Source organism: Cryptomeria japonica, chromosome 8 (assembly GCF_030272615.1).
Source record: "Cryptomeria japonica chromosome 8, Sugi_1.0, whole genome shotgun sequence".
Taxonomy (NCBI): Eukaryota; Viridiplantae; Streptophyta; class Pinopsida; order Cupressales; family Cupressaceae; genus Cryptomeria; species Cryptomeria japonica.
In genome coordinates this window covers 506,929,444-507,073,622 of record NC_081412.1, presented here as the reverse complement: position 1 = coordinate 507,073,622, position 144,179 = coordinate 506,929,444, and the positions used below count along the sequence as shown (strand labels likewise).

The window sequence follows — 144,179 nt, the reverse complement described above, 5'->3', positions numbered from 1 at the left end:
AATTTTTCTCAAGTACTAACTTTAGATTTATTCATATCCAAATATTTGCTAATGGCATTTTTCTTTTTGTGAAGAAACATAGATGAATTAATAAATAAGTATTTCTATAAGCCTCACTCTAGATTTTTGTTTCTAAAAAAATGTCCTTTCTTTACATTATTTTCTAGTAAATATACATCCTTTATCAATTCTTATTATCAATTCTTACTATGGCTATAATCTTCTTAACTTCTACTTTTTGTTTTAAAGAAATTTGTTTTAATATTTCATTAGCTTCCTAATATTGTCAATTTTTTTAGATTGTTGAAACATAGCATATGGATCTTTGACCAATCAAAATTATAGTATCTTGAATTATGATGTTGGGAGGGCCTTTTGACTTTTAATTAGCTCAAATTAGAAGAAGAGGGCTATGACCAAAACTCACTCTTGCCAAAGCTAGAATAAAAATATTATTGAAGATATCATAAGTGTAGGAATTAAGAAATCTATCTAATTTTTTTTAGATAATATGATCATTGTTATGTCTATTTGATTGAAAGTAAAAGGTGAACAATTGAGATAAACATCAATAAGATTAGAAATAGTGATTAAAATAAAATATCAATAATTCTATCAAAATAATTCATAAGACCACTTCTATGCTCAAATAAATAAAGAGGAGTGTTAAAGTCGCTAGCCAACATCTAACAAAAATATTTATAGTCTTCTACGATAAGATCAAAGACTACCAAACCCAAAATGATTTCTATCCAATTTAGAGTTAGGAGCATGCACATTTGAAATTCTAACCATGACATATTTGATTATGACCTTTTCCTTCTAACCATCTAAATTCTATCAGCCATGATGCACATATTTAATACATCATCACTTAGTATTTTCAAAATCTTTATGAATCATTTAAAATAATTTTGATGGTAATACATAGTGATGTGCATATCTTGACCTAGTTTTGTAGAAGTATGAAAGATATTGGTAAATTACTAAATTTCCAATTATTATTCTCTACTTTATTTCCATTCATATTATAAATTTAATTATATTAACTGATTTTTGGTTTTTGGTTTTTGTCTAGGAATATATTTTCTTATTTGCAAAATTTTAGTGGACAATAATCTCGAACAAGAAATTAGATAGATTTAATTAGATGAATGCTGATAAAAGTTTGAAGTTACACAAATCTGAAAATTAATGATGTTTTTATATTTTATTTATAAATTAAAAATATTTTCTTAGCATGTAAGAAAATAAAAGCTCTATAATAATCAAATCTTTTGAATTATTTATTATCTTAAATTAATTCTCTCTTATACTAGATCACATCATTAAAATTGTCATTGAAAATATTATCAAATATTTAGCAAACATGAATATTTATAATCTTATTGATTAAATAAGTTATATAAAATAACTCTTAATTAATATAAATATATATTATTTTAATAATATAATATAAAACACTATATTAATTTTACCTATCAACCATTTGATAACAACTTTCAATGTTGTTACTTTTTTGAATCACTTCAATGAATGCTTGTTGTTAATAGTCACCATGAATATATTTTGCATATCGAATGTGACACTATAATGTATTGTTCTTGTACAAGCCACTCTTTCCCATTTTATTTTTCATTTATAAATATTTTGTGTGGCATATTCATATTGTTTTCATCCTATTTTCTAGGGTTTATAACTTGAGCTTTATATAAATAAGCATACAGACAATCAAAGTTTCGTAATATGAGATTAAAGGAAATTCTAAAAATAAAAATTATGATTAATTCGACATTTCTTGACAATTGCATGGGTGTATACTTTGATAATTGAAATCATGAGATGTATTAAATATTGATAACATGAGTTATGAACTGAAGTTTAAATCTTGACAATAAGAACATGGTCGTCAAAACTTAATCATCAAGATATTTATATGAATAGTAATATGAAAATTTTAACATAAAATAATATTTATATTTTTAAAATTTATTAAAATATTGATTAATATATAATTGAAATAATATATATTTAATTCTATTAAAATATTATTCAATTTTATAATTAGTTTTAATGGGCATCTTTCTCATCCCTCGTCATTTACCAATTTTGTTTTATGACTTTATGTTCTAGACTATTCTCCCATCCATATTTTAACTATTGCAATCCATCTATTTTAAAATATATATAAATAAATATCTTATTTTTATTATATATTATTTACTTGTCAAACCATAATACTTTAAAATATTCATTAATATCTATGTTTATTGCTTTTTTAATAATAAAAGCATTCAATTGGTAACGGTCATTTGTATTTAAAAAATATTAAAATAAAAAGAGGCCATTATCACCCCACAAGATGGTGACCTTAAGAGCATTTCTCATGGGTAGTTATTATTTTAATAATGGAGAACATTAATAGATTTGGACTTATATGTATGGAATTTCTTTAGAAGTCACGGTCTTTAATGTATATTATTAATGATATATTTATTATATTTTTATTTAAAATATATATTTGAAATATTTATATAAAATATTTTGTAGTTATGTTTATATAAATGAGTAATTGTATTTAAATATGCAATATGTGTTGTTAGGTCTAATAAAAAATTATATAGAATATAAGTAAAATAGTTGTATAAGATATTTTATATTATTATGATATCATTAAAATCATGAGGAAACATATAAATGTATGTGAAATGTCTAAATTGAAGACTTATCAAACATAATGGTATAATCCACAAATTATTAGAGGAGGAGAGTGTCAACAAGGAGGCAACTTAAATTTCATAATAGAATCATTTTTGATAAAAATTTAAATATTAATTACCCAAAACTTTAGCTCCACAACAATGAAAAGAGAGGAGGACAAGGGATCTCACTATAATAGATCTCTTCTACTATTAAAAAAATTATCTAGTCATGCCTTTGATTAAAATTTAAAAAATTGTGAGTAGAATCATAATCTTGAATCCTTACATATGTTGTAATCCAAACTACACACATTAAAAAGATATCCTCAAAACTCAATCATAAAATTTAGGAATATCTAACTTGAAAACCATTCCTTCCTTTTTAATATAATTTTTCTACCAAGCACAAAAGATTTCTAATTAGGAGAGATAACATATCAAAATTTTAGAGAACATCTTATGAATGATATTGTGGAGACTGATGAGATGAAAATTGACATGAAATCAATCTCATTCTTCTTAAGAGTGAGGACAATAATTTATTTTTTTTAAATATTTAAAATATTTTGAGATCTAAAAAATTCACTCAATAGCTATAATGTTATTTTGAATGATATACTATTATTCCTAAGAAAAATGTATGGAAAAAATAATTTAGCCTAAGTAACTTAAATATACCAAAAGAAAAGATGAAATCTTAACCTCATTATCTATCACATTCTTAGATATATCAAAATTATCTTCACTAGATTAAATTATAGTGATGGCTTCTAAATATTGATCAAAGTAATTATTAGAATAGATAGGCCATTTGGTTAGGAAAGAGTGGAAAAAATAACTTCCCAGAGTACCCAATTCCTCATAAGAGTAACCTTAGATTTATCAATATACAAAAGCTAACTAATGATATTTTTATTATTGTGAAGAAGCATAGTTAGATGAATGAATAAGTACTTCTACCCCTGTCAATTAACTCGAGGTTTTTGTTTTTCAAAAATGTCCTTTCTTTTCATTATTTTATACCAATCCTCCTTAAAAGATTTTTCTACTAAATATGAATCCTTATTTCTTGGTGTGGCTATAATATCTTAAACGTTTGAGTTTTTTTTAGAAATTTCTTTTTTCCTCAAATAAATGATTTGTTCTAATTTTTCACCATTTTCTTAATCTCATTAATATTTTTCAAGACTGATGAAACATAAAACAAGCTAGAATATGAATCTTCCACCAATAACAAATTTACTATCTTAAATTACAATGTTAGGCCTACATTATTTCATAGCAAGTTAGATAAGGGCCTTTTAAATTTTTATTAACCCAAATTACAAGAAGAGGGTTATGATCAAAACTTGCTCTTACTAAAGCTGGAAGAGAAATATTCCTAATGATTCATAAGTGAAGGAAATTAGAAATCTATCTAATTTCAATTAGATAATACAATCATCATTATGTCTAATTGACCAAGTAAAAGGTGAATTGTTGAGATACACATCAGTAAGACTAGAAAAAGAGTTAAAATTAAAAAATAAACAATACTATCAAAATAATCCATAAGGCCGCCTATATTCTCAAAAGAATAAAGAAGAACTGTGTTAAAGTCACTAGCCAAACATCCAACAAAAATATTTATATTTATAGTCTTAGATAAGATCAAATATTGTTCAACCACAAATGCTTCCTATGAAAGGAAGCTAAGGTGTGGAAAACACTTCCTAACACTAATCTAGTGGGGGAGATTCTATAAATTTTCTTTACAAATCTTCTACATAAACACATTCATATGTAGCAAATAAACATGCATAAAGATAAACACAATGAACACAGGATATATCATGGGGAAAACCCTTTCGGGTAAAAAACTCTACACTCCAAAAGCATAGTACTTTGTATTCCAATAATCAAATTCTTACAATACAATGCCAGCACTTAGCTTCTTCAACAGGAGTATGCAACTACAATCCACAACCTAGATTAATTCCAGCAGCATAACACTTCACCTGCAAACATTACATATCTAACACTCCTCGAGACTACCTTTTATAGAGAAATACAACTCAAGATGAAGCTTCTAGATGAAGCATCAAGATGGGGTCGTGCATAACAGTTGGCCCTATTTTCTAGCCACCCAAAAGCATGCAAATGACACATGTATGTCTCCAAATGACTCCCAATTCAAACCTCCTAAATTGGGCACTCAAAATTTACTATTTCTAGGTATGACAGATGCTCTTACGCATCTTACAACACTTACAGTTGTAAGAGAATCCATCATAAATGACCAATTTTAGCTTATTCGCTTACAACTCGTCATAACCCTCTCTATGCAAAAGGTATCTCTTTCCACTTGTCCATTATGTCATAGAATTTGTCATAGACCGACACTTGTCAAGATCCTCACATGGGATGCCTACCTCCACATGTGCAACATATGTGTCATACAATCATCGCCAAGTAGGATGCCACCAAGCCTGTGGATCCCACTAGATGACTAGACATTTGTAGGTAATAAATAAAATAATAAATAAATGTATTAGCCAATGTTAGGATTTGCAAAGGTTTAGACACCTTAATCCCAACATTCACCCACTTGTCGAAGACCTTTCAAATAACCCATAAATAAACTGCAGGGGGTCGAGAGGCCAATAGAACTGGAACACCATCTGAACTTCTCTGTGCTCACTAGTTTCATCAATGCATCTGCAACATTCGTCATAGTGTCAACCTTCTCCAATTTTACCTTCCCATCCTCTACCATATATCGAACAAAATGAAACTGAACATCAATTTGATTCGTTCTAACATGGAAAGTCAGATTCTTTACTAAGCAAATAGCACTCTGACTGTCACAACAAATAGTAATCAATCCTGCATCAAACCCAATATCTGAACACAATCATCTAAGCCAAATGGCTTCCTTACAAGAATGAGTAGTTGTCATATACTTTTCTTTTTTCGTGGACAAAGTGACTACAGCTTGTCGCTTACTCATCCAACTAATAGCACCACCATTCATAGTGAAAACATAACCACTAGTGGATTTTATGTTGTCAATATCTCTTGCCCAATCTGAATCCACATATCCATGAATACATACAAAATGTAGAGTCTAGTAGGATAACCATGATAACACAAGGAGTACTCAGAAGTACCCCTCAAATATCTGAACACTCTCTTAACTGCATCCCAATGCACCTATCCAAGATTATCCATATATTGAATTCGGACTCTCGTTGCTTGGGCAACGTCTGGTCTTATACAGACAATAACATACATGAGACTGCCAACTACACTCGCATATGGTACATTGGTCATGTCCTCCACCTCAGAAGGAGATTTTGGACAATCCTCCACGTATAACTTCATTCCTAATGCAATGGGAACTATCATGGATCTACAAGTTTTCATGTTGAATCTCTCCAACACCAAATTCACATACTTACTCTGGCTTAACCAAAGCTTTCTATTAGATCTGTCTCTTCTGATTGCAATTCCTAGAATGTACCTAGTTGCACCTAAATCTTTCATCCTAAACTATGCTGACAATTGTGACTTCAAGCCAAAAATCAAATGTCCATTCCCAAACAGTAATATATCATCCACATATAATGCAATGATGAGAATGCAACTACTGTCAGTTTTAAAGTAAACACAATGATCAAATTTTGACCTCTGAAATCCCAAACTCAACACATAGGTATCAAAATTTTGGTACCACATCCTAGGAGACTGTTTCAAACCATACAAAGACTTTTTCAACTTGCAAACCAAATTTTCTTTACCTTTCACTACGAAATGCTTCGGATGTGACATATAAATTTCTTCCTCCAAATCACCATGAAGGAATGTTGTCTTCACATCTATTTGCTCAATTTCTCAATCATGAACTGTAACAAGTGATAACAAGAACCGAATGGATGTCAGCTTTACAACAAGAGAGAAAATCTCACCATAATCTATTCCCTCAACTTGGGAATACCCCTTCGTGACCAATCGTGCTTTATGCTTCTCAACACTACCATCAGGACCCAATTTTTTCTTGAACACCCATTTGCATCCCACTGGCTTACATCCTTCAAGCAAAGGTACCGGATTCCAAGTATTATTCCTCTTAAAAGATATCATCTCATCATTCATGGCTTCCATCTAGGAATCTACATCATGCATACTCATAGCCTCTCTAACAGTCCTAGGCTCATCAGTGTTAGCAATAAAAGCAAAAATATAATTGGAGTCTAACAATGAATAACCAAACCTATTTGATGAATACCCATATCTATCAGGTTGTCGCATATCATGAGTAAACCTCCTCAAAGGTTGAGGTTGAGGTTGAGGTTCTTCATCTTCTTCAAAACTTTCAAAGCTGCTAGAGCTATCCTAGTCATTAGGTCCACCAGGAGCTCATAGTTCTTCTTTCTCAGGGGTAGAAGAAATTTGAACTACCTCCTTATTTTGTTTCTCCTCTTTCTCTGGTTGTATCTCAGTAGTGGAAGGTTTCATCTCCCTAAAAATAACACTTCTAATATAGATAACCTTCTTTGTCACTGGATCCCAAAGCTTGTACCCTCTTACACCGACACCATAGCCAATAAAGATACACTTCACTGCCTTGTTCTCCAACTTAGATCTCTTTTCATTCAGAACATGAGCATAAGCTTCACAACCAAATACTCTGAGATGTCTCATCGAGGGCTTATTTCTTGACCACACCTCCATAGGTGTCTTATCAACAAGTACTAATGTAGGAGATCTGTTTACCAGATAGTAGGTAGTGGCTACTGCTTCAACCCAAAACTTTTGTTTGAGGCTGTTACCACTAAGCATACTCCTAGCCCTCCCCTTCAATGTCTTATTCATCCTCTCTGCAACTCCATTTTGCTGAGGGGTGTATGGAGTTGTCTTATGCCTCTCAATCTCTTTGTCTTTATAGAACCTGTCAAAATCTATTGAGCAAAACTAACCACCATTGTTAGTCCTCAAACACTTAATCTTTCTACTAGTTTGATTCTCAACAAGAGCCTTAAACTCCTTAAACCGACTAAAGACTTCATATTTACTTCTGAGAAAATAAACAAATGTCCTTCTATTATAGTCATCAATGAATGAAGCAAAATACATAGATTTTAAAATCGAAGGAACATTACCAGGACCAAAAACATCAAAATGTATCAAGTCTAACAACCCAGAAGATTTGTGAGAACTAGAGCAAAACTGAACATGATTATGTTTACCATAGATGCAGTATTCGTAGAAATAAAACTCAAGATTACAATCATCAAGCCCATCTATGAGGCATTTATTTTTTAGGGTTTTGAGACCCTTCTCACCAATGTGACCTAGTCTTTGGTGCCATAACATTGTCTTCTGAGCTAGGAGTTTCATCTTCGAAGCATTGGCACCCTTAGGTACCCAGAAAGCACAACCATAAGATGTAGAAGCAATAGTCCTCTTCACAGCTCGGTCTGATGGTGAGGATAAAGAATCTAGAGACCTCTTCTTGGACTCCATAGAAGCATTATTGCACTCTACATTGCATGGATCCAGCTTATACAAGGTACCTATCCAAACACCCTTAGCAAGAACCATAGAACCTCTAGTCATCTTACATCCACCTTGCGAGAAAACAACCTACACACCCACAACACTCAACTTACTTACAGAGAGTAGATTATGCATGTCAAACCCGGGATGTGCATTACACCATCGATCCCCTTCACTCTTCCATCGAGGAATCTAATCTTGACTCTTCCAGGACCAACAACCTTCAGATGAGATTCATCACCGAGATACACCTAAGTTCCACCATCATATTTTTCATACCTTGAAAACCAACCCCGATGTGAGGCCATGTGAAAAGATGCACCTGAATCGATCAAGCACACATCTTCTGATGCATGTGTTGCCAAGGCTACGACAAATGCTTCACCATCATCTTGAGAGGATTTGTCTGAATCTAAATCAAAGGATCTATTCTTCTTCTTTTTCTCCTCCTTACATTCTTTATGGAAATGACCAGTTTTGTTGCAGTTCTAGCACTTTGCCTTGGACTTTCCAGGAGACTTAGATCTCCCATGGGATTTGGATCAGCCTTTTTCATCTTTCTTGTCCTTCTTTTTTGCCATTCTCTTTTGATCTACCACGAAATGCAAGAGTCTCCTTTGTTTACTCAAAAGTCTTCCTCTGCATCTCTTCAGAAAGTAATGATGCTACCACCTCATTCATCTTAAACTTGGTGGTTGTACTCCCAATAGCCATAATAAGGTGGTCCCATGAGTCAGGCAAAGAACACAAAAGAAGCATGCAACAATTATCCTCCTCAATCTTGTCACCAACAGAACCCAGTTGAGCAATAATCATATTGAATGCATTGAGATGATCAACAACAGATCCTCCATCTTTCATCTTTAGAGAATACATTTTCTTTCTTAGAAAATTCTTGTTTACCGGGGATTTAGCTTGATAAACATCTCCAAGCTTCTTCCAAAGATCTTTCACAATCTTCTCTTCATGGACATTCAACAATACAGAGTTTGCCAAACAAAGACTTATAAGGCCCTTAGCTTTTCAATACATTGTATTCGAAAAATTCTATTCTATATTCTAAGGTTTTATTCCTACTATTGTCACCCATAGATCTCGATCCATGAGCATATCCTCCATTTTCAACTTTCACAGTTCGAAGTTGTTGCCATTAAAATTCTCCATATCAAATTTTGTGGATGTGCTTGCCATCTTCTTTCTGGAACAAGATTTTGAAAATACTTTGCAAAAGCTCCTACTCAAACTAAGATCAGTACAAAAAACCTGCTACCCAACAACAGAACCAAAACTAGCCAGGCTCTGATACCAACTAAAAGGAAGATAAGGTGTGGAAAATGCTTCCTAACACTAATATAGTGGGGGAGATTCTACAAATTTTCTTTACAAATATTTTATTACAAAAATAGAAACATATTCATACTTAGCAAATAAACATGCATAAAGATAAACACAATGAACACAACATATATCGTGGGGAAAACCCTTTTGGGTAAAAAACCCCACACTCCAAAAGCACAATACTTTGTATTCCAGTAATCAAATTCTTATAATACAATGCCAGCACTTAGTTTCTTCAATAGGAGTTTACAAATACAATCCACAACCTAGATTAATTCTGGCAGCATAACACTTACACCTACAAAAATTACATATCTAACACTCCCCAAGACTACCTTTTATAGAGAAATACAACTCAAGAGGAAGCTTCTAGATGAAGCATCAAGGTGGGGTCGTGCGTAACATTTGGCCCTATTTTCCAGCCACCAAAAAACATGCAAATAACACATGTACATCTTCAAATGACTTCCCATTCAAACCTCCTAAGTTGGGCACTCAAAATTTACTATTTCAAGGTATGACAGATGCTCTTACGCATCTTACAGCTGTGATATCTTACAACACTTACAGTTGTAAGAGAATCCATCATAAATGACTAATTTTAGCTTATTCTCTTACAACTCGTCATAACCCTCTCCATGCAAAAGGTATCTCCTTCCACTTGTCCATTCTGTCATAGGCCAACACTTGTCAAGATCCTCATGTGGGATGCCTACCTCCACATGTGCAACATATGTGTCATAGAGTCATTGCCAAGTAGGATGCCACCAAGTCCATGGATCCCACTAGATGACTAGACATTTGTAGGTAATAAATAAAATAATAAATAAATGCATTAGCCAATTTTAGGATTTCCAAAGGTTGAGACACCTTAATCCCAACATCTTATTCAATTTGGAGTTAGAAGCATGCGCATTTGAAATTTCAATCATTTCATATTAGATTATGAAGAAGAAGAAAAAAAGACTTGGCCTTTATTTCTAACCTCTACATTCTGCCATTCATGATGCACATATTTAATACATCAAATTACTTATTATTTTAATTTTTTAATGAATTGATTAGAATGTTACACCTTTTAGAAGAAAATATGTTGGCATCTACATGTAAAATAATTTTGATGGTAATATATAATGGTGTGCCTATCTTGATTTTGTTTTGTAAAAATATGAAAGATTAAAGTTCCAATTATTATTCTCTACCTTATTTTCTTTTGACATTAAAAATGTGATTAAATTTAAAATTGGTTCTTGATTTTTGTCTAGGAATATCTTTTCTTAAAATGAAAAAAATTAGGGGACAATCATTATCAAGAAACTAGATTAGTTAGATTAACTTTAATTTAGAATGAATGTTGACTAAAATATCTTATAAATTATTTAGAGTTTCTTTTATTATCATATCATGAAAATTATCAAAATTCGTAATATCATCTAAAGATACTACCAAATAACTAATAAACATGAATGTTTATAATCTTATTAATGAAAATGTTGGAATTGATTATCTTGAGCCCTTCGTTAGCCACTTAACTTGTCAAAGATAAGACTTTAAGATTTCTCTTTGTCCCTCTTTTTTGGTACGTAATTTTGAATTTTTCTTAAACAAGTAGGAATTTTGTGTAAAGGACAACAACAGACAAAAAAAGAGAATGTTGCATGCAACAATTAGAATTTAGAGAAACAAGTTTGTTGGGTTCTAAGTAGAGCTGGAATTTAGAGTGACAAGTTTGTTGAGTTTTGAGGAATGTTGCAGCAATATCAAAGTTTGTGAATGTGAAGAATAAAGAGTGTGCAGTGCAGTAGTAGCAAATAGCTCCAAGCGAAAGAAAGGAAGTAAACAAAGGAAGCTTCATATGAGAAAAAGAAAGGAAGTAAACAATAGGCAGCTCCATATGAGAAAAAGAACAAGGGGTTTTATATCAAAGCATTAATCTTACGGTATTTGATATCAAAATTAGAAGGCCCTAAATTATTTAAACTCTATTATATTATCATATCATTTAAACTATAAAAAATAATAACATCATCTAAAAACACTATGAAACAAGAGTTGTGTTACAACTAGAGTCCCTGCCTTATGCAAAAATAGGAAATTTTGCAACAAAAAAAATAGGAGATTTGTTTTTTGTTAAAAAAATCTGAGTGATTTATGAAAATAGTAGAGATAAACTTATTTATTTTTTTTGTTTAATTATGTAGATATTGGTTGATCTTAAAATTTATTAATAATATTTAAATTAATTAAAAAATTATACACAACATAATAAAAAAATAAAATTTTGAAATACCTCATCTATTAATTATTTCATAGAAGTGACATCCTAATTGCAATATTTTTGTAGCTCAATTGATAAGAAATTAAAAAAATTCATTTACTTTAGAGGTGAGAATTTGAAAATATTAAATGCTTTATAATAAGAAAGTTAAAATCATTTTATCACATATACAAAATATATAAGCATAAAAAATTAGTTGCTTCTCCAATATTTCTAATTTGATGTAAAAATGGGTTAAATTAAGTGAAGACTCAATTTAAGCCTAGGTTAAATGTGGGGCCAAGCAAGTGTTATTATGGGCTTGCCCATTAAACATTAGAAGATATAAAATAATTATTTTATCTTTGCAAATTGATTGATCAATTTTTTTTCTTTATTTTCAAATGGAAAATTAAAAAAAGTACTAGCAAAAATACAAGCTACCAATCAAAAAAAAGGGAAAATGAAAAAAAAATTGAAAAAATAAAATGATTCCAAACTATAGCATATCTCATTTTTTAGGTTTAGTGCATGGATTCCAATGCAAATTAATTGCAAAAAAATGCATTGAAAACATCAATCTCTGCCTTAAAAGGCATGGACTTATAACTAATAAAAATGAATGTTTATAATCTTATTAATCAACTACTATATAAAATGACTCTTGATAGAAACTTTAATTGTTGTTAATAGTTTGAGTCACTTCAAGGAATGCCTACTATTAATAGTCAGCATGGCGCTCCAGCTAATTAGCATATAGAATGCACGCCATTATAAAATTTATTTGGTAGGGGATTAATTTGATTCTTAATAAATGCAATTTGAAGATCTCAGCTATAAAATGTATTGCCCCTGTACAAGTCACTCTTTCTCACATCTACAAAATGTGTCTCAATGTAAAAATATTATGTGGTGCATGTTCATATAAAAATTGCACCCCTTTGCAATTTTGACCGCATTTGGGGCCCTCAGCTTAGTTTTTGTATCCCCATGCCTAATTTAGGCTTGATTATGCCTTTACCATGCAAATTTGGCCTCATTTCCACTTTATCCCCTGCATAACCCCTTAGTATGGCCCCCAAAAAAGGGATAGGACCAGGGCGTGGTGCTTTGGTCCTCGTTGGGACTAGGGCACCGTGCTTTGGTCCCCCTCAATTGGGCCCTTCTTTGATCCCCTCTTGCGCCTTAAAAAATGAGCGAGTAATCTCTCCCCGTAGCGACCTATGTCAAAAAATGAATACATTTTTCGACGGGCAAGTATATAAGGACGTTTTCCCCTCTTGTTTTCATAACACAGACATACAAGAGATCATAAGAGAAGGGTGAGATTATCATCAAGCATTCAAGCATTGGAGCATTCATTAACCATCTCTAGAGGTCTTCAAGGCTGCATTCTTCATTCATCAATTATGGAGCATAATTACATCATTTGCAAGCATGGGTGTGTGATTAGGGTTTTGTCATGTTCATGCCATTTCATACAACATATGTGATTACATTCAAGAAGCAAAGCATCATTATCATTCATTGCAGATCTGAGGTATATCCTTCCATTATTTTATTTCATTATTTGGAATATTTAATTCAAGGTTGATTACAAATTGGGGTTTGACTTAGGCAAACCCCTATTCCCAATCTATTTCCCTTCCTTTTTGTGTGTAGGAAATAGGTACGGAGTTGTACTCTTCAGAATAGGCATTATTTGAAGAGATGAATCAACCCTCTTTGGCGTGCAAAAAGGTAGGAGGATGATGCAGGAGCATCCCCGATCAATGAGAAATCTTGCATCATCCAAAAATATTTCCTTTCGGTTTTGTTCTTATTTAGTTCTTTGTGCAGTTTTTTGTGTTATTACCGGTAGTTGCTTGTTCTTCGTGGCAAATTTGATTTTTTAGTTTCTAGGCTAGTTCGTGTGCTTAATCTCAGATTTTTCAGTTCATTTGTGTTCTTTTCTAGTCAGTTATCGCTTCTGGTTGACTATTTCTGGGTTCCTAGATAGTTCTTGTGCTTACAAGTTGGTTTTCCTCCCTTACTGACGTGATTCTTGGCATGTGGATCTATCTTGGGTCTTGTCTAATGTTCTTTGGCGTGTGGCTAACCTTCTTGCTGAACTGCATCGCTTAGTTGTTATTTTTCGGAAAGATTTATTTAATTCTTAGGGCCGACCTTTTTACACATTTTATTTCCTACATTGGTAAATGTAATCTTATGAGGCCGACCCAGATATGTTCTAGTGGGTATAAATATGTTATTATGTAATCATTTGTAGGGGCAGAGGAAGCAGAATTGAGAATAAGGATTGAGATTCGTATTTTGTGATCTAGTTGATTCTTAGAGTCCCAAATTGGATTGTATCTGGCTGATAAGATGCATGTAACCGGTCAATTATTGAATATTTTTTGATGATAATATGATGATTGCTGGAATTTCTAAGGAATTAATATGATTTGTTTGTGTAATCTTCTTATGTTTTCTTACTGCTTTCGTTGTGTTGCTCTTGCTGCATAAGCTAGTTTATTCTCTTTGAGGGTTTTACCAATTATGGCTACATCAAGTGGTATCAGAGCTGGTTATGGACTGGCTAGTGGAAGAATTGTTTGCAAACATTGAGGCATTCCTTTGGGTGGATAGATCATCGATTGGAGGTAGGTTGTACGTGTGTTCAATAGATCGTTGAGGGGAGGCAATTGAAACCGACATTTAGATCACCGAGTTGAGGCAATTCGCCAAAGTGGAAGAGGAGATGCAGCCTAGGAGGACAAACCCTCGGAGGGGAGAGCAGATGATGGAAGACTTCAAGAATGAAGTGAAGAATGAAATCTGAAACTCTTTGGCTGGTTTGTAGAGAAACCCTGATTCTAATGATGAATATGAGGAAGCCGGTGAAGAGCTTGAGGAAGCTGATGTTGGTATATGATGAAGCGGTGACAATGTATGTTGTCATTGATGTCAATAGGTGAACCGGTATGAACTGGTATGAAGATTGGAAGTGGTTATGGTCAATTGGGATGGAGTGGACTGGTGTCGGGGTTCACTAAGTGTGACTACCGGTTAGTAGTCTCTATTCAGCTCTAGGGTTTTTGGTTTGGCCTATGCGGTGCAACCGAAGACATTTTGTGATGAGTTAGTTAAGAGATAAGGATGAGATCATGGTGCCATGTCAATTATGTGCATGTGAAGGATTTCTTTGAGGATCTTGCACGTGAAGATCAAATGCATTGAATGACTACCTCGAGAATGCACGATATTCTGAGTGGTGTATGAAGTGTGCATGATGGGTTACTGATTTCGGGATGCGGTGAAGATCGAACAATACAGAATGACTTGAGATCTATTTTAGATCACTTCATTCTATCTAATGGATCTAATAGTTAGGATTGGACCGCTTGTAATTGTAAACCTAAATTGTTTAGGGTTTATGCTACCGACCTAATTGTTGTCTATAAGGTTGATGATGTTTGTTATTGTTGTGGTTGGCAAAAGTTGTGTGTGTTTGCATGTTGAGATACTTGCCAAACTAGAGTGTGGAATCTGCAGAGTGTGATTGTAGAGGAGAGGAGCCGAAAAGGATCTCCCTTAGCAAGTAGTGTTGTTATCAGATCAAAGCTTTACCTGTTGACTTCTAACCATTTCAACATAAGGAAAATCCCTTGACCAAGTAGCTTTAACAGGCTTGTTGCAAATCCTCTAGCTAGGTGACTCAAGTTCATTGAGTTCTTTAAATCCTCTAGCGAGGTAACCTTTAACAGGGTTTCAACCTTTAACAGGGTTTATAACCATCCCTTAACCAGGTAATCTCTAATAGGATCGGTTCCTAACATAACCTTATTGTAAAGTCTTTAACCGGACTAGGCTCCTAACAGAGTGGACTTCAAAAGAGTTCAAAACAAGCTTGTGGGTATTCATCCCCACCGTGGTTTTTCCCATTTGGGTTTCCACGTGAAAAAATTTGTGTGTTATGGGTTGTGATTGTTCATGTGATGATTGAGTAGTTGTTGATTAAGTTAGTTATGCATGCAGTGCTAAATGATTGTGGTATTGTTGATACAACTCGTGCTTGATTATATCAGGAAGTATTCATCAAGATTTAAGGTCTGTCAAATGTTGTCTAAAGTATCTGTGTTTAACCGGTATACCCATGGTTAAGTTCAGTGGTGAAGACAACTGGTCAACATTATTTCAATATGATAAAGTGTTGAGAAAGTTTTTGCTTATATTGATTCAACAACCCCCCCCCTCTCAGTACTAGTTACGGTATCATTTGTTCATCATTATTCATCAATTGGTATCAAAGCAACTCTAGGTCCTCGATGATATAAGCTTAATCGCTTGAGGCAAAGGATCCTGCTTTAATGATGAAGAGGGAAGGTCCTAAGTTCAATAGGGATAATTTCAAAATATTGAAGGACAAAATGAAGATTTATATCAAGAGTTTGGGTGCTCAACACTGGAGCTATGTTGAGAATGCCTATGTAATCCCCATTGGCACTCTAACCGATGATCAGAAAAGAGAGATTCAAGAAAATGGGCAAGTCATGGAAGCCCTTATTAGCAGCTTGTCCGATATTGAGTTCATTGATGTACAAGATAAGGACACTCCTAAGGATGTATGGGACACATTGGAAACCATTTATGGCGGTGATGAGCATGTCAAGAAGGCTAAGGAAGAAAGCCTTAGAGGAAAATTTGAAGACATGAGGATGGTTGAAGGTGAGACCTTTCAACAATATGGCATAAGGATCAAGACTGTGGTTGGAGATGTCAAGAGCACTGGTGGAATAATTTATGATGCCACCATTGTCAGTAAAGTTTTGAGATCATTGTTGTTAGTCTATGCAATCAGGGTTTCCGCTATTCAGGAGTTAAGATCTATCGACAAGACAAAGGTATCTCTAGACTCTATCATTGCAAAGTTGACTGCATATGAATTGAATAGCTATGATGGTAGTGTTCAAAAGACAAAATCAGCCTTTAGAGCGTTTGTTTCCTTCGCACCAACCAGAAAAGGAAAAGAAGTCAGCACCAGTTATGAATCTACGCCAAACAGAGACATGGATGATGAGGAGATTCTGATGGAATTTGAAGCTCTTCTTGCCAAGAGACTTCCAAAAGGAACCGGAAAATACAAAGGTAAGCTTCCTCTAAAATATTTTTCTTGCAATAAGATAGGACATATAGCTGTTAACTGTCCTAACAATGACAAAAAGGATAAATCGGAAAGGTTTAGAAAGTATAAAGGAGGAGGTAGGAGAAATTGTCTTGTTGCAGTGGATGAAGGTGTTATCGATGAAAAATCTGATGATGAAGAGAATGAGGACATAGTGTTTGTAGTTGTAAAGGAAGAGTTGTTTGATCAGAAAGCCCTTGTCTCTCGCATTGACAACTCTAATGAGTGGATCATTGATAACGGGTGTTCTCACCACATGACTGGTGATCGAAGAAAGTTTATGTCTCTGGATGAATATGATGGAGGTGTTGTTTGGTTCGACAACGATGTACCTTGCATAGTGAAAGGAAAAAGATCCATCTCATTGAATGGAAAAAGCAATGTGAATGATGTCTAGTAGGTGGAAGGCCTTAAGCACAACCTTTTGAGTGTTGCTCAGCTGAACAACAAAGGACTCATTCTGGAGTTCAAAGGTGGAGTCTGTAGAATAATTGGAAACAGTGGTGAACTTATTGCCACCGATAAGCAAACCAGAGGAAACTTGTTTCAGCTGAATGCCAAGATTAGTCAGTGCCTGATGGCGAAGTTTGATGACAGTTGGATATGGCATAGGAGACTTTGTCATATGAATTTTGATAATATTGTAAATGCTAGTAAGATCAAGGCAGTAAGAGGATTTCCTTTGCTGAACAAACTGGAGAATGCTTTATGTAGAGAATGTCAACTTGGGAAGATATCTTCCTGAACATTCAAAGGTAAGTCTTTTTCAACAGAGAACTTACTTGATCTTGTGCACACCGATCTATGTGGTCTGATGAAAACAAGAAGTATTTAGGGAGATCGGTATTTCATGATCCTTATTGATGACTGCTCAAGAATGATGTGGGTCACATTCTTGAAAGACAAGTATGGGGCGTTTGGAAAGTTCAAAGCCTTTAGAGCATTGGTGGAAAAGGAGAGCAATAAAAGAATAAAATGCCTAAGAACTAATCAGGGAGGTGAATTCACTTCTGATGAATTCAACAAGTAGTGTGAAGAGAATGACATCAAGAGGCAGTTGTCTGCCCCAAGGACACTACAACATAATGGCATAGCAGAAAGGAATAATAGGACTGTAGTTGAAGCGACCAGAACTATGTTGATCTAAGGAAAGGTTGCTCACACTTTTTGGAGAGAAGCAGTGAGCACTGCAGTCTATACCATGAACCAGGTACTCATCAAGAAAGGTAAAGACAAAACACCCTATGAGTACTAGAATGGGAGAACTTCTAATGTGAGTTATTTCAAGGTGTTTGGCAGTAAGTGCTATATCAGGAGAGGTGAGCATCTGAGTAAGTTTGATGCTAAATGTGATGAAGGAATATTTTTGGGATATTCCACTAAAAAAAAATCTCTCAAATGCTACAATAATAGGACTCAGAAAATTGTTGAGAGTATCAATGTCAGGGTTGATGAATCCTCTGAGGAGCCTGAGGAAACCTGCAGCAAGCAAGCAGAAGATGAACTGGGTGTAGCCTTCTGGGAACCGGTTAAGAAGGAAACAAGTTGCAAACACCAGAAAGACCTCAGTGTTCCTATACTGATAGAAGCTACAATAGGTGAAGAAGAAGATGAAGTGGGAAAAGAAGAGGAAAAGCAAGCAGAACCAGCTAGGGTCATTCCTAGGTATGTGAAACTACATCATGATCCGAAGCAGATCATGGGAGATAAAGATGCAGGGATACTCACAAGGAGAAAGGTGAAAGAAAACTCTTGCATGATTTCAAAATTTGAGCCTAAGACCACTAGACAGGTACTTATCGATGAAGACTAGATAAAGGCAATGGAAGAGGAGCTAGACCAGATAAAAAAGAATGCAACATGGTCCTTGGTACCCAGACTGAAACATAAGAATGTAATTGGTACCAAATGGGTCTTCAGAAATAAGCTCAATGAAGAAGGCATAGTGGTAAGGAACAAGGCAAGACTTGTATGCAAGGGATATGCTCAGGAAGAGGGAGAAGACTATGGAGAAACCTTTGCCCCAGTGGCTAGACTAGAAGGTGTTTGAATGCTACTTGCATTTGCAGCATTCAAGGGATTCAAAGTATACCAGATGGATGTAAAGTCTGCATTCCTGAATGGAATCCTAGAAGAAGAAGTGTATATTGAGCAACCGAATGGGTTTGCTTTGTCAGAAGATAGTAACATGGTGTGTAGATTACACAAGGCCCTGTATGGACTGAAACAAGCACCAAGGGCATGGTATGAGCAGTTACACTTTCATCTTATGAAGATAGGATTTCAAAGAACAAGTGAGGACAGTAACATCTACCTAAAATTTGAAGGTGATCAGATTCTGATCTATGAAGTATTTGTAGATGACATAATCTTCAGAGGAGATGATGAAATGAGCCATGCATTCGCAGAAGAAATGAAGAAAGAGTTTGAGATGTCTCTGATTGGAGAGATAAAGTTCTTCATTGGTCTACAGATTCAATAAATGAAGGAGGGTATCTTCTTTACCCAGTCCAAGTATATCTAAGAGGTATTGAAGACCTTTGGCATGGAGGAGAGAAAACCTGTTGGAACATCGATGGTGACTGGCTACAAACTGACAAAGGAGGACGACTCAGTGTTGGTGAATGAGAAGTAGTACCAGTCAATGATCAGTAAGTTGCACTATGTAGTGCACAACAGACTGGATATTGCTCATGCGGTGGGCATAGTAGCCTATTTTCAGAAGAGTCCAAGAGAATCCCACTTGGTAGCAGTAAAGAGGATTCTTAGATACCTGAAAGGGATGGTTGATTATGGATCGTGGTATCCATATAATGGTGACTTTGGTCTCAAAGTGTTTACCGATGCAGATTGGGCAGGTAATGTGGATAACCGAAAAAGCACGACCGGTGGAGCGTTCTTCCTTGGTGGAAGACTAGTCTCCTGGACGAGCAAGAAGCAGAGCTGTATTTCCCAATCTACAGCTGAAGCGGAGTATGTGGCAGCATTTATGAACTGCACTCAGGTAATCTGGATGAAGCATGTATTGAATGGCTTCAAAGTACCTATATCTGAATCGATGAGTATTTTCTGTGATAATACTAGTGCAATCAATATTTCCAAAAATCCGGTATTGCATGCTAGGACAAAGCATATTGAGCTCAAGTATCATTTCTTGAGAGAAAAGGTTCAGAATAAAGAGATTGTATTAGAACATGTTTCCAGTAAGGAGCAGTTAGTAGACACATTCACTAAGCCCTTACCAAAGACTACATTTACCTATTTGAGAGGTGAATTAGGGGTTCTACCCCTTCATGAAGTAAATTAAAAATGTGTGCTCCACATCAGTCAGGTACTACAATGACAAATATTACAGGATTGATGTGTCGAAGGATGCTACTCCATAGGGAGAGCAACATAGTGGAGCTTGGAAGCTTGTGCCTCCACTTTGGCATTGTTGTCAAAGGGGGAGAAGATATTTGGAGGAGAAGATATCTGATGTATGGGGGAGAAGATATATGATGATGAAGATATATGGAAGAATGCACACTGACCAATCTAGATGGTGGTGGTTGTGATCTTTGAACCGATATATGTCAACCGGTATATGTTATTAAGCATGGTGCAGATACTGAGCGATGATACACTAAGTATTGTAATCAATGCCAAAGGGGTAGATTGTTGGCATATGATGAAGTGGTGACAATGTATGTTGTCATTGATGTCAATAGGTGAACCAGTATGAACTGGTATGAAGAAGCGGTTATGGTCAACCGGGATGGAGTGGACCAGTGTCGGGGTTCACTAAGTGTGACTATCAATTGGTAGTCTCCATTCAGCTCTAGGGTTTCCGGTTTGGCCTATGCAGTGCAACCGATGACATTCTGTGATGAGTTAGTTAAGAGATAAGGATGAGATCATGGTGCCATGTCAGTTATGTGCATGTGAAGGATTTCTTTGAGGATCTTACACATGAAGATTGAATGCATTGAATGTATACCTCGAGAATGCGCGATGTTCTAAGTGGTGTATGAAGTGCGCGTGAAGGGTTACCGATTTCCAGATGTGGTGAAGATCGAATGATGCAAAATGACTTGAGATCTGTTTTAGATCGCTTCATTCTATGTAATGGATCTAACAGTCAGGATTGGACCGCTTGTAATTGTAAACCTAAATTATTTAGGGTTTAGGGTTTATGCTACCAACCTAATTGTTGTCTATAAGGTCGATGATGTTTGTTATTGTTGTGGTTGGCAAAAGTTGTGTGTGTATGCATGTTGAGATACTTGCCAAACCAGAGTGTGGAATCTGCAAAGTGTGATTGCAGAGGAGAGGAGCCAAAAAGGATTTGACTTAGCAAGTGTGTTGTTATCAGATCAAAGCTTTACCTATTGAATTCTAACCATTTCAATAGAAGGAAAATCCCTTGACCGGGTAGCTTTAACAGGCTTGTTTAAAATCCTCTAACTAGGTGACTCAAGTTCATTGAGTTCTTTAAATCCTCTAGCGAGGTAACCTTTAACAGGGTTTATAGCCATCCCTTAACCGAGTGATCTCTAACAAGATCGGTTCCTAACATAACCTTATTGTAAAGTCTTTAACCAGACTAGGCTCCTAACAGAGCAGACTTCAAAAGAGTTCAAAACAAGCTTGTGGGTATTCATCCCCACTGTGGTTCTTCCCATTTGGGTTTCCACGTGAAAAATCTGTGTGTAATGGGTTGTGAGTTTTCATGTGATGATTGAGTAGTTGTTGATTAAGTTAGTTGTGCATGCAGTGCTAAATGATTGTGGTATTGTTGATACAACTCATGCTTGATTATATCAGGAAGTAGTCATCAAGATTTAAGGTCTGTCAAATGTTGTCTGAAGTATCTGTGTTTAATCGATATACCCATGGTTAAGTTCAGTGGTGAAGACAACCGATCAGCATTGTTTTAATATGATAAAGTGTTGAGAAAGTTTTTGCTTGTACTGATTCACCCCCCCTCTCAGTACCAATTAGGGTATCATTTGTTTATCATTATTCATTAGTTGAAGGACTAGAAGATGAAAGAGAGGAAATATTCCCGAGAGCAGTGGCGCAAGCAAGTAAAGTTCATAAAGTTGAGGTTTCCAACTTTTTCGAAATGCTATACCTGGAGGATCTGATCGATTGTATCAGAGAGTTGGAGGATTACTTTGAGTTTGAGGATGTCAAGGACCCGCAAAGAGTCCAGTTGGCACATACTAAGTTGAAATGGCATGCTACCTTGTGGTGGAAAGAATTGCAAAAAGACAAAGTGGAGAATGGTGAATTGAAGATCACCCGGTGGAGACAGACAGTTGCAAGATTGAAGGCCAAGTTCATATCGGGAGACTATGAATTGGAGTTGTTCAAAAAGTTGCAGAACCTGAAACAAAGAAACATGACTGTGAAGGAATATACTGAAGAATTCTACAAGGTGGTGATTAGATTTGGACATAGAGAGATGGACGGAGAAAAGGTGGTGAGGTACATCAATGGGCTTGCTCTTAACATTCAAGATGAGATGAGTATGTTGAAGGTTTCTACAGTCGAAGAAGCTTACCAGTATGCTTTGAAGGCTGGGGAGAAGATGAGAATAAGACAACCGAATAGGGGGAAGGAGATTTTCATGATGAGTGACAGTATGAAGAAACTGATTGAAGAAGATGAGTCAAAACCTAGGTGGAGTAAAGAGTCAGAGCATAAGACACTGAGAAAAGGTAGCAACAATACCGATAGAGAATTTCTTGGCAAAGGTTTCAAGTGTGGAGAAACCAGACATAGATTTTATGAATGTAAGTAGGGAATGGCAAAAAGTTGTGTGGAAAATGAGGAACCAGAAAGTGATGGTACCAGATCTGACTATGCACCGGAGCAAGGAGAATCCCATATGTTCAGAAGAAAGGATACCAGATCTACTTAGAGGAAGAGTCTTTTCCAAACTATGTGTAAATAAGATGGTAAGTGTTGCAAGGTTATTGTAGATAGTGAAAGTACTGGCAATTTGGTATCTAAGGAGATGGTTGTGAAGTTTGGATTAAAGAGGCTCGAGCATCCTTGTCCTTATGAGGTAAGTTGGTTACAAGATGATCAAAAGATAGAGATAACAGAGCAGTGTTTGGTGAATTTCAATATTGGGCCTTTCAAAGATGAGGTTTTGTGTGATTTTGTATCTATGAGTGCTTGTCATGTCTTGTTGGGAAAACCTTGGTAGTATGATAGAGGAGCTATTTATGACTAAAGAAGAAACCTAGTCACTATTGAGAAGGATGGGCAGAAGTTCACATTGATTTCTTTGAAGGAGAAAGAGAAGGAGGTGAAGCATTTAAGTCCTGAGAAAAGTTGTAGTACTGAGAAACCAGTGGTAGAGGTTATATCGGAAGGTTTGATAAAACCGGTTGCAGAGGTTATACCAGAGGGTTTGAAGAAAGATCTGATAGAACCAGTTGTAGCAGTTATAACCGAAGGTGACTTGAGTTTGTAGAAGGATTTGATAGTTGAGTTTGATGGACAGATGGAACCGGATGACAAAGAGCTTATGGTGACAAACCAGATGAAGTCTTGTGGCAGAACCAAGTTATAATTGTAGTAGAAAGAGAACAATAAAAAAAGACAATGTGCAAATTTGAAGCAAAGGAAGAGAAACAAAGAGGGTCAGAGGTTAGAGAAGCCGATTGAGGCACCATAAGAGTTAAAGTAGAGGTTGGCAGATAAAGAGGATGTTTGGATCAGAAATGAGCATGGGGTCTTTATTACAAATCCTTTTAGATGTTCATGAGCTGCCTCTCATGGAACATCTTTTTCTACCTGGGTTGTCTGATGCAGGAGCATCCCTGGTCGATGAGCAATCTCGCATCATCCAAAAGTATTTCCTTTCAATTAAATGTTCTTGTTTAGTTCTTTGTGCAGTTTTCTGTGTTCTTACCTATTGGTACCAGTAGTTGCTTGTTCTTCATGGAAAATATTATTTTTGGTTTTCGGGCTGGTTTGTGTGCTTAATCTCAGATTTTTCAGTTCATTTGGGTTCTTTTTCAGTCAGTTATTGCTTCCGATTGACTGTTTCTGGGTTCCCGGATAGTTCTTGTGCTTACCGGTTGGTTTTCCTCCATTATCGACGCTTTTCTTGGCGTGTGGATCTATCTTGGGTCTTGTCCGATGTTCTTTGGTGTGTGACCAACCTTCTTGTCGAACTGTATTGCTTGGTTGTTATTTTCCAGAAAGATTTATTTAATTCTTAGGGCCGACCTAATTACACTTTTCATTTCCTACATTGGTAAATGTAATCTTATGAGGCCGACCCGGATATGTTCCGGTGGGTATAAATATGTTATTATGTAATCATTTGTAGGGGAAGAGGAAGGAAAATTGAGAATAAGGATTGAGATTCACATTTTGTGATCTAGTTGGTTCTTAGAGTCTCGGATTGGATTGTATCTGGTTGATAGCCTACATGTAATCGATCAATTGCCAGATGTTCTTTGATGATAATATGATGATTGCCAAAAGTTTTAAGGCATTAATATGATATGTTTATGTAATCTTATTATGTTTTCTTATTGCTTTCATTGTGTTTCTCTTGCTGCATAAGTCGATTGATTCTCTTTGAGGGTTTTACCGGTTATGGCTGCATCAGAGGACCAGGGCGACGAGCACACCAATCTCGATTATTTTGGAACTTTTTTAGGGATTAGATCCAAATCTACATATACTACTCAAATCTAGGTGCACGTGAAAATCCTGCATCTGTAGCTCATTGTTTCCGCATTTTTACCTTCACTTTTCAATACTTTATCTTCATTCAACATTTCAACTCACAAAAGAGGGTTAATTTATTCACACCATCCTTAAATCCATTCAGTATTTAGTCCTTATCATTCTTGATTTGGGATTGGATCTATTAGATTTCCCCTCTTTTGAATGTAATGGTAAATTAGTAGATTTCATCCCTCTAATGGTGGAAACCCTAATTTTTCACCATTATAGGAACTATATTATGTTAATAGTTTGAGTCACTTCAAGGAATTCTTGCTATTAGTAGTCAACATGACACTCCAACCAATTAGCATATAGAATGTGGCATTCTAAAATTTATAATTTTGTAGGGATTTATTTGATTCTCAATCAATGCAATTTGAAGACTTCCAGCTATAAAATGTGTTGCTCCTGTACAAGTTACTCTTTCCCACATCTACAAAATGCCTCTCAATGTAAAATATTATGTGGTGCATATTCATATAAAAATGATTGGAACTATATTATGTTAATAGTTTGAGTCACTTCAAGGAATGCCTACTATTAATAGTCAACATGACACTCCAACCAATTAGCATATAGAATACATGGAATTCTAGAATTTATTTGGTAGGGATTTATTTGATTCTTTTTTTTTTTTTTTGATTGGTAATTGGCCGAAGCTCGAATAGCTTTTGACTGGAGCTATGAACCAGTGGGGACATAGTAGGGGGCCTATCCCCATTACATATCTTTGAATTATTATTATTATTATGTTTGATTACATTGACCCCAAGACCTTCCCCATCCTATGGAAGGCCAAGAGTCACAACTTAGAATTCCACTTCAAATGTCCCTATTAGGAATTGAACTTGGGTCTCCATAGTGAGAACCCAGTGTTTTAACTAGTTAAGCTCAACCCCTTGGACAAGATTTATTTGATTCTTAATCAATGCAATTTGAATACTTCCAACTATAAAATGTGTTGCTCTTGTACAAGTCACTCTTTCCCACATCTACAAAACACCTCTCAATGTAAAAATATTATGTGGCACACATATTCATATAAAAATGATTTGAACTATAGTTTTCATCCTATTTTCTAGGGGTTATAACTTGATCTTTATGGGAAAAAGAATTCATGTAGTTAGAGTGTCGTAATATGAGATTGAAGGGAATTTTTGTTAAAAAAAAGGTATGTTTAGCTTATTGGCCACCACTATGGGATATAGAAGTATAATGTAATATGTGCGATAGTATCTTAAATTGAATAAAAAGAAACAGTAAGAGGCACAAAGCATATTTCTACAAGGATTGTAGTGAGAAATTTTTATGGCATCAAACCATTTATGTTGTTTCTGGCATTGGGTAATTATAGTTGATTTTTCTAGAAAAATCTCAACGAATAGAAAAGAAAAGAAAGGTAAATATTAAATCAACTTTTTTATTGTTCTAATTTTTTTTATATAGGTAGGTGAGGGAAGCTTTAGGATCTATTTCTAAAGAGTTGAATGAAGTCATAAAAATGATACATGATTAATTGGAATCTTTTTTTAATAAAAATAGCAACCCCTATCTTTTAGGGTTGCATATTTGAGCATGTGGAAAAGGTGGGGGGCTAGAAATTACCCCATTAGCTTAGGGTAAGGTCCCATGAGGGGGGCTTCAAGATCTATTTCCATGGAGTATAGAAGGTCCCATGAATAAAAAAAATTATGCTAGAGGATGATTTCAAATCTTTTCCTAAAAAATAGAAACCCTACATTTTAGGATTGCATTTTTCAATAGGTGCAATTAGGCTAGGGCTAGAAATTACCCCACCAACTTAGGGATTTCTTATGCCACTTGTCAATTAGCTACTATTCTAAATTTCCGCTAGAACAGAAATAGGAGGAAAATGGTGTTCATTTAGTAATTTTTTATTTGCAACATTCTTCATGAGATTACCAACTTCACAAAATTTCAGAGTTTAAACTTTTATGCTGATATGCACTACTAAATCATGGGACCACCAGCTTTAAAATATTCCTTAAAAATTTCAATAGCACCCACTGAAATGTTTTAGGAAGCGCCCCTCAATGGGACCTTACCCTTAGTCTTTTTTCAACCACTTGTCAACCATTTCAATTTTTTTAATTTTTATTAATTATTATTTTTTATATTTATTTACTAGCGTGAATTGAATATGCTAAATAACAAAATTCATGAGACCACCAACTTTCATAAATTTTAAAACTTAAACTTTTAAGCTTGAACTGCACTACAAAATTCATAGGACCACCCACTTTAAAATAATCCTAAAAAATCTTAGTAGTGCTCATTGAAATGCTTTAGAAGTCCCCCACCATGGGACCCCAATCTTATCGATATAATTAGTTGCTCCCCTCCATTTATGGAGAACATTTATTATAAGTATTCCTTTGTGGACGTGAATATATACATAATATAAATGTATGGATTGAACTTGAAGCCATATTGAATTTGTATCCCAATTTCTCAATATGGTATTCTATTACATGGATTTTTTCTTGTTGAATTTTCAACAAACTGGCATATGCATTGGAGAAACATAATATAAATTCACAAAGTAAACTTAAAACCATATCATTTGCATCCCAATATATCAATATAACATTCTACTACATATATGTGTAAATCTCTTTGACTTCTCCACTATCATAATCTTGACATAAATTTCAATGAATGAGAAGCTTTAAAACCCTTAGATTTATTTATTTATTTTTCAATCATTCTTAGATGTGTTTTTTTCAAGAGTTGTTTATACCACATTCTTCTTTTAGTTTTATTTTAGCAAGTATACATAACATTCTATGGGCATTGATGAGGGCACCTATTTCTACCAAGATAAGCCTTCCAACCCTATATTTGACATATATGTATTTATATTTATTGCTCTTATTGGTGTTCTTGATTGCTTATGACTTGTTTTGCTTTATTTTTGCTAATCTTTTTTGTAAATTATTTTTGCTTTGAAACCTTTATTTTCATGTTTTCCTTGCACATGTAGACATGTATGCAAAATGTGGGACCATAAACAAGACACCTCAAAGTTTGGTAGAATGTGTCAAACAATTTTTTATTTTTGTTTATAACATATATCTAGTTTCTGCTAGTCTATAATTCTAAATTCATCTCAATATTATTTGGTTCTTGATTAATCATTCTTTAATTAGGATGTTTCATAAATATTCTAATTGAATGATATCATTTAGGAAAACAAAACAATATCGGAAATCATACTTGAATATAAATATCATCTATGTTTCTAATAACATGGATGTGTTGTTTGCATGTAGTTTGACCTTCTCCATAAAAGTAATATGAAGGTACTGACAAAACACTATAATAAATTTGTATATAATGAATTTAATGTCATTGATGAATTCAATCACTCTCACTTCTTACAATAGGGATAATACATCTTCATTGTGGCCAATGAAAAAATTAGAAATCTTTGTATTATTGTGAATAAGTCAATCCATGAACAAAGTAATGGCTTGTTTGACATCTTTGTTGCTTAGGTTTGCTTGAATGTCAAATACACCACCCAAGGAACCTTGTGATTGATGCTTGTTGAAATTAGAAATGGCTAGTTCACAACTTCCTTTTGCATATGTGGATGAACTAGCACATGAGTAGCATGTTTAGCCCAACCTTTTGTCGAGATACTTGAACAATTTTTTTTAGAAATCATTCCAAAAAGGTGTGATTGGGAACATGAGCATTTATGGAGGGACCTTAGATCAATGATGGAGCATATGATATTTTTTAATTATTTCATTTGGATAAGAAATACCTAGCACAACTGAATGTTGATATCATGGGTATCACAAGGACGCATATAACTAGTAATGCAAAAGTTTGACATTTCGAAGAAGAAAGTGAGTGCAAATGAATTAAAAAATGACTTAAGACCTTTACCAAAAATGAGGCAATCTTCTGAAGAGATATGAACTATATAGTCACTAAAAAACTAAAAAATAAATCATTCAATATTATTTCCACCTTCAATTGGTCACATCCAAAGTTGACTAATTGATTAGGTACTCTTAATCTCTCGATAGCAATGTTAAACAATAACATTGCTCATGTTATCTAAGATACTTCATATAGATTCAACTATGTCCAATAGTTCCCAATTAAGACTTTTCAATTGCAAATCAAGTTGATATAGATTTAGGAGTCACCTTCCACATCAATGTTAGATAGGTTTTTTCTTTACACAAATACAAATTGACTAGAAGGACCTCTACCTCTCTCCATCTCTTTGTATATTTCTCTCTCTTTTCTTCTCCCCCTCTATCTTTATCTCTACTTTTATCTACTCTAAACTAACCAACCATATTATTGGTAAGAACTTGATGCATTGCATCTCTTGATAAAAATCACTGCAATATTTCTTACAAACTTCAAGGTTCATACTTGACTATGTATATATATGCAAAATTTCAAAATTAATTTTGATACATACATAATGAGCCATCACAATAAATGAAAGTGCCACTAAAAACGCAACATTGACATTCATCTGAACACCAATTTGATGCTCCGTACCATACACCACCGATTTGGTGAGCCATGTGCACACTTAACAAAACATTTTTTTTTTCGTTTCTCATTCTTTTGACGAGCCTAACATTAAACATTTCTTACATAATGTAACCATTTTGATAAAATAAAATAAAATAACTTGCTGTAACTTCTTTCTAATCTTATTTTGATTCAATAAAAATAAAAAATTAAATAATATAATTTATTTATTCTATTAAAAAATTAGTTTACACAAATAGCACTGTAATTTTGTTCTCCCAATGTTTGTATCTACTCATTCCGACCGTACAACTCCGCTCGTCGGGCCTAGTAACAAATTTATGCTGCTAGAAAACAGCTTCTTTCCCAGTCCTGTGGTAGAGAGTATAAATGGCTGTCTAACAGACACGGTAGAGAAATGAGTAGGAAATGGATGTCCATATGCTTAACGGCGTTGTCTGCGTTGGCAATGCATTTTACATTTGCAGCTACTGCTTATTTATGGATCTCAAATTCTATTATTCCCGCACTGCCTGCAATCGGTACATAAAATTTGTCTTCAATTTTTTCAAATTCCACCCGCTTTGCGTTCTGAACCAGCCATTTTGTAAAATAGAGCTTGCTTGCTTATGATTTCTAAGGGTTTGGTTTATTTACTTTTTTATTTTGTGCAGCTGTAGGTTTGTTTGTTTGGTTGATACAAGGTAGATGGTGCAAAAGACGTCTAGGGATATCAGCTTCTGCACCTACCTTTGTGTACGTCAATATTTGGTTCCTGTGGGCAATCTACATTTTTTTGCTTCGAATGGGTGCGTTTATTTTTGGTTTTAATTTTTTCCGGATTTTGAATTTTGTCATTTTTCCAATCAAATTCTTCAGCTGCCTCAAAATTTTGTTAAGGAATTTCTTTATTTATTTGTATTCGATTTTGCAATTGGAAATCTTATCCACCATAGTATTTTTTATCGCGATACCTGTTTCTTTGATCTTGCAAATTCCTATTATGTGACACCGGATGAATATATCTTTGGTCAACCTGATCCGTTTGTGATTGCCACATCTAACAAGTTTGAGTTGAGATTTACCCAGTTTCAACACTTTATCGACGTTTCCCGAAGATTTGAAGTCTCTGGAAGCTCTGATGATTTTCCCACTTAAACCCATGCATTGGACCTTTTAAGCCATCCTTAAGATGATGATAACATAGTTCTATTACCAGATGATGAATCCGCAGCAGACTTTCAATAATTGGCTTTTTGCTGGTTCTGATTTCTCTAAAATTTGCAAAGGATTTCTGATGCTTATATTCATTGGTAAACCTGAATTTCTTGCTTCGGAGTTTATTTTCATTGTTTTGATTTATATTATAAATATTGGGTAAATTTCCCCATCCTTAACAACCACAGCAGCTCACCTTCAGCAATCCTGGCTGTGGATTGGACGCAGCAATCTACTCGGTTTTACACTCAACTTACCTTTCTGGGGTTCAAACAAGGTAAAAAAAACATATTAATTCTCCAGTTGAGCTCAATCCAAGTGATGACCCTGTAGTTGCAAGCTTCACTAGTTTTGGAACATCGCTCCATGTTTGTCCTGATGTCCGAGGAAGTGCAAGAACTTTATCCGTTTTTTTAAGGTCTAATTTAAGGACGGAGTATGTTGCAGATGTTCTACGTACAGGAGCCCAATTTTAGCTAGAATGTACACAAAGTAGTCTTACTTAAAGCAGGCATTTGAGCATCCAATAAGTTTAAATCATAGTTAACTGGAGGCAAGAGCTTTATCCCTTTTTTTAAGGTCCAATTTAAGGAGGGAGTATGTTGCAGATGTTTTAACTACAGGGGCCCAATTTTAGCTAGAATGTACACAAAGTAGTCTTACTTAAAGCAGGTAATTGAGCATCCAATAAGTCTAAATCATAGTTAACTGGAGGCTGGACCTTATTCAACTCCCGTATAGGAAGTGCGTCCCCATTGCAGAGACACATTTGAGAATGCCTCCAAGCCTTGGGAGATTATAGATTGCAGTTGTTAGCATCTCTATGTCTCTCACAATTGTCTTCTGAAATTACCTGAAACTTCAAATTGAAGTTTCTTACATATCATATAATTTACATTGATTTTGTCCTCAAGTGCTAATGAATGGTTAACAGGAGTTAAACGAACAGAAGATAAGCACAAATAAACATGCGATTGTCTAATTTTTGCATAAAATTTATGAATTTTTCTGTAGCAGAAAGTTTTCTTATCGAGCTCAAATTGGTACCAGCAAGAATATAAAACAATAAGAAGGCTTTTGATTTCTACACACGCCAAAATTTTACCAATTGATGAAGAAGTGCTCCATTGTAGTAGCTTGTGCCTATAAACTATAAGCTATATGTATGATGCTAACAATAAAATCTAAAAACAAGTTATTATCAAAATGGCTCCTGAAGTCCCAAAAGTTACATACTATTCGAAGTTGGCCCAAGTTATGGCAGCATAACTAACCCATCAAGAACACTTATAAAAGAGACAACTAAGAGCTAAACATCCAACATATGATTAAAAATAAATAGGACTGTGAAATATAATGAGAGGATCTGGTTACTATTTATTCTTGTCTTGCAGTTCCACCATTTCTCTAACTGCTCATGATTGGTTATCTGTATGGTGATCAAGTTTGACATCTAATCTGTTTCTAATGTTCGGAATTCCACATTGGCTTCTGCATAATTGTGGACTCCTAATGTCTGTGTCTTTATCTCTGCTGTGATACCTGCAAGATGCTGGTGGCTTTCTTTTTGATTGCAGGAAGCTTCAGTCAAATGCTCACCAACAAACTGATTATTTTTTCTTTCCTGAATTTCTATTTGCCTGTCCATAGTGTTATTTTACTCCTTTTTTACTTCAATTTGCATATCAGACAAAGTGCAGATAGTTTTCATCTATTCTATTCTGACAGAGAGTGCTTATTGTGTTGTATTTTGATGAGGGGCTGATCCATTGTTGGGATGATGTTGTTGGTAAGGGATAGATATCTCTGACACAATCATAATTGAAAAAGGTCCACTAATCCCTATGCCATTTTAAACAATCTCCTTGGGCTCTTTTGAAGCTGACTTCTGGTTCCCCTTCAGTTAGATGCTTGCCCAAGTTGATAACATTATAAGTCATGATCATCGATATTGCTGCTACCAGGTGCATAAGTGGGTCTCCCATGAAAATGGCCAGATGAATAGAGGCATGGGGTTCCAATCCATTCTAAAGGATGGGTATAGGTTGACATGGAAAGAGATTCAAATTTTGGCAGAAGGGATACAGACTAGGAGGAGAATGGAAGCTGTTGTTAATGCGAGATGAGGGTGTAAAGGGAGAAGCACAGTGAGGGGAGGCTGGGGGCTGCGTTCATATTCTCAGAAGTATTATTCTCTTGCTTGTAAATATTATCTTCCTCATTCTTGGGCTTCTCAGAGGTAGCACTAAAGTCTTCAGAAGGTCATCTTCTTGTTAAGATTGTGCAGAGTACCTGGATATAGAAGAATCTAGAATCATAATGACAGTTGACCACATGAAAAGGAGAGAGAAATTGCAAATGTTATTCTGAAAATTAATGAGAAAATTTTAATTAAGGTTGCTTCTATAAATTGTCAGCTAAATGTACTCCTTCGTAGAAAACCAGTAATCAAGATAAACTAAAGTAAGAAAAATGAGAATAAAACAGTTTAAAGAACCTTATGTAGCATGAAGAATTGCCTAGCAATGCACAGAAGCTTCTGAAGACAGGGTAAGCAAAAAGGGGAAGCTTACCGCTTGGAGACTTGCAAACTTAAACACCTAACTTTGTAGAATTCATAACGAGCAGTCTAGTTTGGGCACGATAATAGACAAAAGCTGTGCTGAAAACTGAAGAAGAAATAAAGAAAGACAGGATCAGAGACAGAAGAGAGAAATTTTCTATGAGTGAGTGAGGAAACAGTGTTTGAGGGTTGGATAATGACAGAGAAAATGAGGGGATGAAGAAATAGATAAAAGAGAACAATTGTAGAACCAACAGAACAATGAAATTCACAGGAGGCCTTACGGATTCAATTTCTAGTTCTGGTATTGTATTTTTGAGATTATTTTGATGTGGGTTTATCCCAAATGTTCAATAGTCTCTTTGTAATCTTGAAGAAAGAGTGTAACTAGCGGATTTGACACTGTTTGAGTGTCTCCAAGAGTTTTTTCATGTATTGTCTTGACAGATTCTTGATTAGTTGGTAAGAGTCCTATAGTAGCAAAAATCGTTTAGGGAAAAAATCGGCAAACCAAAAGTATAAGATTTTTTTGAAAAAAATTATATATCTATATCTACATATATTAAATATGTCTTTTAACGTTTAGTGTTGTGGTAGAAAAACTCCATTGGTGAGGTAGCCACCAAGGTTCAAACCCCAACTGGGCCATTGAGCTCGTGGGCTTTCTACCTTTGTTGGGTCGTTGAGCTCGTGGGTTTGAACAAGTGAAGTGTGGGGAATGATGACCCCCCCAAAAAAGGACAAAATAACAAACTTTTTCAACGTTGATTCCACATTGACTCTGATTTTGTCTCAGACCAACCCTATTTCTAAGCAATTCAGTAATTTCATGCGTTTTTCTAGGGTTTTGCAAGTTTTTAAAATGATTTTTTTTTTCACTTTTTTGCCATTTTTTGGGTTTTTAACATGATTTAAATGCAAAAAATCTTTGAAAATTGGGTCAACGCTTGGTCAACGATTTTTTCAGGGAATGGTTCGGCTAGCTCCAGGATTCAGGATTAATGGGGTATAATCACGATTTTTTGCAGACTATTGCTTCATTGGGTAAGACAAAAGGCCATAAACTAATTGCAAAACTTTTGTATTGTATCTTTAAGATCAATAAAGAAATATACAAGTTTATTGCTTGATTACTAAGTAGACTCCTAAAATGTTCTGCAACTTCTGTTATTTACTCATTTGTATGTGTAGAACCTAGTTTACATGCACACTTGAATAAATATGGTCTTCGAGTATATCTTGATTAAGGTATTCCACTTGGTTTTAATTGCATGATCCATAATTTGTGCCCAACTGGATATATAGGCACTGCCCTATGATTTGTTCCCCCTTCCATCATTTCAACTCATTTAAAAACAAACAAAACAATATATATTCATTTTTATCTGTGTTGTTCTTCCAAGAGGGGTTGTTATATCCACACTTTTATGCTTACTTATTTATAACTTTTTTGTTATATAAAGTTGTGACCTTGCATATTCAAACCAGCACATAGATACATTGTGACAACCTATATAGGGGTATAATATAGAATGGGTATGGCTTGTACTAAGGAGAGTATTCATTCATCTGAAATTCATTTAACTTAGCACCTTAGGGGAACCCTCCCTTGGTCTTGAATCAGAAGTGAAGGAGGTCTTTCCTACCTCAATAATTGGTCCTTAATTGCCTGAGCTGAACATGGATTTTATAGTATTCTTCCCAGGTTTGGCACCATTGACACTTAGGAGGCTATCTAGCCTTAGAGATTTGGGACTCACAACTCAGAATACCAACACAATGGTGCCACTGTCGGGTTGTAGTCAATTGAAGATATTTTGAAGACCTCCACAATTCAATAGGGAATCAGTTCTTGCCTAGCATTTAAAGTTGTAGCTGCTGGAAATTTATTTTTGTCTCTTCCAAGTGAAGAGTGGTGACTATATTTGAGTCAACCGTTGAATTTGTAGTCAAATCAAAAGGCTTTTAGATGGAGAGAAGAAGTTAACTCTATTACCAGCAAGAAGAAGATGTAGCTTCACCCAATCCAATATGAATTTGTTGGGCTTGGTTAAAAATGTTCTACTACATGTTTTGTATTAGGTTGCCATCACTAAGTATTGTTGATGACTACAATAGTTATCATTGTGAAATGTTTGGTTTCATGACATTGTTTCTATGTACATTTGATATAGCCCTTTACAATTATTACTTTGGAGTAGATTTTTAGACAAGCTAATCTACTTTTCTCTATTGATCAACTATTGCTCTAGAAATTTGAGTGTGCAAAATCTAAAATAGCTAAAATTGTTAAGTTTTTGCTTCTGCATTCCAACAATAACATAGTTGGTTTCATTTCTAGTCCTGTTTTGTTTTAGATTTCTATTGCAATTTAATTGACTATAATTATGATTTGTGCAGATGTTGGTCCAGTTATGGGTGTGGCATTCAATACACAATGTCTTTTATTATCAATTGGTCTTTGGAGGTTAGTTTTGGTCTGGGAAAGACATAGCTTTTTGTACATGCAGAATGATGTTTTTGGGTTATACTTGGTGTCTATTATTTTGAGTAGCTTAGAAATTTTTTTCTTATTGCTAGTGAGGAGTTTTTAATTACACAGTTTATTTTATTACATTTTTTTATGTTAAATACCCCACTTTTATTCTTGGTGGGGTCACTTACCTTAAGCTAAGATGCCATGGGAAAGGGTATTAGTTTCATCAAAATCTCCCCCAACTTGCACCTAGCCTTGATGTTGAGCTATTAAATTAGGATTGATTACAGGAGGCTACTCAAATGACAAGTGGTAAATCGCTTGTTTTTATGTCATGTCCCCATGCGTTTGATTTTGGAGATTTATAATGAAATTGTGAATCTTTTTCCTCTTGAGCAAAACTTAGTTGAGATTTGGGTTTGCATTTATTAATGGTAAGAACATAATGTTGTAGTATTATACTCAAGTTCACTTTGATTTTCTCGTCAGATTATTTTATTGTTTTTGGTAATGTATTAAGTTGAATTTACAAGTATATGTCCCTTTTGCATCTCTGGATGAGCTTTGACTTATAGTGTGGCTTACACTTGTATAGGCAAACAATTTTAATGGTTTAATATTTATTATTTGCTACTGTCCGAATGTTCCAATTACTTTAGTGCATCCTATACGTATATTATGGTAGATTGCAAATTGGTGTAATGTAACTGAAAAATATTAAGTTAGATATCTCAAATCGAGGTTCCCACCTGATAACAATTTATTAAGGATCATTTGACTACAGCTTGTGAACAAGCTCAAGAGAAGCAAAATTGGTATAGAACTACCATCAATACATGCCTTTTCAATCAGCAAGGGCTATGAAATATTAGATAAGGCTTCTGTGGTTATATATTTTAGAAATAATTCTTATGCTAATGCATGATCAGCTGCAGAGCAAAAAATTCATTCTTACATTTAGACTGTTTCTACAAGCTGGAAATCCATGTGACTGACATGGAGTCGCATGCTAATCATGTTGTATTCGTTTGAATCCAAGGACCTTAAAATAACAAAGAAACTAATCAGCATTGCAATACATTGCAATAAATTTCAGTAAAACCAATGTTTTATTGTGAAGCATGATGTGGATCTTCTGAGCCCTCTTGCAATGACCTGGTGTGAACCCAGGATCTTTTCATGGACATAATGTAAAATGAAACCAAGGACACAGTCACAACATGGGGATAATACCTTTGGAATGTACATTAAAAGAGATTTCTTGAATCTTGATATATGATGCCTATTCTTGGCCAAACTATGATGATAGCACCATTTTGAGCCATCCAATAGCTTGTTGAAATTGAAGCTATAGGCTGATTTGTACACAAGAATTTACTGCTCAGTAGAGCAGTTAGTCTGGCTTGAGCCAAGAACATGACAAGGAAATGAAGAGGTTTAGATAGTGTAATGTCCCCATTTTACTGTACCAATTTAAAAGCCTTATCTTTAATGATCCAGTATACAATATTGCAATTGAACCGGTGGTCTCTAAAGGATTGTATTGCCTGTTGCAACTGAATATATGATTATCTCTAACGGCTTCGTAGAGGAGTGAGGAATTCAATCAATATTAAGGCCAAAATGGTTTTATGCTAACAAGATTCAAACTTATTATGGACTGTGCAGCCTGGGTTCAATTACGAAATCTGGTATAAATGTTGACCTGACAAATGTCTGATAAATCAATTCCTCTAAATGCAGATAATAAAACGTATATTTATATATGAGCAGATGTATATGTTCATAAATGAACAGACGTAGGTGGCAATAGTTGAATCTGATTGCTATGTCTGATTGTAAGGATTAGAATAGTTTGGCAATGTTCTGATATTGTGGATGTGTGCGCCCTAGTTCATTCCGGCTGAGGCTTACTCCTTATCGACCAAATACTGGACAGGAAAATATATACTCCACACTTTCCGCCCTAGATTTCCCCTTCCTCTTTCCCTTTTTATCTTCATACCCCTCCCATACCTGTCGGTGAGGGGTCATGTCTCCATGAAGCATCTTTAGTGGCGGCGACTCCTTGAAAAGTCACCGCCCAAAATGCCCGATGGCCTCTGTTGGCTCGATTTCCATGGTCAGAATGATAGATCATTTTGCCATTTGATAACGTAGGTGATTTCGTATTATAGTCATATCCTTACTGTTATTATTTTTAATACATCGATGATTCTGACGGAGAAAATAATTGAAGGGTAACCAGTATTATTGTTCAGTTACTAAATACTATTATTAATAAGGAATAATTGGTAATTAATGTAATCAATTATTTTATTATTATTGGTAAATGAACAATCAGTAAATATTGTTTTATTACTTTTACTATTTTTTTAATTATTTATTTATTAAATTATTTATCTCATTAATTCATGGATATATATATATATATATATATATATATATATATATATATATATATATATATTTATTTTAATTTCAATTAATTATTTTTATTTCATCATTAAATTGTGTTTTAAAGTGGGGACATTACAGATAGTCTAAGTAGTGTACATCTTTCCACATATTTTGAAGCCGTTTTAACATAAAAATTGCACCCTAGTATACAATACTACTTCACTTAAGAAATGCAGTATGTAATACATGTAGTGCATCATTTGGTAGTGTATCGGTAATAATTAGTTGTGAACAATTGGATTGATGGTTGTGTCTTAATTGACAGCTGGTTGGTCTTACAAATAGCAAGTTGAATGCTGGGGGAAGGCGGCTGATGTTAAAGGCCAACTTTGTACCAAACTTTGTAATATTCTGATGCAATAAAGCTGTTTTCCTCTCATATTCTTGTGTGGCATGTGCAGGTTATGCAACTAATTCTGCAATTTGTAATTTGACAATACCATGTAGAGTTTGCATTTTGTTTTCACACAACTATATTTGTATTATGGAATGTTGAAGAAGGATTGCAAATGAGATGATTTAATCAAATTTCTCTAAGTTACCGGTTCGGGTTCGAAGAACCCGTACGCCGGTACGGCAAAATTTTGAAAAGGGGTTTGGGTTCGTTAGTACAAAAACATGTAATTTTTTTTTTTATATATATATATTTTGATATTTGTGAAGCCTATAAGCATGAATTAAAATTTGCATGTCACATAGCATCATATAAACAACAAAACAAACATAAGCTTGTAATCATAGCATCGTGATGATACCATAATAGCATCATATACATCAAGTTTAATATCAAAATGACAAAATATTCAAGTATCATTGTTTCAACTTTCAACAATATAAAGTTTAATCATCAAATGGATCATCTAATTCATCCTCCTCCTCCTCCTCCTCATTGACATTGACATTAGATGAGCCAATGCCACTTTTAGAGGTGAAATGAGTGAATATAATGTTTTAGAAGTCACTTTTAGGGTATAAGTTTCACTTTTTAGCAGGCGAAATTAAAAAAAAAAGTTAAATTTTGCATATAATTTGCTTTTTTGGGCCGCCCAGCCGCCCGGGTTCACCTGGGTTTGACTAGGGACGAACCACCTCCGGGTTTTTCGAACCCTGGTCGAACCCAGTCCGAACCAGACCCGAACCAGGAACCCGTTCGAACCAGGACTGGTACCAGGGGGTCCAAGGGTGAACTCGGTAACTTAGAAATTTCTTGTTAAATTATTTATTTGAGGTAGGATACGTCAGATGTTATGATTGAAAAAATCTTCCTTCTCATGGAAGGCAGATGTTTTTTCTTAATTATGAAATGTCTTACCTTATGTACTGCATTCTTGAATTTATTCCAGCGATTGTTTCTGAAGGATTTCTATCATTGATTATCATGAAGCCTTCTAGCTTGACTATTTCAGTTTTTGCTGATGATTCCCTTTTTCTTCAGAAAATTCTATTGGAGAGAATGCTGGTGATATGACCATTTTTAATGAGCTCTACCATTTGCACTGAACTTAATTCCAAGAAGGGAATGTTTGGCACTTTTAGTTTCCTGCTTGTCATCTCATCAATGTTTCCTAGATAAATGACTTGGTGCTCCATATAAACTCTCTTTATGGCAAATGTTGGTGACATGGTCTTGATATGTTATGAGATAGGAAGGACATTGTTAAACTGCTCAGAGACATGATTTAGGGATGATTACAATGTATATCAAATGTTGGCTATCATAAAAAATCCATGCTAGGTTTTGTGGTGGTAGTACTCTATGGTCACCATGAGGGTTCACTAGGATTTTAACCATCAATACACCATAGGGTCTGAGCAGGGATTCACTGCATGCTAATAGCTTGACAAAGTTATGTTGTTTTCATATACAACATACAAACAAACATAGCTAATAGATTGGTGTTAATTTCATGTGAATCCTTCCCTACCAATATACAAACATAGTTAAACTGAGGAAAAAGTCCTCATTTGGAAAGTATGTAAATTTTTTTCCTCATTCCTATTTAGGACGTACATTTTTGCAGCCTGTATTTTTGGACCATTCTTTTTTGAGGAAAAAGTCCTCATTTGGAAAGTACGTAAAATTTCTTCCTCATTTCTATTTAGGCCCTACATTTTTGCAGTGTATATTTTTGCACCATTCTTTTTTGAGCCCTACACTTGCTTCTATTTTTTGGGTCTCCTACTATTTTCGAACCAACCATATCTTGGTTAAACTTCATCATGAGCTGATTTAAGGTAATCTTCACTTGATCTAAAGAAGAGGAATCCAATGAAGGATCTAGCAGCATAGAGTAACATGATGAGTTCTTGGGCTAGTAGGATCAATTGTAATAACCACCCTTGATTTTAAATTTTTTTTTTTCCAAATTAAATCACTACACGAATCATGCAAACAATGGTACTTTGCTGTCATCAAAGGTCTGATATAAATAATCAGTATGTATGCATCTTCTGTTACAAATGCCCTGGTGGATAATCATTCATATGATGCCAATACATGAAATAACAATACATTTAACACACCCATATGAAAATACCTCAAAATGTATGATGTGAATATACTGGTACTGGACTGTTCGCATTGGGAATGAGCTCCGACAGGGCTAATATGTCTGCTCATGAAGTTACAGGTATACTGTCCATTGTTCTAGGTCATAACAGCAGTGATTCTACCTTAAAACACTTTCCAGCCTTGTGTAGAACACCTCCATCAAGCACCATTCCACTTCATTCACCCCCAGCCCTCTCCATCAACCTTCAAATGGCAAGAAACGGCAACTGACAGGTCTGAAATGAACCAAGGACAAACTGTAGCAGTTAGGACGACAAGGGATATCACCCAGCAAGTCTCCAAGATCATCAACAATACACACCTGGATTTTCTTAAACCCAACCAGCACATCATATATCAGCTCCAACACTACCCAAACACATTTAAGGGATTAAACATTCATTTTACTGTACTAAACAATCACCTACAGGTCTGCAACTGTATTTTTCTGTTGGTGCAAGATGGCTGGAATCGAATAAAACATGCATTTTATTTCAGTTATTCAACACCAAACTTATCATTACTTTCCCTCTAGGTCTAGTTCCCTCTAGGTCTAGATGTCACAAAATATGGTGAAAATCACCCTAAAGAGGTAGCGTTTTGCTTCCCAGATTGTCATGCCAGCTCCCAGCCAACTCCTGTAATGGTACAACCCTGTTTTGAATATCATGCCATTCATTAAATGGCAAAGATCACCTCCAAACTTGGTCTTCCAGCTTCAGGAAGCAATGACAAATTATTCTTTCATGATTTTTTGACCATTAACCAATTTCTCCCATGCAAAGAGTGGTACGAACCTACTAGGGCATTTCTTGGATTATGTAGTTGTGCGACCAGCAATAAGAATCCTTGAAACCACCTTCAAAACACACAAATCTTGGTAATAGTCCTTCATAAACAAACCCCAAAATCTGCAACCAAAATACTTTGAATATCTTCATTTTTTAAAACCTCAAATTTCCAGTAATTGTGAAAACAATGGTGACCCTTGTGTGGAATCACTCCAACCAGCTAGGGATTGTCCTTCAGATCCAAAATTAGCAACTAAAAGAGGCTTTTTGTCCTCAATTGATCTTGGAAGAACTCACAAGTTTAATTCAGCTGTAACTTGTTAGGTGTACTCTTCTGCATATCCATAATTAGAGCCCAAGACCTACTTTTAATAAAGTTGGAGGAAAAAAAAGGCTAATTTAAAATTACAAATAATTCATTTCCCTCCAAAAGCACATTTCAAATAATAAAATGACTTAAGTGTTAGTCCCCTTCCCTAGGCATGCACTATTGGGGGGCATAATGCTACTTTATAAAAATATAACACTAAAGTAATATAATATAATATTAAAATTAGACCTTTAGTGTAGATATTAAAATACTCTCGCCCGAGTTGCGGAAAGTACTGCCAAGACTTTGGAAACCCAAATTGATCATGCCATGACAATATTGAGTTAATGGAACGTTGATAAGTGACAACTCAGAGGCTTGCTAGAAATAGACGTGCTCTCCAAGAACCTTGGAGAACACGCCAAGAGTCAAAATGCTTCCAAAAGTGTCACTACAATTTAGAACACCAATTGGGCTCAAATCCAACATTAGAAACCAAGATAGATTGAACCAATGCATTCCAAGAAGTTTGGAGTTCTCCCCAACCCACTTGGAAGGTGATGGGAAAAACTCAAAGACTGGTCAACATCTCATGACACAATATCACATAAAAATTGGAATGTTGCATCAACGAGAGGAAAAATTATGGACGAAGCTATTGCATTGGTAGGGGATGCAATATCGCCAAAGTAAAGGTATTATATGATATGGTCAAAGATTTATAGGAGGAGGTGTCTAGTAATAAGGCTTTGGGCAGAGCTTCAAGTAATCATCATAACTAACAATGGCAATTCAACAACCATAGTCACCATGTAGAACCTTACCTTCGAAACTCAAGTAGATGAAGGTGGCTCTCAACATGGGGAAATAAACTATTTCACTTCCAATTTAGATATGTACAAGATTGATGGAACGACCCTTGTATTGGATTGCCAAGATGAGTGTAATTATTTGACCTACAACAAGTCCAAATGGTCACAATGAGTGTAAGTAGCTTCTTTGTACATTGAGCCTTATAATCCATGTGATTCTAATGTATGTAGAAGTGCAAAGGATAACTGCTTATCAGAATGGACACTCTTGTCAAGGAGTTAGTGGCTCCCTTTAGTAGGAAACCAAACTATACACTTCTATTCAACTCGTGGAACTTTCCCAAATAATTTCTCCAATAATTGTCTTCAAATTTGGGGAAAGATATAAACATTTCTCCAGAGGTGTTGAGAAAAGTGACATGGCTTATAGGAGAACTACAAGTACATTCACAAAGGAAATTCAGAATTTGCTATCATAGCTCTAATCTGTACGGTTGACCTTCAACAACTTGAAGAGAGGAATGCCAAAGATTTGACCTTCCACTACAATAGTAAATAGAATTGAGGTCGCACATTTAGAAAGAAAAAACATTTTTACATAGAATACACCTCAAAGGAAGAGGAGGAATGAAATGATGGTCAATTTTTACAGGAATTGAATGATGTGAAGCCAATGAGCTTTTGACATGTGCTAATAGGTATTAGTATTACCATGTCTCGAGCTCTTAAATTTGAAGGTTTCATGTAAAAGTGGGAGGTTATGTTGTTGAATCAATTTAAAATGGATCATGATGCCTTTTTGGACAAATTTTCATTTTTTCAATGAAGTATCAGCTTTGGACACCAACAAAGGATTTAGAGCTGGAGAAATTGATTAGAGCAACTTTAATACTATGGGAATCTAGAAGAAACTAGAAGCATTTGAGCTTCAGATAGCATTTGGAAGAATTGGAGAAATCCATGGAAACAATCAAATGTTAAAGGAGGGTAAAACTGCAGCCAATGGCTGATGTCATAAATCCAAGAAGCTGCAAGTCAGACCAAAGCACACCTTTTGGTTGACATAAGCCACTGCTTTGAGTGAAGCCAATATTAAGCCAAAAATCATCCCATGGGTAATATTAATCAATGAGGCGCTCAAAAAATAGAATTGTGGAGCACACATGTGACAGAGTTTGAGTGTCTACAGGTGCTGAAATTGCATGATGACATCCCAAGATACTAAAGCATTTAAAATCCAGGTTACAAATGGTTGGAAGTAAAAGTTGTTTTGGAGATGTAACGGACAGAAAAGTAACCAGAACATATAAATTATTTCTAAGACGAATTAGACACAAACAAGCAAGAGGCTAGTGTGTAGGGAAAAACTTTGTATTGTTATGTCGTAGGTCAAGGACAGCTGCAATGCCTATGTTGGTGATTGATTTCCATGTGGTCATGTACTTTGTAGTCATTGTTCTACTTCTTTCCAATAATGACTTATTTCTAATTGTCTTGTGATGTATTTAATCTCTAGAGGGTTTATCTACTTAAAACACTGGTGTAAATGTTGGAACTAATGGTTAAGTTCTTCTATTAGGTGCATAAAAGAGGTTTCAAATATGAACTATCTTCCTGATGTAAATCAGAAATATAAGTTAATCAAACTGAAATCTGAATGGAGAAATAAAGAATTCAGCAAGCACATCAAGGAAAATGACACACAATATACCCTGAGAAACCCCTTACAAGAAAAACCGAGCCTTAATTGTAGATCCCTTATATATTAACTTAAAGCAAGCTTACAAACATAAAGGGTTGATACAACAAGTGATTCAACAAGAAGACCCTTTCCAATGAAGCAATCCAATAGTTAATCCCCACACCCTAGACTTGCATATTACAACCCACTATCCAATGGCCTCAATATATAGCAAAGTGCAAACTTGGAAACCACTAGAGGTTTCCAAATGTTGTGCTCCATCCAAGAGCATCTGAGTCAAGGTCTAAGATGCCTTTCCAATCCAAGCTCTACTTTTTCAGTGTTTACCAGTGTTCCACCAATGTTGGGGACGGGGGGACGGGTTTCCGGGATGAGGGGACCAAGGGCCTAAGTTTGGGGACGATGGGGGGATGACGGTGGGGGGGTGGTGTAAAGGGTTGATACAACAAGTGATTCAACAACAACACCATTTCCAATGAAGCAATCCAATAGTTAATCCCCACACCCTAGACTTGCATATTACAACCCACTATCCAATGGCCTCAATATATAGCAAAGTACAAACTTGGAAACCACTAGAGGTTTCCAAATGTTGTGCTCCATCCAAGAGCATCCATGTCAAGGTCTAAGATGCCTTTCCAATCCAAGCTCTACTTTTTCAGTGTTTACCAGTGTTCCACCGGTGTGGGGGACAGGTTTCGGGGACGAGGGGACCAAGGGCCTAAGTTTGGGGACGACGGGGGGACAACGATGGGGGGTGGTGCTGATATAGTTATACATATACATATAGTACTTGAAAAACTAGTTTTGAAAAGATGTATGAAAGTATAACAATATAAGAATTACATTTCAAATGAAACTATAGGAAATTTGAAATACTAAATCTAAATACCAAGATTTCTTCAATGTTAATTGCTAAATAAAATTTGACAAATGAAATTGTCAAATTGGAGATTTCTATTATATAGAAAACGGAAAATATGAATATCTGATACCATTGCAAAGTCTATAAAGATGATTACATGATTCATCATTACAATGAGTAGCAAAATACAAATACTAATAGCAATAGCATTACAAAAGAGTCAAAGACAAAATGCCAAAATATAAATGACAAAACTCAAAATGTAGCAAATGGAGGCCTCTAATCATCTGTGAATTCCTCCTCACTGGAACTGCTGGACTCCTAAAGATCAAGATCCCTCAAGCTCACACCAACCAGCCCTACATCTGAAGTGGTAGGATCATCCTCATCAATCTGTGAAGGTTCCTTTGGCTTTGCATCCCATCGTGCCGCTAGACTCTCCTTGTACACAAGTGTCTTGTGGTCCATGAGACGCAAAGCACTGTGTACAACCACAAGCTTCTCTGCTCTCTTAGAGGTAAGTCTGTTCCTCTTAAGGGAGTGGATGAAGCTATATGTAGACCAGTTCCTCTCAGTAGCTGAAGAACTGGAAACCTGGGATAGCAGACAGATGGCTAGAGTGGTGGTCAAAGATTTCGGGCCATGACAATTCCACCACAAAAGTGGGTCCTCTTGTGCCATAGTTTCTATATCCATCTTTGCCGCATCTGAGTAGCCTCTAAGAGTGGAAAATCTTCCCCACTCAGTGCGAATTGTGTTGGGATCTCTGGAATCAAACATCTTCTCTATGCTCCTAAAGAAACCTGCCTTCACCTCATCATCCTGAATCGGTGTCATTCTACCCGGTCTAGCCTTGTACCACTTAGGATTCAAGGCAAAGGCAACCATATGCAAAGGAGTGTTCAACTTGTCCCATTTGCGTTGAATGATAGGCCGGATTTGCTCATTGTAGAATGCTAGAGAGGGGTCCTTCACTCGCACAACAACCCTCATCTGGTCAAGCATAGAGTCAATGCACTCATACACCTCTCCAGGGTTAGGTGCATCCCCATCCCCATATCTGATCACCTGGAATACTGGAGAAATGATGGAGACAAGGTATTTTGCATCAGTCCAAAATACATCACTCTTCACTATCTCCTTCACCCTTCTCCCTTGCTCTGTCTTGGCCTCAACCCACCTATTCCACTCATTAGTCATAACCGTGAGTTGCAATGCCTCTTGCAACTCAATCATTCTCTCCAAGAGAATGAAATAGGATGCGTATCTGGTCTCAACCGGTTTCAAGAACTCCTTCTTCGCAAAGGTCTTGAAGAGTGCATGTGAAGTGTGGTGGTTGCAGATAAACATCTGCACATCTCTCACATCAGTGACCACTCCTCTAAACTCAATTCTATACTTTATATTTTTAGCTTCCTTCAAAAACTTACAATGACTCACACCTTTTCCTGTCCAAAAAAGAAAGTGTGCATTCACCCTACTGATGCTACCAAACCATTTAATGTCATAAATGTTGCACTTCCACTTCCTTGTTCCCCCACTTGAATGTGATGTGCCTTGTATTGTTATTCTTGAAGCAAACTGTTTGAGAGGAGACATAGGATCAAAAGGACCCCTAGCATACGGTGCCAACAACTCTGAAGGGCAACCTGTACTAGTTGGTGCACTCGCCATGGAACTAGATTGGGCTCCAGGATCAGCCCCATGGTCACCCCCCTCATTTTCAGGTTCAAATTCTGACTCATTTTCACTATGAGAATGGATTTCCCTCTCATCCTCACTCATGTCTTGGGAGCTCATTGTGAAATTGACACTGCATTTCACAAAATAAAAATAAATTATAAAAATAAAATCAGCCTAGTTTATCAAATAAATTTATTCTCCCATTCATCTCAAAATCAGATTTGATGTTGAATCTTGAGGGCAAAATGATTTTGCCCTCAAGATTCTAAATCAAATCTGATTTTGAGATGAATAGGAAAAAAAAACAAATTCAAAGCTAAACAAACAAAGATGAAAGAAGCAAAAATGACATTGGAAAACCAGAAAAAAAAACAAAAAAAACAAGAAAAACCCTACCTTGTGCTTGAAAAATCTCTCCAAAATGCAGTAGAATCTTCTTCCTCCTCTTCTTCTTGCTTCTTCTCACTCCTATCACACTTGCAATCAATTTTCTCATCCTTCAATCAGTCTTCTACTTGTTTTTCCTCCTCTTCAGCTTGCTGGAAGAAAAACCAGTCTTTCAAAATGAGAGTGAAATCAACAAATGAAATGGTTTTGTGTTGTTTTGGGGGAAGGGGTGGGGCCCACATCAAATTAGGGTTACCCCCCAATCCCCAAAAATGTCACTTTTTAAAAAAATTAAATTTTAATTTTTGCATTTGACATGGGGCCATGGGAGACGTCTAGGCGTCTCCCTGCCCCTTGAGAAACGCCTCCACGTCTTCCAAGGAGACTTGGGGACGTCCCCACGTCTCCACGTCTCCTTGGGCGACGCGGAGAAATTTCCCCGTCTCTAGCGGAGCTTCGGTGGCGGTGGCGGTGGCAGGACGGTGGGAGACGTTGCATCCCCATCCCCCCGTCCCAGAAATGTCCCCGTCTCCGAGACGTAGCCCAAAAGGGGGGGAACACGTCCCCATGGAACACTGGTGTTTACTCAAATGTTCAAATTGAATGAATTACAGAGTAAATGAAATTAACATAATTACATAACAAAATAATATAAATTACTTGCAATCACATTTCAGATTGATGTCTTTATTTTCATTTATCAGATATGCACTGTGTATAGGAACTCATATGTGCGGTCCTTGACTACATGTACAACAATAAATATATAGGCAGGCCAACATTGTTTGAGAACAACAATTGTCGGCGATTGCCAAGTAACCTCCAACTGTCGGTAACTAAATTACATTTTCACTTATTTTATTTCATTACTTGCTGAACTACATTAGCCTCCCCAAATAGAAAGTCATCTTCCAAACGACTATGATGAAATTGGGGATTGAATCAACATGGAATTAAGACTATTGAGAAGAAGGGGAATGAGAGGATGCTTTTGGAGGAACAAATGAGGTAGGAGTTGACGTAGGTGATTGGAGTTGTCATTGTTGGTGAGCCTCCTGAGTACACAACTTCAAATGCTGAGTTTTCACGAACTCTTGTTTTCGTGCTATCTTCACCATGTGGGTAGCCTCTAGCAATTAACGCTTGGTCTACTCCATCTCCTTCTCCTTTGTAGTCAGTTGTGTCTCGACTAATTTTGGCTTTGCTTCTATTTCCTTAGCCCATTCTATCTCAGTAAGATGTGTCTCCTATGCCAATTGTTAGAACTTTTGAATCTTGTCAACCATCTTGACACAAATAGTTTGTACCATCTAGAGGGCCTCATCCTTGTCTTTTGCACTCTCATTCGTAGAAAAAATCTAATGCTTCAACCAAAGGAATACGTCTTTGAAGCAAGTATCCGTACCAAATAGAGCTAAGAGCATTCAACCATGTCTTCCTTTTATTGTTAGCTTGGTAGGGTGCCAAGCCACCATCATCTCCGGAGTCTCAATTCTTGGCCATCCTCAAGTGGTGAAGCATCTCACAAATTCTCCTTCACACTCCATTTACATAAATGCCATGATGCCTTGTGCTTTGCTCACTACCAACAAATTGTTTGATGTCTAGTTGTCTGGAGATGTCCCTAGCCTACTACATAATGACAACAATAGATTGGAGATCCTAGAGATACCTCTATACAGTGTCAATTGGGTCCTCCTCATTTGGCCTACCAATCTCTATGATTATTCCTTCCAATCCATTCTCACTTGACGACTCCTATTTATTCTTAGATGGATTAGTCGTGGGCAACTCTTGAACTATCGATGGTGGTTGTGGTATAACTCTTGGACTATCTTTGATTCACCGTTGCTACTATCTTCTATTCTCTCTTCATTGTTCATCTTCTGCTTCCCTTGGGAGGATGTTTTATCCTCACACTTGATGTCAATTTCCTGATTGTAGGCATCTATGTATGAGGACATAGGCACCACTTCCATCTATTTATGCAGCAAAGTGATTAATCCCTCGATGAACCATTGCTTCTTCACTCCATTGGCCAACTAGTTCTCCAACTTCACTACTTATGTCTTGAGCCTACGATTGTAAGCTCATACGTTTTCGTGCTTCCCCTATTTGGTATTCTAAATCTCTACCACGATCTCATCGTCATCACGCAGGAGTTCAAACTCTACCTCAAAACACTTCCTTTAATGCATCCCACAAGGCTGTAGATTCTACTTCAAGTTCTGTGAAGCAATTTATGGCTATATATGGTGAAAAGTGATGATGATAAACTATTGTAAAACCATAAAGATCCAACCACAGACGATCTAGGTCCTACAATGAAACATTCACCAATACCAATAGAGGTACCTAAAATCATGCAAATAAACAATAACAAAACAAGATATACCATTCATATGTCTAGTAGGGTTTCAACATTGTCTCCTATCTCCATTGATCTTGTTTGATTTTTTTGCTCTCAGATTTTATGTGTGCACAAGAGCTCAATAAAGAACGGATTGTGGTTGATAGCTTGATCACAAGAAGGCTTAATTGAAGCAGTTGTTAGGGTTGATAATGAAGGAGAGTATCCTTTTATATAGAGAACACTGTAAGAAATGAAGGGATAAGATTAAAAGGTGTAAAGATAAATGGTCGGCTAGGATTAAAGGGTAGGTAGAGGAAATAATTAAATGATAAAGGGGTTAGGTAAGAGAAAAATTAAGAGTTGAGTGACATGTGTCATGAGTAGAAAAGGCTAATGAATTAATTAAATAAATAAAGATTTATTTAATTAATAGAGGAAGTGGGATCAATTAAATAAATAAAATATTTATTTATTTAATTTAGGAAAAAGGACAATTCAAATAAATAAAAGTATTTATTTAAATGGGGAAAGGCTTAGAAGAGGATAAATGAATTAATCAAATAAATAAGAATTTATTTAATTAATAGAAGACTTGGGATAAAATAATTAAATAAATAAAAATAAATAAAAATATTTATTTAATTAGACAGGACAATTTTAGGTGTCTACAATGGCTATACCTCATAGCGTTGTTAGAAACGCTCTCAACCAATAGTCCTTTTCTTCTTGGCTGCTCGCTATCCATATGGTTTCACATGTCTTGTAGTGTCTCACAAGATCTTTAGGCCTGTTCTGTTGGAAATGTTGTCATTGATGTCAAAGAAGTGAAGACGAAGTTGTCATTGATGTCTCTATTCTGGTCATTGCTATTAAGATAAATGTTCCTATTATGTTCAACTATCATCATGATTGAAAAGGTTGATTGTATTGTCTAAATAAAAGATTTAGACAATCGTTGGTCTTGTGGTTGATCCCATACTTATGACTCAAAGATACTTTATGAAGAAGAAGACATTTACATGGAAGGTTAAGTTTTATTCACTGAGCAGATTATAATGAGCATAGTCGATACTACTAAAATGATTCATAGCCATCGTGAGGAAGACATATGTTTTCAATGAACATACAGCAAAACAAATAGCATAAACAAGCTGGCAGATTGAATGAAAATGATTTATCAATTACAGTATGGGCATGTAAGTACATAAGTCAAGATCATGGTCATGGTGGCAATGATTAAATCAAATAATAAGTAGTGAACATATGCTCTAACAAAAGCCATTTGATTTGGGTTTGTTAAAAACAACAAAAGGAAGTGCTTAGAATGGAGTGATTGATACAGCGATCATACAGCAAGCAATCATACTGATCATTGATAACAAAGTGATATATATATTAGAAGTCATGCAGCGAACATAATACCCCCGACTTGTTCATCATATAGAAGACAGCAATGAAGATAGATAACCAATGTTGAATTTGGAGATGTAAAAGATAAGAACATTATGTAGGAGTGATTCAAGACAAAGTATCATTTTCATATGGAGCAGTTGCCAAGTGTTGGGATGAAGAGCTCGAACGTGGACACCACCATTGTTGAATTTAAGGCACTTTGATGATATATTCTTGGTGACGGTTCTTAGTGATCTCATATGAAGGCAGTGATAATATAAGAAGATTCCAATATTAAGTGCAGTGCCTCTATTATTAGAGTCGAACAACGTTTTTGATTAATGAAGAAAGTAGCGATTGCCATTCAAGAAAGAAATAATTCTTTTTAACAAATGATAGCGGTTGATGTAAGGAACACAACGACCTGTCAAAATTAAGGAGAACAGCGATTAAATCAGACAATGTGCAGTGATGGTTATTAGCATACAAAGACAATATTTATAGGATCAGTGATTATGTTCCAGCATGTATGCAGTGATTAATGAAGTCAACAAGTGTTAATGATGTTTCAAACTAACACTTATCCAGCAACAGGTCAACAGCTTGTTTGTCCAAAATGGCAAATATGAATATAAAGAGCAAGCACTTTGTTTACTAAGAGCAGCAAATATGACTTCAAATGGAGCGATTCATTGAGAGAAGAAACGTGGCAAATATGATTATATTGAGGTGGCGGTTTAATTAATAAACAAGTGATTACATTATAAACCATAAAAGGCAGTGAACTTTTACAAAGAAGGAGATGTGGCTTTGTTAAGACTAAGTAGCAATCGTATGTTTTATTTTAATAAACATTAAAGGTGGTGTCTTGATTAATGAGAAGATGCGTTTGGGCCTAGTGAGAAGGTGTGATGCTTTGTAAAGGCTATAATCATGATATGGAGCAATTAAAGTGCAGATTTAATTAATAATGGTTCTCAAAGGTGCGATTACTAACAAACACAGATGGTTGTTTAATGAATGAGTAAAGTGGTGCAATTTGTTTATAGCATATTATATAAAGATTAAATAAAAGAACAGATTCATTTAGAGAGGAATTATTTTTTGATATGTAAGACAAGTCAACAATTGGTCAAAAGGTGCGATTATCTTTGAACAATATTAGTGACTTATTTTGGGGTGTGTCTATAATGAACGATGATGTCTTTTAGAATACATCTCTCTCGGTAAAAGTATATAAAGAGGATTATAGTTGGTGATTGGGTTGTGTGTGTAGACTCTGTAGAGTATGGAATAAAAAAGAAGATCCTTGAGATGTAAGTATGGACAGTATATGAGAAGTTTATATCGGATACATATGAAGATTTTTGAACAGTTCATGGCAGGGATAAAGAAGACTTTGGAGCAGCATCATGAAGTATATTGAAGCAAAGGTTGTGAGAATTAGTATGGCTGATTTACAAGAGTCTTATGAGAAGATTGTAACCAGTTTTGTGACATGTTCATTGTCATAATAATAGCAGATTGGAGAAAGAAATATACTCAGATTTGTGAAGAGAAATAGTATCCATCATCTGTTGTAGATGTAAAGTTATATTCAATCGCAATAAAAGAACTTATTATATATGTGAGAATATTATATGATTATATTGTCTAATATTCTTATTGTTTCGTTTGCAGGCTGAAGGAGAGAGATCATTTATGTTTTCTATGTCATCTCCAAATGATTCATGTCGGGCTTTATATGTTTAGAGGACCGGTCAATAGGTGCCTTGATCGGTCATGTCATTATATTGTCTAATATTCTTATTGTTTCGTTTGCAGGCTGAAGGAGAGAGATCATTTATGTTTTCTATGTCATCTCCAAATGATTCATGTCGGGCTTTATATGTTTAGAGGACCGGTCAATAGATGTCTTGACTGGTCATGTCATTTAGACATGACCGATCAAGGCACCTATTGATCGGTGCCTTTTCATATTGCACATCCCGATCTATGTTACTTTTGGTAACTAACATTAATACTTAAACACTTGGTTGAAGCGGTGTTTAGTTATGATGCTTTGTTAATGGCCCGAAAATGTTTATGAACTAAACTCGATAACAATAGCATTACATATGCTATCGGGTTAATACCCCGATAGCATATTAATGCCAATCCATAAATGAATCAACATTAATATGCTATCGGGTTACTAGCCCGATAGCATTAGATCGACGCTTAACTATGTTAAGCAAGTCGTCGATCTAATCCATCTTTATCCAATGTCAATATCACAATCATGATTAATGTTATAATCTGATAAACATATTCAGTTCAGAAAACAGAAATTAGATAATCTAATAGCATAGATGAATAACCAAAACAGAACAACGGAGAATAACAGGTTAGGAGAGTCTTATCTTGCAGAAGCTACTAATGCATTAACACCCCCTCTTAGCTTTGGAAGATAGATAAAGTAACCTGCATCACATTTCTTTTTCATAATGTCAGTCTTCAAGAGCATATATCATCTATACATCTGATATGAAGTACCATCAGAACATAAGATACAAATATAAAACATCACTCTAAGTATGTGACATAGAGTATCACCTAACCATGTGTTATAAAAGATTTATCATTTCATTATGACAAGATATCACTTGAACATGTGATATCAGTATTGCCTAAACACGCAAATACTAAGGATAAACATATGAGGATGGTTAAATTCTCATCTTATCCAGGTTGTGATATGTGCACAAACATTTTATACAAAGTTTTATCACAACACCATCATGGCACATCCATGACATACCAGAGATCCAACATGATAACTGGTTAGAGAATCATAAGATCGTCACCTTATGATGTCTGCATACAAGTGTTCATAATCTGAGAGATCGTCACCTCTTAGATATGAACACAGGGGGTGAAACCCAGAATGTCCCAACATGACAAAAGAAGTTTACACATTAAACATCTTATTTACAAAGCAAATTACCTTTCTATCATACCTAAACCTTTTCTGAAGTGATCAACTTTCACTCTGGAAAGTGGTTTGGTCAGAATATCTGCAGTCTGATCTTCTGTGCTAACATATTCCAATTTGATCACATTTTTGTCTACCATGTCTCGCACATAATGGTATGGAATCTCAATATGCTTGGATTTGTCATGAACTACTGGATTTATAGAAAGCTTTACGCAGCTCTGGTTATCACAATGGATGACAGTGGGTTTCATGGGTTCACCAAATAGTCCCACAAGCAACTTCCTAAGCCATACCGCCTCTTGAGCAGCCATGGAAGCTGCAATGTACTCAACCTCGGTGGAACTCTGAGCTACAGAAGACTGTTTTCTGCTAATCCAAGATACCATGGCTGATCCTAAACTAAAGCAACACCCTGAAGTGCTTTTCCTGTCAGTCACACTCCCAGCCCAATTTGAGTCTGTAAATCCGTGCAGGTCTAGATCGACTTTCTCATATTTGAGACCAAGGTTTAGAGTACCTTGTAAGTATCTCATAATGTGTTTCACTGCAATCAAGTGAATTTCCTTAGGCTCACACATAAATTGACTTAAGGCATTGACAGCATAACGGATATTTGGCCTTGTATTCACCAGATACATCAGGGACCCAATCATCTATCTGTAGAGTGTAGGATCAGTGGATTGTGACTCTGCTGCTGCTTCCTTAAGTTTATGTAAATTTGTTTCCATGGGAGAGGTCATAGGTCTGCAGTTATGCATTCCGAATCTCTTCAAAATGTCCAAGATATACTTTCCTTGGTTTAGTATAATGTTTTCAGAATTTTGCCAATTCTCCAAACCTAGGAAGTAATGGAGGAGTCCCAAGTCCTTCATATCAAATTCTTTAGATAAATCTTTCTTACATTGATCTATGAGGTGATTTTCTCCTGTGATTAGTAAGTCATCAACATATAGAATCAATATTAACATATCACCTTTATTTTGTTTGTAGTAGAGATTTGGATTTGCATCATTTTTAGAGAAGCCTAGTTTAGAGAGATAGGTGTCAATTCTTTCATACCAGGCCCTGGGAGCCTGTTTAAGCCCATAGAGAGCTTTCTTGAGTCTGCACACATGAGACTCTGCACCCTGAATTTCAAATCCTTCAGGTTGCTCTAGGTAGACTTCTTCTGAGATCTCACCATTAAGAAATGCTGTCTTAACATCCATCTGGTGCACCTTCCACCCTCCTTCCACCCTTTTGCTGTTGCAATGGCTAGTACTATTCTTACTGAGGTATATTTGGCTATAGGTGCAAAGGTTTCTTCATAATCTATTCCTTCCCTTTGAGAGAACCCTCTAGCTACAAATCTGGCCTTGTGCTTTTCAATACTGCCATCTGCAGCATGTTTGATTTTAAAAAGCCATTTAGATGAAACAATAGATTTCTTAGTAGGCCTAGGAACGATCTCCCAAACATCATTCTTCATAATGGACTGATACTCTTCAGACATGGCATCCTTCCATACTTGATGTTTAAGTGCATCTGATACATTGTTTGGTTCAGCTTTAGAGCGATCATTCATAAGAGCAACATAGCTAGTGAATTTATTAGGTCTTTTGCTTTCCTTGAAGGAACTTGAAGGAGCAACAAACTTCTGAGCTTCTGCTACAGTCTTGGTGGCCCATAAAGGTCTTTTCTTGAGGTTTTCTCTAGGTGGGTTTGGAGTTTCACCTATGGTTTCCTCAAGATTTTCCCTCTGAAGCTCAGGAGTAGGGTCTTCTTCTATGTTAGGAGTGGGGATATAGATTTCAGGCTCTATTGTACTTAGGGCTCTTTTGAAGGCTAAGTCTTCTTCAAAGATTACATCCCTACTAAGTTCAATATTTCTCTGACCATGTATATATATTCTATAGGCTTTGGATGTTTCACTATATCCTACAAGTATTCCCCTTTTTCCAGAAGGTTCTGGTTTTAGTCTTTTCTCTTTAGGTACATGTATATAGACAGGACACCCAAATATCCTAAGGTGGCTAATATTTGGCTTTAGTTTGGTAAATACTTCCTTAGGAGTTTTATCTTCAAGATGTGAGTGAGGACATCTGTTTTGTATATACACAACAGTGTTAGTTGCTTCTGCCCAAAGATTGATATTTAGATTCTGATCAAGAATCGTGGCTTTGACAGCTTCTACAATTGTCTTATTTTTCCTCTCAGCTACCCCATTTTGTTGAGGATTATAAGGTATTGTTAGCTCCCTCTTAATCCCTGAGTTTTTACAAAAATCTCTAAATAATTCTGATGTGCATTCCCCTCCATTATCAGTCCTTAGGATTTTAATTTTATTTCCTGAGTAGTTCTCTGTCAGTGATTTTTCTTTAAACCTACTAAGGATCTCTTTTGATTCTTTACACTTCAGAAAGTAGATCCAAGTTTTTCTAGAGTAGTCATCAACAAATATTACATAATACAAACATCCTCCTAGAGAGGGAATAGACATGGGTCCACATACATCAGAATGAACTAACTCTAAAACTTTGCTTGTTTTCCTAGTACTATTATGGAAGGCACCCTTGATATTTTTACCTAGGGCACATCCCTTGCATGCCTTTGAATGATATTGCTGCAACTTAGGTAAACCTGTGACAAGGTTTCCCATAGATGACAAAGCTCTATAATTCAGGTGGCCTAGTCTTCTATGCCAGACCTCATTTGCATTTGTTGCTTCATGAATTAGGGCTAGGTTGGGCTCTGTACATAGCTCATACAAATAGCCTTGTCTTTGACCAATGACTTTAGCTTTCTTGATGGAAGAATTTCTTGGCCAAGCCAACACCTTGTTCTCCATGAAGGTTACTCTGTATCCGTTATCTTCTAGGGCTGATATGGAGACTAGATTTCTCTTGATGCTAGGAACATATAGTACTCCTTCGAGTTGCAATGATATGCCTGTTTTCAGTTTGATGGTGTAGGAGCCAATTCCTCTAACTAGATGTGAGGAATCATCTCCGATGGTTACTTCCTCTTCATTATCCTTTGTCATGGAGTCTAGCACTTCTCTAAACCCTGTAATGTGTCTGGATGAACGACTGTCGATCACCCAGGAGTTAGACTTATTTGATGCATGGCTTGTAAGTGCTGAGTAGAGGACATAGTTCTGGGAGTCATCTTCTCTTTTAGATTTTCCTACTCTGGCAAATGTGGCTTGTTTGGCTCTCTCTGGACATTTTGCAACAAAGTGCCCGAACTTATCACACCTATAGCATTGAATATGTGATAGGTCTCTCTTTGAAGTGTTCTTGCCTTGATGACCCTTCCTCTTTCTAAATTGCTTCTTCTTGGTTGTCTTATCTGTGTTAGTATTTAGGACTTGAAGGTCTTCATCTATGTTCTTTTGTTTTATTCTCATCTTGTTCAATCTTGATTCTTCTTGGAGACAATCGTCCCTTAATCTTTCAAACTTAAGATATTTGGACCTTGCACTGATGCCTTGGATGAATGTACTCCATCCACTAGGCAACCCATCTAGAGCAATGAGTGTTAACTCTTTGCTTTGGATCTCGTAATCCAGAGTTTCTAGTTCATCTCTTAGAATTGATATCCGCATAAAGTAGGCGTTGATTGTCTCCCCCTTGTTCATGGTGATATGATTTATTTCTCGTTTTAATGCCAGAGTTCGACTTGCATTTGATATCTCAAATGTGCTTTCAAGTGCTTTGAACATTTTATAGGCTGTTTGATGTTTTCTTATGATGGGCATTATGTTGTTTCTCACCCCATCAACTATTATTTTGATGGCCTTCTCATTTCCCTCAATCCATGCGGTTTTGTCAGGTTCATTTTCAGGTTGATCATTTTTAGTTTGAACAAATGAATCCACTTTGTTCTCCTTTAAGATCATCTGGATTCTAAACTTCTAGGCTGAAAAATCATCGCCACCCTCGAGTCTATCTTCGAATCTGATAGTGCTAGCCATTGGAGAAATATGATGTAGTATATAACCTTGTTCTTAAATTATTCACAAAATTGAATAGCCTCAAGTTCGATCAACTTGGCTCTGATACCATGTAAAGTTATATTCAATCGCAATAAAAGAACTTATTATATATGTGAGAATATTATATGATTATATTGTCTAATATTCTTATTGTTTCGTTTGCAGGCTGAAGGAGAGAGATCATTTATGTTTTCTATGTCATCTCCAAATAATTCATGTCGGGCTTTATATGTTTAGAGAACTGGTCAATAGATGTCTTGACTGGTCATGTCATTTAGACATGACCGATCAAGGCACCTATTGATCGGTGCCTTTTCATATTGCACATCCCGATCTATGTTACACTTGGTAACTAACATTAATACTTAAACACTCGGTTGAAGCGGTGTTTAGTTATGATGCTTTGTTAATGGCCCGAAAATGTTTATGAACTAAACTCGATAACAATAGCATTACATATGCTATCGGGTTAATACCTTGATAGCATATTAATGCTGATCCATAAATGAATCGACATTAATATGCTATCGGGTTACTAGCCTGATAGCATTAGATCGACGCTTAACTATGTTAAGCTAGTCGTCGATCTAATCCATCTTTATCCAATGTCAATATCACAATCATGATTAATGTTATAATCTGATAAACATATTTAGTTCGGAAAACAGAAATCAGATAATCTAATAGCATAGATGAATAACCAAAACAGAACAACGGAGAATAACAGGTTAGGAGAGTCTTATCTTGCAGAAGCTACTAATGCATTAACAGTAGAAACAACATTGACAAAGTGTAAATTTGAACTAGTAAAGTTGGTACTTCATTAGAGGTTGGTGCCTACATTCAGATTTGGGAGTTGGTGCTCACAAATGTAGGGGTTGGTGCCTCTAGTAGATTGGTGCTTACAAACATTGTAAAAGGAGAAATTTATAAAAGCATTGATTTGCCGTGGTTTTCTCCTGTAAGGGTTTCCACGTATATATCTTGTGTTCATATTAGTTAAATCACATATGAATGTTGGTATGCAATGAATATGTTAATGAGATAAGTTATATACTTGTGATTGAAGTTGAAAAAGTTTAAATTGGTTGTTATACTGATTCACCCTCCCCCCCCTCCTGTCTCAGTATAACTGTGTGGTCTTCATGTTCCTCATGAACTTCACAAGTTTTTGTCTTTCCACATTCATACTCGCCAGGGGAGTCACCATTTTCCCTGCCTGATTTTGTCCTTGTGTGTTGGACTTGGATGGACTGCCTTGACCTCTATGTTCTAGTGTCTTCCTTGGAGTCTCATCCATGTATGAGTCCTCTACACATCCTCCTTCAGAATCTCTTGGTTATCATTGAACTCATTGTTACATTACCTTTGTTGAGGGGTCTTTGGTTCTGTTCCTCCAATTCTCGGTTCCTTTGAGGCGAGTAGCTTCTTGATGTGGCATATGTTTTTTGGAATGTCTCATTTAATTCATTTTCAAGGTTTTTTTCTTTATCCTCCTCATCGAATGCTAACTATATGGATGGATTGCTTGCTTGGTCAGCAAGGTCTTGGTACACTTCTTCAATGAGTGGTAGGTGTTTGTCTATTTCCCCCCACTTGCTATGTGTATGTTCTTCATTGAAGGTCTTCCATTCTTCTCGACAATGACTCTAGCTGAGGCTTTTGCTTTTAATTCTTGGTGGGCTTGGGATTTCTATCAAGAATCCTTCGGTTTCTTCAGCAATTCTTCTCAATCACCTTCATCATTCTCCTTGTTCTCTTAGTCGAAGGGATCTATTCAGCAACTCTTCTGTTGCTTCGTGACCACTTGGAATACATATTCTATCTTTGTTAGGATGCATGATCATTAATTCTTGGGGGTATGTCTCCTACTGGTGTCACATTCTTCCTCTTTCCACTAGTTCCTTTCCTCTACCATTGCAGTATTTGTTGCCTTAGCTGCTTCTGATCCCTCTTGTCTTGAAGGTCTTGGAGGATGATGAAGTGGTGAGCAATAAGCCTTGCATTAAGCTTCTTACAACTTTGCTTTCCATGATTCCTTTTTCTGTTCTATGTTGCCTTTATCTCCACCATCTATGACCGCACTGCCTCCACCATTTTTTTACTTTATATTGTGTTCAGGATGTTCCCAAGAGTGCTGGAAAAGACGAGGTTCAGTATCCATAGATTGCTTACTATTCCAATCACTTTGCCAAGCTCTATCACTCCTACCCCTACTATGATATGAGATAAGATTAGAGATATATGACATGTCACTTCCCAAAAATTGTCATACATGACATATCCCAAAGGTCTCTTATCTTTGCCCTGCAATCATAAGAGAATGCATACTTCTTTTCTTTGTTCACCAACTTTCTTGACCTTTTCATCTTTCTTTTCCCTTGGAATGCAATGGGAGTTTCCCTGTTTGTTGCACTCACATGCCCTTGCACACTACTTGGTAACTGTCCTCATGAACTATGACTTCATGGCTGACTATCTATTCTTCATCACCGTAGTTTTTCATTGATTGTCATTTTCATTGCTTGTAATGTCCCCTTTTTGAAATAGGATTTAATAAACAATAATAATAAAATTAAAATGTAAAAGAATAAAAAAATAAAATTTAAATTATAAATATAAAAGAATAAAATTAAACATAACTATAACTAAAATTTAGTTAAGTTTAATGAATGGTCAAAAGGCATTAGATGAAAAGTTGTGACTCCCTCAAACATGAAATATAAAAGGGAGAAGAGAACTTCAACTGAAAGGGGGAGAAGGATGGAGGAAGAAAGAAAGAATGGAAGGTGTGTAAGAGGAATGAGAAGAAAATAAGAAATTGGTTCTTTCAATAAGCAGAAATGATGAATGGTTGTGACTCTTTCAAAGAGTGGTAATTATGGAAGGTTGTGACTCTCTCAAAGGGCATAAATGATGGAAGGTTATGACTCTTTCAGAGGGTGGTAATGGTGAAAGGTTGTGACCCTTGCAAAGGGGCAGACATGGTGAAGGGGTGTGTCTCTCCCTCATGTTGAAAGATATAAAGGGGTGGAGGTTTCATTTGAGAAGATCATCCAAGGGAGATCAATTTGGGGAATATTATATTATTCTCAAAGGCAACCATGAAAAATGGTGACCCTTTCACCGATAATGTATAAAGAAGAATCCGTTTTGAATTTAAGACATGGATAAGAATTCAATCCAATAAGAATTGCAGACTTGAAAGATAAAAGGCAGTGAACATATTAAGAAGAAGAACAGTGAATATGTTAAGTAGAAAAGCAGCGATTATGGAAGAGGAGCAGCAGAAATACATATAGAAACGATATTACATGCAGTGATCTCAATCATATTGTATGCAGCAATTATGGAAGAGGAGCAGCAGAAATACATATAGAAACGATATTACATGCAGTGTTCTCAATCATATTGTATGCAGCGATTACATATTGTGCAGTGATTAATAAAGAATGAGAGGATTAGGAAGGTAATAACTAGGGGCTGTGATCCTTAACGGAAAGGTGCTTCTCTTGGGAAGAATGCACCATTATGAAAAAGGTACCTCTTTTCAGTTAGAGATAAGGATATTCATGGAGATAGGGAAGGATGGTGTGAGGGGAGAAAACATAAGAAAAACATAATATCTGATAAGAATTACAGATTGAACCAATTGAATACAATCAGCAGCCCTTAGACACATACAACAGTATATTACATCAGCATTGGAGTATAGAGATGGGATAACTATTGCTATATTGACACACAGTTGTGCGATCATATATTCTGGTCGTGGATCTTCATTAAAGTAAAATGTATCTCTAACCCTGTTCTGTTTTAATTAGAATTTGTGACCTAGGGCAGAATTTGGGTATTCATAAATTGGGGACATTACATTGCTTCATGCTTATTTGGACTGTCATCTCCTTCATTGTTTCTCTTGACAATCCTCTTACCAAATGGTACCTCTGTGTCACTGTACAGTGCAACTTTTCTAATCATGCTTTGTCATAGGTTTGGTGATCTTCAAGATGCATGAAACACATACTCCTATCTAACTGTCCTTTTCCTAATGACTGAGCTTCTAATGAACCCTGCCTTTTGTTATTGGCTTCTAAGGGTTTTATATAGTATTTTACCTCTCCACTGTTGTATTGTACACCATATTGAATATTTGGAGGGTTTAGCAAGGGTTTTTACATGTGTCTTCAACATAGGCTTCTTACTGTCACAACTTGCCATCTATGTTTCTATCCTTTATTTTGCCATTACAGACCAAGAATGTCTTCAGATGGAAACCCTTGCCACAATGTCATGTTTCCTTCTCACTGTCATCACAGACCCTTTTCACTGACAATGAAGACAAACCTCAACAAAAGAAAGACAACGCACATAAATTCAATACAGGAACTTATAGAAAGCTTTTATACTTGACAGTGGCAACAAATATTGACAAGGGTTTTAATATATCCTTCAACATGACTAAGGGAACATGTTTGAGGCTGCCTGTCCTTGTCCTGAGACCTTATTAGAACCTGCAACCGTTTACCATTGACAGTGAGACAAAAGAAAAGACAAAACACCTATCATTTGTTACAAGAAACCCTATAGACGGTTTTATGGACAGTTTTCTGTTACCTTCATAACTGACCTTATACAACTCTCTTTGACTTATTTGTTTTCTAGAGGCTTGACTTTATGTAAACATCATAGGATCTCTAATAAGAAGATCATCAAAATGCTACTTCAAACAAAACAAAGCTTCACCCCAGACATGCACATCTTGCACTAAGAGCCTCCATACCGCCCTTTTGCGCTATGCAGAGCTCATGAAAACTGTCTCCTCCACGTGCATGCCTCTGCATGGGAGGGAAATGATGCCCTTCAGGAGTCAAACCATTTTCACACATCTTTCCTTCATCATGAATGCTTTCATATGTGGAACTGCTTGAAAGATCCCCAACCCAATTTTAACCAAATACGATCCAATCTCTAAGGTTATTTGCAATTGTTTGTTTCTTGATAAGTCTTTGGCCAGTGTATGATAAAAAGGTTTTTACTGATTTTCTTGTTTTTGTTTGTGTTTTTGAGAGTTTTTGAAAGATTCTTGAATGCTAAGAGAAAATAATTGCTGATACAAACTAGAATAATGCATAACTCATAAAGAAGACAAAATAAGATGATTTCTTTCACTTAAAAACACCAATATACATACCAATACTTGAGCATATAGGTCTGACACAAATTTCCAGCTGATGGAATGTGTAAATCAGCTCCAATATTAGCTAGCAACCCCAAATACACCCTAGGGTTTGATACCCTTGTTTCCAAAATGGAGCAGTTGGCTGAGAATAAGTTGGAAATGGGTGGGGGGGGATGACCCTGTGGTGAAATGGTTGTTGGCGGCAATATTGTACACGGAAATAAAACTAGTTAATTAAGTTGTAATTGTGTTGGTTAGTTGGCAGCCGAGGGGTGGCAGTTGCGGTGCGACGGTTGGCGCTCGCACCCCCTCGGCATCTTTATATACTTCGGAATGTAACTTGTAAAGGGACAACGATTATGACTGGAATAACATTTCTTATATTGCATCTGATATCTATGGCATTATTATTCTGCTTTATGTGTTTTATCTGTGTGCTTTAAGTTATTCACCCAAGAGGGCAAACATTTGGCGCCGTTCTCTAGATGTACTCGGGAACGGAAGACGCGGATGGTGCATGGACACAATGGGCCTACCCATTGGTGAGGTAAACCCAGAGGCCGACGACGCCCGAACAGAACTTTACATAGGAGAAGACAGTGCAACGAGAGAATTCTCAATTCTGCTTCGGTAGCCATCCACACCTACGTCTGACAAGAGGCGACAGAGGCGGAAATCCGACCAAGTGCCATGCGGAAAACGTTGGAGGTGCGGGATGGCGCCAGACCAAGAAGGAATTGAACCTTGAATCTTCTATATTCAAATAAAAGTGTCATTGACACAAGTTGTATCTGAGGAAATGTATTGCGAATTATGGAAATGTACGACAATTAATGCCCAATCTATTGAATAAAGATAGAAATAAAAAAGTAGAAATGGACGAGTGGGAGGCCGCGCAGAGGGCCTTGATTCTGGAACAGCAAGTAGAATGGAGACGGAGGCTGAGGCAACTTGCTGAAGGACGACCTGCCGAAGGGTGGCTCGAGGGGAACCAAGGAGGTGTCACGGAGGGTGCAGAAGCCGACGGAAATTTCTACGCGTCGCCAGAACACCGTAGGGTGCGGAGCCACAAAGAGTTTCTGGAGGAAACAAGGTTAAGGAGAGATCTAGTCGAAGAGACGTGGGATCGGTTCATAAACTTATCCCTTACACCACAAAGTGAGGATCACCAATGGGAGCCAGGAGTGGGCGTGGGTGACAACGAAGGGGATGATAATCGTATGGTAGGTGCCACACTCGGCAGGCAAAACACCATACCTCCAGTCACCCATGCAGGACACACCACCGGCACTGGAGGAACCGGAGGGAGCGGCGTAGGGGCACAGACACAGCCACAGCCATAGCCACAACCATCTCTAGGAAGACGACCCCCATTGATGGGGAGTAAACAGAAACTGTCGAAGTTCAATGGCGACAGGAAGGAAGATCTCGTCCGCCATTGTCGAACGTGCAAAACCATATGGTTAGCGAACGGTGTTATTGACCAAAACGAATGGGTAACACAGTTCCCAACAACTTTAAGGGGAGTGGCCATAGACTGGTACTTAGACATGGATAAGGCCAAAGTCGGCACATGGCCCGACTTGAAGAAGGAGTTTGGGATAGAGTTCAGCCTCCTGAGAGATGACAACGAAATAGTCATTGAGATCTATGGAATGAAGCAGAACAAGAACGAGATTGTTCGAGCCTATAGTCGGCGGCTGAAGGAACTATTGGGAAAAATGGAGAATCAACCAGCAGATGGGTTGAAAAAGCGATGGTTCGTGGAGGGACTAAAGCATTCCCTCCGAAAGAAGATGAAAATTGTTCCACCTACATCGTACGAAGACGCATACAATAGAGTGATGGATCTCGAGAGCGAGACCAAGACATCGAAGAAAAAGAAGAAGGATAGCTCGTCTGAGGAGGATGACTCGTCACGGGAAAGCAGCAGCGATAGCGAGGTTGGCAAATTGGTGCAAGCGCTCCAGAAAGACATGTAGCGAATGAGGAGGGAATTCAAAACAATGAGAAGCATCGGTCGGACCGAAGGGGACATATGGTGCACTGAGTGCAAAGAGGAGGGGCATACAAAGGGTACTTGCTCGAAGAAAGCATTTTGCGAGATTTGCCAAGTGATGGGACACTTCATCAAGGAATGCCCATACAACATGAAAACCCGAAGTACGCAAATGAGCCAAGTGTTGTTCACGGAGCAGGCCACAACATCCGCACCAGTGGGTACGGCCCAGCAAACCAACACAACGGCATCATCTGCGGCGGCGAAAGGAATAGCAACAATAACAATAACGGAAGTCGTATCCAGTATGACGCCAAGGGCCGGCCTATTATCCAATGTAGGGCCTGTAATCAGTGGGGGCACTTCGCCCCTGATTGCATGAAGGAAGCCACCCCTCAGCACCTTTGCCGATGGTGTGGGCCAGGCGACCATGAGGACGCAAATTGCCCACAGGCAAGGGTTAATCTCCTCAACATTGAGAAGGCTGAGAAGATTGGTGAGAAAGAAGTATTGGCGATCACCCGTGCCCAGACGAAAAAAGCCACTTATCCCGACCCCCGTATGGAAAAGGAGAGATTATGGGAGGCAAAGGCCAATATTGAACGAGAGATGACAGCCGAACGACAAGACAACGAGGTGGCGAGTACATCATCCCGTACGGAAGCGGAAAATAACATCATTGGGCAAGTACTGCAGATGGAAGTACCTATAAGGGTAAAGGACCTTCTAGAAACAATGCCACAGTTAAGAACCGCCATTTTTAGTTCCATACAAACCACTGCACAGGCACCTTTGCGTGCCACACCGGCGGAAGTTTCGGTCAGCCCCTCGGCTGACCCAATGTTATTGGCCTTAAATAGTGGTCAGCATCCTGTTGTAGTAGAGATGGGAATTCTCGGGGCTATCCTCAAAGACACCATCGTGGACGAAGGTTTGGGGGTGAATGTACTGTGAGAGGATACGTGGAAGAAGCTGGGGAAGCCAACACTATGGCCACCCACGTTCAACTTGGTAGGTGCAGACCAGCACGACATCAAGCCACTCAGCACCTTGATGGCCCAGCCGATCACCATCGGCACATAGCCTTTCATACTAGATTTTGTGGTAATCCCACTCACGAAGAAGGGGTACGACGCCATCTTAGGCAGAGGGTGGCTGGTTACAGCAAAGGTGAACCACGATTGGAAAAAGAACACCCTTTCTATGGAGAAAGGGGGGCGGAAGTACACCATTGATCTGAGGACCCAGGTTGTTGACGAGGAACTGGCATCATCTTCGGAATCGGAGGATGAAGGAAAAGGCAACCCGAGGGACGAAGGACGGGGCTGCAGGGAGCCCAACGACGAAGGGATTCTCAAACTAGGAGAGTGCTCCGAGGATGAGACAGGGTCATTGAACGGGCTCTTCCATTAGCAGATGGAGGATTATGAAATGTTCCAGAGCTATAGGCTTGAAGTAGAGGAACCAAAGCAAGCAACAGAGGAGGTGTACCTGCCAGAATACATGGAATATTGGAAGGGAGACGCCACAAACATCGGTGACGTAGATAATCCGAAGATCAATTGTGTCGGCAACGATTGGAACCTTGTGTGGAAGACTGCAACTTTCAAAATCTTTATTATTCTTCTTCTTATGTACGGGAAGGAGGCTGTGGTCCCTGTAGAATTTGTGGTTCCAGGTCTTCAGATGGCCTTTGAAAATAGACTTGCCACCAACGGATCCAAATTGAAACCCTACCACGTGAAGCGTGCAGGGGACCCGAGAGGCCGGACAAACACCCGAGAGCCCGGAGGGGGACCCAAGAGGATGGAAGGGGACTCGAGAGGCTGGGCAGGTGACTCAAGAGGCATAGGACCACAGCGGGAGACCCTCGGGTGAGGCCGAGAAAAGGCGATCCCGGAGGCACGAAACCTGAGCTGAATCTGGACAATTAAAAAAAAAACAAAAAACTTGTACGCTAGGTGACCGTATGGCTTGCCAAAAAAAAAAAACTTGTACGCCAGGTGATCGTACGATGGGAAAAAGAAAAAAGAAAAAAGAAAAAAGAAAAAAGAAAAAAGAAAAAAAGAAGTCGTCGTGGGGCCACCGTACGGTGACCACACTGGCGGTGGGATCACCGTGCGGTGGTCACACCGACGGTGGGGCCACCGTATGGTGGACACTTGCATGCCACACTTAAAACAAACCCCCGCACCACGCAGCCCACGCAAGGAAAAAGAAGGAGAAGGAAACCCCACACCACGCCAAAAAAACGGACGAAGAGAAAAAAAAAAGGAGAGACGCGCACAACAACGCAGCACCGCACAAACAAACATAGCCGTATGGTGGAGGGATATTGACCGCATAGGAAGTTGTCCGTATGCTAGAGGTGTGTCCATACGGTAAGGAGGTTGTTGACCGTACGAGGAGGTTGTATGGCCAGGGTGCCATCAGGGACATTACAGAGGAACCAAAAAAACAAAAACAAAAAAAAACGACGACTAGAGTGAAAAACATTTTTTCAATGACATTTGGAGTCAGGACGCTGAAAATATTAGAGTGTAGAAGAAGGGTTTTGTGTTGTCCGTACTGTGAGAAGGAAGCCTGAAGCTAAGCATTTGTGAGGGAAGGCATTGCAGGTCCGCGCAATTGTATGACAGCAGAGAGTTATTCAGTTCAGTTAGCAACCTTTGGGGAGTGTGATGGAAGATTTGAGGTGTCTCCTAGCCTTTGTGCCAGCGGGTTGTGGCCACCTCCAGGAATGGTACGCTTTGAGGAACTTGGAGTATGTCTTGGCTGGACGTGAGGTTGCCTTGGTGGATGCAGAGAGGGCTTGGGAGGAGTTGACCACCAGGTTGGAGGCAGTACTAGCGTGAGACGTAGCTCAGCGTACCTAGGAGTTGGATGTCGAGAGGGCAGCGCGAGTGGCTATCGAGGACAAATTGGCTAGGGAAGACAGTATCATTTGAGTAGCAGTTGGTGGAGGCTGAGACTGAAAAGCGTGTTTTGCAGACAAGTTTGGTTTAGGCACAGGGGGACTGTGATGTCGAAGGAAGCAATAATGGTGAACTCCGCCCTTGAGCATCGGATGGTAGCAGAAAAGGGTTTTCGGGCAGGGACGCTGCAGGTGTATAAGTTCCGGGCTTGACTGGCGTCAGCAGTTTTGTTTAATGTCATCTCTATTTTGTATTAAGTCGTTCGGAGACGACTTCTTTTCTTTTGGGGGCGGTGATGTTGGCGGCAATATTGTACACGGAAATAAAACTAGTTAATTAAGTTGTAATTGTGTTGGTTAGTTGGCAACCGAGGGGTGGCAGTTGCGGTGCGATGGTTGGTGCTCGCACCCTCTCGGCATCTTTATTTACTTCGGAATGTAACTTGTGAAGGGACAATGATTATGACTGGAATAACATCTCTTATATTGCATCTGATATCTATGGCATTATTATTCTGCATTATGTGTTTTATTTGTGTGCTTTAAGTTATTCACCCGAGAGGGCAAACAATGGTGGGGCTTCTTGCCTGTAGTGCCTACAACCTAGGTTCAAACCCCATGGGTTCATCTCTACTGTGTCAACAATGGAGCATGCTTTACCTTGGGGAGAACCTTGGAGAAATAGTGGGGCTTCTTGCCTGTAGTGCTTACATCCTTGGTTCAAACCTTTTTTAGGGGATGACCCTTTGGTGAAATGGTGGGGCTTCTTGCCTGTAGTACCTACAACCTAGGTTCAAACCCCACGGGTTCATCTCTATCGTGTCAACAATGGAGCATGCTTTACCTTGGGGAGAACCTTGGAGAAATAGTGGGGCTTCTTGCCTGTAGTGCTTACATCCTTGGTTCAAACCTTTTAACAAGGCCTGTTAATGGGTTGTTTAGGGTTAATCTTCAGAGTAAGGGTCAATCAATCCCAGAGTGGACTCCGCTAGATAAGGGGTGGATTAAGATAAATTTCGATGGTGCTTCGAGGGGCAACCCAGGGGTCTTTGGAGTTGGGGTAATTGCTCGAGATGATTGGGGCAATACTCTGGCCATTGGTGCTAAAAGATTGGTGGATGGATCAAACAACGTTGCTGAGTGTCAAGCGGCATTAGAAGCCATCCTCATGGCTAAGAAATTGGGAGTGAAGAAACTCCATTTGGAGGGAGACTCTCAAATTGTGTTGAACGAGATAGCTCGAGGCCGAATGGAGGCGTGGCACTTAGACAAGCAGGTTCGAAGAATGCAACTTCTATTGGGTGGTTTTGAAGATTTTAAGGTGACTCATGTCCTATGGGAAGCAAACATGGAAGCGAACAAACTTTCAAATGTGGGAGCGAATTGCTCTTTGGAAAATAAGTTTAGATTGTTCGAGGACTTTAGAAATTTTAGTCCTCATTATTTTGATTTTGGTTAGATGGCTTATCTTAGAAAAGCTATGTTACCCGGGGACGCGTCCCTAGTATTTTTTTCAGCCGTCCCCGTCCCGGGGACAGGGGACTCCTAGGGGACGTCCCCATAAATTCTGCATATAGACAATGAATTTTGACAATGAATTTGACTTTGACTCTCAATTTAACACAAATTTGCCATAAGAACTCTACTAGTTCTTATATGTTAAGGTTCTATAATGGATATGTGCATGTTTTATCCGTGTTTTCGTATGAATATTTTAAATTTCCCTACTTTTATATAGCCATCCTCTAGCCGTCCCAAAAATTGGCAAAAAAAATCATTGTCTCGAAAGCGTGTACCCCCGTCCCTTGCCGTCCCCGTCCTGGAAACTTGGGGTAACATAGTAGAAAAGTGAACCCGAGCTTGTTTTTGAAATGACCAATTGTAGCCATGGACCTGTGGGAAGTTATGATCCTCGTAGTGTGTGATCTACAACGTTACTGCAAGTGGCCTAGCGGTGATGGATGATGATGGAGGCAATCGGTGTGAGTGACTGGCGATGATGCTTAGTTTTCTGCGATGCGTGTGGAGTAATCATGTCATGTGATGGTGGTGGCCTTTAAAGGCCTTTGTGTTGTGTTCCCTGGCATTTTGTAGTAGCTGTTTGGTGGTAGGCAGTGTTTTCAGGTTTTGGAGCAGTAGCGAGCCAGGATGGAAGAAAACTTTTCTTTGATTTTGGACGGGCAAATGCCTGCATTTCATGGCCTGATCTCGAGGAATAGATTGACGAATGTCTTCAGAGTGGATGGAGAAGATTTTTGGAGGGCAGTGAGGTTGTTGTTTGGGGAGGAATTCCTGACTTTGGACAAGCGACCGAGAACTAACCTTGGCATTTCATCGCTTTTCGCTGCCTTGGCCTTGCAGGTGGGTAAGTTGGTGGAGGAAGTGCAACGGGTTACCTCTTTGGTGTTGAGATCCAAATGGGCAGGTGGTTTGCAGGAAGTGGTGGCTCAAGTCGTCATTGGCGAGGGGTTGAAGTTGATGGAAGGTCCATGGCGGAGGATTGGAGTGGATGTGGGGGCGCTGTAGCCGTTTGTCATTTGGTCGGCTTCCCGGCCTGTTGCATTGCAGGTGGAGGATGCAAGGAAAGGTTGGGGCGAGATTGTGGATTTTGTGCGTAAATTGGGACCGACTGAGCGGGTGAAAATTCGAGGGAAGGTGACCCCAATTCGGTCTGAGGCTCCTCTGGATGAGGATGGAGGCCTTTGGTTCGACATCAGCTTCCAAAGAAGCAGACGAAGGTGGTGGAGCGTGGGTCTCTGTGTGGTAGCAGGCCAGGAACGGTGCTAGGTGGAGGGAGCGTGACGCAAGAGGCAAGGCCTACCAAGTGTATCCCAAATTTCTCAAGGGAAGAGGCTTTGGGGTGGTTTAGTAGATAGGTTTTTTTGGTTGATCGGGGCCTCCTTGGTTGAGGTTGTGTTTGTAAGTGGCCTTTTTTGTGGCTGTTGGCCTTGTTGGGGTGGTGTCTAGTCGGGTTCCTTTTTGTAATAGGGGCGGGACCCGATGCTGTGGCAGATTGTCTATCTGCTCTTTGGATGTAAATCTTTTCTATTTTAAGCAATATATTATACTGTTATCGATAAAAAAAAAGGTTGGAAATGGGTGGTGATGACCTCTAGAAGGTCTGCCCTACAATTAATTGAAGGAATCCTACCTTCAAACTGATAAATCTGCACTAAAATCCCTAATGAAGGCTGTCAAATGCACACTGAAGTTGAATATTGATGAAACCTGTCACCAAGAAAGATGGGTTTTCGTCCAGATCTCCAAATTCTCCCAAAAAGTTTGCGTTCCTTTAAGCTCCAAGCTGCTGAAACCCACAAGCTTGCTGCTGATCTGAAAATTGGAAGCATAAGAATGAATCCAATTGATAGACAAAATGCCTTTTTATGTATTTTGGGGTTACTATTTGGCCTTAAAATCATAAAATATCATTGAGGGTCTAATTCCTCATTGTGAACTTGGCCCCTTTTAAAAACAACTTAAGTTACTAGGATGGGGGCTCTTTTTATTATTCATCTTATGTTTCTCTATTATTATTCACTTTTTACTATTCACATAAGGCCAACTTTAATATTTCAATTTTAACCATGGATCCAACCCCAGAACTCCAATCTGAAAGGCCCTAAAAGTTCTCTGCGGAGTTCCACAACACCCAGTTGGGTCCCCAAACCACACTACTGACCTACGGGACCCTAATAGTAGGCTAACCTCCGCTCAAGTCTAAGATGCCTAAGGAAGGGACATTACACTGCTCTATTATAGCCCTTCAAGACATTGAAAGTTGAAAACAACTGTTAAACTCAACTTCAGGATGTTGAAAGTTGAAAACAACACTGAAACTCAATGTTGCATGCATCCTTCAGCTATGGGACTAAGTGTAAGGATGCTGAATCAGAACAAACCTCCATTGTAGCTCTAAATTGAGATGTGAAACAGCCCTGGCTGCCATGATAACTTGCAGACATTATGAAAAGAGACCTAAAAGTGACAAAAACCCTAACGAGATTGACCTATTCTATTGAAACTCAAACTCTTCTCAAAGGAAAACTCCCTACAAGCTCATGCAACGTGGTTTTAATGTTCATGCATATGGAATTGGCAAAATAATAAGGCCTTTTGAACATTTTTGCAAAGGCTAGCCCCCTTTCAAAAGGTAGAAGACATATTGGACCTTTTAAACATAGACAACTAATACATCAGCGTGAAATTTTACACTTAAAGACACCTTTTAATCCTTGTTCGTAGGTCTAGGCACAAGACATTCAACATTCCACAAGCAACCTGTTATTTAGCTATTTAAGTCTGACGGCAGAGATGCGCTAACAATTACCGCATGGTGTTGATGATTGGAGGAAATGTGTCCATTTGATGTTTCATTGTAGCATGGCATATCCTTGAAGGCAAAACTCTCATTGCTAACACTCCTGGATATTATTGTTCATATACCTTAGTGACTTAGTCCATAACTAGGATTGCCCTATAGATTTTTCACTAGTTGGCTGCTACATTTTAGTTGTGTAAGATGGTTTCTAATGTTGGTTGTAGAGCACAATTTTACTGTTTGCGTACATTTCTTTCTTATCATGGTCTTATGGAAGTCAGGCACATGACAAAATGTTAAAGCTTAGACCCATTTTATTGAAACTCAAGGCTCCTTTCATGACATCAATGGATGTCAAATTTAGTATTATAAGTACTTATTGAAGACTCAACATTTAACAGTTCTTATTCTTATCTTATAGTTTATAGAGAAAAGTTTATTCCCATGTTATTGACAGCATTTGCAAGCCTTGGGTCATTGTTCAGATCTGTGTAATGGGCATATGCACATGATAAAGCTTCCATCTCCAAATGAATTCTTAATTCATAAAGGAAGAGTACAATATTGCTATGATATCATTAAAATCAAAGTTGGTGGATAGGTGATTTATTATCTACTAAAGGGAGTGATGCTATTTTGTTTTCACTGCAGGATGCTATGCAGTGATCCTGGCTATGTTAGAAATGAGAATATTTCCCTGGAGAGCATGGATCACACTACTCTCACAGTAACAGGGAATGATAAATCAAATTTTATGGTGAGGAATGTAATTTGAGACAGGTGTACAAATAAAGGGATAAATAAACACTTCTATCATTTTCAGCTTAAATGTTTGTTGCTTGATTACAATTTTGCTGTATAGGTCATGCTTTGTGCTGACATCTATTATGTATGTTCTAAGTCTTTGAGTTGTATTTTGCAGGGTCATTTTATTGGTACAGGTGCAAATTTTCAAAACAACTTTGGTAAGGAATAAGTATTTAACATTTATGATGATTGTTGCTTGGCATAATGATTGTACAATATTGAAAACAAAATCAGATATATCAATTAGCCGCCAAACATAATTAGTCTCTCCATCATATGTGGGTAAAGGTACCCCAATTTCAAAAAAGCTAAGAGAATGGGTACAGAGCTTTGTCTGTATTAGAAAAATGAATTGAAATATATAAATGTGTAATTTTGTGTTTGCAGATTTTTGGACTTCAACAAATTTGTGAAAAATTAATTTTGAAAACAAATATTATGTTTTATAATTGAAAATGGTCAGGCAGATAGATTGAGAGCAAGATAAATAAATGAAAGTAAACAAATAAATATGCCAACAAAGTTGAAGTAGTTAAGATAGAAATTCAGACTGGTCACTGCAATGTCAACATCAACAAGACTTGCAGTCAATATCATGGTAAAATGTTCCACTATTGGTAGCCCTAGGCAAGGAAACCTGCCACTATTTTCTCCCCAAAATATTTGCATGTTCAATTTCTTGCTGATTTTGGTAGTTGCACAATATAAGAAGCCCTTTCTCCCCATCAACAGCCAGAATCAAAGCGTGTAGTCTTCCAACTTGCCCTTAAATTAGTTCTTCTACTCTTGTGTATGAACTGGAGAATTTTCTCATGGAATCCTTCCCTTTGTATTGGATTTGGGTCTTAAGGCTACTCTACAGCCTGATTGATGAACCACCTGCTCCCAAGGTGACTCAACAAACTCAAAAAAGAGCCACTGACACAACCCAGGGGTATAAAATTTTGGCTCATTTCCTTCCATCTATAAATGCAAGCACATGACCTACATGAAAAACAGGCTGAACCTTAAGCTCCAAATCCTATGATGGAAAAATACTTACTTCATCTGGTTGCTGACTACCAGTAACTCCAGGAAAATTCAAATCACTGAGAAGAATTTTGAACTCTGAGAAAACATGGAGAATATTGAAGACATACCTTTCCTGGTATTATTTGCAAGTGTAATGCTGATACAATGCAAGTGCCAAACATACCTCAGCTAGTCTTAAAATGTCAATCTTCCAAGGTTGAGTTCTCAGAACATTGACAAGTGCAAATGGAGGAATATTCTATTCCAAAAATACCCTTTGCTTACCTTGAAAGCACCCTCTGGGTGACATAGAAGCATAACAATCAAAGAAACAAGACTCGGACTTGGCTCGGACTCGGCGAGGCCGACATGACTCAGGTATCGGACTCGGGAGTCAAAACTTAGCTCAGACTCGGTTGGACTCGGCAAAGTGAAAAACTCAAGAAATCTAAAGATTTTTAAAGATTTAAAACTTGTTTCATGCACCCTTTATTAAATACACCTTAAAGACACACTAACATCATCAAATAGAAGCTAATTTGATTACATACACAAGTATACATCAATCACATAAGCATAAACGCAAATTGTAGCTGAAGGAAATAAAAAATATAGATATATAAATATTGTCAAATGTATACAATATTACAAAACTCATGGAATAAAAAATCCATGTCATCATATGATCAAATGAGATGCAAACTTTTCCTTTCCAACTCTTGATGCACCAAATGAAAGTATATGTTGTTATATGGAATTGGAGCCTAATCAAACTCAAAGGTTAAAATTTCCCTACTGTTATTGTCCCAATTTCCCCCCTAATTTTATGACAGGAGTTTGGGGGCAGTGCCCCCAAGTTGGAGTCAAGGGCAGCGCCCCTGGCGCGCTCCCTGTCGTGATACGGGGTGGGGCCGAGGGGCAGCGCCCCGCGAGGCCAATTTTTTTAATTATTTCATATAGGCGTCAGGTGTTATTTTTCTATTGTTTCTCCTCCTATTTTGCCAAATGAATGAAATGAAGTTCACTTTTACGGTCAAAGCATAAAATAAACAAAAAAAAATCAATTCAAAACATATTAGAAGTTGTGTTTTTTTTTAACTTAAAGTTACATGCTGTCGGCCGAGTTTGGGAGTCGGGACTTGCCAAACTCGGCGATTTTGGGTGAGTTCGATTTTGGGCGATTTTTTGACCTTGATTCGTCCGAGTCCGAGCCCACTAGACTCGGTGAGCATGACTCGACTCGGAAATCGCCCAAACTCAGCGATTTTAGGCGATTATCGTTTCTCTGCCATTAAAATTTAACAATGAAGGGGACAAACGCATAAAGATGTATATGGATGTGAAGCACAACACTCGTTGATCTTGCTTTATATGGACAAAACTTAAAAAATAAAAGATAGATGAACTATAGGAATTGAACTGCAATATTTTATTTAGTTTGACAAGCTAGGTATAAGCTTCTTTATATGGACAATGCACTATAAATAATAGATCACTGTATGTCTTATAGTGGACAAGGAATGCAGACATATGAATATTCTTTTCAGTTTGGTATTTTTTGTTGCTTTCCTACATTTTTGAATCTTTTCAAAATGGTAGGGTGCCTTTCTAAAAATCTATAAGCAAATTTTGTCAGCCACAATGTGAATGTTTTTCTGATTTTTGCAAATCTTACAAATCGATAGAAACTTTTGAACTTTATCCTAAGTTGCAGGGTTTGGCTCTTTGGCCCCTTGGTTTCGGTTTGGTCCACTCCTAGTCCGTGTCTTGGTCTCATCCGCATGTGGATCCAGCTAGGGTTAGTGTCTGTGAGGGTTGGTTCGACATGGGCGAACCCAGGTGGAACCCAAGTGTCCGACGACCTGTTGTGACCTTTTTCTTTCACACATCACCACATTAAGAATGGGGACCCTCTCCTTTCTTTCTTTCTAGGGTTTTTGTTAGAGCCTTGTGACCTTCCTGCATTAGTATTGCCCAGTTTGCCAAGATTTGAACGGTTTGAGTCTTAGGGATTGAAAGTCAGTTTTTGCAAACCAAGTAATAATAGAGTCTAGACATCGTCAAAGTGCCTAGAAAGGCCAAAGGACGAAGAACATAATTGATTTGAATGAATTCGGATAACTTTCTATTTTTGGAAAGTTTTCTTTTTTTGCTTTTTCCTATTTTTAGGAAGTTTTGTTTTTGGCATTTTGAGCACGATCCCCGAAATGGCTATTTTTAGAAAGTTTTCCCTATTTTTTGGGGATGTCTGCTTTTTGCTTTTTCAGAGTGGGAACCTAGAGTTTGAACTGGTACCACTGACCTGCATCGATCGCAATCGAAAATTTTCCTGTTTTGACCCAAAAGGATAAGTTCCTACATTTTAGGGGTCATGGCGCTTTGGATGGGTTACCTGAGTATGCATTTCAAGTATCATGTTAATCTAGTTAAAATTGAAGAAGTTACCAAATTTTGAAGTTTTCGAAGTATTTTTCTAAGTTTGGCTAATCATGTTTGGTGTCGAATATTGTTCCAGGAACTCCAAAAAGTCCGCCCAAGCAAGGTATGGTGGTGCCAAGACTTGTTCCATGTGCTCAAGAAAGTCCGCCCAAGCAAGGTATGATGGTACCTCAAGTTTCACTAAGTCCGCCCTACTCTTGATAACATTGGAGCATGAGTGAATCAAGTCCGCCTTAGGACATAAGCAAACTCCGCCCAAGGTAATGAATGATGGTGCCTAACTTCAACAAAGTCTGCCCTCCTTGGTGCAAGGAAGTGAAAAAGTCCGCCCTACATGGTTCTTCGATTTGGTAAAGTCTGCCCCATGATGGAGAGGGAGATTCACAAAGTCCGCCATGTGCAAGAAGGAAAGAAGTGAAAAAGTCCGCCCTACTTTGCTATCAGCAGCACCTAAGTCAAACAAAGTCCGCCCTGCAAAGGTTCATACATCAAAGAAAGTCCGCCCTATCATGAAGAAAGATCAAGCAAAGTCTGCCTTGGGTAATGGTGCTTAAGTATCTCAAAGTTTGCCCAAGAAGTGAGGGAAATAACAAAATTCTGGGATTCTCAAGTCAAGTAAAGTCCGCCCTCCTTCAAATCAAGGTGCATGACATCAAGAAAGTCTGCCCTCCTTCAAATCAAGGTGCATGACATCAAGAAAGTCTGCCTAACCTGCAAGAAGATGGTTTCTAACTTCAACAAAGTCTGCCCTTACCTTACCTCGAATGAGATGAAGTCCGCCTTGATCTATGGTGCATAAGATGAGCAAAGTCCGCCCAAGGTAATGAGTATAAGATGGTGCCTAAGATGGATGAAGTCCGCCCTGCTGCAAGTAAAGTTCACAGTGATCAAGAAAGTCCGCCTATGGTTAAGACCTCAAGCATATGATGGATCACAACCTAAGTAAAGTCTGCCCTAGGGAGAAGGAAGTAGCATGTGGATGGTGCTTGATCCCTCCAAAGTCTGCCCTATCTCAATTAAAAGTTGAAACAAACTCAACAAAGTCCACCCTGCTTGTGATTGAGGTCAAAACAAGTCAAAGATTGCTGACTAAGTTTAAAAAAAAATGGAATATTCTTCAAGTGATGTCAGCAGATCTTCATGGAATTTAAACTAGGAATCAAAATAGAATGTTTTGAAAAGAGAATATATTGCAAATCAGTTCAAACTAGGGACTGAAAATCAAAATAGAAAGTTGCAAGATGAAGAGTTCGAACTAGAACACCAAAATAGAAATATTCTTTAAGGATTTGAAGGACTGAAATGATATTAGAAACAAATTTTAGAGGAGATCCTCTGTGTTTCTAATTGAGAATTTGAACTTCACTACAAATGCATTTCATTCTTTCATTTTCTGATATGAAGTTCGAACTTTGGAGAGCAAGTAGAGAAAGTTCCCAAGAGGTTTCTTGCAGGTTGAGCGTATTCTTGGTGAAGTTCTGAGTTTAACTATCATTTCAAACCTTAGCATTCTCAGATTTTGGGAGTTAAACCAGCTGATAGAAGGCAGATTCATCGAGTTTTCTGAGTTTTCATCAAGTTCCTTCTATTTTCTTGTCTTTTTCTTCTCATTCGATCGAAGGTGAAGCTGGTTTTTGTGGGTAACTTCATTAATTTTCTGAGTTTGTTGGGGATGATTTTAGCAGATTTATTCAAAATTTAAGACTGAATATTATACCTTCTTTCCTATTTCATGCCTTTCAAAGCAAGTTTGGATAAGATTGATTTGATTGCAGACTTGGTTTTTGGATTAAAATCATAATTTAGTTACCCTAGAGTGTGGAGTTCTAATACCATTTTTTGAAATTCCTAGATGTGAAAACTCCATTTTCATGACAAGTATGAAAAATGAAGTCAAAACTTCAAACACTTAGTCATTCAAAACCTCAAATTTTAAGTTGAAATTCTGATTTCTAACTTAGGCTTCCTGTGTTTTCACAGATTTCAGTCACGATGAAGTTCCAAGTAGACAAGGATGCTCCTCCTAAATCAAGGATGAACTCGAAATGGAAGAATGTCAGTGATACCAATCTTAGACATATCAATCTGAGGGAGTTTAAGAAGAGGATGTTCGGCTTGGACAACCTTGTGCCTACTGTGACCTCACATAAGATGATGAGGAGTGGCATCATGCATTCTGCTGGCTTTCTCCCTACTATGCAATGCACAAAGTTGGTAGTTGAGTGTGCTAGGCACTATAACCCTGTCAGTAGAGATGTTATAGCACCAGACGGAAGAGTGTTGGCCAATATCAATGATGTAGCCATAAGGGAAGCCTTTAGAATTCCGGAATACCACAATGCTGTGTATGTGACTAAGGATGAGGCCACTCAAATGTATCAAGACCACATGGAGGAGTACGAGACCATCATTAATCATTCATGGGTGGATAAACTGAGAAAGGGTGCATCTAAGTTGTCAAAGAAGAACTTGATGAGGGCATATTTTAAAGAGGATATTGGAGACATGATTGTCCTATTGAACCGAATAATGGGTAATCCCCAAGGTGCTCCATTTGAGCCTTGGATGTATTACTTCATAAATGAGATAATGAATGGAGTCAAGATGATTGACTAGGCTTAGATGATAAACAACAACTTGGACAACCAACTGAGAAATTTGGAGGGGGATAAAATCTTCTACATGAGTTCATATTTGTTCTATTCCCTTGCTAGAACTTATAGATACAGAGGCCTCACCTGCAGAGGAGAGGTGGGAAACAAGGAGAATCAATTTGCTGTTTACGATTGTTACCCCCAACTGCATATGGAAGAAAATTTACATTTCGAGAGGGTGAATGATGCATATCACAGGAACACTACAAGGTGGATTACATCAGAGACTCTTTCAAGAGTCTAAGGACCTCATAAGTAGATGTGGGTATTGGTATATCCAATACCCAAGATTCACCTATATTAGAATTCAGGGATTTTCTGGATCTCCCTACAAACTCCCAATTTATCCCACCAACTGAGTTGTGCTGCTGGAAGTTGTGAAGCAATTGGAGAACTTCATGATGGTTTAGAGAGAAGCAAAAGAAAGCAGGACATCTTCTCTCACTATTGGAAATGGATTAGAGACATGTCCATCACAAGTTGTTGCCACTATTGAAAAAGAGCTGGCATGGTACCCCTTCTACCAATACAAGGCAAGAAGGAACTTTGATCCATTCCATAAGATGAAGAAGGTAGAAGGAGTTGTATTTGAACACATAACTGATTTGAAGGATTATTGGGCTAATGCAGCTGATAGTTTTGAAATTAGAAGGAGATTTTGGTCAAGAATTCCCCTAAGTATGGTGAGAGCAACGGAAGTATTTAGGGTCGCTGATCAAATAGAAGACAGTCCTGAACTTGAATAACCGGGTTTCGAGAAGATAAGAAATGAGCCACTTGCATTGATTGATTGGGTAGACGGGGAAAGGTCAGATTTGGCTGACCTCATGAGATCAGTAGTTGAATACTCTAGATGGTGGACATCTGAGAGAATAAAGGAGCTGAAGTCAAGAGGTGTTGCTCTTACTTATGATCTTATGGGAGCGGATGACTCTATGTCTTCCAACCATGGTATTTCTTCAGGCAATGCTCCGAATCCAGAAAGTGTTGGGTCTCGGAAGAGAAAAGAACCTGTTGGAAGTTTTGGAAAGGCCAAGGGAAAGAAAGTTGTTGGAGACACAAGTAGGAGACTTGAATCAAATGAAGGTCAATCGACCTTGAGTGCCACATCTGTTGTGCCTGACCAAAATACAATTGAAGAACAAGCGATGGACACATATATAGGGGATAATGAAGTAAGAGTGCCTTCTCCTTCGATTGAAGAGATAATGAGAGAGGCTGTCCAAAATCCAACCAAGGAACCACTTTTTACTAGAGCTATAGAGGTTGAAGAACCTGAACCTCCAGAGGTTTTTCTTGATGGTATAGTTGGTGGACCTGGAGAAATAGATGGTGGATTTGATAAAGATACTATGGAGCAATCAACCATTCCTGATTGGTTGAGAGAAAGGATAAGGGCTAAGGTTCCTGATTAGACCCACTCAGAAGAAAATACCGCAACATTTTTGGCAAAGGTGAAAGAACCAGTTGTGATTAAACCACCTAAGCTAGCCAGAAAATTCTCTTTGATTCAAAGGGATAGTGTAGGGTTCAAAACAGTTCAGATAGCTGTGCCGAAGGAAGGAAAGACCCAGAGTGATGTTGCTCCTGAAGATTATGAAATTACTACTGTGAATATCAGAAAGAGCACCAAACTCCAAGAAATTTAGGAGTTTGATGTTGCTGGTAACACATTGAAGGAGCGACTAAACAAGGAAGTAGAAAGAAGAAAAAAAGTGGAAGAAGAAAATGAGCAATGGAGAAAATATGTTCTCCATCTAACTAAGCCACTTAATCATGAGATACTAGTTACCCCTCCACAAACTCTTCCGCAGGAGTCGATGAAAGATTATGAGGACATGAAGGGCACATTCAGGCAAGTTAAGGAATGGACCTCAGATGCTTCAGCACGTGCTGGCATAATTGTGGAAAATTTGGTATCAGCACATGAGTCGGCTTCTTCATTGGTCAGCAAAATTCAGGACTTGGCTGCAAATTGGGAGGATATTAAGGAAATCCAAGACGAAATACTTCCACAATTGAGGATTATTCGAGGGCTGTTGCAACAAGACTCGATAGATGCAGGTGTCATCTAGGCTGGGGATAAGTATGATTTTAACACTTGGTATTGTGCTTTGGTCAGCAGGATTGAGATCGTGAAGAAATATGAGACTAAGTGTTCTGAAATTGAGAAAAATGTTAGAGAAATTTTGAGTAAAGTGTTTCGTGTGGCATCAAAAATTTGGCAAAGGGAGGGTATGCGAGAAAAACACTTGCAGGCAGAGAACCTGAGAGCCAAAATTCAGTCAAGCTTTTTCAAAATCTTGGGAATGATTGATAAGGGAGATCTCTCAAGAATTGAGAGTTTTCTCCTCATTAACGAAAACTTTCTTGCGCAAGCAATTGAGTGGGAATGCATCCTCGCCATGTGTATTGATCAAAGAAACGGGACTCGGACTTGGCAAGGCCGACTTGGACTTGGACTCGGGACTCGGCGTCAGACTCTGCTCCAGACTCGGTTGGACTCGGGAAAGTGAAAAACTCAAGAAATTTAGAGATTTTTAAAGATTTAAAACTTGTTTCAGGCACCCTTTATTGAATACACCTTAAAGACACAATAACATCATCAAACTTGGCTCATTTGATTACATACACAAGTATACATCAATCACATAAGCATTAAACGCAAATTGTAGCTGAAGGAAATAACAAACATAGATATATAAATATTGTCAAATGTATACAATATTACAAAACTCATGGAATAAAAAATCCATGTCATCATATGATGATCATCAAATGTTTCATACAAATACCAAAGGTAAATACAACTACAAGCCTATGGCTCAGAGGAGCCTACACCCTTCGGCCCCAGCCCCCTGCAAAGGCATCTAAGGTAGGTCCTGGATGATTCAACAGCCATAGCCGCTCCCCGTGACACCATGCCATGCTCACTAACATCAAGAACATTCGTGTCACTATCTGCCTCTGAATCTCTTGTCTGTGCTCGTGCTCTCCACTCCTCCTCTGCCATGGCTACAGTCTCAGCCTCTATATCTACCTGGTTGATCCAATCAGTGTCAAACTCGGAGCTTAAATTTTCCCTACTTCTATCGACGCAGTTTCCCCCCATATTTTTCGACGGGGGTTTGGGGGCAGCGCCCCCAAGGTGGGGTCAAGGGGTAGCGCCCCTTGCGCGCTCCCTGTCGGGTGTTATTTTTCTATTGGCTGACATGTTGTAACCCTAATTTTTCTCATTCTCAGGCGAAGGTTGTAGTGAACAAAGATGATACCATTCATTTAAAACAAACTTTTTAAAATGTTTTTTTTTGTCATTTTACTAACCTAGCTAGTAGCCGAGTTTGGGGCTCGGGACTCGCCGAGTTTTCTCGCCAGGCTCGGACGAGTCCGAGTTTGAGTCCCAGAGACTCTGCAAGCATGACTCGGACTCGGACTCACCGAGTTTAGGCGAGTCTGGGCGAGTCCCGTTTCTATGGTATTGATGATATGGACATCATCGACTTCCAGATTAGTAACTTGCCAAGTATCGCTATGGAAGAGCTTCGGCTCATTGTGTCCAAATACATTGAATCTGCAAAAAAGGAAACTGGACACTCACCTTAGTGATAATAACAACTGTGCCACGTGTCACTCTTTTACTTGTTCTAACTGTTAGAGTTTTGAGAAACCCTAATTAGGGTTTGTAGCTTTCAATCTGGGCCCTTGATCACTGTTTGATCTTGGCCGTTCATTGTTTTCTGAAAACTATGTAAGGCTACCTCCTCTCATTTGGAGAGTTTGAGTTTTTTGATATATGGTTGCGTGAAGGTCATTTTTTCAAATAATACATTGCATGTGTGCTTTCTCTTAAGGCTTTGTAATCTCTGTTATTTGATTGATTTACATGGTTTCAATTTCCTCAACGCATTAGTTAGAAGTTAATTTAGATTTGCTTTTAAGTTGTTAGAGTTGAATGAAGGATTTGATAAGTATTAATTAACAGTGTATTTCCACTCATACTTTTGGTGAATGGATGATTTCCATTTCACTATGCAAAGTTAGTTTGAGCCTATCCCCTATGTATGCTCTTCGTCGTATAGATTCAAGAAGGATGCTCATAGTTGTTGGTACTTCCATGGCACATGCATCCAAAACCCGCAACCCCTCACAATCAAAGTTTTATCACAAGTTTAATTAATTAAAATTTATCACAAGTTTTATTTATAGTTTAATCCGTTTTCTTAGGTTGCTAGTAATTTTTAATTTTATAAATTTATAACTGTAATTGTTTACTTTGTCTTCATAGGTTGCTAGTTCATCTACATCAAAAAGAAATTGGAGCATGTACTCTTTCACCCACTCAATAAAGCGCAATAGATTGGAATAAAAAAGCGTAGAGAATTTAGTATATGTGCATTCCAACCTATGTCTTCTTTCACACAAGCAACATGACTACAAGCAAGGGGAGATGAAGATGTGGGATATAGAGCTATTGATTTGGATGCTTCTGCTTCTCAGCTTGTTGCATTTGATGACTCAAATAGCGAGCAAACTTATAGTGCAAGTGCAAGTGCAAGTGGCATTGGCATTGGTTCATCTAATGTCAATGTCAATGATGAGGAGGATGAGGATGCCCTATCTTATACAACAACCCATTGATGAGTTGAAAGGTTTTACTCTTGAGGGCCAACTTCATTTGCTTGGCGGCATGTCCCTCGCAAATGTGTAGGTAGACAGGTACTCCCCGATGTTTCATACCAGGGTGGCAATGGAACGATCTGTAACAGGTGGGTGTCGGGAATTCTTCATTCACTCCTTCCAGAGGCTCTCCAGACCTGAACCTTGAGAGTTGGTTTTCTATGACGTGGCTCTTTCTATGTTGTACCATGATGGTGAAGGTGAACTCTTGCAGCAGGAGTAACCACCTACTCACCCTCCCTTGGATGGTTGGTTTGTTCACTAGGTACATCAACAACTGGTGGTCTACGTAGAAGGTGAACGGTGTTGCCAACAATTGGTGCTGAAACTTCTGCACAAAGTATACCATGCCCAATGCCTCCCTCTTCGTTGTGCTATAATTTCGTCCGACCTTGGAGAGTAGGTGGCTGGCAAAAAAATGGGGTGGTCTAGCCCTTCCACGCCTACTTGTGCTAGGGTGGCATCGATGGCATAGTTGGAAGCATCTACATGTACGTGAAACTCCTTGTCCCAGTCAAGGGATGCCAAGATAGGTGCACTTACCAACTTGCACTTAAGTTTCCTGAACGCCTCCTCTTGCTCTACTCCCAACATGAACCTCAAGCTCTTAATGAACCTCCGGTAATAGCCCACATGTCCGAGGAAGGATTTCATTCCAGTCACATCCTCCAGACTCTCCATGTTAACGATGAACCCTACCTTGTTAGGGTTCGACTTCAATCCCTCCTTATAGACTACGCGACCAAGCAATTTGCCTTGCGGTACCATGAACTGACAATTCTTCGGGATGAGAGTCAACTGTGCCCTTTGGCACCTCTCCATACATTCCCTCAGTGCAGTGAGGTGGGTCTCTTGTCCACTGTAAATAGACTAATCATCCAAAAAAGCCTTGAAGTTGTCCACTGACATTTTGTCGAAGATGTGCAATATTATCCTCTGGAAGGTGGTTGGGGCATTGCACAGATCGAATGGCATTCGATTGTATGCATACACTCCATCCTCCACCACAAACGTGGTCTTCAGTTTGTCTTCCTCAACAATGCTGATCTGGTTGTACCCAGAAAACCCATCCATGAATGAGTACATCTCATTGCCTACCACCTCCACCAATATGCTATCGGTAAACAGGATCAAAAAGGGGTCTTTGATTGTGACCGCGTTAAGACACCAAAAGTCCACACAGATCCGGATTGATTTGCTTCCTTTTTTAGGGATATCACAATCAGTGAGACCCACTCACTTGTCTCTAGTTTGAAAATGATACAAGCTTCCAGCATCTTCTCAATCTCTTTCTACACTTTTGCCATGTAGTTTTTGTTCATTATGTATGGTCTTTTCCGTATGGTTTTGCACCTGGTATGAAAGGGATCCTATGTACGCACAACTCTGGAGGTGCCCCTCTAAGGTCCTTGTACATCCATGTAGAGACATCCTTGTATTTCATGAAGATTTTGGATGTTGCTGCCTTGAGTACGGGGTTCTAATCATTCCCTACCAGTATCACCTTTGGGTTGTCTTGTTCCCCTACAAGACAATACCGTATGAAGAGAATGAAAGAGATTATACATTGTGCGATAGGATCTGTTGGATGTTGCTGAGAAGATTGCTGGAATGATGTGTTGTCATTGATGTCAACATATTCTTCTGTGTATTCCAGTGTTGCAGTTTGGTTGAATGAGTTGGTTTAGCCCGTGTATTGCAGATGAGTTGATGTTGATTAAAGGGTTTCTGGTATATTGTCTGTAGATGGTTCATTCCCATTTGCAAAGGTCTGCATGTCGATTTGATCAGTTTAGGAGGTCTGGTATTAAGGATATTATTTAGTTTTTCATGTTATTCGGTATTCTGGTTTGTGCTCTGTATTGCTTTGAATTGCTATATCCTTAGTTGCGAATGTGTGGGATGTATTCAGGTCGTTGATGTGTGTCCTTAGTTCGAGTGGTTCATGATTTGGAAATCCACAAGCAAATCTTTCAGGTTGACAGTTAGTTATGTTGATGTTCTTGAGCTCTAGTAGAAAGATGATGATGATTCTGGTGATCTGAGTTGTTGGGGTTGTTGTGGTGCAATTCACGTTGCTTGTGAATATCTCTGGATCGTGTTCTATGCATATTGGTGGTCCACATTGATTATTGTGCGCGTTATTGAAGATTTTCCTTGTCCAGTGATGTTCTTTGTGTTATGCGACATTCTTGGTGGTTGTAGTGTGTTGCAGATGATCGAGGCGTAATTGTTGGAGGTGTTATGTGTTTGTGGTATTGATTTAGGTCCAGACTATGTCTTAGCCAACATTGTTTTGGTCCGCATGCATTGTTGTAGCGTGTGAGGTCATTATTTCGTAATTTGTATTGAGGGTTTAGTCGACCTTTAAATATAGGTTGATGACTTGTATAAATAAATGTAATAACCATGTAAAATGTATGTCTGCGATCTTTGAGAGTGTGTAATTTGCGAATAAGTGATTTAATCTTTCGGAAGTGTGAAGGAGAGAAGAGAAGTGTTGTAGAGCAGACAGTGAGCTTAATCGGAACTGTACTTAGGCATAAGGAGATGATATTTTCATAGTTCATGTAATCCGGATTGTTGTTTGAATGTTTTTGTAAGTTAGTGAGACTTCCTGTAAGGCAGTGAGCCTTTCCTAAAGGTTGTAGCCTTTCTGGGTTTCTTATTTTGAGCAGTGAGCTCTAGGTAGTGTGCTTGAATGCATGTGCATTCCCCATTGTAATATTTACATTTACTCCTAACAAGGTATTATCTCATTGTGGGTAGGTTCCCACCATGATTTTTCCCTTAACTGGGTTTTTCACATCAATAATCTTGGTGTTATGTGTGTTATTGATGTGGTGTTGTATCATGCTTTAACTGTTAATTATCAGATCTGATTTGTGGTTTAAGTTGCAGTAAGTTTTTGTGCAAACTGATTCACCCCCTTGCTCTCTTAGTTTGTTGCATTGTTGCCAATAGGATCCGTATGATGGAGAATCAATAGCGTACGAGGGAGAATTAGTACCGTATGTTGGGATCTATACAACAGAACTAGTAGGGATCCTTGTGGCAAAATTAATAGTACCATACACAAAACTATATGAGAACAAGCACTTGACAAGGCTATATGTAGGTTATCCATACGGATAGAAGAAACCACGCGAGGTGAATTTTGAGTCCATACGCTGCCATAGATTGTACAACAAATCGAAGAACGAGGTACAAAGTGTTAGTGGACTGTACGACATTTGCAAAGGAGAAGTACGAAGAGCCAAAGGTGGGTCGTATGGCCATAGGTGAAATTGGTACGATTGAAGGAAGAGATCAAGCAAGCACATATCACGAGATTTCCCCATGGAAGGAAATGGTCCAAGTTAGTTATGGGAACCCTAGTAGAGGCAGTTATTTGACAAAGGACAAAATTGGAAAAGACAAAGGAAAGATGTCACATCACGCAGCCATGGCAACAAGTAGCCGTGGAAAGAAGAAAATAAGGCCGAAGGTGTAGAAGGACGAGAGGGTGATAGTGGACACCTTGACATTTGAGAGTGTCACTGGTAGCGATTATCGCACATGGTGGGATAGCACTGCAGACGACCACCCAGTGAAAACCTCACTCAAGAAGGTAGAGGGAGACAAAGCCATTTTGATGCCTGTGTTTAACATATGGGAGTTTGAGCCGGTACTGTGGACTATGGTGACAGTATATGATTCAGGCTTGCACAAGTCCATCGTGTAGTTACAGGGAAATTCAGTTGTGATATCATTCAAGTTGAAGGAGTTCACAAGGGTTTTTGGTATGCCATCCAATTTAACCAAAGTGGCCAAGCCCTCAACCAGGATGCCCATCGAGGAGAAAGACTGGTTGCTCAGGCTGGAATGCGGAAGCGACCTCTCGTCGAAATAGTGGGATAGTCTATGGAGTAGCAACAACAACCGAGGGGTGAAAAAATCTTTCATCGCAACACCAGAATGGAGGTGCATTCTTGACTTGGTAAAAAGATGACTCACAAGAGCCATCGAGGCTTCAAATATAGCCGTATGGATGCTAAAGCTCATGAATGGCATCATGATGGGAAAGGTTTATAACAAGGCAATGCTGTTATCGGAATGCATTGGGGAGTTTCTATCTCTCAAGCATAAGACTTTTTACGTGGGCCACCACGCCATAGCATTTTTTCATGAGGCATTGAGAACCTAGGTACTAGTTGACCAATGGGGAAGGTTTACATCGGCCAGCCGAGTGGATGCCAACAAACCGGCCATGTTCTATTGGACCCATTTGGACACACGGCTGAAGGGGAGCACAACCAACCGTCTCGATAGAAAAGAAGGCAAGACAATTTGCGGCTGAGCCAACAACTAATCCTATCAGGACAATACTGGAGTGAGCCAACAACTCATTCCCTTCAATGTGAAACGAATAACTAACCTTGTCAAAAGGTTGAATGGTCTGAAAATGCTTAAATCTATAGCTGTTCAATTCTGATTTTTCAGAATTGAACACTTATAAAGAAGAACAATCATTGCAATACTAAAAATCCTTGGCCAAAATGAGATTTCCAATTATCCCCTTGGTTGAAAACCCATTTCCATGAGTCACCAACACAGGTAATCTAAGTTTTGTTCAAAACCTTTCTCCAATCCACATGTATGAAAACAAATGGACTCATAAAATGATTGTAAAAAGAGGTAATAACAACATTCTTTTCACCTTTTTGATCCATAACCTCTAATGGTATGTCTCTCCCATCATTTTCAATTTCCAACAACCCACACATAGGATTCTAGCTAAGATGTTTGGCTCGGTCCTTTGGCCCCGTGGTACTGGTCTTGTCCAAACTGGGTTTGGGTCCGAGGCTAGTCCGCCTGTGGGTCCGAATAGGGTCTGTGACCACGACAATTGATTTGAACTAGACGGACCAGGTTTGAACCCGGGTTGGACCCGAGCGAAGTCCAATGGACCATGGGTGAACTTGGCTAGAAAAGTGCTGACAAACTCAATTTATTTTGTGAATTTAATAAAAAATTGACATCCACAACCCTAAAAAGTGGTTTTAAAATGACTTATGTTGGGTTTTATGTCTCATTTGGTGTGCAAATAGATTGTTTTCTCTTGAGCTAGAGCAAATAGGTGGTTTAGCAAGAGGGAATTGGAAGATTGATTTGTGAAGCTTGATCAAGTGTTTGCACTTCATTCCTACTCCTTTGCAAGCTTCTATTGGGTGAAAGAGATAATTTTTTTTTCATTTTATTTTGTTTTTGTTGAAGTTTTTAAAATTTTTTCATCTCTTTAATTGATAATTGTCCAAAAGATCTACCTATTTTTTTTTTCCTTTCACTTTTTTTTATTTTGAATGTGTATAAAATTTCTTTCCATAGGAACTACAATGGCATCTACCTCTTCCTCCATAGGCAATAATGAACAACAAACAAATTCTGATTCTCCTTTGTGGAAGTATGTTGATATTATAAGACCCCTTTCGGGAGGTGGGGGATTCCATTGGAAATGTTGGGGTTGTGATAAAGAAAGGAATAGTTCATATTTTTGGGTGGCAGGCCATTTGTGTGGAATACCTAGAAGAGGAGTCAAGAAATGCCCTGGAAAAAAAAATGCTCCTATACCAAATGACACAATATTTAAATATATCATGGAGCATGAAGAACCATAAAAGAGAGAAGCATGTAGACCAAATATGCCCATTAAAAAAAAAATCAAAACAAAGGCAACCCCCATCTTCAAATATTGTGATAAAAGACCACCCCTTTTATACTACCGTAGCTAAAGTTGACACTTAAACTAAAGCACCCATTCCATGCAAAAGAAAGGGACATTTGGAAACTTCATTTCAAAATGAGAGTTGGGATATTGCCGACCAAGATATAGCAAGATGCATATATGCAAATGAGTTGCCTTTCAGTTTTGTTTGCTCCCCATACTGGAAGATGTTGAAGTATCAATGAAGCTCCAAAAGGGTATAAGGGCCTTGGTTGTGAGAAGATACAAAACACCTTGTTGGAAAGAGAGGTCAAGGGGGTTGAGGATACATTGAAGCCCATAAGGGATTCATGGATTGAGATAGGGGTATCCATTGTTTTAGATGGGTCGAAAGATTCAAGAAACCATCCCTTGATCAATGTCATAGCAGTGTCTCCTAGAAGGGCAATGTTTTTGAAATCCGTGGATTGCAAGGGGCAAGTAAAAGATAGGCAATTTATTTATGATATTCTCATCTCTGCCATTGAGATAGTGGGACCTAGAAATGTTGTTCAAGTCATAACGGACAACACAAAAAATTGTAGAGCTGTTGGTTTGTTGGTTGAAGAGCAATATCGACATATCTTTTGGACACCTTGTGCGGTCCACTCACTCAATCTTATGCTCCAAAAGATTGGGAATAAAATTGGGTGGATCAAAGAGGTGTATGCAAAGGCTGAGGACATCTAAACGTTCATCACAAACCACCACATATCTCAAGGAATTTTCAGATTATTCTCAAATTTGGAGCTATTGAAGGTAAATTAAATTAAAGAAGTAATTTAATTAAAAAAAAATCAAAATTAGTATTTTACATTTTCTGATTTTTGTAATTTAATTGTCTATTGTGTATTCTTTTTACACGTTTTTCTCTATTTACTTGTATTTTTTTTCTTTGATTTCTATTATAGGTTGGTGAGACTCGTTTTGCATCTAACTTAATTGTCTTGAGATGACTTGTGAAAGTGAAAGCGGCACTTTGCAATATGGTGATCAGCAATAATTGGTCTATATGGAAGTAAAGCAACACTAAGAGGGCAGCAAAATAGGCCAAGGATATTGGATGACTCATGGAGGGAAAATGCAGAGTATCTCCTTCACTTCACCGAGCCCATTATGGGCTTGCTTCACTACACTGACATGGATAGGCCTTGCATTGGAGAGGTGTATGATGACATCGACTCAATGCTTGAGAAGATGAAGGAAATCATAAATGACAAAGAGCAAGACCCTAAGGAGACCTTCTTCAAACAATTGCAAGCAATTGTTGTAGAATGATGGAACAAGATGACCACTCTACATCTTCTTGCCTATGTATTGACACCAAAATATTATAGCAAATGATATCTTGATATGTTGGGAAGGCTTCCACCATATAGAGATTTGGAAGTGTCTGATGGGTACAAGATAGCATTCCTTAGACTCTTTCTTGATGATGATATGGAAGATTTGACTTCAGATGAGTTCATGGAGTTTACGAAAGCAAGATGTCTAAGTATTGACTCTCTTCATCATCGATTTAAAAAGGATGCTTATAGTTGGTGGTACCTCCATGGCTAACGATTCCAATCGCTGCAGCCCCTTGCAATCAAAATCATATCACAAGTAAATCTTATTTATAATTTTAATTTACTTTATCTTCGTAGGTTGCTAGTAATTTTATAACTTTAATAATTTAGTTTTAATTGTTTACTTTGTCTTGTCTTCATAAGTTGCAAGTTCATCTACATCAGAAAGAAATTGGAGCACATATTCCTTCATCTACTCAGTAAAGCGCAATAGGTTGCAATCAAAAAGAGTAGAGAACTTAGTATATTTGCATTCCAACTTGTGTCTCCTTTCACACAAGCATAATGAATACAAAGAAGGGGAGTCAAAGATGTGGGATATAAATGCAGAGTATACAGACTTGAATGCTTCCACTTCTCAGCTTGCAGTTGCTGCATTGGAAGACTTGGACAGCGAGAATGTTATTGGTGAAGCTGATCCCATTGGCCTTCGCAATATTTGTGAATCAACTAATGTTATTGAAGAAGAAGAAGAAGAAGAAGATTTAAACTAGTATAAAGTTCCAATTATTGCATGTTGAATTTTGAAACAATGATACTTGAACTTGATATTATCATTTTAATATTTTGATGTTGAACTTGAAGTATATGATGCTATGATGGTATGATCATGATGCTATTATTACAAGTTTATGGTGTTTTTGTTGTTTGACATTCTAATCTTAATTCATGCTTATATATATATATATATATATATGTCTTAATAATTTATATTAATGGTCAATATTGTAACTTAATGTAACTATTAAGTAGTTTCTATTTTATGATTGTTTCATATTAGAAACCTTCGTTTTGTAATTCTTTAAATTATCTTTTGATCATTTCATTAATTCATTTAGATTTTTACAAAAACATGGTATCAGAGCTAGAACACAAAAAAAATTGTCAATTTTTTTTAAAGTTTCTTTTGTATTTCGATTTTTTTTTCTGGGCGTGTATTTTCTATCAATCGCGTTTTGTACTGGATCGTATCTACATGTGTTCATGGGCATCTTTATAAAAAATCGCCATGCGTTTTCTCTGCTAGGGCGGATTTCTGATCATGACCCGTGACTTGCTCGTGTGAGGGTTTTGGCGGGATTTTTCTCACAATTTTTTTGAACCTAAGGGCGGCTCTCCATGCCCACGTGCGATCTTTTTTAATTCTCCCATGATGTCTTTTTGGTTCGTGGCTTTTGTTTGCACGATTTTCACGTTTTTTAATATCCGTGACTTTTTTCCACGACGACAACGTTCTTTTTTCATGATTTTTTGCATCCTCTTGTGTCTCTGTGACTTGTTGCTCAACTCGTGTCTCTTTGCGATTTTTTGTTTCATTAGGTCTTCTTCAACGGATTTAGCCATTTCATATGCTCTCAGCTCATGATTTCTGCAACTTTTCATTAGGAATCTGTCTTTTTGTCTTCAGTTTGCATGCATGAATTTTTATGGCTTCCTGCACAAATTTTTCAGACGACCTAGGGTTTTCCTTCTGCCAGCTATGGTTTTTATAAAATCCTCATAATTTTTAGTCAAAATAAATTTTAACCTACAAATTATTTGTGGGTTTTTTACAAAGATTTTTGGGTCTTCGTCAAAATTTTTAGGTCTGTCCAAAATTGGTACATTCGGATTTGTGCCAGTTGTAGTTCGTATTTTTCAAAGTCTGTACCTGAATCTGCCTCTATTTCTACATTGAGATGTGTGCCTCAAATTTTGTAATCAGTTTTTTGCCTTTTTAGAATTTCTCGTTTTTGTGCCTCAAAAGGCATGCAAGATGTCATTAACCAACATCATGTTGGAGGGCAGTCAACGATTCAACAACAAAAACTACAACACATGGAAGCAGTGATTGATGACAATCTTTGAATATCGCTGCCTTGATGATCTTGTTTTGGGTAAAGAGACTCATCCTACCACAACTGGACAAGATCAGGATAAGTTTGACGAGCGCAACTGAGAAGCGGTCATGCTTACCAATCTTTTTGTTACTGATGATCATCTACCGCAAGTGCCATTCGACAAGACAACTGCAGAGATCTAGACTTTTCTAAAGGATCTCCATTAGACATCAGATAAGAGCCGAGCATTCTTCTTGAAGAACCAACTATTTTCTATCATGATGGATCAGCATATGTCCTTACAGGAGCATCTAACAAATATTAAGGACATTTGGGATTACTTGGAAGCAATTGGCCGAAAAATGAAGAGGATATGGTAGTTATAACCTTGAAGAGTCTACCTAAATCCTATGAGAACTTCTTAGAAACGCTCAACATTACTTCAATGAATGTTGACTTAAAAGTTTCTAGACTTGTGCACCAAACTCTTGCAGTAGGACTATTGGAAACAATAGTTTGGTAGTAGTGCCACTTCGTCCTCCTTAGAACAAGCCTTCACTGCTAAATCCTTTCATAAGGATAAAGGAAAACCTCATTCATTTCAGCAGAAAGGCCCCAATCAGTCTCAGGATAGCTCGAAGAAGAAGGAAGTTCAGTGTAACTATTGCCACAAATTTGGTCACTTGATCAAGGACTGTAGGAATCAGATAGCTTTTGAACAACGGAAGTAGGGAGGGTCTCAGCCTAAGGCCAATGTCACAGAGTCCTCAGAGCAGAAAGAATCTACATTTTATGCTTTCAGGGCGAAGTGTCTTGTAGATCATGTGAAATCTTCTGCTTGGTACATAGACTCTGGCGCCTCTCAACATTTCACTCATCGGCGTGATTGGTTTATAGATTTCTCACCTTTCTCTGATTTAGTCATTTTTGGAGGAGGTGAAGAGTATACTGTTGTTGGCAAGGGCAATGTCCAGATACAATTTGGTGGGAGGATTCTCATTTTCCTCAATGTATACTATGTTCCTGGCATGGAACTAAACCTTCTCTTAGTGAGCTAGATTATGCAACATTCTCCTCAGCTTGTGTGGTATTCAGTTCACACAAGTGTTCGATTTTTTATCGTGCGACACACACTACTGTGGTTGTTAGCATCGAAGATCATGGTCTATACAGACTTGTGGATACGAGTGATTCTCTTGAGCATGCCTTTGCAGCTAAATCATTTTCTATCAAAAGTCTTTGGCACCAACGGTACGATCACCTAAACATTCGCTACCTTGCTTAGCTTGTTCGAGAGGATCTAGTTCTTGGCTTACCTGAGATTCAGACTCAGAATCACGGAGTTTGTGGAGCTTGTCAGGTTGGGAAGCAGCACAGGACACCATTCAAGGATGGTGACTCATGGTGAGCCTCAAAGGTATTGCAATTGGTTCATGCTGCTGTATGCGGTCCAACGAATACACCATCTGTTACTGGTTCCAGGTTTTTTTTTGGTTTTTGTTGATGATTTCAGTCGTAAAATGTGGGTGCACTTTCTTAGACAGAAATCAGATGTGTTTACTATATTCTAGAAGTTTAAGGCCTTAGTAGAAAAAGAGTCAGGCTGTCCCATAGTCACTCTTAGGTCAAATAATGGGGCGGAGTTTTGTTCTATTGCTTTCTCCAACTTCTGTGATACATACGACAACAAACGCCGGATAACCACACCTTACACTTAGCAAAATGGTGTTGTAGAACGTTGCGACCGCACTATCACTGAAATGGCTAGGTCAATGTTGGAGTACAGGAGTGTTCCTTAGAAATTTTGGGCAGAAGTAGTTTTCACTGCAGTCTATCTCCTGTATCGGTTTCCCACACAGGTTGTTAAGGGGAGGACTCCTAAGGAAGCCTAGACTGGTTGCAAACCTAGGATCAGTCATTTGAAAGTTTTTGGCTCTTTAGCATATGTTTGGATTCCAAATGTCAAGCGCTCCAAGTTGGATTCCAAGAGTCAAAAACTTATGTTCACATGGTACAGTGACAACCACGAGGCTTACAAGTTGATTGATGTAGACACTTATTGTCTTATCTTCAGTCGTGATGTTGTCTTTGATGAAGAACGAGGACCTTTTTAGCTTTCCTCATCTGAGCAGAATAATGAGGATCAGCCTTTGAAGGCTACTGATTTGGGTGTCCGTTTTCCATTTGGTTCACTTGATGGGAGGGATGATGCAAAATCTGAATTTGATGATGCACTACCTAAATTTCCTCAAGATGATGCTAATCGTCCACTTGTTCAACTTGTGCCAGTTATTCCTCCTACACTTGATGTTGGCTCTTCTACTCTCCAGCCTAAATGGTGGGCTAAGACTATAAGTGATCTTCGTCTTGATGAGCTCATCGAGGGTAGATCTTCTAGAAACAAGAGCAAGCAACAAAATACAGTCAACTTTGTTCTCATGGCCAACAATTATAGTATTTTTGAGCCCCAGACATATTTTGAAGCTAAAGGAATTCTTGAGTGGGAAAAGGCTATGGAAGCTAAACACCATAGTCTTCAGAAGAATAACACTTGGGTCCTTTCTGATCTTCCTTCAGGGAAGAAGCCCATTAGCTGCAAATGGCTATATAAAGTTAAGTACAAAGCTGATGAAACTCTTGACAAGTACAAAGCTCGTCTGGTTGCTAGGGGTTTCTCACAGAAAGAAGGCATTGACTATGAGGAGACTTTTGCTCCTACACCCAAAATGAGTACCATACGGCTTGTCCTTGCCTTTGCAGCTCAGTTTGGTTGGAAAGTCCATCAGATGGATGTTAAGAGTGCATTCCTCAACGGTGAGTTGCAGAAAGAGGTCTACATGATGCAGCCTCTAGGGTTTAAAGTTGCTAGAAAAGAACACCAGGTGTGCAAACTGGTGAAAGCACTCTATGGCCCGAAACAGGCTCCTCGAGCTTGGTACATAAAAATTGACAAGTACTTGACAGATAATGGCTTTCAAAGGAGTCCATCTAATTCTAATTTGTATGTCAAAAACATTGGTAGTGATATTCTTATTCTTTTTGTCTATGTCGATGACCTGATTATCACTGGTAGTTTGGCAACTTTGATCGATCAGATCAAATAGAGTTTGTGCCTATCCTTTGACATGACAGACATGGGACTTCTGCACTATTGCTTAGGTTTTGAAGTTTGGTAGACTGAAGGAAGTATCTTCCTATCTCAGTCAAAGTATGCCCACAATTTGCTGGACAAGTTTCAGATGCAATACTGCAAACTTACATCCACACCCATGGAGTAAGGGCTAAAGATGACAACCAAATCAAATTCACCTGTGGTGAATGAATCAACATTCAGACAACTGGTGGGTAGTCTCATCTACCTTACTGCTACTAGGCCTGATCTCAGTTTTGCAATGAACTACATTTCACGCTTCATGACAACCCCCAAGGTTGATTGTTGGGTAGCAGCGAAGCGTGCTGCGTTATGTGAAGGGCAATTTTGATTTTGGACTTTTGTACAACAGAAGTCACGATCCTAGACTTATTGGTTACACAGACTCAGATTGGGTAGGTTCCATTCATGACAGAAAATCAACATCTGGGTATGTTTTTAGTTTGGGATCTGGTGCAGTCACATGGATTAGCAAGTAGCGACAAGCGGTAGCTCTTTCCTCGATAGAAGCAAAGTATCGAGGAACAGTTAAGGCCCCGTGTGAGGCAGTTTGACTTCGAAAGATGCTTTCAGACATGTAGATGTCTCAAGCAGATCCTACTCCCCTTTACTGTGATAATCAAGGGGTTCTCAAACTGGCCAAGAACTCGGTGTTCAACGAGAGAACCAAGCATGTTGAACTTCATTGTCACTTCATTCGGAAGTTGGTTGAAGACGGATAAATTCAGTTGCTGTATGTTCTAACGGCGTATCAGACATCAAATATTCTCACCAAGTCTCCGAGCTCGAACAAGTTTGTAAAATTTAGAGGGCAACTTGGTGTATTTGATAGATTGACCATTAAGGGAGGGTATTAGAATAATATCTTAATTATTTATTGTTAATGGTCAATATTGTAACTTAATGTAAATATTAGGTAGTTTCTATTTTACGATTGTTTCATATTAGAAACATTCGTTTTGTAATTATTTAAATGATCGTTCGATCATTTCATTAATTCATTTAGATTTTTACCAAAACACATGTTTTTGTACTAACAAACCCAAATTCCATTTGTAATGTCCCCACTTCTTTAGTTGCCATCCAGATACATAGATTTGCCTGATACCCATCTCCACAGGCAAATCCACAGTGTAGGGGGATGATTGGTTAACCAAAGGGGAACCAATACTTAGTTAAATTTTACTTTGGCAAGCCATTTATAATAAAACTTTATAATATTATGTTATAAAGTTACTTTTTCTAAATTTAGGAAAATTTAATAAAAAATTAACTTAATAAGTTACTTTATGTTGAAATAAGTAACTTTATATTTAAAGTTACATTGCTCTTTTCCCTAGGAGGTGAATAACTTAAAAGGTGGTAAAAAATTCCATGATGAAGTCTACCCTCAAGGCTGGACACTCAATTGGAGGGAAAAAAGATTCCTTGACATCTTTGGAGATGCCCTTTTGTAGCTCGATGGGTTTTGGGATGCTTTTATTGAAGGGGACGATTCATTTATGGACATCTCAATTTCAGTTTTTGATGATTTCTCCTGGTTTGCATGGTTTGCAGCAGAGGGTTCTGGTTTGGGAACCATAAGAGGGCTAAAATCCTCTATTTGCTGAAGGTTTGGACGATACCCCACACTCCTAGCACCCCATGACAACACATAAAGGTTAGAATTCGACCATTAAGGGTCAAGGATAGCAGAATTTCCTTCTTGTTAGCATTGGCTGGTCTGAGACAGCAGATCTGGGCGATTTGCAGGTCACTTTCAACAGTTTCAGTGATAATCATTGCAGGCCGTACCCTTCCCGGTTGGGCCGTACCACTGCCTTTGCCTGGGGATCACAAAACAATAAATTCAAGGGTTTTGACTCATTCTTTTGGCTCATAATTTATTGTCAGCAAAATATAGAAGCATTCCAATTGTTGTTCCAGCTCAGTGATCACCTATATGGACAGAATGAACATTTGCTTAAGGAAGACTTGGAAGACTCAGGAGCTTGCACTTGGTGCTTGACAAAAGATCCACTTGGGTGTGCAGATTTCCCATATAATTTGTTTTGATAATTATTTGTTAGCATAATAAAACCTTTTGGAGGAGTTAGAATTCAGAAGAGACCCTCATTTCAGCATTCATTCCCTTCCAGTCAAATAAGGACTCCATTCAGACAAGCATTGGACAAGTGGTAGGCCAACTCTGGCTTCTGATGTTTCTATATCTGATTTTAGATGTTTGATAATTTGCTGTCAAAAAATCAGTCATCTCTAAGTTTCTATTTCAGTAATATTTCTTTCATGCATTGCAATTATATTTCATTTTGGTTTCCAAACTTCAAGCATAAAACACTAAAAAACAGAAGTACAAAACTTCAAAATACACCAAAACAAGCAAAATACCTATCGCTGACCAAAGAAATCAGATTCAGAAAACTAGACAGATTGGGTTAAATTATAGTTGGCATTTTTCAGTGGTATCAGAGCAATGATCTTGCCAGCCTGAGGGTCATCGAAGAAATTCTATGCATCGGGGCAGATTTGGTACCTACAGATTTTACACATGCAGGATACCTAGGGTGGATTTGAACTTTGTCACTGAACCACCATTTGAGACTAATATAGGTTATATTCCAGAAGGAAACAGGAGCCCTCCTAGACAGGAAAGACAAAACCCACTCAATCTTGATGAGATCATTAGGAATTTGGCTGAATCGCAGCCAAGAATTGTTCAGGCTATTAATAGGTTACAGGACACATGGGATAGAATGGATTTGGGGAATCACAGGGGAAGGCGTAGAAGTTGTAGCAGGATAGTTTCAGCTGCAGGGAGTTGTGGCAACAATAGGACTCCATCTTCCCTAGGAAGCACATCCATCTCACCATGAAGAGACAAGACCCATACTAGGACAGCTGATAGGCCTATGCTTCCTTGGTTCACTCCTAGAGATGAACCACCATTGGCTAATCCACAAAATGGAATCACTTTCCAGGATACAGTTATGGCTGCCAACGATGAGTGGGCTCGACTTCCAGCACATGTCAGAGATGCATTTTCCTTGCATCAATATTGTATGCAACATCGTGATTCTATGTGGGGACAGAATGACAGGGGACCCAGACAACAGTGGAATAATGATGTGAAGAAAGTTACTGATAAGATGACTTTATCCACTTTTGATGACAGTGGCTCCATTAGTGCACATGCGTGGGTTCATAAGCTGGACATATACTTATCCTTGAAACCCATGGCTGAAAATGAAGCCATTCAATTTGTTGTCTTGCATTTGGAGGGTGTTGCATATGATTGGTGGCACCATGGATTGGTCACTTAGAATCATGCCCTTATTCATTCATACTCAGAATTCACAAAGAGGTTTATTGTCAGGTTTGACAAGAAAGATGTGGAACTTTACTATAGGGATTTAGCTCTCCTGAAATAGTTGGGACATGTGGAGTCTTATATTAATGAATTCCAGCGTATAGCAGTGATGGTGCCTGAGATGTCCGATAGGAGGGTAGTGATTCTTTTCATAGAGGGTCTTCATGAGAGATACCGTGGTTTAGTTAAGGCTTTGAAGCCTAAGACTTTGCAGAGGCTATACAACTTACTTTGGACTTGCACACAAAACCTCCACCCTCCACTTTCCAACAAAACGAAAAATTTCCCTAGGAACTCCAAACCCTTCCGAAAGTCTTTTAATCCACAAAAGGGGAACACATCTTCTCCTAAGATTGATCAGGAGTCTAGAAATGAATTGAGGAGAAAGAAACCGTGTTTTACTTGCAAGGAACCTTGGGAATCGGGTCACAGATGCCTTGGCAAAGGCAAAGCCCATCTCATTGAGGTGAGCTCAGACATGGAGGATGAGCACATACAAGACACTGATGATGAGGGAGTGCATATTGAGCCACCACAGATAGAGCTTGATTCTACTGATGCATAGGCTACGACCCATGTCATGATGGCCACTCTTTTGAGCTATCCTAAGTTCTACGCCTTCAGATTGAAGGGAACTATTCAGGGGCAGAGTGTAGTGTGTTTGGTAGATATTGGAGCAACCCATAATTTTATTGATGAGCATCTGGTAGAGAAACGTGGATTGTAGACAGAGGAATTTTCAGGATTTGGTGTGAAGGTTGCAGATGGTGCAGTGTTGGGATGTACTAGGAGGATTCCTTAGTATCTAGATGGGAGACTACACATTGACAAATGACTTTTATGTTTTACCATTAGAGGATTATGATGCAGTTATTGGTATGCAGTGGTTACAGGGGATTGGTAGATATGTCATTGATCACCGTAGGATGTAGTTGGAGTTTCTAGCTGATGGTAAGAAGAGAATATTGAGGGCATTGTCAGAGGGAGGCCCCAAGGAGGTTTCCTCACACAGGATGGAGACTATTATTAGGCACCGAGACATCCTTTGGGCTACGCAGTGCTTTATCTCATCTAAGGCACCTTCATCTCAGGATGGTAAAACTTATCACATAGAAATTTAGCAGATTTTAGATAAGCATGGAGTGGTGTTTGGTGATATTCCACTTGGTGTACTGCTTGATAGAGGCTTTGAGCATGTGATAGAGTTAGAAGAGGGAGCAAAACCAGTCATGACCACTCCCTACCGCCAGCTTAAGGCCTACAAAGACGAGATAGAGAAGACCATCAGAGAACTTCTGGACATGGGATTCATTAGACCGAGTTCTAGTCCCTTTGCTTCTTCAATAGTGCTGGTGAAGAAGGAGGATGGGACTCTATGCATGTGTATTGACTATCGTGCACACAACAAGAAAACCATTAAGAACCGGTATCCCATTCCTCACATTGATGAGTTGTTGGATGAGCTTCATGGTGCAGTTTATTTTTCGAAGATTGATCTTCGATCGGGTATCATCAGATTAAGGTGCAAGAGTCAAACATTCGCAAGACAATTTTCAGGTGCCATTACGATCATTATGAGTTCTTAGTGATGCCTTTCAGTCTCACTAATGGCCCTGCTACATTTCAGTCATGTATGAACTATATATTTAATAAGCGTCTGCATAAATTTGTGTTGGTATTTTTTGATGATATCTTGATTTATAGCAGATCATAGGAGGAACATCTGAGGCACTTAGATGAGGTGTTGAGCATTATGGAGTCTTAGTCATTGTATGCTAAGATGTCCAAATGTGAATTTAGGCTTAGTGAGATTTTATACTTGCGTAATGTGATAGGAGTGGATGGAGTCAAAGTTCATCAAGAAAGGATCCAAGCTATTCTTAATTGGCCACCTCCCAGGAACATTTTAGAGTTGTGTGGTTTTCTTGGGTTATGTGCTTATTACAGGAGGTTTGTTAGAGGTTATTCTCAGCTTGTAGCACCTTTTACAGATCTTACTAGGAAGGGGGATTTCAGATGGACTCAGGAGGCACATGGGGTATTTGATAGGCTTAAGCAGGTGATGAGCACTTGTCCTGTGTTGGCACTTCCTAATTTCACCCAACCTTTTGTGCTTGAATGTGATGCTTCAGGAGAAGGTGTGGGTGTAGTACTTATGCAAAATCACCATCCTATTGTGTATGAGAGTAGAAAACTGAAAGACAATGAAAAATTATACTCTACATATGATAAAATAATGTTGGCTATTATGCATGCACTCACAAAATTCAGACAGTACTTAGTTGGAAGGAAATTCATTGTTAAAACCGATCATAACAGCCTTAAGTACTTTTAGAATAAAAAGATCTCAATGAAATGCAACATAAATGGGTCAATAAGATCCAAGCATTTGATTTTGACATTGAATATGTCAAGGGGAAAAAGAATGTTGCTGCTGATGCATTATCTAGGAAGCTATCTATTGCTGCTCTTTGTTCATTGAGTGAGATTTCAGCTGATTGGAAATCTCATCTTTTGGTAGAATATTCCAAAAATCAGCAAGCTTGTGAGATTATGGATGGGATCATTCAGAATGATAGGTACACGGTTGTGGATTATTTGATTTTCTATAAGGGAAGAATATATTTGGTTCCTGAATCTAAACTGAAAAATCAGATTTTACATGCTTATCATGACACACCTATAGCACGACACCAGGGGTATGGCAAGACTTACAGGCAGATTAGAGAGAGGTTCTCCTAGAAGGGCCTCAAAAATGATGTTTTACAACATGCACGGGAGTGTATTACATGCCAACAAAATAAAACTGAAAATACATTCCCTGCTGGTCTGCTGCAACCATTACCCATTTCGGAGCAAAAATGGATAGGAATTTCAATGGATTTCATCACTGGTCTTCCCAAGGTGAAAGGGAAAGATTGCATATACGTAGTAGTGGACAGGTTGACAAAATATGCTCATTTCTTTCCCATAGCAGCAGATTATACAGCTTCACAGGTTGCTTATTTATTTTTCAAAAAGGTATTTCGGCTCCATGGTCTTCCAGAGACCATTGTCAGTGACCATGACAGCAGGTTCATGAGTTCTTTTTGGTAGGAGTTGTTTAGACTCACTGGCATAGAGTTGACACCTAGCACCAGCTACCACTCTCAGACTGATGGTTAGATTGAGATTGTGAATAAGTGGATTGAGGGGTATTTATGCAACTATGTGTCAGGACAACAATGTACTTGGGTTCGTTGGTTGCATTTAGGAGAGTTTTGCTACAACATGACACATCATATGTCTATTGATACGTCTCCTTTTCGTGCTCTATATGGTTATGATGCTATGACATTTATGGATTTGGCACTGGGAGATAGTAGAGCACCTTTGGCATAGGATTGGCTTTAGGAGAGCCAAGACATACTTAAGGCACTTAAGGAAAACATTCAACGAGCCTAGAATTAGTAGAAGCTATATGCCGATCGCCATAGGATTGAGAGGTCATTTGAGGTTGGAGATATGGTATTCCTGTGCCTCCAACCTTATCGACAGAGTTCCTTGAAGATGAGTGGGGTGGAGAAGCTCAAGCCCCGGTATTATGGACCATACCGTGTATTGAGGAGAGTTGGGGAAGTGGCATATGAGATTGAGCTACCACCAAAGAGCAAGATTCATAACTTCTTCCATGTATCTTGCCTCGAAGGCAATTGGACAGGGCACAGTGACTTCATTAGAGTTACCACCCTTGGATGAGGAGGGGAAGTTGGTTATGGTTCCAGTTGAGATTCTGGATAGGCGTGAGAGGAATTTGCGGAATAGAGTGATAAGGGAATAGTTGGCTAGATGGAAGGATTTGCCGGTAAAGGATGCCACTTGGGAAGGAGAAGCTATTTTGTAGCATCTAGCTCTTCAGTTGCTTGAGGACAAGCAATCCCGGGAAGGGAAGACTGTAATGTCCCCACTTCTTTAGTTGCCATCCAGATACATAGATTTGCTTGATACCCATCTCCACAGGCAAATCCACAGTGTAGGGGGATGATTGGCTAGCCAAAGGGCAACAATACTTAGTTAAATTTTACTTTGGCAGGCCATTTATAATAAAACTTTATAATATTATGTTATAAAGTTACTTTTTCTAAATTTAGGAAAAGTTAATAAAAAAGTAACTTAATAAGTTACTTTATGATGAAATAAGTAATTTTATATTTAAAGTTACATTGCACTTTTCCCTATGAGGTGAATAACTTAAAAGGTGGTAAAAAATTCTATGATGAAGTCTACCCTCAAGGCTGGGTGTTCAATTGGAGGGAAAAAAGATTCCTTGGCATCTTTGGAGATGCCCTTTTGTAGTTCGATGGGTTTTGCGATGCTTTTATTGAAGGAGGTGATTCATTTGTGGACATCTCAATTTCATTTTTTGATGATTTCTCCTTGTTTGCATGGTTTGCAGCAGAGGTTTCCAGGTTTGGGAACCATAAGAGGGTGAAAATCCTCCATTTGCTGAAGGTGTGGATGATCCCCACATTCCTAGCACCCCACGGCAGCACATAAAGGTTAGAATTCGACCATTAAGGGTCAAGGATAGCAGAATTTCCTCCTTGTTAGCATTGGCTGGTCTGAGACAGCAGATCTGGGCAATTTGCAGGTCACTTTCAATAGTTTCAGTGATAATTATTGCTGGCCGTACCCTTCCCCGCTGGGCCATACCACTGCCTTTGCCTGGGGTTCACAAAAAAATAAATTCAAGGGTTTTGACTCATTCTTTTGACTCAGAATTTATTGTCAGCAAAATATAGAAGCATTCCAATTGTTGTTCCAGCTCAGTGATCACCTATATGGACAGGATGAACATTTCCTTGAGGAAGACTTAGAAGATTCAGGAGCTTGCACCTGTTGCCCGACAAAAGATCCACTTGGGTGTGCAGATTTCCCATATAATTTGTTTTGATAATTATTTGTTAGCATAATAAAACCTTTTGGAGTAGTTAGAATTCAAAAGAGACCCTCCTGTCAGTATTCATTCCCTTCCAGTCAAATAAGGAGCCCATTCAGGGAATCATTGGACTAGTGGTAGGCCAATTCTGGCTTCTGATGTTTCTATATCTGATTTTAGATGTTTGATAATTTGCTGTCAATAAATCAGTCATCTCTAAGTTTCTATTTCAGTATTAGTTCTTTCATGCATTGCAATTATATTTCATTTTGGTTTCCAAACTTCAAGCATAAAACACCCAAAAAAAAGAAGTACAAAACTTCAAAATACACCAAAAGAAGCAAAATACCCATCGCTGACCAGAGAAATCAGATTCAGAAAACTAGTCAGATTGGGTTAAATTATAGTTGGCATCTTTCCGCATTTCAAAATTTTGTCGTAACAGCGAACCGGTTAGTCGAACCCAAACTTGAACTGAAACTCAAATCGACAACCTAGGATTATGGAAATAGATACCCCTAAAGTGGCTCCACCACACTGATGCCCATCAACCAGAAAGTCATAATAGTTCTCCTCTCCTTGTGGTGAATCCACAAACACCATCTCATGCCTTGCTATGAAATCAGAATATCAACAAGGTAATCCCTCTTACTAATTATATTCTGATAAAACTCATCAATGACCTTATGACATGTGAATCTTACCTTGTCCACCATTGTCTGCCATTTTACTTGTAAGTCCTCAAAACAAATCAACTCATTGTTCGATTTCATCAAAATCAGCAATGAGAAATTGAGACAGCAGCTATGTAGTCAACGTACAATGCCTATTGTTATGTTCGATAATATTGGTTGTCCGACAATGTATTAATTGTCCAAATTAAGTAGTTGTCGCTCTCAGGTAGTTATATGTGTCGGTTGGTCGACAGTTGTGTTCCTCTTGGCAACCGTCTAGTCTTCTTCTTAGTAATAATTTCATGTGCAAATAAAGATATATTTTACTCCTATATCTGGTAGGCATTGCCATCTTTATTGTTACTTCTTGTATTTAATTTATTAGATATAGTAATAAACAATTGGTGTCGTTGCCTTAAACGAAATCGGGTTAGATTTGAGTGATTCATGACCTTAGATCCCAATAAAGGAGTAAAATAAATCAATTTTTGATCTTGTGTTTTGCAATAAATCAATTTTAATTCTTTATTCTCATAAGCTTCCTAATGCAATGGTAGTGCACATAAATGGGTATTTCATAAAATGAAGATTGTAATCATAGCAAGATAGAGTGTACTTTGTCAGAAAATAATGGGTTTGCTTGCACTTGATGCAATTCTAAGTCATTTATATCATTCAGGATCAATATACCTGCATGATTTAAGCCGTGACAAGAAGGTTAAACAAAAATTAAGTTGCACAACATCTCTTCTTCCCCCCCATTTAGCATATGGATTTTATATTTTGTACCAGAAATAAACTTGTAGCAGAGAAAAAACTATGTATATATATCTATCTCCATGACTTAGACTGCAGACAAGGGGGTGGTCATCAAAACCCGAATGAAGTAGATACAACTCTGTCTTGAATTAGACTGAGAGTCGGGGGACCACAGTAGAGTCATTCAGAAGAGACCGAAAGTACTGTATGAATAAAATTACAGATTTAAAATTCTGTCTATTTAAACATTAGAATACAAAACTTTATATATCCTAAATTTTCACTTAATAAATTTTCCATGTTCTATTGAGAGTTTTTTGTGCATTATAAATGATAAATGAAGAAAACAACAGTCAGTGTTGCTGCCTCAAGTTGACCTGGCAAAATACTACAGAGAAAGCTTATAGATCAGTAGTCAATGTAGCATGAAGAAACCCATCATTAACTTTTTGGTTTCGCAGTAGTAAGCTCTCTACATATAGAATTCCATAAATTATTTTGGGTCATGTGTGCCTGTATTATTTTCTCTCTGCTATGCCTTTGACACGGCTTGTTGTGACACTTCTTACCTTTTAAAGTTTTCTCCATCTAATGCTTTCCTATCATAATTATGTGTCATCAGATTGCAGGTTACATGTACGAACAAGATTGTGCAAAAAATGTCAGGCCTATGTCAATCGATTTGATCATCATTGCCCTGCCTTTGGCAATTGTGTGGGTATGCCACCTTTCTATGAAACCAGAATGGAGTCTCTAAAGCAATTTATTTTTATTGAGATCTTTTTGAGAAAAGCATTTCTTTCTATGCTTTATTTGCAGACACTAAACAACATAATACATGTGGATTTTCATTCAGATTGTAAAATAAAATTTCTGCCCAAGAGGGTTTTTTCTCAGTCCACAAAACAAAATCAGAGTCTTCATTTGACTTCATGATTTATCATTTTGAACTCTGTTTCTTATTTTAGTCTATGTCTTCACTTTCTGTAGCACTATTTTGCCATTTTGTATTTTACTTGTCTTCATTAATGTAGGTGATAGGATACTTGGCATAATTGTCAAATTTCTACTTAGCATACTCAGTAGTAGTGAACAGATTGCATGAAAAATTATTAGTCAGAAAGTAGGATCAAAATAACCTGGGACTAATGGGTAGATCCAAACTAAGATTATGGCAGAAGATCAGTCTTGAAGTTGTCACCTACAATTTGCTTGGTTGTACTAGAGGGAGCTGATTTTTTCATGCAAACATAAGGATGTTTTCTTCTAGATATGCGTCCATACTTCATCCCCAATGTTAAACTGATGAGTTGTGTTGACCATGACACATGCCACTTCTCATAATTGCCAGTGGTTTTCTTGAGCACTTTATGGACTTGGCACTGAATAATCCTCCTAATTTGATGGGATAATGAAATTATTTCAGTGATGAAATGGGGCCTCATATGACAGCAGGGGGTGAGCTACACCAACTAAGAAGCTTGAAGCTAATACAGATCTTGAGTCAATGTGACTAGTAGAGTTTTGCTAAGCCCTGCTGAGCAGTTATTAATGAAAAGTAGGCTTTTATCCCAAGTGAAGAAGTACTTTTTATTGTACACACAAAATATGTTTGTAGTTGTTTTGTTCAAAAGTTTGGTCTGATTATTTAGTGGAAGTAACAGTATGGATGGAGTGAGTTTTTAAATCTGCAGTAGCCTTCAATGTCTTTAAATTTGTGCTGAGAAAATGTGAGCAGATTCACAATGAATTGTTGTAAGAGGTCCATATTGAATCTATATCTGCACAAAAAGGGTCTAGTTGCTGTTCTATGTTGCACCAAGAAAATTTTGTAGGCACAATCATGGCTATGCTTAGTGATTTGCAGTGAAGAAAGATGTATTATTGAAACCATAATGTATATAGTTGATCCTTGTTTGTTACCTGAAATTAAACCTATTTTATTTTTGAAATAGTTCAAACTAGCATAAGCTAAGTTTCAATCATCCACATACCATAGAATATAAATATTACAACGGATAGGTAAATGGGATCTTTAGGATATTTATTACCTCTTGGTAATTTTTTTGATGCTATGCTTCTTGTTTTGTTTCCAACTCCATTGCCCAATGCATCACCTATTTGTCTGTTAGCAGAGCCTTCATGTAGCTAGATGCCTACAATTGATAGATTCCCATTCCTTTTAAGGGACTTATTAATCTGATTCAATAAAATATCACTACTTTCTTATAAGATTTCTATTTTTCTTGTGGAGATGTAATAGTGTTGAGTATAGGTAGATGGTCTAACAAAAATAATTGATTTAAGGAAGATAAAATTGTAATTGAGATATAATTTACCAAATGATTTTTGGAATATGAACTCACAGTTGTAAGAGATGATAAACATCGTAGTTGGGGGAATATGAAAATTTGACTAAATAAAGATTATGTATGCAACTTGAGTTTGATGTCAAATGACTAGAATCGGTAAAGACTAATATTGGTGGATCACTAGGAAGTAGATTTTATTCATTTCAACCAAGAAAGGCAATGTAAGGGTAAAGAATTTTTTGCCATATCATATCATTCTGTGGACAAATTTGCACAACACAACATAGTTCTCATTCATTCTTGGTATTTATAACTATAAGAAGGTAATTAATGAAAGGAGGAATGAATGTCAACTTTGTAATGCTATACTATCTTCCAGCATTGTGCATATCAATAAGTTAAGATTATTGAAGCATTTCTTAAATCTTTAGATTAGAGTCATATTCAATGTTCAACAGTTTCAGTGTAGACCAACCATGACATATAAATTTTATTTGCAGGTCAATTAAACCATCGTCTATTTATCTTGTTGCTAATAGCATTTGTCAGTTCTGAGATATGTTACTTCCTTTGTGCCATTTCATGTAAGTTTTCATGTCCTTTTTCTGTATGGAAACATAAATATTTAAAACTTAAATAGACGATTACCTTGGTTTATCATTCAGTAGTTTTATTTTTCAAAGAGTTAAAATTCCAAAGAAATTGGTAGAATTGTGGAAATGCTAGATAAACATATATAAGAAGTGAAGAGGAAACATGAAATATCAAAAGCTATTATTCATTATGGACCCCAACAGCCATATCATCTATGGTACAAGACTACAAGTAGACACTTGAATTTATGCAGTCAGCTCAACAGGGGAAACCATTGGGTGCTCTTTCTAGTCATCTTCTTGTTTTTTCGGGAACCTTTAGAAGGTTCATTGTCTGTATGCATTCAGCTCAACAAATTCTCACTTTAGAAGGTTTATTGTCTGATATAGAAGATGAACATACCTTAAGACCTATGAACACCTTTAATCATCACATTACATGCTAGAAATATGAGCACCCCAAGAAACAAGATATTCTCTGCTGACTGAATTTCCTCATAGGGATCTTCCATCTTTTACTTTTTTGTTGTTGGTAATTTCCTAATGTTACAAATGACATGCAATTTGATATTCAAATGTTGGTTGTACTTTTTGCTATAACATAATACACAAAACATTGATAAATCTGAAATTTGAATCATAAATTCAAAATATTCAATACCCATCAGTATATTACTAATGTTTTCAAGAGCACTGATACAATTATTTTGTAGGGTTTCCAATCTTTTTTATTCATTTTGTGTCATGGTTGTGTGTGCATTTTGTAAATACATATACATGTGTAATATGAATTTTGCGCTTACATCCATGTACCCAAGTTATAGGGGTGTGCACTATGTACCCATACCTTGCATATACTTTCTTAGAGCTATTGATTTCTCTAGGAAATGTAAGGATTTTATTTACCAATTTTCTCTTTTGAAGGAGGCCATAGAGGAGGTTGGGTTTCTTTAATGTTGTGCAAGTTGTGATAGATTCAATTCATACTTGTAAGTTAGTTGGTTTGGTGGTTGAGAGTTGTTGCAAATATATATTTTGGACTCCATGTTGTGTACATGCTTTGAAAGACATTGGCAAAATAGTCTGGGTGAAGATAGCAATGCCCAAAGCTAGAGATATACAAATATTTGTATATAACCATCACACTTCACCTATATTATTCTAATCTTATTAAAAGTGAGAAATCCTCAAACCAATTGAGACTAGATGTGTGAGCTATTTTATTTTGTTGGAGAGGATGTTGGAGGTTCAAGATTGTCTACAATCCAATGATGGTTTGTGGAGAGTGGAAGAAGTGGGCTCAATCGAAGATAGAAAAAAGAGAAGGTGAGAGATTGGGTTCTTAATGACTCTTGGTGGTCCAATTTTAGGTGAGGAAATTTAATTATTAATTAATATGATTATTTGGTTCTTTTTTTAATTTTTAATTTACATTATTAATAATGTTATTGTCTCATAATTTTTCATTGTTTCTTGCAAATATGTTTTCTCTATCATATCACTGCTTGTGCATTCATTGATGAACACACGATTATACTGAGAGAGGTGGGGGTGAGGGGGGTGGGGGAGGGGGTGAATGAGTACAACAGCGACTTTTATCAATTGCAATAGCATCATTTGCTTAATTTCAACAATCATGCACATGAGAAGAACACAATAACACAATATTTACATGGAAACCCTTAGGGGAGAAAACTACAGCAAATTACTTGCTTATATAACGATCTCACAAATTCTATAGATTTAATCCACTAGAGGCACCAACCCCTCATTCAATTCATGGCAACTTTCCCACTAGAGGCACCAACCCCTCATTCAATTCATGAGGACTTGTCCACTAGAGGTACCAGCCCCTAATTCAAATTTCAACCTTATCAATGTTGCTTCTTCAATGGATGGTGTATAACCTTTTTCTCCACAACTTTTGCTATAAATCTCTTCTTCAAACTTCTATAATCTCTTCCACAAATATGCTGTAATCCCTTCCATAAATCTGCTATAATTTCTTTTACAAATCTGCTATAATTTCTTTTACACATCTGCTATAATCTCTTCTTCAAAAACTGCTATGATCTCCTCATATTCTCTCATCAAATCTGGAACAATCTTCTCATATATTGCTCTCTCTAGATCTTGTTTATATACTTGGTTTATCTGCTTTATACACTCACTACACACTCCTCCAACTCACATACAATGATTACTGTATACCTTCTTACTGCTCCTAGAGACATCTCCTTTCAACAAATAGTCACAACCCTTAATACTAATCACACTTCTTCATATGAATCTTCTCATGAATCGTACCTTTTCTTGAACACAAATATCCCTCTTAATGAATTGAATGTATCTCTTTTTAATTTGGCCAGCATTACTTTGATAGAAAACACACCATTTGAAGGAATTAACTCATAACAAATCACACCTTTGGCAACTTCATTAATTACCTTTGGTTAATCACTGCTTTGTCTCTTAAATTAATCACCATTCTTTAATCTTTTAACTTATGATAAAATAACCGGCTTATTAAATCGCTGTTCACATAAACTGCTCTGTGATTAATTCTCCTTGAGGAAGTTGCTGCTTAGTTTATTGTTTGTAAAAGAAAATGGTAATCGCTGCATATTAATTACATTTTGTATTGACAGCTGTTTTGTTCTTAATAACAAAACACTTGTTTTATTCTTCAAGTGGCTGCCATAGCGTGCTCTTGCTCTCCACCTTCTTCAAGTCTTTTGATCGCTGCATGTCAATGCTCTTTGACATTATTGTTTTCTGTGTACAAATGCTTAAGCTCCACCAGAATATATGCTCCCATGAATAATGTTTATTTATTGATACAAAGTTAAACATAAGTCGTTAACAAATTTGCAAGTCTTCTGACATATAAACCATCAGAGTCTTCTTATAATCGCTGATCATAACTTTCATCATTGCTCCTTTAGTGAATTGTTGTGCACTATAATTTGCCATCTGTGTTTATTAGTGTACAGAGTAATACCACATGCCCATATAGTTGTCTTTGTGCTATTATAACCTTCTTTGAAAAACATCTGTGGAGCAACGTAGGAAAGAGTTCCACACGTCGTCTTCTGAAAATAATTTCTCTTCATTTCTTCTTTTGTCTGAATGCACATAGACCAAAGTCAGAAACCTTTAGATTGCCATTATTGTTTATTAGCAGATTGTCTGTTTTTAGAACTCTGTGAAACACTCCTTTTCGGAATCTCTTGCCATGTATACTTTGGCACCTATCTCAACTAAAAATCTTTGATATCAATGACATTCTTTTCATTTTTGACATCAATGACAATATGCTTTAACGATCCTGTCCATACTTGTTTAACGACAAGAATGAATCCCTTTGACATCAATGATAATATTTTCAACCTATAGGCTCTCCTAGCCTTGAGGGATTTATGAGACATTTGATAGCATGCTTGATCAAATGAGTCATGCAATTTGTGACAAGGATCTTGGATTGCAATTCTATGAGCAGCATAGGCTAGTTGTCACAAAGAGGTGGAACACAACAAACACCACTCTTCATATGGCTGCCTATTCTCTTAATCCCAAGCGGTACGCTCCTAGGCCTAGTTGAATTCTTCTTTTTGAAGATGATGAGCTAATGGAGGGATTTATGAAGGCCCTTTGTAATTGTATAGTAGTGCGGAAGAAACCATACTTTGAGAGCATTGATTTAATTTTCTAATCTTCAGGCTCCTCCATTCAGCAAACTAGAGGCTAAGATGGGTAGAACCACTCTTGCACAAAAAAACCCATTAGATGGTGGAAATTTCATGGGAACTAAATATCAGAATTTAAACAATTTTCTATTCATTTACTCTCATAGATTGCTAATTCCTTTGCTCCAAAGAGGAATTGATCCACATATGGCTTCATCCACTTGATAAGGAGGAATAGGCTTACTTCTAAATGAGCGAAATAGCTAGTTGTAGTTCATAGTGCGTTGAGACTTTATGATAAGAAGACTATTGAGTATCGATAGACTCTAGTAGCATGTTGGGATATTGATTTTGATGATGTTAGACGAATTCATGAGGATGTGCAACCAAGATTGCTCAAAATTCCATTGGACAAACTACAACTTCAACCAAAGAGTAACATAGATAGTTTTGAGTCAATTTGATATCAATAACCCAAATGAGGCATAGTTATATTTTCAAAGTTTGAGATTTTAAGTTTTAAATTTAGTTTTAATTTCTACTTTAAAATTTGAACAATCAAATATTGCTGTTATGGTTAAATGTCATTACTGTTAATATTTATTGCTGTCTATTATAAAAAAAATCATATAGATCCCAAACAATGGCCCTCAGATTGCCATCCCCAAAATGCATCCCCTGCCATTCCCCCACTACCGTCCCCGTCCCCATCACTGAAACATCATGGAACACAGTATATATTGTTAATCATTTCAGGTTGGATACAGTGCCTTTAAATTTATGGTTTTCTCATTATATATATGTCTATGGTGCTACTAGTGGCTCAAAACTGATTATAGGTTTGGCTTGGCATTTTGAGAGGTTGTTTGTAGCCAAGTAAATTGAAGTTAAATGATTTCTTAAGGACGTCTCTATCTTTATTTCCACAAATATAATTTGTTTGGAATGTAACACCATGAATGGTGTGCATAATTCCAAATGTGATGGATTTCTTTCTTATCAAATCTCATCTTTTGGGAGTTAATCTCCCAGCTCTAATATGTGTTACGTGTTTGGCTAGTTCATGTCTTGTGAATATACAATGATTTGAATATGAGTGTGTAATAGTTTCACACACTTTTAGAAAACCTATGAAACACCAAAAATTTCATGGGCATTTTAAAAAAAATTTAAATATTGATTGTGTATATTTCAAGAAAACGTGAAATAAACTTCTTGCTTTTATTTGGTCTTGCTTTGTATGCATTCACCGTTGATTGAAGCTCTGTTAATGCATTAGTAGCTTCTGCAAGATAAGACTTCTCTAACCCGTTAATCTCCTTTATTCTGTTATGGTTTATTCATTTATGCTATTAGATTATCTGATTTATGCTTTCCGAACTGAATATGCTTATCAGATTGTAACATTGATCATGATTATGATATTGGCATTGGATAAAGATGGATTAGATCGACGACTTGCTTAACATAGTTAAGTGTCGATCTAAATGCTATCGGGCTAATGACCTGATAACATATTAATGTCGATTCATTTATGAATCGGCATTAATATGCTATCGAGGTATTAACCCGATAGCATATGTAATGCTATTTGTTATCGGGTTTAGTTCATACCGATAAACATTTATAATCGGGCCATTAACAAAGCATCATAACAAACACTGTTTCAACCGAGTGTTTAAGTATTAAATGTTAGTTACCAAACATAACCGAAATTGGGATATGCAATATGGAAAGACACTGATCAATAGGTGCCTTGATCGGTCATGTCTAAAAGACATGACTGGTCAAGACATCTATTGACCGGTCTTCTAAAACATATAAAGCCCGACATGAATCATTTGGAGAAGACATATAAAAATATTAATGATCTCTCTCCTTCAGCCTGCAACAAAACAATCAGATTATTAGACAATATAATCATATAAAATTCTCACATATATAATTTGTTCTTTTATTGCAATTGAATAAAACTTTACAAGCTCCAGTTGTTAACAAAAGATAGTTATTTGGATTTTTGTCTGTAACCTTGTATTCTTTACATCTTGTATTTGATTAAATTAATATAGATTTCATTTGATTCAAATGGATTCAGGGTTTTCAAGTGTCAAGAACCTTTTGGAAAGGCAAACCCAGGTACAGAGCAACCAATAAATGAATTGACAAATGTTATTTTGACAAAAAAATATGAATGATTGCAAGCTAGATTCTCTTGAACTTTGTACATTGCATAACAATAGAATGTCTAGGTTCCACAAATGTGATTAAAGATAAAAATAAGTTAGATTATTGGCTGAACTATTTCAAACTGATTTTAGGTGGTTTCTGGCATAACATGTATCAGCAAATTTCTGACATTTCTGTTTCTTTAATTTCCCATTTGGCATCAGTTGTTGCTCAAACATTTAAGTCTGTGATAATCCAGCACTCCGTACTATCTTCCCACAATTCATTAGTAAGCTTGTCAATTTTTAGACAAACAAAATATTCTCAACCTTAGAAGGACAAAATGGTGGATAAGCAATGCATCCCATTTTATACACAAATTAATAGGCCAATGACCAAATACTATGGGTGGAAGTATTAAAGACATAACTTTCTGTTTTCCACCATCTATAAATTGGTCAGTTGGAAGTTGTACAACCTTTCTATTACCAAGCCCTTCATACATCAGCTATTACACCATGTGAAATGTATAATATATATAATAATTGCTATTAAATGATAATCTCAGATAAAATTTTGAGGGAGTTTAACTATATAATGATGAAAATGAGATCTACTTCCCTTTTCTTTTGACCAAAGTATTTAACTGCCGCCAACAGCATGGAGCTTTCCAATGTGTTAATGCATCTCAACTACCATTTCTTGTACGAAGGTACAAGGCAAAGATTGCATTTATGTGGTGGTTGACAAGTTAACCAAATTTGCACACTTTTTCTCTATTTCAGTGACTTATACAGTAGCATGGGTAGCTGATTTGTTCTTCAAGGAGAATTTTAGGTTGTATGGGATTCCGAAGGGCATTGTGAGTGATAGGGACAACAAGTTCCTAAGTATCTTTTGGCAGGGGCTTTTTAGATTGAATGGAATTGAGCTCACTCCTAGTACAAACTGCCACCCACAAACATACAAACAAACTGAAATGGTAATGGATCAAATGGCTGCACCTTGGTGAATATTGTTATAATACTACCTATCACGTCCATCAAGATATCGTCATTCATAGTTTTCTATGGATATGAGGCACCCAACTTCGTGGATTTAATTTTTGGGGATAGCAAAATGCCTAAGGAAAATGATTTACTATAGGAAAGTCAGGACATCATGAAGTCACTGAAAGAGAATTTGCAGCAAGCACAAAATTAGCAGAAATCATATGTTGATTAACATCAAGTTGAGTGCGGTTTTGAGGTTGGGGACATGGTGTATTGGAGACTTCAGCCATATCGACAGTCTACTCTCAAGAAGAGTGAAGCAGAGAGGCTTAAGCCCAAATTTTATGGCCCTTACAGAATTTTTCAACAGATTGGAGAAGTGGCTTATGATCTTGAGTTACTAGCCAACAACATAGTTCATAATGTGTTTCATGTATCTAGGCTCAAGAAGGCACTCAGGCACAATGTAATTCTCTCTTCTAAGTTGCCACCATGAGATGAGGAGGTGAAATTGATAGTGATTCTATAGGCCGTCATAGACACTAGGGAGCAAACTCTTTGGAGGAGTGTCATCAAAGAATATTTGGTTAAATGGAAGAATTTATCAATAGAGGATGCAATGTGGGAGAATGAGAAAATTTTGTAGCATCTAGAGTTTAGATTGCTTGTCCCTTTCCTAACTAGTTTAGTATGGTGGACAGTTAGCCTATCCAACAAGTTCCTATAGGCTGATGGGTTAGGGTTAGAGAACTTTGGAGATAGTTGATCCAGCAATTAGTAGTATTAGAGGTTTAGTTGAGCTCCGGTAGTTATTATGAACATAATCCCATACTATTTATAGTACGTCAGTTGTGGGCATCAACAAAGCCAATTGTCAATATTTCTAATTTTAGATATGTTGGTGGGAGTAGTGGATATCATGTCTCAATTATTTGGTATAGTCTAGTGATTTAAATTTAAACAATATTAAATTAACATTTCATAAAGTTAAATTAAATATTTAACTATAACGTTATTTAATCTATTTTAAAGAAAAGACTATTTGGGCGCCAAGATTAAAGTAAAAGTCCAAATGTTTTGTAAGGGGGCATTTTTGGAGACATGGGCGCACTTCATGAAGATATTGATTTTTTTTAAATGTTTTAAAAAGGCAAATCAGAAGAGGTCATCCCCTTCTTGGAGGCTATAAAAGAGAGACAGGGAGCTCATTTGTGTTATGCCCAATTTGATATTTGATATTGCTTCTTATTCTTGGATGAGATTGCTCTTCTAAGGGTTTGTGATGAAAAAATCTCTTGTAGGTGACAGTCTGTTGAGAGACACAATTTGGAGAATTCTTGATGTTTTCACTCAAGAAACACAATTGAGCTAATTGATAACTTAGATATTCAGTTATTGTTGGAGTTTTTATTGCATATTTGATTCAAAAAGCTGATTGAGGAAGTTATTGAGGAGTTTAATTGTTGTTTGTGTTCTTTCTAGCTGGATTGTACTCTCTCACATCCTGGTTGTACCTCTTGTGAGTGGTTGTACACTTTGTTGGTTGGAAGATTAGGGTTTGAGGAGTCTCAAGTTGCTGTTTGGAGGCGTTTTGGACCTGCAATACCTTGCTTAATATCTGTGTGGGTTTTGGTGGAGACTTTGGAGAGTGGCATCCACTTTTGCCACATCCAGTTCGCATATTTTCTGAGCAACTGTCTTATTCAATGTTGTATTTTGTGGGTATGTCAAAATAGATATGTAATGTCATTTAATGATCTAGGTTACTCACAGTTTTGAGAAATATTGTACATTCAACTCAGTATATAAATCTTGAATTTTCAGCCTTCTGTTTTTTTTAATATTGTTGTATTTCTGAGTTGCTTATTTGCTGCAAATCTCTTTATTCTCTGCAGTTTATTTGTCATTTCAAAACAATTTCAAAACACATTTCAAAACAAAAAAAAAGCAAGGCAAAATGGGGTAGCATACTACAACTATCAACAATAACATGTATAGCCTTTCCACCAACCCCATTTGTGAATGAATTAGGTGTTCTTCATCCCTATGACGTAGGATTTTAGAAGTGGCAACTATGGCATATGTGTCTGCTTCAATGACTTGTTCACCATCTTTTTTCTCAAAAGGTCTGTTGGTAATGATTCACGTTCAATTTCCTCTACGTGTATCTCTATTATTAGGTTCTTGATAGTTTGACAATCCTTGGTGTTATGAAATGCACTCTTATGAATTTTACACCACATGCTTGTATCTTGCTACATCATTTTCACACCCCATGTCTTCTTTGTTGTTGCTGAGCTTGAGAAAGATTCATTGGCTATTTGTTTTCCTCTAGGCTTACTTCTACCTTTTCCCTTTGATTTATTATTCACAAGATAATATTTCCTCCCCTTTTGTTTAAATGTTTCTTCAATTTTCGTAGCATATTTGAAGCTACTCACTAATGTATCAATATTCAGAAAACTCATCTCTGTCTGAATATATCTATGAAGTCCACTAATATACTTCAAAAATCGATGCTTCACATAATCTTGGATGCCAATGTTTATTGATAGTGTATAGATTGTATTAGTATAATCCTAAATAGATTGATCCTTCTTTTAACGAACCAAAAACAATTTTTTTAAAAAAAATCTTGCATTTTATTAGCATAATTTGGCTGTCATAACTCCTAGCTTGGTAGTCGAAATCTAGACTTCTTTACATTTTTGGTGTGGTGGTGGGAAAAGCGAGATCAGGTGACTAAGACCTAATTCCACTTTTGCCAACACATTGAGAATATGAAAGAGCCTAGTGAGATAACTCACTTTGGCTACTTCTTGTGAGAAAGAGAGAGCCAAGGATTACCTCTTAGGGTTTCTATTCCTCTTGTTGCAAAAGATGAGAAAAACTAGGGTTTTTTTGATCAACTAGACTAGGAGATGAAGAATGAAGCATAAATGAACTTGAAATTGCACAAAATTGTAGATCTGAAACTGAGATACTGAAAGCATGAAAGGGGAAGGATTTTGGATTTGTAACTGATGCTGCAAACTGAGCCAAACTGACCAGGACCAGGGTGCCATGCCACTGTCCCTGTGAATTTGATAGAGAGCTGCAACTAAAAGGCTAAAATTTGAAGGTCTTGAGGCTGCAACCTGTCAATATTCACCTGAAAGTGGAGGGATCATGGCGCCATGCCACTGTCTTGGGTAGGACCAGGGCGCCACGCCCCTATCCTTGACGTCCTTGACAGTTTTCTGCACTTTTGAGACTTCTGGGTGGTGTTGATGCCTTTTCCTGATCCAAAACTACCTCCGGGTACCTGTTCCTGCACCTGCAACTGAAAAGGAAGGGTTTGGGTGGCTATATAGGGTTTTGCCTAAGTCAAAACCCTGTGTTGGTGATTTCCACCTCCACAAATAGCCAATAATGTACTGAAAATGTGTGTGCTAGAACCTTGTGTGTATGCAAGATCCTAAAATGATAAGAAACTAGAGCTACCCTACGCATGAGAGTAAACCCTAAATGTAAATGTGAATGTAAATGACAATGCTTCAAACCAAATATGCTAAATGATTTAAAGCATGAAGGTAAATGTGCAAATTGATGTAAAGAAGCTCATACAAAGACATGAAAATAACATGAAATCATACCAATCCCCAAGGGAGAGATATTACCACTAGATCTCCTATTACTCTTCAATGTCTTCAAGGCTCCTAATTGATGATGAATGCTTGATGAAATGTTGTTGAATGTTCTTGAAGACTCCACATAGGCTTCTCTTTCACTGCATAGAAGGCTCCTTGTGCTCCAAAAACACGCTCTTAGATTCTTATATAGATCGATCTTAGTTGCCTTGAAATGAAGAAAGAGAGCTCTTATGTATGAAACCCTAGATCTTAATTTCGACTTAATTCCGCCTTTAGGCCAACCTAGGAATTGAATTTCCCACCAATCTTTTGGGGTTAAGCATTATAATATCATAGAATTGTGCTCCCGAAATTTTGGGAAAAAAGCTGAGGACCATGTGCACTCCCGCCACGGTCCGACCAACTTTTCACCAAATTTTCATGGCCATTAGATATGATGATATTAGATCGAATCCCAAAGTTACAGCTGATTTCGAGGTGTTTTGATATGCAAAATTGAGCCTTAAAGGTCGAAATAGGACATAATTAGGGTTTATGATTAAATGATTTATTGGAGGAATAAAATAAAAAGGGGCACACTTAGGGTAAAGGGCCCAATTTATGATGTATGAAGTGATGAAATATGACTTTAGATTTAATTAAATTAATTAATTAAATGCTTAAAGGGAAATTAGAAATGCAAGATGTAAGACACACTAAGGCGGGTGCTAACCTAAGTGTGAAATTGTACCACCCTAGCAAGGGTGTACAATTTACAACACTACAGTTGGAAAGATCTTCAAGAACTCTAATTAGAATCCCTTGAAAAGGTTGCCTATCGCAACCATTTCAAAAGATCAACGATAGTCTTGACCTCAAATTCTGCTCCAAAGACCTCCGAAAATGCGATTTACTAAGATGTAGAAAATATATAAAAAAAAGGATTTTTGATATTTTTCATCTTTGCTAGTGCCAGTGTCACCTAAGTGCCTCTGGATTGCTATTAAATGCGATTTACTAAGATTTAGAAAATATCGAAAAAAAGATTTTTGATATTTTCCATCTTTGTTAGTGCCAATGTCACCTGAGTGCTTGTAGATTGCTATTGGATCAAGGTATTATTGAGAAAACATTATATTATCTAATTTCTATTCCTTGTGGAGCATATAAATATGGTTCAATTAACTAGAGGATGAAACCTCTATTTTAGGACTTGACAAGTACTCACTAGGACTTGGGAGTCCTAATGCTCGGCAAACCTATTTCCCTACGACTTGCAAGTCGAGTTCTACCGAGTCTCATCAAGTACTCACTTGAGTCTCGAGTCTCAGCCTGGGACTTGCTGAGTCCGTGGGTCGAACTTTTGAGTCCTAGGTGAGGACTCTTGGGTTTGCCTAGGCATGTTAAAATAGAAAAAAGTGAGTTTTTCTTTCATGTTTTGGCTCAAACTTGTCTATTTTCAATCATCCAATATATTTTTTTCGAGGCCATAGTCCCCAACCTCCACATCCGGCCCACAAGGAAACACATCCCTTCATCATTGGGTTTTTTTCACATCTAACACCTTGTGCAACTTATCATTGTTGCCCCTCAAACCCATTAGGGTGTCCACTGACAAACCCCCACTAGTTATTGAGTATGAATTATGAAATTTCAAATATTGAGTGTTTGAAGATCATATGACATGTGTAATGTTTGAATTATGACAAATTGATAGTCAGATTAGGCTTTTATGTTTTCTAAATGCATTAATTGCTTTTTTTTTTAAAGTAAAACTACGATTTTTTTTTTGCCAAGTCCTAGTCGAGTTTGTTGTCGAGTCCCAAGTTTGAGTCCTATTTTGGGTTGTTGAGTTTGCGTTGAGTCTGAGTCCTAAAACTTTGGATGAAACCCTTTTAAAATTGAAATTGGAGGACGAAAACCGACAATTCCTTAGAGTGATTTACCTTTTGAAGGACAAAAACTTGAATATCATATTTTCTCAACTAATCTGGTCTTGCATGTCCTACCATTCCTTGTTCTTCCACTTCACATGATTTTTCATGATCATAATTGCTTACTCCTTATCAAGATTTTGGTGATCATATTCACCTTGCAAAAGTTGTTAGTCAAAGAAATACCATGACATGATTATTTTGCAAACTAACAGGGAAGATCACAAAACTTGGTTTACCACACAAAGGATGAGCAATTGATGTTAAATTTGAAAAAAGGTAAGTATGAACACTAAGTTTTGTATGGGTGCAACAAAATCCATGTTAATTCCCTTTCTGCTATTTGAATGTCAATGTTGTATACATAAATTTAACTATTAGGACAACTTTATTGAGAATAGTATGCAACACCAAGGTGATCAACTTGGTGGCTTATGGATCATCTATGTCTATAAGTGGGACGAAAAGGTTGAAATTTGCAAAGGTAGAAAGCTATGCACCCTTCTAAGGTGTAGCACAAATTTTGAATCAATAATTCTCTTAGTTATTTGACATGCTACAAAAACGACAAATATGCTTTAAATAAAAAATCTGCAATGTTGGTGGGAGTAGTGGATATCATTGTCTTGATTGTTTAGTATAGTCTAGTGCTTGTTTTAGACCATAAAGTGCCTTCTTTAGCTTAAACAAATATAGTCCTGATTCTTTGATAGGAGAAATCCTTCCGGTTCTTCAATGTATACTTCTTCCTTCAAGTTTCCATTTAGGAAGGCTGATTTCACATCCATCTGGTAGACTTTGAAGTTCTTAAAACTAACAAGGGCTAGAAACATCCCTATTGCCTCCATACGAGCAACAAGGGCACAAATTTCTTCTCAATCAATTCCTTCAACTTGAGCATATCCTTTGAATATAAGCCTTGCTTTGTTCCTTACGACTTGGCCATCCTCATTCAATGTGTTTATAAAACCCATTTAGTGTCATTGACGTTCTTGTCCTTAGGTCTTGGAACAAGTTCCCAAGTTTCATTCTTCTCTATTTGATTCAGTTCCTCTTCCATAAGCCTTTATCCAATGCTTGTATTCACTTGCTTCTATAAAGTCCTTTGGTTCTATTTTGGAGAGAAAGCACAAATTTGCATGTTTTGATGTGCTAGTAAATCTCCTCGTTTGAATCTCTGCATCTTTGTCTCCAATGATCAAGTCTTCTGGATGATTCTTCTGGACAAATTTGGATAGTCTTGGGTGTTGCTCTTGATGGTGTCTTTGGGTTCTCTTCCTCAATTTTCTCATTCTCAATTTCCTACTCTATTTCTTCTTTGCAAACTTCCTCATTTTGAGGAACATCTTTTTGAAATTCTTCATAGTGTCTTCATCAACTTTCACATTTCCACTTTCACCTACCTTGGGCAGCCTCTTGTTACAACATTTGTATGCTTTGCTTCTTGTGGAGTAGCCAAGGAATCGCTTCATTAGTTCTAGAATCAAACTTTCCTAGATCTTCTTCATCTCTCCTGAAATAACATGTCCTTCCAAATAATTTGAAATACTTCACTGTTGCGGGTCTCCCTTTCCATAACTCATATGGGGTTTTGCTATCATTTACTCTAATTTGTGCACAATTCACAACGTAGACTGTTGTGAGTCCCATCTTTCCAAAAAGTATCAGATAAATTGGACTCATTTAACATAGCTCTAGCCATTTCTTGGATTGTTCAGTTCTTTCTTTCCACAATTCCATTTTATTGTGGAGTTCTTGCAATTGAAAACTATCTTCTTATCACATGCTTTTTAGAAAAATCTTCAAATTCATTGGAGATGAATTCTCCTCCTCTATCTAATCTAAGACATTTGGTTTTCAAACATGGTTCATTCTCCACTAAGGATTTGAATGCCTGAAACTTGTCAAGAGCTTTAGATTTTTCTTTTAAAAATGTAACCCAAGTCATTCTAGAGTAATCATCAATTAATAACATAAGGTACCTTTCTCCTTGTATGCTTCTTGTTCTGGTTGGACCACATAGATTTGTATGTATAAGCTCCAACAATTTTGATGCAAAGTATTCCTTTGATTTAAAACTCACTCTAGTTTGCTTCCCAAGTTGACATTGCTTGTAGGTGTTGTTTGCAATATTTGAGATCTACGATATTAAATTTGCTTTTATACACCAAGAATCAAGTCCTCGTCCAAGTCAGTGATGAGTGCAGTTCAAAATTTTTTGTGGGTGTGGCCTAGGCACTCTGGTATGCTATGGGTTCAGCTGGGTCGAACCCACAATGCACCCAGACCAGACCCGAGACGAACCCAATGGCAAACTTGAATGTACCAAAAGACCGAGAGGGCCTAAAAAGTAGGGGGTCCCCATTTGCAATGGGGCGATGTGTGAAAACGTCACAACAAGATGGAGCTAGAGAAAATTATGAGAACAGTTCACTAGGAGAAATCGATATAAATCAAATTTGGTTTCATTATATATATATATATATATATCAACTTTATTAGAGGGCTAGATAAGAGTATAATTTAATATATACTCTTGAAAGGCATAAAATAATTTGAATATATTTTTAAACATAAAGTCTACTTTAAATTTTTTTTATTTTTTCAAAAATTAATTTTACTTAATTGTGTAATTTAATTTCTATTTAGTTTTAACATATTCATTATTAGGTTTTCTATATTTTATTTTATTTTAATTAATTTTTAATATATGTAATGACTATTATGTAACTAATTTAATTTATTATTTGAAATATTATATTTTTTTGTTAAATATCAAATAGATATTTTATAAGTTTGAAAAAATAAAAATAATTGTTATAACTTATACTAATATCTTTTAAGGATTATATATATCATGACTGATATATATGTAAATGATATCTTATTTTGATTTATATGATGGAAATCAGTCATATGTTCTACAAATCCAATAATATGTATTTTTTGAAGACTATTTTAAAACTTTTACATATTTTAAATGTTCAATAAATTTGCCAAGTTATTGCCGAGTTTTTCCCTGACTCTTTGGTGAGTCCAGAGTTTTTAAATTTTTTTGGCCCTCCGAGTGATTGCCGAGTCCAAGTTTTTCAACTATGGTATGCATAATAGGGGGTTATAATGTTGACATTTTTTCAAAATTTTTTCAATAATGTTTTGAGTTTTCCATTTTAGGTTCATTATTCATACATAATAGCTGCAAGTGAAAAATCTAGCTCAATTGCCCAAGCCCAAACTGAAGAGGGCCCTTTTAGAATTGATGATGGTTTGCCACTTTGGCATCATACAACAATGATCAAGCAAATGTCTGGTGGTGGGAGTTTTCTTTGGCAGTGTAACCATTGTGGCATAGAGTATACCAGCCCATACTATTGAGTGAAAGGTCACTTATGCACTATCCCTAGATATGGAATAAAAGCTTGTAAGGGGCCAGATAGGAAAGGGTTGCCAAAAGCTCTAATCCTAGCATATATTAGAGAACAAGAGGAAGCCAACAGGAGAAGCAACAAACCAAAGAATGGTCATCGTCTTGCCAAGGCAAGTTTGAAGAGGCCTCCTAGTGGCTTCACAAGACCGGATGGTCCACATCCTTTCATGCCAATGCCACCACCTTTTGAACTAGAGAATGTTTTGGTTACATGAAAAAGAGGCCCATTGGATAGGGCCTTCAAAAATGAAATCAAAGAGGTTGTAGATCAAAATATTGCTCATTGCATTTATGGTAGTGGGCTTCCTTTCAACTTTATTAGATCACCTTATTGGTGAGAGATGGTGAATACGCTTTGCAATACACCTCTTGACTATGTTAGTCCCAAGTATGAAAAGGTGCAAACCACATTATTGATGGAGGAGAAAGCTTCCGAAGAGACACAATTGAAAGATTGCAAAAATAAGCCATTGATCAATGTTATAGCTGTGTCCCCTAAAGGAGCGATGTTTTTGAAGGCAATGGATTGTGAGGGGCAAGCGAAAGATGCAAGTTTCTTTGCCAATATCCTCATAGAATCCATTGACATGGTGGGGCCTCAAAATGTTGTCCGAGTCATAATGGAAATGCTAAAAATTGTAGGGCAGTTGAGTCTAATAACTTATAACATTGTATTTTTAATGTGTATGTGTTTTTTATGAATGTTGTATCAAGCGATATCCATATTAAGAGTCCTGAAAAATAGTGGTGTCCATATCCGATACCATATTTACAGCCATGTCCATGGAACTTTGCATAATAAACTAATCTAATAGAAGCTACTTTGATGACATACACAACTATACATTGATCAAACAAATACGAAAATAGATGTGATTTGAAGGAAACAACATTTTTAAATATCTAAATATTGTCAATTATTTTTGTTATACATTAGGGTCTATTGTATTACCACGTCTTCTAAATAAAACAAAGTGGGAGATGTGGAACGTAAAAATCTGTGGACTACAAGCTACGAGAGGAGATGTTTTTGATAAAAGTAATCAAGGATTTTGAAAGGGGCCTAGACCCTTGTATAGTAAGGAGGATAAAGCAATAAATTTCATCCAACTAACAAAGGGAAACCATGAGAATCAAATAGTAGAACAACTACAACACAACTAAAAATAGATGTGAGAGATGAGATGTTGCATGTGGGAAAGAAAGAAATAATAAGCCATATCCAAAAAGTTGCTAGTATAAACTTAAAATAATTTTATTATTATAGCCATTAACTACAAAGTAATGTGGGTAAAATGAAATGTTGTGTTGCAATAAAATGGATATTCCTGAAAAAATGTGTTAAAGAACAGCTATCTAGGGGTAGGATGGTGAGAATATGAAGATTGGAACTTGCATATCAAAGTTCATGGAGAAAGCAACATCGAATGTGGGATACATTCTCCACTCATTTCTTAACTCCTCTTTGCCCATCTTTGCCTTTGTTATAGATTTGTTTTGCATCACCACTTACACCATTGGAAACAAGCTAAGCATACCCACTAATGTATTCTTCATGTCTAGTGCATTGTATGATTTCTATTTTGTTCCATTTTCCAAAACTCGTTGAATTTGTCATGCATCTTGTCTAGAGAAAAGGAAGGTTTTTAGTGGAGATACAAGGCCTTCTACCATTTTTTGTGAGAGAACTGCCCGAGTCCATGAAAGGTAGATCCAATACAATGTTTCTTTGGCTTGTCCACCATTGCTCTTGCCTTCCAAAATTGTCGGGTTTCATTTTTTTGCTTTGTTTTTCTATTATTTTGTCATAGCCAAGTCTAAGTGATGGGATTTTGTGGCTGCCTAGCTCTCGAGTTTCACAACTTCATTTCAATCAATTCACCTGGAGAATGTTGATTTTGGGCAAGTTTGATCAAGTATTTTAAGTATGGTAACAATCACAAAAATGATGCAAGATGCAAAAGGTTGAGAAACCAAGAGCCTCTAGTTTCTTTAGAGAACTAGAGTATGCTGTACCACAAGTCCATTTATTAGGAGATTTTGGTGTTTGACGTGCTAATTTTTATATAGATAAATTTACTAAAGGATAGAGTTAAACATGTAAGAGATCATTTAAATTTTTCCTGTTTTGTCAATCAGGTTGTAGTCTTGTGGTAAGTGTGGGCCATTATTATAATGTTCAATGCTCACCCTTGTTCAGAATCTCTCATGAATGCCTTATTTTGAATGTGATACCTTGTGTCTAAATTACAACCATGTGAAAAAAAATGATTGCTCTGCTATTTACTCACCAATATCAGATTTATATGTAATTGTTCTGATTACTCTTGCTTTGTCATGTAGCTATCTCTAAGGGTTAGTGTACTGCAAAATTTTTGTTGATCATGCTCTAGGCTGCATTATACTTTTCTTGTAGACAATAGCCTGCTTCTTTGAATAATTGTTTTGCACATCCCTTTTAGATTTTAAATACATTGCGTTGCTCTTAAGTCATCATATTATAGCCTTCTGAACTTACATATTTTATATGCATACCCATCCATGTGATTCACAGGCTTCTCACTTGGTTCCATGGATAATTAGCTCATCACTATTTGCAATTATCCAGGTGTTTTGGCAGGTAATTCTGAAGCAATGTATTGTCATTTAATCTTTGTAAAATTCAGTACAATACAGAGAAATTTTATATGCTTGCAAAAATGTTAAAATGAAATGTTAAATGTAGGATTTCTACTTGATTATTGAAATATCCATATGGATGATAAATCTAAAAAGATGTTAGTTTAATTGTAGCTTGCTCTTGTAAATTATGCAATGCAAGAATTGGGAAGAATCCAAGTCTAACATCATAATTTGAATGTAGGACCCCTAATATGTAAGGCACTATTGTGGTAGCTTCAAATAAAGACATAATTATGCATAGAAAATCATCTATTAACATTAGAAGTCATATGTGTACGTTTAAAATAAGTTATGATCAATCCATGGGTTTATCTCTTGTGAAAATATGATATGTAGTAAAGAGCAATATTAATATTAAATGTATTTTAAGAAAAATTTTTTTTTACTATCGTCAATTAGTCATCTTTATCTATATTGTTAATTAGTGTCAATTTGTTAATTGAATTTTATCTTGGGAAACATGGTAATGTCATGTCACAATATGTCTTGATAGGGTAGATAGGATAGCATGTAGGTCATTTGAATCTATTCCCATCCATTGTACATTTAACCATAATCCTATAGACATAGCAATAGAGGCAATAGTAGTATTGGGGTAGATGCTATTGGAATGTAATGGAGTATTGAAAGGAGAATCAATGCTCTTGAAAAATAGGTCTGCTAATTTTCGTACCCACCTAGTGGCTTCCAAGGGAACCACAGCCCCTGAAACACCATGCAAACCGTTTAAAGTTGTGGATGGCTAAAAGGGTGTTTGTCCCAAGTGCAACGCAAAAGCAATGTTGCTTAATGGATGGAGTGGGAGATGCTAATGCGAGATTGATGCATATGGTCACAATAGAGGATATACAACAACATGAATATCAGGCGATCTTGTATAGAGATAATCCCCATTCTTGCTCTACATAAATAGATTCTATGTGAAGAAGAGAAATCATGCAAACATGGATTGATTTGTAAGTTTAATGTGCCATGTGGCCTAGCCTTGCAAATCTTTATGCATGAATCTCAAAAGTTTGGAGGCCTAGTTTGAAAAAAATTGTGGAAATATATTCATGTACATGTTTTTTATTTTTTTTATTTTTCTTTGTGGTTCTAGAGAATAGAGTCTTCATTTTAGAAAAAGGACCATGACAATGGGAGAATGTTTGAACAGTTAAATAATGGTTTGAATTTTTAATCCAATGACAAAAACCTTATCTAGTTTGCAACCTTAGGCTAGATTTCCTGACCTTCCTTTGCAATATTTTGGTCGGGGCATGTTTTCATGGCATAGGAAATACTCTTGCTAGATTTCTAGATTTAGTTCTAGAGATGGATGGGATTTCTCATTCTGATTGTGATTGATGCTCTCAATCAGCACTTGGAGGCATCCGTTCTGTGATTGATTGATGTTTTTGTTTATGTTAGCAAAACTATTTAGTCTTGAACAGTTATTGGCAAGCAAGCCCTTAACAAGTAATTGAGAATTGTTTCAAAAACCAGCAAGTTGCACTCTCCTTGCTACTGTGGTTGAGATTTTGGCTTCAATGAATCCTTGATTGAAGATGACATAAGGAGATGGCTGGCTGCTGAACTAAAATGGAAAGTGTACTATAACGAAAAACTCTAAAAGTGGAATCAGTTGCTGGCTTCTCAACTAAAGTGGAAAACTATCTGATAAAGAGTCTGAAATCCTAATGAGAGAGCACCCTGCCCCCAGAAAGCCAAATTTAACCAGGGAAAATGTCATTGAGATAAGCTATGGATGAATAACAACTGATGGAAACTAGCTGTTGAGGAGGTCAACAAACTGCATTTTTTGTAAAGATACTACGTGTGTGAAATTCTAGAAAAAGCCTGAATTTCAAACTAAAATTGTATTATTGTTTTATTTGGCAGGTACCCTTCTTCTTTTGGCACTTGTATTGTATATGTCTCAATATTACAACTGATGAGTGGGTAATCACATTTTTCTTATTTCCTATGCTTTCATTATTTTGTCATTTTCAATGAGATTGCCATTCTGATTTGTGTATGGAATATTCTCTTTTAAAGGTGAATTGGGAGAAGTATCCAGAGTTTCAAGTGGAAACTCCTCCTGAGCCAGGTGCTTCATACAATAGTCAGCTGTTTGTACTCTGATTTTAATTTGTCTATTGTTTAGACCTTGCTATAAATTATGTTTTTTATTTTGATTTTTCTTTCAGGTCGACCCTTTCCTGGAAGGAAGTTTAAGAACCCTTATAATAAAGGCATTGTGCAGAATATGGTGGCATTTCTCAAATCCAAAGCATAGGTGATGCACTCAAGTTCAAATATTATAGAAAACTGTAATTCTTCTTCTTAGTTTAAATGTTGATAAACCCATATCATTTAATGTGAAACACTGTACCAAATGACTTTGTGATGATTAGTATTTGGCCCTATCTGAAGCTTCTTATTGTCTTATGTAGCTTTTAATTCTTCTATTACATGTGAATATCTTCTCTGTCTGTACTGGAGGGGTCTTCTTATCCCAGGCGTAGCATTAACACTAATTTTAGAGCCTAGCATAGAGATGCAAATCCTTCATTATTTACCTATTGCTGTTTTTGGAAGGAACTGCTTTTAGCGCATCTTGGTATGGGCCCCACAGCAATAGGGATAGCTACTCTGCCAAAGTCGCTTGTGACTCACATGTGATCTTGCCCTTTCTTCAGTGCCTCCAGGGAATCAAACCTTGGTGGGATCTCTGCGAATCAATCATCTCAGTAGGCTCTACAACCAGTAGCACCTGTATATTTCATTTCTATTTCTTTGAATTTTTTCTTTCAAACATGTCTCATTGACCATCTTTCCTTTATTTAGAAAGATAGGAAAATACTCTTGCACGGTTATAAGAACATTGATTTTTAAAATTGCACCAGAGAGAAATCGAAGTTACAATTGGGACAAACATTTCCTTCAATAATCTTTATTATTGTTAGTCTTCTTAAAGGCCACAGCCCTGGTAAGAGGCATAGTAATTTTTTCGTCAATTAGCACTCGATTAATCAGAAAGTTCAAGTACATACATCTACCAATCTTCTTAAAGGCTATAACTTTAGGTAAGAGGTCTAGTAGTTTCTTTTCTCTTTCAAATAGCCTTTTCCTAATTAATCAATAAGTACAACTACAAGTTGTAAGAAAATAAAACGATGGAAAGGTATTATGTCATAGAATCCACTTGCTCAAAGCCTGAGTAAAACTGCAAACCAAGCCCAAAATGACTTGCAACAAAATCACAACTTAGTTTAAAAGCTGAGCTATCAAAGCATATATAGTGACTGTATTGTATTTGATGGAAGCTTGAATTGTCATTTGCAGACCCAACCAGAGAGTTTCATGGGCTAGAGCATTTTATTGAACGATAGTGTGTAGTCATAATTAGTGTATTATATAAAATGATGAGATATGTTCACATTGGTTTATCGTATATCAGTATCTATTGCACACATTTTTTTTTTAAAACTGGCAAACTAGTCAGGCTTCTAACATCTGCCTTGCAAATCAATTTTCCACATCCAAAAGGCACAAATTCGAGTCAAAATTCAAAATAGAATGGACACATAAATACAATGCAATATTATTCTATCACAATCATCTTTCTTTATCAACACAAATATGGTACACTGTTGGAAAATAGAGGTTTATATTTTAACAAAGTTATTTTAGTGACTTAGTAATTAGTTGGGAACTTGGGAGTTAGATCTCTTAGAGTAGTACAGAAATGTTATTCTTTAAAGGTATTCGCACAATACTTTGTAATGATCCAATGATTAATAATACTATTTTATATATTATTGCTGTGCACATTATGAGTTAAATTATTTTACAATAATTTTGTCAACATTTTTCAACATGATATTAGAACACAAATGATATTTGGATGTTATTAGTTAATTGACTGAAAAATTTCTTCATATAGAAAAAGAGATTGATAGCAACATGAGAGTAAAAAGTAGTCTAGTAGCAATTGATGATCTGCTAACGTGTAGATAATTGTTATGTTTTTGTGAAGAAACATTGTTATTGATAAGTACTAAGCAATCTCATTTATTTATTACAGTATCAACAGCCCAACAAATCATCTTGGCAGAGCTGTTGGAAGTCTACAATGGTCGTGGGAATTTGAGATGCCACATCATCAAAGGCATCTGTTGTTCATTCCTCTATGGAGTTTGAGCATGCTAGCGGTCTCCTCTCCTCTGCCAAACATTAATAACATGTAGCTCGGTAAGATAGTTTATTCATATTAGAGATACTTCAGAAATCGTTGGAGTTCAATGTTTAAGGGAAATAAGTCTAGACTAGAGGGCTGATATATAGATAGATGGATAGATAGATATACTTTTTTATTTTGCAAAATGTGAGTTTGGGGATATGCAAAACAAATTTGAGAGGCAAAATCTACAAGTTCTGATGAACTATTTCCTTTTCCAAATATCATTACATTGGACTAAGGAAGATTGATATTTGGTTTGGCGTTCTTATATTTACCACTGCCATTAATTATTCATGAATGGGAAAACATGTTTAGAACCCCTTTATTCATGCATATCACCTATTTTACGTGGAGCATTTTTTCATGTTGCAAAAGCATTTTAATGCTGAGAAATTTCTTCTATCTTGACCATTTGAAATCTTTTATAGAGTTACAATGTTTGAAAGAGAATTTCAAATTGTACATGTATTGGGAGGCAAGGAAAATAAGGTTTTGTAAAGCTAATCGGGTTACATTGTAAAAGGTGCAATTTCAGTTTGAGTCCAACACCTTTAAATGAATTTTTTTTATCATGTCATCTAATTCTTGTGCTTTCAGGTCCATCTTTGCTACACTTGACTGTGCTTACAAAGACTCACATGCAGCATTAAATGGAGTTGTAATAGGATTACATTGGATGCTGGAGGCATTTGAGGTTGGAGGATTTTATTATCTCAAGTCAGCTTCTCGCTTAGAGATGGTGTTTTGTATGAGAAGCATGTGTTTTTGTTTTTACTGTGTATAGCATTGAAAAATTCATATATTGTGAAGTTTGCTTTTTGAAAATAGTAAAGGATTTTGTGTAAACTCAATATGGATTGTTGCTCAGATATTTTAGCAGTTTGTGGATCTTGGGAATTATGCCCTTTAGAGGGTCATGAGACAACCTGATGGAGCATTATTGATGTAGTTTGACATAGATTGTTGTCCATAATTTGGGAGATCTATGATTCAGAAGTTCAAGGAGGTGGTAGTCTAAGAACTCGTGAATTTAACTCAGAGCTAAACCATTATGAGGGTTATAAGGCAAGTTGATGGAGTTCCATCCAATCTAGGAATAATTTTTTCAAAGAAAAAATTGTAAAGAATATGTATGTGTTTTTTATCAACATGTTTTGTTGTATAGTGTAAACATTAGGGAGCTGTTCAAAAAATTAAGGTTTACGTTTCAATAAACTTAGTGACTTAAGTTAGTAGTTAGGTGGGAGTTAGTTTCTCATAGGGCAGTTTGGAAAGTTGTACAGAAATTCTATGCACATTATGTGTTAGATTGCTTTACAATAGTTTCTTTTGCATTTTTCAACATACAATTCCAACTTCTCTATGTAGCTATAATATAATAGAGGCTTGACAGCAATTCCATAGTCAAGCTTAGTATACATATGAATACAAAAAGAAGAAATAAAAAAGATGATTCTAGATAACTAAAATTTTCTCGTCGAATTTAAATTGTGTATATTCATAGAATTACCCACAATTATATTATTAGTTGAAAAACAAGAAGTGAAGAAAAGAGAAATAAGTCGTAATTGTATAGGTCCTTGAAAAATCAAACAAACAAAGGAGGAACTTTATACCATCCTTGTCCAATAACAACTTTCTTTACTCCAAAAATGTTATGAAATAACTTGCGCAAAGTAGGAAAATAATATGAAAAATGTTGCAAATACTTTATAATATCTAAGAATAACAAGCCAATGTAAGGGGGCAAGCCACCAAATATCTCCAATGAGAACACAATTCACAATTTCATCATGAAATGAGACTAGCTACCTCCTATATATACTGGTGCAGCAATACCTATCCATGGAGATGTATCATGAGGTCAAATTGCATTTGTCTTTCTTTGTAATGTTTTATTAATGATTTGTAAGGTCTTAAGGATCATTGGTATCCAAATAATTCACTTTGTAAGGTGTGATGAACCAATTTGTTCCAAGAGATCTAAAAGGTCTTGATAGGGTCAATTGTGGTCAAAGGGTGAAGAACATCCAAAAAAAAGTTTGAAATGTTGTAATTGGTCAAATTTAATCCATTATAACATGTTAGGGGTGTCCATGAATGCTAGGGTGAAGTTTAGTAGTAATTTGTCAAAAATTGTAAAAATTTGTAAAAGTTGCAACATAGCAACTTTGCAAAAAAGGTGCAAAATGATGCAAGAATGAGATCTATCGGTTCCAAAGGTGGTTGGACAGTTGTAGAAGGTTGAGAAAAGGTTTATAAAACCCTGTTTGGTCAAAATCAAGAGGAGAGAGCAGTTGGAGGGGTTTTATCAAGGTGTATTCATCAAACCTTCAAATTGTCCAATAGTTTTGAGTGGTTTGTAACAAGTACAAGGCCATGAAGGTTCATTTTTTATGTAATTTTACCATGTAGGCGTTTTTGAATGATAGTTTAATCAATGTGCTTTCCAATGAATCCTTTTGTAGTCAATTCCATGAAGTTTTGTGAGAGTTACAATGGTTTTTCTAAAAACTGCTTGGAACCCTACCAAGGGTTACCCATTTTGGCAAAGTCCTTATTAGTTTTGATTTAACTGTTGGATCTGGCCATAAATTGGACAAAAGTTTTGTAACTAGGTAATCTAAGATCTGATCAAAGCAATTGTATTGATGATTATTTTTGTGAGAGTTATGAATGACTGTTTTTCTGTAGTTCATAGTGAATTCAGACTAGTAAAGGCAGGAACAGTCACATTGCAGCAAGTTGTATGGACATATACGACTTGGTATTGGTATGAAACCACTTGTATTTGTTGGCTACATGAACTAACTTCAATTTGCTTCAAGTTTCATCGATTTTCATGGAGAAATGAGTAAGTTATGATCATTTTTATGAAAGCAGCTTGTTAAGAAAATAGTTTCTAGAATTTGCAGGTAGAAAATGTGTTAGTACAACTATGTATGGTCAAGTATAGATCTGAAACTTGGTTGAGAGGAAGGTTAATGATGTTACAATATAACTTTCTTTTTACCAGAAAAATTAGTAAGGCCTTTTGAGGGGTCAAACAGGCCCATTCCTGAAAACTGTCATTTTTTTGTATAGGCTCATGTTGCTGCCAAAACATGAAGTGTGTGCAAGAAATGTTTGTGAGTGTTGCTAGGGTGTTGAAATATTGTGTTAGTATTTGATTTTGTATAAGATATGATGGTTGATAGTTCTCTGATTCTTGAGGGTTATCAAGGGTGCAAGGATAGTATGTTGGGCTGCTACAAGGAGTCTCTAAAGTTACTGGAGTCTTGTGACCAATTTGGAACCTACAGGTTAAGGGTGTTCTTGTGAGGTGAAGTTGGACATGATATTGAGAAGTTTTTAGTTGAGTGTTGAATTCAATGCTTTGCATCATATACCTTATTTATGCCTAGGATATCAGCCAAGTCTATTTAGATAACCACATATAAGCCCTAGGTCAACCTAAATAACTAAATTACGGTTTTAATAATTATAATATGGCTTAATCATAGCCACAAGTTGACTATTGATAACCTTATGTATACTCTAGGATTAAGGTGTAGCAAAAAACTATATGAAGGATAAAGGGATTAGATTTGATGTTGATGCTTATGCAAAAGGAAACATGGTGTGGTTGGTGTTGAAGCAAAAGTTATTTGAGACATCTGCGTAGATAGGCAAAGCGGCCATAATTAATTGAGAAGCTCTTTAACTAGATAAGTGTTCCATAAAACTTGTACAAAATGGTGCAAAAACAAAAACATAGCTATTATTTCCATACAAAAGAGGCAATAGTCAAATGACAAAAGATGTTAAAGGTAGGAGGAGATGACCAAAAAACTATTCCATAAATTGCAACTTAGTTAAATAAAGATCTTTGAGGAGATTGATCAAATAAAATAAAATAAAATGGTTGGAGATAACCCAAACATGCTTAGAAATTGGGTAGCAAAAAATTAATGTGAAAGATCATTGCCAAAAATTGTGGCATTATAATGAGGTGAGAGGAGGAATAAAAGCATCACTAAGATATTGAAAAATCTTGAGAGACCTTTCTTGAATTATTTATTCCTAGTATCTTTTTTAGCATTATAGATAATGTTGTGTAGATTAATTCCTTGAAATTTGACAAATGGGCATTATTATGGATGAATATGAGAACCATTTCTTTGAACGAAAGCAGTGTACAAGCTTTGTTAAGGATGAAGGAATGCTGGTGCCAATTTTTGTTAGAGGCTTGAATGCTCGAATTAGTGGAGTTGTTTAGATATTATGACAAAATACCTTAGATTTTTTTATGGAAAAGGCCAAATTAACTAAGGGGAACTTAACTAAGTTGGTAGTTTAGTTGTGGTTCCTTACTAATCAAGCATAGTAGTATAAGGTTCTCAGCCACAATCTAAGGGATCATAGAGGGCACCTACAAGAAATGTAGGAATACCTAGTAGTAGAGGCAAAAGCCCCAACAAGCCCCTCTAAGTGGGCATGATTCTACTAGATTAACATATAGTTAAAGAAAGGAATAATGGAATGACAAGAACATGTCCCATTAGCAAGCCCAAAGTGATCATCTTGGTTTTAGTCACTTGAACATCCAATAATTTAATATAGATCAAAATATATCTTCTCTATTTGTAGGACTCTTTTATTCTTCTACTCAAGAAAATGCCCTTTGGGAGTATTAATAGTTGGGATTCAGAATGCAGTAATGTCAAAGCCAATCGTGGGGGATGTGGGTGGATCTTTTAGATTGTTTGCAACAATACATAACCACTAGAAAGAGCATCAAGGGATAGTAGTTGAGGCATCAAGTTTATTGGGTGTTGTTTGTACTTCTATTTTATTCAAGTCTAGTGCTTTAGACTATTTCAATTCCCTATATTGGTTGAGTGTAGTAGGCTTAAGGTTGCTATTCAAGGTGATGAATGGTAGGTTGAGTTAGTTATTGGTATTAAGGTGGCAATAGATTCCCTCATATTTGGTTGTGTATTGGACCTTAGGGTCTTTACCATCATTGACAATTTGAAAATTATACCTTTGGGATCCTATAGGATAATCTTGGTGGAGATTGTCGATTGGACTAGTCAGTTGGGTATTTTGATGACAAAAACACTTTTTGCAACACAAACACATTTTTGTTGATCCTCTCTGTTGTCTTTAGCATGGTTTAATTTTTTTTGTAATTGGTTGTCAACATGGCTTCTTTATATTATGATGATGATGTTGAAGCTTTTGATGATGTTCCATGATGATGTTGAAGCTTCTCCTGCAGTGTCCGGTTGCTTATAGTATTGTTTTGTTGAAAAGGTCCCTTACTTCTCTTGCTTCAGTTCACCGAATGATGGAGATCAATTTTGGCTTTTTTGGTGTGTACAACACAGTTATATATGTTAGCAATATATTTCATGATGTATGTTTGGTCTTTCGCGGTCTTCTGTTTCAGACATGTATGCATATACATATTCTCCTTTGGCAAGCAGGGTTTCTTGGTTTCCTTACTAAATATCGACTCACTCTTTATAAGAACCTGCTCTTCATGATGTAGTTGATTGTCTTGGCAAGAATGATCAACATCTTTCCACAACTTGTTGACTTGCACTACAATTTTCTTTGTTAAGGACAATAATACAATAATTGTCTTTTGCGGTCGAAGATTGTTATTGAATCGAATTACTACAAGTTGATAACCACCTTGATGGCAAGCAATCTATTTAAGCAACAAGGAGAGTCGATAAGTGGTTGATCATTTTTTATTTGAAAAGGTTAATCAAGAAAAGAATAACGATGCAAATAAAGTAATGCAATTTTTGATGAAAAATTCAATGCTCTGTAACCTTCAGTGTAGGGAAGAAATTTTGTTGTGTATGGAAAACATAGGTCTATCTCTGTAAGTGTTTTCTTATATATTCAAAACATTTCTCAATGTCAGTGAGACTCTATTTTTGGCAATATCAGTGAGATAACATTGTATCTATTAGTGAGACATTTTATTTAAGCCAATGAGACATTTTTGAGAGGTGTTTTTATACCCCAGAGGGTTTTCCACTTTTACATTTTTGTGTCTTGTGTGGTGTTCATTGTGTCATACTTTGGTATCCATTTGAATTTCAAAAGTAACAAACTGAATTTGGTAAATGATTTTGATTTACTTGTAAACAACTTATATTTGGGTACTTCACATTTCAAGAGGTTGAAAATTTTTATATGCCATTTGTAACTGATTCACCCCACCACTACCAAACCCGCCCTCTCAGTGACAATAGTATTCCTTTAATTGGTATTAGAGCATGTTCCTTGTACTTGTTTAATCACCTAAGGTTGATCCTATTTGTGGAATTCTAACTCAAATGGCTCAAGAAGGTTCCTCTGTTTGATGGAATAGATTATGCCTTTTGGAAAGTGAGAATGCAAACATATTTAATTTCCTTGGGAGTAGATGTTTGGACTTTTGTTGTTCAGGGATATACTATGCCACAAAGCATACCTACTAACCCTGATGGCAAGAAAGAGTATGAAACTGATGCAAAAGACAAGCATGCTATTTTATGTGGCTTGTCTAAAGAGGTATTTGTGAAAATAATCCATTGCAATTCCTCCAAGGAAGTCTAGGATAAACTTAGCAATATTTATTATGGCAATGATAAAGTAAAACAAGCCAAAATTTAAACCCTTAGGGCTAAGTTTGAAGGGATGAAAATGTCTAATGAAGAAAAAGTTGCAGATTACTTTCTTAGGATTGATGAAATTGTCAATGCAATAAGAGGTTTGGGAGAATTTATGGAGGATAAGGATGTGGTTAAAAAGGTTATGAGATCTCTTCCCACTAAGTATGATTCTAAACTATCGGCCATAGAAGAAATTAAGGATCTGAGTACCCTGACAATGGATGATCTCCATGGCACACTCGTTGCTTATGAAATGAGGACTTGCAATGAAAAGATTGTTCATAGAGAGTGCTTTTAAAGCTGAAAAGAAAAACAAAGAAATTAAATCTGAATCTGAAAAGGATATAGAAGAAGTAATTTTTGTTAGAAAGTTTAAGAAAGGGTCAGGAAAGTACAAGGGAAAACTACCTTTTAAGTGCTTTAATTATGGTAAAATTGGTCATTTTGCTGCTAATTGTCCTCTTGATGACAATGACAAAGAAAACTTAGAACCTTTCATCAAACAAAGGTCATTCAACAAAAAGAAAAAATTCACTTTCAAGCATAAGAAAAGTCACTTTTCTTAAACATAAATTTGAATGATTATACTAGGATGACATGGGTCACTTTTCTTAAACATAAATTTGAAGCCTTTTACAGGTTTAAGGTGTTCAAGAAAATGGTAGAAAAAGAGTCAGATATGAAGATTAAGTGTCTAAGATCACACTAAGGAGGAGAATACACTTCAAATAAGTTTGAACAGTATTGTGAACAACATGGTATAAAAAGACAATATGCTACATCAAGAACACCTCAACAAAATGGAGTAGTAGAGAGAAAAAATAGAATTGTTAAAGAGATGTCTAAAACAATGCTTGATGGAGCTAACATTGCTGATGTCTATTGAAAGGAGGTTGTCCATACAGCTGTGCACATACTCAACATAGTTCAACAAAGGGTAAGAACAAACTATACACCTTATGAATTATGGTATGGTAAGTCGGCTTTTGTAAAGTATTTCGGGATTTTTGGTACCAAGTGTTATATAAAGAAAGATGATAATAATTTGAGCAGCTTTGAATCTAGGTGTGATGAGGGGATCTTCCTTGGGTATTCATCACATAGTAAACCCTATAGATGTTACAATAAAAGGGTTAAAAAAATTATAGAAAGTACTAATGTTAAGGTGGATGAGAAGTTGCAGGTTAGTGAGACCATTTTTAAAAATACATAAGCTAAATTTGAATCAAAATTTGAGATTCATCCAAAGAAGGAAGAATTGACAAACACACCTCTTGAAACAACTTCAAAATCTCCTTCAAAAATATCTAGCAAAACACTTGAAAAATAATCCAAATGAACAAATTATTGGAGATAAGGATGGAGGTATATTAACAAGGCGAAGAGCTGCAATGTCAGGTGAGGAAGTTAATTTTTGTTTGTTATTTGAATTAGAACCTAAGACTTATGCTGAAGCTAGTAAGGATGAGTGTTGGGTTACAACCATGAAAGAAGAGATTGATCAAATTGAAAAGAACAAAACATGGGAGCTAGTACCTAGACCTGCAAATAAGAATGTCATAGGAGCTAAATAAGTTTTAAGAAGTAAACTTGATGAGAATGGAAAAGTGGCTAGAAATAAAGCTAGGCTTATGTGTAAGGGTTACTCACAAATAGAGGGAATTGACTATGGTGAAACCTTTGCTCCAGTAGCCAGACTTGAAGCAATAAGAATTTTTCTAGCCTTCTCTGCTTACAATTTTTTAAAGATTTATCAAGTGGATGTTAAAACTGCCTTTTTAAATGGACATCTAGAAGAGGAAGTATATATGGAACAACCATAAGGATTTCAATGTCTAGATAAGATAGATCATGTTTACATACTAAAGAAAGCTCTATATGGCTTGAAACAAGCCTGCAGAGCATGGTATGCAAGATTAGACAATCATCTTCTAAAAAATGGGTTTACTAAAGGTGGAGTTGACAGTAATCTTTACATTAAAATTGAAAGAGATGATGTACTTATTGTTGAAGTCTATGTAGATGGTATTATATTTGGATGTACTAATGATGATATGTGTACCATGTTTGCTAATATTATGCAATCAGAATTTGAAATGTCCATGTTGGGAGAACTCCCCTTCTTTCTTGGGTTATAGGTGACACAACTTTCTAAAGATATTTTCCTTTCTCAGACAAAATATGCAAAAGAAATACTGCAAAAATTTCATATGAGTGAATGTAGTTCAGTTGCAACTTCCATGGCAACAAGATGTAAGTTGGATAAAGAAGATGATACTCCTTGTGTTGATCAAACAAAATACAGATCTATCATAGGGAGTCTCTTATATATCACAACTTCAAGATTAGACATAATGCAAGCAGTGTGCTTAGTTGTTCGGTTTCAGGCTTCACCAAGACAATCTCATGTCACTGCTATCAATTTTTTTTTTAAATATATCAAAGGAACCTTAGATTTTGGACTCTGGTATCCTTGAGATGATAATTTTACTCTTACTTCTTTTACATATGTAGATTGGGATGGTTGCTGAGATGATAGAAAAAGCACTAGTGGAGCAACATTTTTCTTGGGATCAAAACTTGTTGCATGACATAGTAAAAAACAAGATTCAGATTCGTTATCAACAGTAGAAGCAAAGTATATAGCAACAGTGTCATGTTGTACTCAAGTCTTGTGGATGGCACAAAATTTATCAGTTATGAAAATAGAAGTGTCAAAACCTATTCCAATTCTCTGTGACAACACAAGTGCAATCATTATCTCCAAAAATCCAATAATGCATGCTCGCACCAAGCATATTGACATAAGATACCATTTTCTTCGGGAAAAGGTTCAAGAAAATGAAGTGTGCTTAAACTATGTTAGCACCTCGGATCAAGTGGCAGACATTTTTACAAAACCCTTGACCAAAGAAGTTTTTGAAAAATTGAGACATCAAGTAGGTATAGTCTCATTGTCTGCAATAACATTAAATCTTTCTATATGATATTTCTTTCAGGGGGAGTTAGTGTCTTTTATCTCCTAGAAGTTCCTTTTGAATAAAAAGGCATATTCATTTAAAATTGTCTGGATTTTTGTGATTCATGTGAGTCTGCAAGTTGATTTGTGCGACATGTACAAGGTTGCTTGATAATTCAGATTTGTTTCTTTAGAGGTAGTCATTCCAGGTTTTGACAGACGTCTTTTCATTGGCATTTGAAGGCATGAACAACATTCTAAGATGCCACATTGACTTATATAGACTCTTAGAGATAGTGTTTATGTTTTCAATATCACATTGGATAAGTTTTTTGCGTTTCTCTTTCCTAATATATCATTTCATGCTATCTTTAGTACATATATGCTTTGAGGTTCATGATATCTACATCTTGTTCTAGATATCCTCCCCATATTTGTAACTATATTTGGTATTTGATATCATGGTTGAGATCCACATCTTATGTCTATTTAAGGATCTTTCCTCGGGTTTCTTTTCACAGCGAGGGTTTCTATTGGTCCTTACAGTGCTATGTGTCTCTTCTTCTATTGGTCACTACAGTATGTCTGTTGCATTGGTTTGTGCTTGTTTGCCCGAGACTAGGGAAGAGCAATGTAAACGTCTATTTCAAAATACAAATGATCTTATGATGAAAGCCCTTGATTTTATTTTGGATGCTAGCTTCAAAACATCTGATCATCATCATGATGGTGAAATTTATAAAGCATTCTTTGATCCCCTTGTTCAATCCATTGGGTTTGTTGATCTTGCATTCAAAGTTGTTGAAGCATATGTTGCCATTGATATGTGGCATGTTGTCTCTGTCTATGTTCCATGGGTTCCTCTCTCTCCATTGTTGAAGCCCTTGTCTTCCTATTTTGGAAAGGGGATTGAAAGCAGTGGTGATTCATCTAATCCTTAGCCTGACAATCGAGGTGTTATTCCTCTTGAAGTTCTTTGGCAATATTTTCAGATTGGTGTTCAAATAGGAAACTTTGCTCCCTTGCACACAATGATATACTCGGTTGACAATTCTTTCTCTCATCGTGGTGGCAAAATTGTCATGGAGTCGGCTCATGGGCTGTAGTTTTTCAATAGAGAATTTCTCTAACTTTCACTCTGTGTTCCTGTCATTGTTGTGAAAATCAGGGGGAGTGTTTGTGTATTTTTGCCATCAATGCCAAGGGGAGATTGTTGGAGATTTTCAATTGGACCAATCAATTGGGCATTTTGATGACAAAAACACTTTTTGCGGCACAAACACATTTTTGTTAATCCTCTCTGTTGTCTTTAGCATGGTTTAACTTTTTTTGTAATGGGTTGTCAACATGGCTTCTTTATATTATGATGATGATGTCAAAGATTTTGATAATGTTTCATGATGATGTTGAAGCTTCTAATGATGTTCCATGATGATGTTGAAACTTCTCGTGCAGTGTTCGGTTGCTTATAGTATTGTTTTGTTGATAAGGTCCCTTACTTCTCTTGTTTCAACTCACAGAATGATGGAGATCAGTTTTGGCTTTTTTGGTCTGTACAATGCAATTATATATGTTAGCAATATATTTCATGATGTATGTTTGGTCTTTCTCGGTCTTATGTTTCAGACATGTATGCATATGCATATTCTCCTTTGGCAAGCAGGGTTTCTTGGTTTCCTTACTAAATATCAACTCACTCTTTATAGGAATCTACTCTTTACGATGTAGTCGACTGTCTTGGCAAGAGTGATTGACATCTTTCCACAACTTGTCGACTTGCACTACAATTTGCTTTGTAATGGACAATAATACAATAATTGTCTTTTGTGGTCGAATACAATTATTGAATCGAATAACTACAAGTTGATAACCACCTTGATGGCAAGTAGTCTATTTAAGGAACAAGGAGAGTCGATAAGTGGTTGATCATTTTTTATTTGAAAAGGATGATCAAGAAAAGAATAACGATGTAGATGAAGTAATGCAAGTTTTGATGAAAAGTTCAATGCTCTATAACCTTCAATGCAGGGAAGAAATTTTGTTGTGTATGGAAAACCGAGGTCTATCTCTATAAGTGTTTTCTTATATATTCAAAACATTTCTCGAGACAAAGTATTTGTTGGTCTATGAGACTCTGTTTTGGTGATATTAGTGAGATAACATTGTATCTATTAGTGAGACATTTTATTTAAGCCAGTGAGGCATTTTTTAGAGTGGTTTTTATACCCCAAAGGGTTTTCGACTCATAATTTTTTGTGTCTTGTGTGGTGTTCATTGTGTCATACTTTGGTATCCATTTGAATTTGAAAAGTAACAAATTGAATTTGGTAAATGATTTTGATTTACTTGTAATCAACTTATATTTGTGTGTTTCACATTTCAAGAGGTTGAAATTTTTTATATGTCATTTTTCACTGATTCACCCCCCCCCGCCCCCCCCCCACTCTTAGTGACAATAGTATTCCATCAAATCTTGGGTATGGTTTAGGTTGCAACTCTCTAAGTGAGCATCAATTTTCATTGTAAGATCGCTAATTGTGTCAATGAATTTGGTCACCTAGTTGAGTTAGTAGAAGTGCCCGCTTCTCATTTGTCGCTAACTGACTAGGAGTTTGTTGTTGGGGCCCCAACATTCAAATATGAATTCTAACGGATCTCTCCTACCATCACACCTATCTACATGCCTGCAATAAATGAGTTCAGTTTGCTTGTTATGATCCCCATATTTCACCCTATTTTAGCACCGTTCTTTCTCTAGTTCACATTTACAAGTGTTATGTATATGCTTGAAGTCATTTTGTATTTCCTTGCTGACATAATTAGGGTTTTTGAGAAGCAATTGATATTTGCATTTTGTTGCATACCTTCTAACCTTCTTTTCTGCATATTTCCAGATTGTTTATAGTTTTCTGAGTGCTAAAGGTTCAACTTGAATTGAATTTCAAGAGCTTCTTACTATTTCATTGAGGCTATGCATAAACCCTAACCCTATAAATGACAGAGTCCTTTGAAATGAGAAAGAGAAAATTCTCAGAGGAGATAATTCTTCAACTCCCAGAGTCGACTGATACTAGAAGAGGTCTAAGCCTATCTCTAGGCCAAATGAGTATAATAGATCATTCAACTAGGATTAGAGATGCATTGATT

At 36.9% G+C, this 144,179-nt stretch overlaps 1 protein-coding gene across 11 annotated transcripts; it reads left to right on the top strand.

Annotated features, from left to right (window-relative positions):
• The first annotated feature begins 29,558 nt into the window (after positions 1–29,558).
• On the top strand, positions 29,559–132,751 carry LOC131071145 (uncharacterized). Of its 11 annotated transcripts, none has more exons than XM_058006857.2 (13): positions 29,570–29,811; positions 29,950–30,078; positions 35,451–35,517; positions 72,853–72,958; positions 73,124–73,166; positions 106,412–106,507; positions 108,602–108,685; positions 114,476–114,516; positions 127,065–127,130; positions 129,074–129,133; positions 129,230–129,281; positions 129,382–129,470; positions 131,262–131,742. In XM_058006857.2, exons 1-12 carry the CDS (start codon positions 29,688–29,690, stop codon positions 129,468–129,470), a joined length of 957 nt encoding a protein of 318 aa, XP_057862840.2. In that variant the 5' UTR covers positions 29,570–29,687; the 3' UTR covers positions 131,262–131,742. The 11 variants fall into 11 exon arrangements, 10 of the variants coding, with proteins under 10 accessions (XP_057862844.2, XP_057862840.2, XP_057862839.2 ...); XM_058006856.2 differs by having other exon boundaries at positions 29,944–30,078; XM_058006861.2 differs by lacking the exon at positions 29,950–30,078 and having other exon boundaries at positions 29,559–29,811.
• Positions 132,752–144,179: the final 11,428 nt, after the last annotated feature.

Excerpts from the sequence above, each read along its gene's own strand:
- LOC131071145 (XM_058006856.2), top strand. The coding sequence starts at position 29,688 with ATGAGTAGGAAATGGATGTCCATATGCTTAACGGCGTTGTCTGCGTTG. Across the intron at positions 29,812-29,943 it reads TCCCGCACTGCCTGCAATCG|CTGTAGGTTTGTTTGTTTGG; the intron begins GTACATAAAATT and ends TATTTTGTGCAG. Across the intron at positions 106,508-108,601 it reads TGCCTTTGGCAATTGTGTGG|GTCAATTAAACCATCGTCTA; the intron begins GTATGCCACCTT and ends TTTTATTTGCAG.